Source organism: Salvelinus fontinalis, chromosome 18 (genome assembly GCF_029448725.1).
Source record: "Salvelinus fontinalis isolate EN_2023a chromosome 18, ASM2944872v1, whole genome shotgun sequence".
In the NCBI taxonomy this organism is placed as follows: Eukaryota; Metazoa; Chordata; class Actinopteri; order Salmoniformes; family Salmonidae; genus Salvelinus; species Salvelinus fontinalis.
The window spans coordinates 23,645,758-23,789,936 of NC_074682.1; the positions used below are offsets into that span (position 1 = coordinate 23,645,758).

The window sequence follows — 144,179 nt, forward strand, 5'->3', positions numbered from 1 at the left end:
TCGATGTTGACGGCTGCACAGTACTCTTTTATCGTTGCCGGTTTTATCGTTTAGGACCTTGATCGTTTAGGACCTTATAAGACACAATATCAGTACTTGTTGCATTTACAGTGCCTTCAAAAAGTATTCATGCCCCTTGACTTTTTCCACATTTTGTTGTCTTACAGACCGGATTTAAAATTTTATTAAATTTATTTTTTCACACAATACCCAATAATGTCAGTGGAATTGTTTTTCAAAATGTTCACAAATAAAAAATGAAATGCTGAAACGTCATGAGTCAATAAGTATTAAACCCCTTTGTTATGGCAAGCCTAAATAAGTTCAGGAGTAAAAATGTGCTTAAGTCTCATACGTTGCATGAATTTACTGTGTGTAACAATGATTTTTTAAATGACTACCTCACTGTACCCCACACATACAATTCTCTTTAAGGTCCCTTAGATGAGAACTTAATTTCAAACACAGATTTAACCACAAAGAGAAGGGAGGTTTTCGAATGTCTCGCAAAGGGCACAAAAAAAACAAACATTGAATATCCCTTTTAGCAGAATGAAGTTATAACACTTTGGATGGTATATTATTATACCTAGCCACTACAAATACACAGGTGTCCTTCACCATGAGTCCAATGGTGACTAAAATAGTTTAATGGCTGTGACAGAAAACTTAGGATGGATCAATCACATTGTAGTTACTCCACAATACTAGCCTATATATAATTGACAGAGTGAAAAGGAAGCCTGTATAAGGAGAGCTTCAAGTTCCTCATCCACACACGCACAGTAGTGAAGAAGCCATGACTCTTCCCCCTCAGGTTGTAAAGTTTTGACATGGGCCTAGAGTGGCGCGGACATCCCAGTACATCACCGGGGCCGAGTTCCCTGCCATCCAAGACCTCTATATCAGGCGGCATGAAATGAAAGGCCGGAAAATCCTTAGACTCCAGCCACAGACTGTGCTCTCCACTTCATCACAGCAAGCGGTACCATTGCAAGTCTGACACCAACAGGCTACTGAACAGCTTCTATCCCCAAGCCATGACTGCTCAAAATGGCTACAGACTATTTTATTTTTGCATCGTCTCTACGAACACTCAAAAGGGCCCTACACAATCCATTTGCTCACACATAATATGCATATTTATACAGACTACACACACACACACCCAATCACATAAGCTGCTGGTACTCTGTTTATCAAATCCTGTTGCCTAATCACCTTACCCATATCTACCTCTATCGCTGCAGTATCCCTGCACATTGTAAATATGGTACTAGAAGTGACTAACCCTGTATATTTATTTATTTATTTTTTACCTTTATTTAACTAGGCAAGTCAGTTAAGAACAAATTCTTATTTTCAATGACGGCCTAGGAACAGTGGGTTAACTGCCTGTTCAGGGGCAGAACGACAGATTTGTACCTTGTCAGCTCGGGGATTTGAACTTGCAACCTTCCGGTTACTAGTCCAACGCTCTAACCACTAGGCTACCCTGCCGCCCCAATATATAGTATATAAGTATATAGTATGCTTGCTTGATTACTTTATGGGTGTTCTTCTTATACATCTTGTGTTTTTCCTACATTGTTATTTTTACTACTACATTGTTATTGATTACTGCATTGTTGGGTTTAGATTTTGTAAGAAAGGCATTTCACTGTACTTATGCACATGACATTAACTTGTAAGCACAGAACTCATCCTCACATTATAAAGAATACAGGTTTTCAAGTCTAACCAGCTCATTGCAAGAGTAGTTACAATGATCTCCAAACATTATGCAGATTTAGTCCCAAATCAGCAAATAAAATCCATGGGAGAAGCTTTTGTTCTTTAGACATTTTATTGACAAAAGAAAGCATGGATTTAATCTTCGTCCTCCTCCTCTTCCTCATCCTGGTTGATCTGGAAGTATCGCAGTTCATAACTCTCCTTGGTGTTGGCCACCACACGCAGCCAGTCCCTCAGGTTGTTCTTCTTCAGGTACTTCTTGGTCAGGTATTTCAAGTACCTGGCACATAGAAGGGCAGTGTCAGCAATTTAAAACACCATTAAAAATTACATTACATTACATTTTGAGGACTTATTTTGGAGGGTGCAACATTACAGAACGTTCAAATAGAACAGACAATATAACTTGCAGAACATCAAATCATCAGCTCCATATTTAACCGTTCAATCTGCAATGTACACCCCCCCCCCCAAAAAAATGCACTCTCCGGGTTCAATTTAGAGCAGGTCTTGGCACCCCCATAACAAACCAGCGATCCCACCTAAGAATTTAACATTTCTATGTGAGACACCCCCAACAACTGTCAGATAGACGTCAGGCACCCCCCAGACACTTCAGTCATCTACAAGAGTTAATGTATAACTTAAACCCTGACCCCCCCATTACATAAAGCCTAGATGTACTAAATCACCACGCATTAATGCTAGTCAAATGGCATTCACATCTTAAGTCAACTGTGTAAACCTGACCAACAAAGTGAATCTGTTCAAAATACTGAACCTATCCATATCAGAAGAAAAGGATCAGGGATACATCCAGGGATCTATGTGGAGGGTACAGATGTAAAAAGGCTTGTTTTAAAAAGAGCCCCGTTTGCTTCCCTGCCTGTACTGCAACATCTATATTATAATACCTTAAAGACAAATTCACACTACGAGACGTCCGTCAACGGCGTGAAATGTGTGTGCGAGAGTTGCGAGTGTTAATTCACAGACCGCGTAGCATAACCAGCATAATTGTCATGAAAATCCACAATAAACAGTTGTATTATCTTAAAATCGTAGTAGCCTAAAAGGCACTAAGTAGACCAACTATACATTTCTTTTCTGTAAATGTATCCTGTTAGTTTAACAGCATTGTGCAGCGTAGACGCAAGAACAATAGACTGGCGTCATACTTTGACAAGCTATACGCGCGTGATGCCGTTGACGCTCACAGCCCGTCTGTTTAATCTCATTTAGTCCTGTGCTTTCCTTTTCAAACACGCTCGTTCTCGTGCATAAAAAAACATTATTAAAAACACTGCTTGCCATGTGATTCGGGGCTTAAGCCACAAAATTACGACGGGATTTGCTCCTACAATTTTGTGCTGATTTTCTTCATTTTAGGCTCACAAGTGCCGTCAAGAGACATGCCAATGGCCACTTCATATTCAGCTGTGTTTTGTATTTTTGTTTATTTTCTATTTTTTTGTTTTTCCCTGCCCCATTATTCCCCAACATGCCCTCCAGTCTAACCCTCAAACCCTTACAAAATAAAGGTTCATAATGAATCAATTAAGCACTAGGCCCACACTGGAGGGGGACATTTGATTATAAACATTGCATTTCAGAGAAAGCAAGTGCCACGATCCCACGGGAAATACAAAAAGAGTTTTATATATATATATATATATATATATATATATATATTAAAAACTACGAAGTTAAAATATAAAATGGCATATCCAGAGACTGAAAAGCTCAACAAAAAAACATTGAGGGGGAAGAGATTGCACTGAATCAAATTATTAGGGTGTTGCTAGTGTTCCATAATTTCCTGCCATGTAGGCCCAAATATTGCTTCAGTAGGTGCTTAAGAATCCATGAATGTCTAAGAGGGTACATGGTGACTTGGAAACAACAATGTTACTTTGAGACTGATGAAAGACCTGCTGGAGACCTCGATCAGATCACAGCATCTCATCCCCTTGTGGAAATAAAGCTGACTGAAGTCAAAAATAAACATTGTGCGTTCTCTTAACTTGTTCTACTCATATTGATCTGTCTAATGATAGTATTTTATGTGAAACACTAATTATCACTTCAAAGCACTCCTTCAAACAATGAATTAGACTTTTCTCCAGATTGTCCATCAGGTAAGACAACAGAAAGCCAATAAAAGCCCAACATCGATGGCAAAACTGCAATGAGCAGATAACTATTTGTGCCATGTTACTTGCTGCCTTCTTAAATGCAATACCACAACTCAACTGAAAGCAAAGGACAGTTCCACCTTCCTAATAAAAACAGGTGAAAATGCAATACATGCATAACTGTGGACACAAACCAAGTACCACCATCAGACAACACAACATTAAAAATGGAAGATGTTGCTCACCACATCACAAGGGCAATTAATAAGCTAAATCAAGATTTAATTCAAACATACCTTTTGGAGAATGGCACCTCAGAATTCACAGAGATTTTGCTCTTGCTCCTTTCAATGGACACCACGCCACCACCCAGGTTCCCAGCTTTACCGTTGACCTTGATGCGCTCCTGCAGGAACTGTTCCTGTAGAAGATGAGGCCAAAGGTGGATTTTAGGACAAACATGGAACCATCCCAACTGAATACTACCTGTAATGAATGCTACATACTGCTGCAAATATTCTGTCAATATGAGAACCATAAGTTGAATATAATTTACATTTGAAACATTTTCATTTAGCTGACTCTAGTAGCAATTTACAGTTTGTGAATTTTAATTAAGGTAGTTATGTACAATAACCACATAGTTATAGTAGCCTAGTCTAGAATCAGGCTTCCCTAATCGGAAAGCCTTCTGAATTCAATGGCAGAAAGTAGCTACAATGGGGTGGAAACCCAGTGTAAATCATTAACACCTCACAACATGTTAAACCAATCAAATCCCTTGCTTGTGCAGATCTCTAAAAAGGTGCCCACTAGATTAGTGCCATGGGCGCAACAGTGCGTGAGGATGGCCAGTAGTACAAAAGTATTGAGTACAAAACAGAATTACGTTTTTCTCCAGGTTTTCTGCAACGTTGCAAACTAGCATACGCAACAACTCTGCAAAATGTGTCCTACCCGGTCGGAAAACAGTGACAAACATTACACGCAGCACCCCTTCTACAGGCATGTGGGTGTATGGGTCTTGAAATGTAACATCTGCTGGAAGCTGGCAGACCATTCGAGCAGTCGACTTACACAAAATGCTACAGACCTCCAGAGGCATAACAACTGACTTGGAGGTATGGCTACACGAGACTAAGGTCACAGTCACTAAAACATCAATACAGCAGCAATCATCAAAAGCAGTGCTAGTAAGAAAAAAAAAAGTGCAAATGTCATTGCAACTTTCAGGATGACTTAATTTACTAATTCCTTTTTTTTCTCTTCCTGAAATCTGGTGTGTGTGTGTGCGCTGTGTGTGTGTGCGCTGTGTGACACCAACTGCAAAATATCAGTAGTATGAACCACACTAACCATTACACTTGTACTAAATTGAAGACATAGCCTAGTAATAATGCATAATATATGCATAATGCAGATAAGGGACATCTGGATTAGGAATCATGTGCCTAGCCCCTTTGCTCCCGGAGACCTGTACACATTGGGCTCCAGTCACTCAAGGTTACATCCCGTATGCCTGAAAACATTAGGGTTGGGCGGTATCCAGGTTCATATCGTCCTTCTCTTACCCCAGGATTTACGGTATTACCGGTTTAGTACATAAGTGGGCGCAAAAAAAGTCCATTGTCTTACCAGAATTTGAACAAAATTAGCGCTAGTCATAGTGAATTTGCATGAAGGCTGCTAGATAATGTATTCAACTGAAATGTGTCTTCCGCATTTAACCGAACCCCTCTGAATCAGAGTTGCGGGGGGCTGCACGTCATCGGCGCCCGGGGAACAGTGGGTTAACTGCCTTGCTCAGGGGCAGAAAGACAGATTTTTCGGGGATGTGATCCAGCAACCTTCCGGTTACTGGCCCAACGCTCTAAAAATAAATAGGCCAACGAGCGCAAGCGAATTGCAAAGACAGGCAATCCCGCTCAGTTATACATATATAGGAGCTACCGAATGTCATTTTTGGTTAGTTTCGACATTGTCAAGCTAATGTGAACGAGAGACATTGTGCAAATGAACAAAGTTTTGACGCATGCCGTACTGGCTCTCCAGCAGCATGTCTACACACTGTGTCTGTGTGGAGTCGCTAGGGCAACGGGCTCAGAGAAGGGAGGAGCAGATGGGCTGAAAACAGAGAGGACAAAAAAAAACAAAAAAAGGAAATCAAGTTAGCAGCAGCAGCAGCTGTACAAATAAACTAACCAAAAGGGCTTTGCCTTCTCAAACACTGCAGAAAGCTAACACAGTATGACACCCTGTCACCTTAAATTCAGCCACTTATAAACTCAGCAAAAAAAGAAACGTACCCTTTTCAGGACCCTATCTTTCAAAGATAATTCGTAAAAATCCAAATAACTTCACAGATCTTCAATGTAAAGGGTTTAAACACCGTTTCCAATGCTTGTTCAATGAACCATAAAACAATTAATGAACATGCACCTGTGGAACGGTCATTAAGACATTAACAGCTTGCAGACGGTAGGCAATTAAGGTCACAGTTATGAAAACTTAGGACACTAAAGAGGCCGTTCTACTGACTCTGGAAAACACCAAATGAAAGATGCCCAGGGTCCCTGCTCATCTGTGTGAACGTGCCTTAGGCATGCTGCAAGCAGGCATGCAGATGTGGCCAGGGCAATAAATTGCTATGTCCGTACTGTGAGACACCTAAGACAGCGAGACAGGACGGACAGCTGATCGTCCTCGCAGTGGCAGACCACATGTAACAACACCTGCACAGGATCGGTACATCCGAACATCACATCTGTGGGACAGGTACAGGATGGCAACAACAACTGCCCGAGTTACACCAGGAACGCACAATCCCTCCATCGGTGCTCAGACTGTCCACAATAGGCTGAGAGAGACTGGACTGAGGGCTTGTAGGCCTGTTGTAAGGCAGGTCTTCACCAGACAACTCCTGCAACGTCGCATATGGGCACAAACCCACCGTCGCTGGACCAGACAGGACTGGCAAAAAGGGCTCTTCACTGACGAGTCGAGGTTTTTGCTCACCAGGGGTCGGATTCACGTTTATCGTAGAAGGAATGAGCGTTACACCGAGGCCTGTACTCTGGAGCGGGATCGATTTGGGGGTGGAGGGTCCGTCATGGTCTGGGGTGGTGTGTCACAGCATCATCGGACTGAGCTTGTCATTGCAGGCAATCTCAACGCTGTGCGTTACAGGGAAGACATCCTCCTCCCTCATGTGGTAACCTTCCTGCAGGCTCATCCTGACATGACCCTCTAGCATGACAATGCCACCAGCCATAGTGCTTGTTCTGTGCGTGATTCCCTGCAAGACAGGAATGTCAGTGTTCTGCCATGGCCAGCGAAGAGCCCGGATCGCAATCCCATTGAGCACGTCTGGGACTAGAGGGCTACAGCCATTCCCCCCAGAAATGTCCGGGAACTTACAGTTGCCTTGGTGGAAGTGGCCAGCGAAGATCCCGGATCGCAATCCCATTGAGCACGTCTGGGACTAGAGGGCTACAGCCATTCCCCCCAGAAATGTCCGGGAACTTACAGGTGCCTTGGTGGAAGAGTGGGGTAACATCTCACAGCAAGAACGGGCAAATATGGTGCAGTCCATGAGGAGGAGATGCACTGCAGTACTTAATCTGGTGGCCACACCAGACACTGACTGTTACTTTTGATTTTGACCCCACCCTTTGTTCAGGGACACATTATTACATTTATGTTAGTCACATGTCTGTGGAACTTGTTCAGTTTGTCTCAGTAGTGTAAATATGTGTATGAACATCACAAGATTCAACGTGTTAAAACTTCTTCGGGCTAGGGTCCTTTTTTCTCAATTTCCGCCTGACTGACGTGCCCAAAGTAAACTGCCTGTTACTTTAAAATGCCCTGAAGCCAGAATATGCATATCATTTGTACCATTGGAAAGAAGACACTTTGAAGTTTGTAGAAATGTTAAAATAATGTAGGAGACTATAACACAATAGATATGGTAGGAGAAAATCCAAACAGAATAAAAGAGCCTATGCTCTTACAATGGAAAGTATAGGGAATTAATTAAATCTAGCTCCCAGTATGCAATTCCTATGGCTTCCACTGGGTGTCAGCACACAATGTTCAAGGTTTCAGGCTGGTTTCTTCCAAAACGAGTAAGAATAATGAGTTTTACTACAGGGACAGTCTTGGAAATTTGTGTATGGGCGAGCGATGAAGAGAAAACGCACCGTTTTCCTATTGAACATACTTCATTCCGAATGAAATATTATAGTTTGATTACATTTTAGGGTATCTGAGGAGTCAATAGAAACGTATTTTGACTTGTTTTAACAAAGTTTAGCGGTAGATTTTTGGATTCCTTTCTCTGCATGTTGAGCGAGTGGATTACTCAAATCGATGGCACCAACTAAACAGACTTTTTGGAATATAAAGAAGGATTTTATCTCACAAAACAACACTACATGTTATAGCTGGGACGCTAAAATTATTAACAATTATTAACAATTTAACAAGAATTTAAGCTTTCAACCGATTAAAGACACTTGTATGTACATAAATGTTTAATATCCATAATTTTTATGATTATTCATTTGAATTGCGCACCCTCCAGTTTCACCGGAAGTTGTCCCACTAGCTGGAACCCTATCCCAGAGGTTTTAAGTTTGCTGAAAATAAACGCAGTTGACAGTGAGGACGTTTCTTTTTTTGCTGAGTTGATAAAGTTAAACTAGAGGTCGTATTATCGCATGAATCTGTATTTTTCACGCAGGAATTAGTTAATTAAAACCAATAAGAAACATCATGCTGTGTTTTGTAAACACAGATGTAAAATGCTTCTTATTGTAATTTCTGCTCGGCATCAGACTAAGTTTGTGCTTCAGTTGCACTTCTAAATAAGCCTATTTTTCTCCAGTAAAATGCAAGATCAACTTTAAGCAAAACATTAGGACATGTAGCTGTCTACATTCTTTCTATGACAGGCATAAATATTAGGAAAATGATGACCATGCATCATTTTTTGCAAATAAGACCTTTCTTTTTCATTGTGAGCTCATTTACCTGTGGTTGCCAGTTATTTCATTTTCGTCTGATGAAAATTAAGCTATTTTATGCCGAATGTGTTTTCCGCGAAGGAAAACTATACTTGCACGTCCCTGATCATTCAATCGAAGCAAAAACAAAACAAACAAAAAAACACTTGACTTTCAATATAAAAACGCAACCCCTGGACTCTGATGATCCTGCTCCCGCTTTCTACTGATGTGCTATTTACAAACACGTGACTGGCTCAACTTTACTGGGGAACTAAGCTTCACAATGTAAAATAATATAACAGGTGAAATAACAACGCACTCTGCTTTATCTCCTAACGCATTGCACAAGTTGACTGCAGGTAAATTGAGTTAAATAGCGAAAATATTAAAACGTATTGAAAAACCACCCCGTATATACAGTATACTGCCCAAGCCTAGAAAACATATTTACCAGCCCTCTAGCTTACCCATTTCCGAGAAACTTTCCTCCCCACTTAAGGAAAATCTATAATACCTTATCAGTCGGTAAGGGTTATAAAATGTTTAAACTATGGTAAAACAAACATTTAAATAAAATTGTTACGAAGTACACTCACTCCATACTAGATCCCAGATGGAAGCCCACCTTTATGGAGATAAGAGTGTATTCGGTAAACTCAGGAAGTGGGATATAAATGTTTCTTTTCACACAATTTATAACCCGTACTGACTGGTAAGGCATCCCAGATTATAAATTTGTCTTCGGTGGTCGGAAAAGTTGATTAGAAATAGGTCAACCAGAGGGCTGGTAAATATGCTTTCGGGGATATGGGACGTAGCCTACAGCGACGGTTGCCCATGTGTACAGGTCTCCTGGAACTAAGAGGCTAATTTGTGACATGCAATGGGTACATTGCAGCTAGTGACTGGAACGAGCTGCAAAAAAAACACACTGGACTGTTTTATCTCCATCTTTTCATTCAAAGACTCAATCATGGACACACTTACTGACAGTTGTGGCTGCTTCATGTGATGTATTGATGTCTCTAACTTCATGCCCTTTGCGCTGTTGTCTGTGCCTAATAATGTTTGTACCATGTTTTGTGCTTCTACCATGTTGCTACCATGCTGTGTTGTCATGTGTTGCTGTCTTACGTCTCTCTTTATGTAGCATTGCGTTGTCTCTTGTCCTGATGTGTGTTTCGTCCAATATTATTACTTTTAATCCCAGCACCCGTCCCCGCAGGAGGCCCTTTGCCTTCTGGTAGGCCATCATTTTAAATAAGAATTTGTTCTCATCTGACTTGCCTAATTAAATAAAGGTTAAATTAAAAAATGTAACATGTCTAGTAATAAAGTTAGACATTTAATAGGATATTGCATGTTTTTTCTCTAAAATAGGCTACTTACAAAGTTGGCAGCATCCATGATGCCATCCTCCACTGGGTGAGTGCAGTCCAGGGTGAACTTCAGGGCCTGCTTCTTCTTCTTGCCACCCGTCTTGGTCTTTTTGACGACCTGCTTCTTCTGTCAGGACATTGCAGAGGGTCTAACGTTATTAACTACAACATGATAAATACTGAATGGGACACCATACTGTGTCATTTTAGTATCGAACGTGCTAGATTCTTTTGAAATGAGCTAACTTGATTGATTTGTTATCAAACTGGTCCGGAAATGTTTGCTCGTGATGTGTGTAAACTAACGATGGGACTAGACTTTAGCATATCAATTTGGTAAAACATTTGACTAAACATATTTTCAAACGGTCACTAATAGGACTATAATTTACACGCTAACTTCTAGCTAGTGTATTTCCCGCTGGCTAGCCACCCATCGTTCACGGTTACTACTAGCATTTGCCAACTAGCTAGCTGTGTTAGCTACTATAGCTAAATTGCTACAACGTGGTTCAATGGGTGCAGGCCCAACTGGTAAACAAAGCAATCGATTGGTGCTACAATTCTTCTTTGGAAACACAGTTCAATGTGGATTTATTACGTGAACATTAACTACAATAAACGACAGACAAAAAGTGATATACTTAGCTATACAACCTATTTCAACGTGAGTACTCACAATCGGAGCCATGTTGGCCGGCGATTCTTGTCCAGAAAGGAAGAGGCAGGGTTTGCTAAGTTCTATATCCGGTCTACATAAATATATGAAATCCATGAATCTGTGATAGATTCATCCAGGAGATATTCTATGCCCAGTTTGAGGTATACGTATTTGGGCAAAAACAGTTTAATAATTGTTCTACACTTTGGCTACAGACCATTTTGAAGGTAGTCCAATTCAACAATTATTATTGACAATTAGTATAACTTCAACAGGCCTAACAGGCCTAGGCTACAGGTATCCTCTAAATCCTGTTGTTGCCCAAAAGAAAATAGCTTCTCTCTACAATTGAGTCAAAAAGCCTGCCCTCATTTCAATATTTCTGAGACTGCAGCATAGGTGTTGGTGGTGATACCCATTCAATCCCTGATTCCTGGTTAACTAAGGGGAGAATATTCTATATTGGGGGGATTTTTCCCCTGCTGACAAGGCAACAATATCTGATTTCCCTTTTGTCATCTGTGACAGTATGGTTGCATCGTTGGCCCATCCCCAGTCCCCCACTCTGTGAGCAGAATGGCTGCTGGCTAGGGGAGCAGTCAGCTGCCTGGCGTCAGGGCTCAACCAGGCCACTCCAGAAGAGTTTCTGCATTGCTGTCATTCCTGCTGGGGGTAGTTGATAGTACCACTGAAAGGTAAGACAGTAGCGCTCCGTGCTGTCCATATGTAGGAACAGACTCCATCCACTACACTTTTACAGTGAGCTCTTCTGTTGGGGGTGCCTTGTGTTTGGTTGGACATATAGAGCAGTAGGCTACAATAGAAGTACTAATATGACAAAACAATAGAACTTTCATGTGACATCATGTGTGTTTTTTCATCACAGCACTGAGGACTTCTACCATGGCTGGCAAGGTAAGTGAAAGAGGGAAGTTCTCTCTAACCTAACTGTTCCAACTAAATTAGACTAAAGTTATGGGAGTATTATGTACTGCATTAGCCTGGTACCAGTGTGTTAATGCTAATGTTCCACTTCTTGTACTCTGAGTCATTGGCATTGACACGGGGTACAAGGAGTGGAATGTTAGCAGAAAGTGACTGGTACCCAGGCTAGCCCTACATCACATTATTCCATTCGAAAAATTATCTATATGATCTCAAACTCTATATGTGAAGTCAAACATGATGTCCTACTTACATTGTGGCTGATTTTAAATGTCAGTTTAGTTTTTTTTTAAGGCTAATCCTAAGGGATTCACTGTCACTACACTCTCTCTGTAGATGGCAGGGGGTGTCCTCTCTCCTTTGGATAATCTGTGTGGAGTGGACTGTGCCAATGTCCATCCCCTGTTTTGTCACCTGTGCCATGAGCAGTACCAGCACCCATGCCTCTTAGACTGTTACCACATCTTCTGTGCACGCTGCCTACAAGGCAGAGCCAATGAAAGCCGTCTCAACTGCCCCCTCTGCGGGTAAGGGACTGAACTTAACTTACTGAAAGAAGCTTTCTGAATACACAAGCTGTGCATTTGATTTGATACTATTGTTAGTCCAAGACTAACTAAATGCCACCAACCACATTTGTATCTTTGTGGTGACCTATAGTTAATTGTTACTTGTTTAAACATTGGGTTTGAGCATAAGGCATTGCATCTCAGTCTTGGCTATGAAATAGGAGGAATCCCCTTAAGAATCTGTGTAACTCTCCAGTTCTACAGGGCGCTTAGAGCATGCATACTGCACAGCCAACTCTGATCTACACATGAATGGAAAACATGACAGGGACTCACCTATCCTTACAATCAATACCAGCCTTAGTGGATGAAGTCAAGCAGTCTGCTAAGGACTATGGCTCAGAGTGACCTGGACCAGCCCGACCAGGGCAGGATGGTTTTGAGCGGCTGGGACAGCTGCAGGGTCAGCCCTGGCTCTGAATTAGCACCATGTTAAGGCCACAATGCAGTCACACTACAACAAAACCTACACAGGCATCTTGGCAATGGAGCCGGGAGCTCAGGGCAATTAAATGTGACCTCACAGTGCCCTATCCATTTTATCCCCTACTGGAGAATGAGTCATGGCCAACAGTATTACCTAAAGGCCCTCTGGATTAGCTCTCACTGATCAAAGAGCACATGGCTATTTGGAACAAAACTTCTCCAGGAAAAAGATTATACTGGAAATAAAACTGATCTTAGATTAGGCCTTTTCTATCACTAAAGAGTTTTCAGCATATGAACTTATCACTTATCTTTGATTATCTTCAAACCCAAAAACACAAGCAGATACACAAAGAAAAGTGGTGGCAACCCCATTAGATCACTGGATCAAGTAGTGATGAGCAACACATTGGGGATGATGTTACAGCCAAAATGATACACTGCATTGTACAGATACCCCAATGTGCACACACTGGTTGAACCAATGTTGTTTCCATGTAATTTCAATGAAATTACATTGAAACAATGTGGAGTAGATGTTGAATTGTCATCTGTGCCCAGTGGGACAGTATGCAGCTGACATGATCAGTCATTTCAGTCCATTTCCTGAATAGATCCTGAGGTCCCCTGATCAACTCCCCAACGTGATGCCAAACAAACAGTAGATTGCTGAAATCATTTCTGTCTAAACCGTTCCTCTGACATTGGGTAATTTTGAAACTTCTCTTGTGGCCTGTGCAATACGGAAGTGCTGTTTGTTGCTATTTTCATCAGTACTTCCAACCATCAGCGGTGGGAAAAGTACCCAATTGTCATACTTGAGTAAAAGTAAAGATACCTTAATAGTAAATTACTGAAGTAAAAGTGAAAGTCACTCAGTAAAAGGCTACATGAGTAAAAGTCTAGAAGTATTTGGTTTTAAATATACCTAAGTATCAAAAGTAAATGTAATTGCTAAAATATACTTAAGTATCAAAAGTAAAAGTACAAGTATAAATAATTTCAAATTCCTTATATTAAGCAAACCAAATGGCCACTTTTCCTATTTTTATTTACGGATAGCAAGGGGCACGCTCCAACTCTCTGACATCATTTACATAGCAGTATTACAGGGGTGACCAGGGATGTTCTCTTAATAGGTGTGTGAATTAGATAATTCTCCTGTCCAGCTAAGCATTAAAAATGTAATGAGTACTTTTGGGTGTGACAGAATGTATGGAGTAAAAAGTACATCATTTTCTTTAAGAATGTAGTGAAGTAAAAGTTGTCAAAAGTATTAATAGTAAAGTACAGATGCCCAAAAAAAGTCATTTTACTTTTAAGTACTTTACACCACTGCCACCCACTCACTCAAGAACCATGTAATCTCGGGAATTTGCTACACTGCTATTAGTAGCACACAATAGACCCTGTTGCTATGCAAACTAGATAAACATTGGCGAGGAGGGAAGGGCCATGGGGACCTGCAGGGAGAAAGTGTGCCCACTGGGGTATCTCCCCTCGGAACACACTTCACTCTACTACACAATGGTCCACTCCATAGATCCATCTGCTCACTCCTGCAAGCTCTTCAATACCTGCAATGAGAGGAACTCTGGTATAAATTATGCCTGGTCGAGAGCCACAGGGAGCCATTTTTAAATAGGGAAACCGCCCCATAGTAGTCGTACTCGTAACAACTATGTTTTATTTAACTTATCATCTTGCATGATCGGATGTGATCCAGTGTTTGGTTTCATCCCAGATATGTAATCACAGAGCACACAAGGAGACCTTGGGTTCTGGGGGGACAATGCAACTGCAGAACAAAGCAGCAACCATAGCAGTTGTGGGCTCGGGCAGGCAGGGCAACAAAGCCCCTCTGAACCACTAGAGATCTACAGGGACAGATTTAGCTGTAGGCTTTGATACTATCAGAACCCGCAGAAGCGATAATCTTACAGCGAGTTGTAAGATGATTTTACAGTCTGATGACCTGTGGTCATCCCCTTTCTCCCCTACAAAGAAAATCCAACTTAACCCAGGATGTAGAACCAGGTCAATGTTAGAGCTTGCATATTGGAACTCTAAAATTAATTATTGTTTGACATGTTTATGACATGCCATTTGTCCTACCTGTAGTAAAAAAGTACTGCCACGTACTGAATTCAGAATATGTTAGCAAAGCTTCTGCGATTAGATATGTTGCACCATCTGCTGGAGAGCCTTGGGAATGCAACTCACTACTTTTTTATGATCAGTGTAGCGAGAAATAAAAATTTGAACGAAGCACTGCATAAAACATTTGTACTGTGCTTTTGTTGCTGGATCCATCTGTGTCACAGATACCCATCAGTTGTAAAAGGAATGAATGCACTCCCACCAGAGGACCGTCTGCTGAAGTTCCTGGTTGATAACGCTACTGATGACTGTGAAGAGACAGTCCAGTGTGCCAACTGTGATCAGCAGAGCAACAACCAGGTACCTCACAACAGAAATAACTCTAACAAACCATGCTATAGATCTTAATAGAGAGCATTTATTATCATGGATCATATTGTGTGTGTGTGTGTGTGTGTGTGTGTGTGTGTGTGTGTGTGTGTGTGTGTGTGTGTGTGTGTGTGTGTGTGTGTGTGTGTGTGTGTGTGTGTGTGTGTGTGTGTGTGTGTGTGTGTGTGTGTGTGTGTTTTATAGGACACGGGGCCAATGTACTACTGTAACACGTGTAGCCAGCCCCTGTGTGGAGCTTGCAGGGATTCCACACACAAGGCCAAGATGTTCTCCCACCATGAGATTGTGTTCCTGGCCAAACGCACCAAAGTGTGCCACCGGATGTGCTGTGAGTACCACCTGTATTATGTTCACACTACAACAAGTGCTCAGCGACTTCTAGCTATAATTACATTGTTATCTAATACTAACCTATGGTAACACTTTACATTAAGTTTCCCCTATTACTACGTAACTAACACAGTAATAACTGTTAACAACATAGATTTTACAAGGCTAACCAGGAGAAATTAAGAGACAGGAAAACATTAGGTATAACCCTTTTAGTTACATTATACAATGTAACAATCTTTGAGAAAGAACTGTGTACTTACACTTTACATTAAGTTGCTTGCTCCTGGGTATGTGCATTGTAAATACATGTATATCCCTTGTAACAACATTGTAATTACAGAGTTGGTTGTTAAAGATGGTTATATTGTAAAAGGGTTCATCCTAATGTTCTCCTGTCTCCTAATTTATCCTGGTTAGCCTATTGTCTGCAAAGGTTATTACATTGTAACTGCATAGTAACTATACAGATTATACCCTACTGGGCTACACTTTACATTCAGTTGCTTGCTCCTGGGTAGGTACATGATAACTACAAGTATATCCTATGTAACTACAATGTTCTTGCATTACACTTGATTCAGTATAGCCTTTGTGCCAGGTCATAACATAGAAATAAACTAATTGAAAATGGCCAGTAGTTAATGTGCCTTGTTACAATTGTTGTTACCAGGTCCTAGGCTATTTATCAACCCTGGTATTACATGTGGATTCAATGGTCGTGGAACCGTGTAGTTACATGTACCAAGATCAGATTTTGGTTTGAGTTGTTAACATGGTAATTCACAGGTGAATTTCAAATGTGTAATTACAAAACATTAGTTATATAGTGGAACAAGAGAATGTGTAATAATAACATCATTAGTTACACATGTAGAATAACCTTCATCAAGTGAATGTGTAATTAAGTGTTACCTAACCTATTGACACAATTGTCAACATGTTCATGGGATGATTATCTTATTGTAAGGAAACAGTGATGTGATAGTGATGGTCTAACATAATGTTTGTCTCCACAGCTCTCCACGATGAGCCCTACATCATGTTCTCCACAGAGAAGAGGTCGATGCTCTGCATCAAGTGTTTCAGAGACATGCAAGTGTGAGTGACGCTCCTACTACAGCGACGCCACAGATTCAGACAGGAACACTGCGAGTAAAGCTAATTGATGTTTCTGCTAAATTCCACAGAGAGAGCCGGATACACTGCATTGATATTGAGACAGCATACATGCAAGGCTGTGAGATACTAGACCAGGCAGTGCTGGTAGGTGAATTGTGACTTTTGTTTTCTAGATACATTGTGTGTTATCCCAGCTAGAAAAACAAAGAGAGTTGCACATTCTATGTATAAACTCGAGGTATTTATTGGGTAAACCATCAATGTTTCGGCATCACTGTGCCTTCTTCAGGGTGATGTCATGAATGCTTGAACCAGGTTATGTAGACCAAATAGTGCAATTAGTGCAACCAATTACAATAGTGAGGGGTGTGTCATAATTATCAGGTTAATTATAATTAATTTTGTGAAACTGTTAAAAGACAATAGTTTACAGCATATTGAATATATTAGACTATTGTTATCATTAGCATAAGATTATCATCAACATACATGATTGTTTCATTGAATTTCACATATATATTTAATTGTTTCCAATTTCATTCAATTTTTGTTACATGTAATATTTTGGTTCAACCATAATGCATAATAAGCATCATCAACAGGGGGAACATATTGGATGTACGTGGATAAGCTGTAGAAATAATATATTCATTTATAAGACTTGTTCATAGAAAATATAATTGTTCATTAGAAGGGCCTGAGATCCAGTGGTGTAAAGTACTTAAGTAAAAATACTTCAAAGTACTACTTAAGTATGTTTTTGGGGTATCTGTACTTTGCTTTACTATTTATTTTTTGGACAACTTTTACTTTTACTTCACTACATTCCTAAAGAAAATAATGTACTTTTTCTTCTATACATTTTCCCTCACATGCAAAAGTACTTGTTAAATTTTGAACGCTTAACAGGACAGGAAAATTGTCCAATTCACTCACTTATCAAGAGAACACGTGGGCATCCCTACTGCCTCTGATTTGGCGGACTCACTAAACACAAATGCATAATTTGTCAATTATGTCTGAGTGTTGGAGTGTGCCCCTGGCTATCTGTACAATTTAAAAAGAAAGTGTCATCTGCTTTGCTAAATATAAGGAATTTGAAATTATTTATACTTTTACTTTTGATACTTCAATTTATTTTAGCAATTCCATTTATTTTTTATACTTAAGTATATTTAAATTCAAATACTTTTAGACTTTTACTCAAGTAGTATTTTACTGGCTAACTAACTTTTACTTGAGTAACTTTCTATTAAGGTATTATTACTTTTACTCAAGTATCACAACTGGGTACTTTTCCCACCACTGCTGAAATCAAAGTCAATATTCAGACCACTAGAGGTCAATGTTTTTAAACAGGATATCCAGTAGGCATCCTTCCGTAGTAGTAGGATCTCGATGTTACATACTCTCCTTTGTAGAGCAACATGCTCAATGCCTGTGTACATTCTGAGAACTACATGTTTCTTAGAGCTTGGTGAGAGCGTGGTTGTCCTATGGTTATTTTGCATACAACCTTCCACAACTTTCTAAGAATGTTTCAAAACCAACCAACTACCCTGCACCAATCTCAGCATATTTAATGAATTTGACAAAAAAAACATAGTTTTCTTAGAATTTCATTACTTTAACAGAACATTTCCTAAAAGTTCAAACATGGTCTTTCAATTTTGGTAATGCTCTTGGAATGTTCTCAAACTGGTTTGACATTGGGAATGTTCTCAAATAGTTCAGAGAAAGTTAAGAAACAATGTTCTTCTGTGGGAATTTCAGTACTTCAGCATAATGTTTCCAACAGGTTTCCTCATGGTTCTATTCAAGCTAATGTTCTCACATTGTTCCGAAAACGTTAAGAAAAGTTCAAGAAAAACGTCAAGAACACTTTAGTAACATTCAGAGAACGTTCTAAGAATGTTATTTAAAGAGTAACTTTCATGATTTTAATTTTTTTTACACCGAAAACCAGATGTTTTAGTTATCGTGAAACACGTCAATTCTGGTCTTCATTTTGATATTTTGTATATATTTATTTTGTCTATTAGTAGTAAATTAGTAGTAAATCTAGCTGCACCTTGAGAAGGTACCTCTACGTTATCTCAAGGGAGGGCTTCTGTATGAAATCCACTCCCTTCTAGATGTTCTGGGTGGTACCACCTCAAGGCTTACTAAAAAAGCAGATGACAGCGCGCCTTATTTGGCAATGGTATTGGTACTCTCAGTGGAGTTTGCCAATATATTTTGCGTGATGCTTCCTTGACTTGACTACTGACATTACACAAAATTCAAAAGGCAGTAAGACACATTTACGTTTTTGACAGTTTTTGCTTATCTTTTCATACACATCTATGTGCTTTTACAAAGAAAAATAAAACATGTCGGCTATCAGAATTATACGTTTATATTCGTAGCTACATCGATCAAAACAAGAAATAGATGACAATGGTATTCTTGACAATTATTTTTATATTTTCACTACCATAATGTCTGATTGGTGGCGCAGTCTGCTAAAACAGTTGGCTCATATTTAGTCGTTATGAGTTCTAATCCCACATGGAGCAGTTGTCTTTTATTTATTTTTAATAATGTAATTTACAATATTTATCCCATGCCCACACACTTCTAATTCTGAAAAGTGAAAGCATACCTGTGAGAGGGGTCGCCCTTGTACTGTAGTAGTTGTAGGTTTTTATGCAGTTCCCAAGACCAGTCTGTGAGTTACTTTGACCACTGGAAAAATAGTTACTTCGTAAATACTGCAATGAGGGTTGGATTGAATTGAGCCCCTAATCCTTCATTTGCAAGGTGATGATTGCACTTTTCTTCCCAACACAATACCTGTAACGGCTGTCTTTGGGTGAAAGAGAGGAGGACCAAAATGCAGCGTGATGATAATCCATATTTTAATTAGGATATTTAAACGACGAACAAAAACCACAAAATTAACAGAAGGAACTGAAAACGCTCCAGTCCTGAACATGGGAACACAGAACAGATGAACATGAACAATCACCCACAAACAAACAGTGAAAACAGGCTACCTTAATATGGTTCCCAATCAGAGACAATGACAAACACCTGCCTCTGATTGAGAACCATATTAGGCCAAACAACAAACCCAACATAGAAACACAAAACATAGAATGCCCACCCAGCTCACGTTCTGACCAACTAAACAAAGACTAAACAAAGGAAATAAGGTCAGGAACGTGACAATAAATGTGAGCCCACATTTCTAAAAAAGAATTTGCCCCCATGGGGTATTCAAATTTACACCGCAAGTGGCAATAGATGTCAGGAACTCGGCGTTGTGCCACTGTGAGCTAACTGTCCAGAGCCGTTTTGTATGCAATGCACATAATTGTATTTTCAGAACGTGCCAGTGGACTTCTGGTAGTATGCTTTAGTGATAAAGTGTTGGGATCAGGTACAACTAGGTTTACCCACCCCCAAAATTAATATTTATAAGCAATTTCCCCCACCAACAACTTCTCACCAGAATGCATTTTTAATTTTATTTAAAGGTACTGGGCAAAGGCTGAAATTGGGGGTGAGAGTTACTCTTTAAAAACATACATTCCATTCTGAGAACGTGAAGAAAATGTTCCATAAAAACAATCTTAAGTGTGTTCATGTGTGTTGGCCGCAGTCACTAATTGACTACACCTGATCTTAATGAGTGCTTGTTTCCTTTGAAATGGGGTCTATTTGGATAGACTGAAATGAACAGCTTTGTATGTGTAAAAAAATACAGTATGCTAGCTCCATTCTGGTGGCACAGTGGACTAATTCCATGGATAGAGAATAGAAGATTATATGTTCGAAGCTCATTGATCCCATGTCAAAATAAAATGTGTTTGCATGATTAATGCCTAAGGAAATTATACTCCATATGTTCAAACAAGTTAACTGAAAGTAAGTTAGCAATGTTATTGAATGTCTTATTGAAACATTCAATGAAAGTTTTAAGAAGGTTATTCAAAAACCTTGAAATAACCTATAATTTCCATTCTCAGTGTTAATAAAACCTCTCAAGGAACCAGAGCAAAATGTTCTCACAACCTCCCTGCAACCTAAAAATAACGTTCCTAGAACATGCAAAATTGTAACTACTACAGTATGTCAGGAATCATATTGCTTTGTTCCCATAACAAATGTGAAACCAAAAAGATACATTCCCACAACTTCCAAGGACAAATGTGCGCTAGCTGGGATTACATTGATATGTCCCAGTCACCACCTCTGAAAATCACAGTTTTCCTCTGTAGGGGAGATATTGAGCCATTTTTTACGTTCAGCATCAGGATTCTTTCTAACAAAGATACACTACATGACCAAAAGGTTGTGGACACCTGCTCGTCGAACATCTCATTCCAAAATCATGGGCAGTAATATGGAGTTGGTCTCCCCTTTGCTGCTATAACAGCCTCCATTCTTCTGGGAAGGCTTTCCACTAAATGTTGGAACAATGCTGCGGGGACTTGCTTCCATTCAGCCACAAGAGCATTAGTGATGTCGGGCACGGATGTTGGACACTGATGTTGGGCGATTAGGCCTGGCTCGCAGTCTACCTTCCATTCATCCCAAAGGTGTTTGATGGGATTGAGGTCAGGGCTCTGTGCAGGCCAGTCAAGTTCTTCCACATCAACCTCGACAAACCATTTCTGTATGGACCTCGCTTTGCACAGGGGCATTGTCATGCTGAAACAGGAAAGGGCCTTCCCCAAACTTTTGCCACAAAGTTGGAAGCAGTGAATAGTCTAGAATGCCATTGTATGCTGTAGTGTTAAAATTTCCCTTCACTGGAACTCAGGTGCCTAGCCTAAACCATGAAAAACAGTCCCAGACCATTATTCTCTCTCCACCAAACTTTACAGTTGGCACTATGTTTTAGGGCAGGTAGCGTTTCTCCTGGCATCCGACCAAACCCAGATTCGTCCGTCAGACTGCCAGATGGTGAAGTGTGATTCATCACTCCAGAGAATGAGGCTCCAGAGTCCAATGGCGGCAAGCTTCACAACACTCCAGCTGACGCTTGGCATTGTGCATAATGATCTTACTCTTGTGTGCGGCTGCTCGGCCATGGAAACACATTTCATTAAGCTCCCGACGAACAGTTATTCTGCTGACATTGCTTCAGAGGCAGATTGAAACTCGGTATTGAGTGTTGCAACCGAGGACAGACGATTTTTCGGCGGTCCCATTCTGTGAGCTAGTGTGGCTTACCACTTTGCATTGTAGCCGTTGTTTCTCTTAGACATTTCCATTTCACAAAAACAGCATTTACAGTTGACAGGGGCACCTCTAGCAGGGAAGAAATTTGATGAACTGACTTGTTGGAAATGCGGCATCCTATGACGGTGCCACTTGGTATTTTGGTATTTTATTAGGATCCCCATTAGCTGTTGCAAAAGCAGCGGCTACTCTTCCTGGGGTCCACACAAAACATGAAACATAATACAGAATGACATAATACAGAACATCATTAGATAACAACAGCTCAAGGACAGAACTACATAGATTTTTAAAAAGGCACACGTAGCCTACATATCAATGTGTATACACACAAACTATCTAGGTCAGATAGGCGAGAGGCGTTGTGCTGCGAGGTTTTGCTTTATCTGTTTTTTGAAACCAAGTTTGCTGTTTTATTTGAGCAATATGAGATGGAAGGAAGTTTCATGCAATAAGGGCTCTATATAATACTGTACGCTTTCTTGAATTTGTTCTGGATTTGGGGACTATGAAAAGACCCCTGGTGGCATGTCTGGTGGGATAAGTGTGAGTGTCAGAGCTGTGTGTAAGTTGACTATGCAAACAATTTGGGATTTCCAACACATTAATGTTTCTTATAAAAAGAAGAAGTGATGCAGTCAGTCTCTCCTCAACTCTTAGCCAATAGAGACTGGCAAGCATAGTATTTATATCAGCCCTCTGATTGAACCACAGGACTGGACAATAATCAAGATTAGACTAAACTAGAGCCTGCAGAACTTGCTTTTTGGAGTGTGATATCAAAAAAGCAGAGCATCTCTTTATGACCATCTTTGCAACCACTGAATCTATATGTTTTGACCGTGACAGTTTACAATGTAAGGTAACGCCAAGTAATTTAGTCTCCTCAACTAGTTCAACAGCCACACCATTCATTACCAGATTCAGCTGAGGTCTAGCACTTAAGGAATGATTTGTACCAAATACAATGCTCTTAGTTTTAGAGATATTCAGGACCAGTTTATTACTGGCCACCCTTTCCAAAACAGACTGCAACTCTTTGTTAAGGGTTTCATTGACTACATTAGTTGTTGTTGTGTCATGCCCTGACCATAGAGAGCCTTTTTATTCTCTATTTTGGTTAGGTAGGGGTGTGACTAGGGTGGGTAATCTAGGTTGTTTTATTTCTATGTTGGCCTGGTATGGTTCCCAATCAGAGGCAGCTGTTTATCGTTGTCTCTGATTGGGGATCATATTTAGGCAGCCATTTCCCCACTGTGTTTTGTGGGATCTTGGTTATGTGTAGTTGCCTGTGAGCACTCCATAGCTTCACGTATCGTTTGCGTTTTTCTTGTTTTGTGCGTTTCACAAATAAAAAGATGTGGAACCCATATCACGCTGTGCCTTGGTCCGAATGTTATTTCGACGATCGTGACAGGTTGCTGATGCGTATATGGTTGAATCATCAGCATACATGGACAAACATGCTTTGTTTAATGGCAGTGGCAGGTCATTGGTAAAAATAGAAAAGAGTAGAGGGCCTAGAGAGCTGCCCTGTGGTACACCATTTGTATCAGTGTAATACATGTTGAGTGCCCTTCTCTATAAGCATGCTGAAAGTCTGTTGTTAATTTATTTACAGAAAAAGAGCATTGTATTTGGTCAAACACAATTTTTTCCAACAGTTTGCTAAGAGCTGGCAGCAAGCTTATAGGTTTGCTGTTAGAACCAGTAAAGGCCGCTTTACCGCTGTTGGGTAGCGGAATTACTTTGGGTTCCCTCCAGGCCTGAGGACAAAGACTGTCCTCTAGGCTCAGATTAAAAATATGACAGATAGGAGTGGCTATAGAGTCAGCCACCAACCTCAGTAGCTTTCCATCTAAATTGTCAGTGCCAGGAGGTTTGTCATTATTGATCGTTAACAATAATTTTCCCACCTCTCCCACACTAACTTTACAAAATTCATGCTTGCACTGCTTTTCTTTCATTATTTTTTTTTTTATGCATGAATATAATTGCTCACTCTTTGTCGTGGGCATTTCCTTCCTAAGTTTGCCCACTTTGCCAATGAAATAATCATTCAAATAATTGGCAACATCAAATGGTTTTGTGATGATTAAGCCATCTGATTCGATGAAAGATGGGAGTTGAATTTGTCTTTCTACCCATAATTTAATTTACTCAAGTTTTTTTCCATCATTGTTTATATCATTGATCTTATCTTCATAATAAAGTTCCTTCTTTTTGTTGAGTTTAGTCACATAATTTCTAAATTTGCAGTAAGTAAGCCAGTCAGATGTCCAGCCAGACTTATTAGCCATTCATTTTGCCCCATCTCTTTCAACCAAAAAGTTTTTCAATTCCTCATCAATCCATGGAGCCGTAAAAGTTCTAACAGTCAGTTTCTTAACAGGTGCATGTTTATCAATAATTGGAAGAAGCAATTTCATCATTTCATCAAGTGCAGCATCTGGATGCTCCTCATTTATCACATCAGACCAACAAATATTTTTAACATCATCAACATAAGAGTCACAAACAAAATCTTTTGTATGATCTCTTATACACCATTTTAGGCCCAGCTGTTGGAACTTTGACTTTCCTGGATATAGCCACTATATTGTGATCACTGCATCCAATGGGTACGGATACAGCTTTAGAACCAAGTTCTACAGCATTAGTAAAAATGTGATCGATACATGTGGATGATCTTTGTCCTGTAGTGTTTGTAAACACCCTGGTAGGTTGATTAATAACCTGCACCAGATTACAGGCACTGGTTACAGTAACAAGCTTCCTCTTGAACGGACAGCTTGATGAAAACCAGTCAATATTCTGGTCCCCAAGAAAGTAGACCTCTCTGTTTACGTCACATACACTATCAAGCGTTTCACACATATTATTTAGATACTGACTGTTAGCACTTGGTGGCCTAAAGCAACACCCTAAAAGAAAAGGCTTTAGAAGTGCCAAGTGAACCTGCAACCACAACACTTCAATAACACTTGACATAAGATCTTCTCTAAGCATTACAGGGATATGGCTCTGAACATATACAGCAACACCTCCCCCATAAGCATTTACGTCTCTTCTATAAATGTTATATGCTTGTATTGCTACTGATGTATCAAATGAATTATCTAAGTGAGTCTCAGAAATGGCTAATATAGGAATGTTATATTATGTTATATTATATTATGTTATATTGATTTCATGAACCTTATTTCTAAGGCTACATATATTAATATGGGCTATTTTCAGCCCTTTCCTGGGTAGCTTATCAGAAATAGACATAATATTGAAAAGAGCAGACAAAGCAAGAGAAAAAAATATACATTCAGCAGTCCATTAATCAATTGGTGTGTGTGTGTACTGTGGGGTTGAGGCTACGAACCCATAGGCTTGGCTCTCTCATCCCTTCCAGGCTTCTGGGAGAGAGGGTGGACAATGAGTCTGGTGGTGGATTTTCCAATCCTGTGGGTGCGCTCCACCTCAATCTTCCTGTGGTCCATCTTCAATTTCTTAGAGATAATTTCCCTCACATTGTCCTCAGACTCCATCCAGGTCTCATGTGGAGATTCTGCAATTCCGTCCACAACCATGTTGTTTCGCCTTGATTGTCCCTCGAGATAGTCTAATTTATCTGTCATTGTTATCATGGATTCACATACAGAAATTATGTCCTCTCTCAATGACTTACAGATTGCTGTCATCTTGCCGTTCTACTGTTTCAACTCGTCGAGCTGACCCTGGGAGAACTGCAGGTCCTGGACCTCTCTGGTCAAGTCACCATTATTTTATTAGTTGAATTCACCAGTATTTGGACAAAACACTTTAAACTATTTTCTTGTTGTTGTAACAACAGCTTATAGGTATCTTTTTGTTAGTTTAAAAGATCCTTCACGTGTGATAGAGAGACACCACTGGCACTGTCCTCAACGGTACTCCCGCCGGCTTTGGTCTTTGTCATGGTAGCTAGCAACGTATGTTAGACTGTTACTGCTCGCAGTTCCAGACAGGGCAGGTCATGGGGAAAATTGAAAACAACAAACAGCAGGGGAAAATTGAAAACAACAAACAGCAGGGATCTAGACAGCCAGAAACTCAGGACAATCCACGGTCCCAGCCACAATGGCTAACCGCGTCGCGGGCTGAGTTCAAGAACACCTCGCTAGCTTGATGTCCTGCTAGCTAGCAGGTTCGCTAGCTGTGACGCCAAATAGCTCCTCAGACCCGTCCTTGATCGGCAAGATCACTGGAAAGTTGAAAGTCACTGAGCTCTTCAGTAAGGTCATTCTACTGCCAATGTTTGACTATGGAGATTGCATACACCTTTCAGCAACGGGTGTGGCTAAGATAGCCAATTCCACTAATTTGTGTATATATAGTGTATCTGCATATATGTCAGGATGTGCTGTATGCCTGGAAATAATCAGAATTAATGTAAACATTACAGTTTATAAAACATAGCTTGTCCCAAAAAAAGTGGTCCTGGGTATGAGGTAAGTTGAGCTGCGGGACAGGGTAAATTATGCTGCGTTCACAAACTAGTAGGAACTAGGAAAGTCCGAAATTTCCAACTAGCCAACTGGTTGAACGCGGCACATGTATCGGCACATGTATAACTACAACCAGTTAGCAAGCCACAAATTTCAGTTTCATAGTTCATCTAGCACATGAACGTGGCAATAAGCCCCCTACAAATTGCTGTATTGAATGAAATATTACCACTACATTTTAAACCCATTCAAACACAAAATTCAAAATCAAAAGCAACAGTCAGTGTCTGGTGTGGCCACCAGCTGCATTAAGTACTACAGTGCATCTCCTCATGGACTGCACCAGATTTGCCAGTTCTTGCTGTGATATGTTACCCCACTCTTCCACCAAGGCACTTGCAAGATCCTGGACATTTCTGGGGGGAATGGCCCGATCCCTCAACCTCCGATCCAACAGGTCCCAGACGTGCTCAATGGCATTGAGATCCGGGCTCTTCGCTGGCCATGGCAGAACACTCACATTCCTGTCTTGCAGGAAATCACGCACAGAACGAGCAGTATGGCTGGTGGCATTGTCATGCTGGAGGGTCATGTCAGGATGAGCCTGCAGGAAGGGTACCACATGAGGGAGGAGGATGTCTTCCCTGTAACGCACAGTGTTGAGATTGCCTGCAATGACAACAAGATCAGTCCGATGATGCTATGACACACCGCCCCAGACCATGACGGACCCTCCACCTCCAAATCAATCCCGCTCCAGAGTACAGGCCTCGGTGTAACGCTCAAACGCGAATCTGACCATCAACCCCGGTGAGACAAAACCGCGATTCGTCAGTGAAGAGCACTTTTTGCCAGTCCTGTCTGGTCCAGCGATGGTGGGTTTGTGCCCATAGGCGACGTTGTTGCCGGTGATGTCTGGTGAGGACCTGCCTTACAACAGGCCTACAAGTCTCAGTCCAGTCTCTCTCAGCCTATTGCGGACAGTCTGAGCACTGGTGGTGTAACTCGGGCAGTTGTTGCCATACAGTACCTGTCCCGTAGGTGTGATGTTCAGATGTACCGATCCTGTGCAGGTGTTGTTACACGTGGTCTGCCACTGGGAGGGCGATCAGCTGTCCGTCCTGTCTCCCTGTAGCGCTGTCTTAGGCGTCTCACAGTACGGACATTGGAATTTATTGCCCTGGCCACATCTATAGTCCTCATGCCTCCTTGCAGCATGCCTAAGGCTTCTTTAGTGACCTAAGTTTTCATAACTGTGACCTTAATTGCCTACCGTCTGTAAACTGTTAGTGTCTTAACGACTATTCCACAAGCATTGGAAACAGTGTTTAAACCCTTTACAATGAAGATCTGTGAAGTTATTTGGATTTTTACGAATTATCTTTGAAAGATAGGGTCCTGAAAAAGGGACGTTTCCTTTTTTTGCTGAGTTTATATTAGCCCACACAGCTACAGCATGCTAGGTTTAGGACCTCATATTGAAGCTTTTAGAGAACCCAAGTCCCCAACTGATGTATACAACAATCTTTAAATTATCTACTTTGTTTTAGATACAAGCATCATGAAACCTCATTTGACATGGGAAAATACATTTTTGGGGACCTAAGTTTGCTTACCACTTTTTCAATATGGTTTCTTCCTTCACAGACTCCATGAAATGATGACCTCTTCCTAAATATTTGGTCAAATTATACATTTTGTGTATGGTCACAAACAAGGGTGGTCATAAACAAGGGTGGCTCAACATTCCCCACTCTCCCCTAACGCACTCACAACTCCATGGCCTAGTATGAATCTCCCTCGGCAACTCTGTTTCCATGCTATATTTTACTCTACATAATATAGGATGCTTATGTTGTCGATTTTGAAAAGATACCGGGTGGGTCTTGAGTTTGAGATAAAGCATATGATCATGTGTGTGGTTTAGCTACAGGTGAGTGAGAATATATACCATGACCATGTGTGAGCCTTGCTTTCTCTGTAGGCAGTGAAGGAGCTGCAGACATTGGCCCGTGAGGCTATTATCATGCTGAGGGCCATGATAGGGGCAGTGGGCTCCAATATGGAGGAAGAGGAGAATGCAATCTGCAACACCTTCACCAGTGTGCAGGTAAGACATCACTACAGGACTCTTTTCAGGTCACCTGAAGAAAAAAAAGGTTATGTTGTTATTGAGATTTGAATGTATTAAATAAATATTGTGAAGTTTAACTATCTAAGTGCAACACAATACATTTGATTCCACATTTGAATATGTGATATGCCCTTTACATGGAATATATAACTTTGAAGATGCTATGATGGTGCCTCACCACTGGGTGACTCTCTTGCTCTTTTTGTTAAAAGATTGCAAGGGTATTCAGCTCTCAACAAAAACTCCATGAATGGACCAAACCCATACTGGTACAATTACAAGACAATGTGTACCACAAAATTACATTTTAGAGGAAATAAATTAGAAGTTAAATCCCCAGACAGTTATTTTCAAAAATGGAGGGTGGCAAACAAGGCCAACAGTCTTTTTCACAGTAGACCTACTACTAGCAGACGTTTTCATATCCATTTTCCTTTTGGTTAACTTTTTCTCTGCTCTCATCTGACAGGAAAGACTGGCTGAGAGGAAGAAAATTCTGTTGCGAGCGGCTCAAAGGTACTGCATTACTTTGCTATGAAACTGTTGCTTTGATGCCAGAAAAACTATGGATAGGCAATCTGATAGGCATGGATTGAATTTAGCAATTTCCCCTAGGCCTCAATGTGCTTTACATTGTACATAGTTAGCAAATCTCATTTACCAATACGAGTGTATTGCAGCGGTTATATGTCACACCCTGGTGTAGGCTAGTTTCTATTTGGCCCCATGAGATAGACTTCACAGTAAACAATTCAAACAATAATGACTAGGCAAACAGAGTAAGGACTGCTTCAACACAACTACTCATCATTCCATGTCCACAGCTGCAGTTCACGGTTACATTTAATCAATGAAAATGTGTAGATAACCTCTGGTATTGATATTTACTCTCTGGTAGCAGTCCATCACAACTAGTGGAGCAGGAAGCTAGATCCTGGGGGCCACTGGACTGCAACATTACTGCCTCTGAAGTCTGTATGGGAGAGAGTGTATCAAGTTGCATTGTGTAGAGATCTTCATTGAGATTTTTGTGCCCCGTGTTCTCCATCTTTCTCGGCTCGCTGCCTGGAAGCGGCCCAGTGACTGTCTGGATTCCCAGAAGGGAGTTAAAGGCTATTTATGGCAGGCTGTGTGTTTCCATCTCAGTGTCTGTCGGTGTGTATGTGTTTGTTACGGAGAGCAGAACATAGATAAAGACCTGGATACATGAAGTATGGGTTTCTGTATTGCATAACCCTCTGCATCGAGGTGATAGATGTGTAGTGGAAATGTTGTGTGTGTGTTTGTAGCCAACATGAAGAAAAGGAGAAGGCGCTAAAGGAGCAACTCTCACACCTTGCTGCCCTCCTGCCAACCCTGCAGGTTAGATCATCATAAATCTTTATCCCCAGGCCTGTAATTAACAGTGTAGGCCAATAACTAGTTGTTACCTAGTTGCTACCAATAAATACATTTGACAGTGGTATAGATTGTTCATTATTACCTGAACAGTTTATTATTCACAAGCCCTCCAGTGTGGTTGACCTATGACCCTCTCTGATGCCCTCTCCAAGGGCCACCTGGTCACCTGCTCAGCCTTTCTCAGCTCAGCCAACAAGTTTGAGTTTCTGGACATGGGATATGTGAGTACTGGCACTTTATATTCTGAAGAGAATCAAAGATAGAATGGGTAAATTAACCAGAGGTTTGCATCAAATATGGTGGCTCTCTCCTCCACAGCAACAAATGGAAAGGCTGAGGAGGATTGTGAAGCTCCCTCATCAACTGCGACCAGTGCAAAGCAGCAAAGTGAGTGTGGCTTGTCTACGCTGTTCTTACAAAACAATGTTACTTCAATCCACACTGCCCTTACAAAAAATTATTGCCGTTTTGAAACTGCAGTAAAAGTGCAGTAACTGCAGTCGACTGTGGTATTTTGGACGCAGTAATTGCAGAATAACTGCAGTGTACTGCAGTTTAACTGCACTGTAACTAACTGCAGTAAAAAAAATATATATATTTTGGATGCAGTATTTGCAACATACTGCAGTTATACTGCACACTGACTGAAATCTTTTTTTGTAAGGGTGTCATGTAGAATTTGCATTTAATACTATACACACAGTAAATGTGTTGTCTCTTCCTTCAAAGAAAGGTGCTAGGTGCTCTGACCCAGATGATCTCTCTCTCCCCTCAGATTAACACAGACTACAGGGTTGAGTTTGCTCGCTGTCTGGAGCCCCTACTGCTGCTGGGACATCGCCGCCCAGCCTCCATTACCGGAGCAACTAGTATTGCAGCCATGTGAGTCTGCTTGGCCTTTAACTCTTGTGCAAAATATTCTTCCTTAATCTCTGTCTTTCAGTGTACAAGTGGGGCTTTTTAATGAGACCAAATCTCTGGACCCAAATGTTTGCACATATAAAATATGAGATATGAAAATCTCCTTAGATTAAAACATGAGATATAATATAAACCATTCTTGGAAGCACAACTGGCAGATGGTGATAACCACAGAGAGAGGGAAGGAGACGCCATTATGAGCCCCACTATGTCACTTATCCTGTCTGCCTGTAAACTCTGGCCACAGACATGCTTAGGCTACGTAACTCACCTTTTTGGTGGCGGTCTTCCTGTTATAGCGGGCGCTAGTCCCGTCCTTTCCGTGCCAGAAATACGGGTGATTACAGTGGGCTGGGCCAGAGTGACCAGCGCAAAGCCAGGGTTCCAGGAAACAGCTTTTTCCAGCAAGGCTCTGTGTCTGTCTGGATATCACAACACAGTCTGGATCCCAAGCAAACCTTGACACACATGACAGTATGTCTCTCAATACACACCCATACTGGGGTGTCAATGTATTTGGCTGAAGTATAAGATACAATGAGGACGACTGGACCCAAATTCAAGGACTGCGCTTGCACTGAGCTTAGCTGTTACCAGAGTTTTAACAGAATCAAAATGTCCCCTTCCAGAGCCTTGATTCCTAGTTGGTGTAAGCTATAGTTGTAGGTATTTGACACAGACATAGAGATTCATTTGTTTTCAAAATGGAGCCATTTGTTCTCACAAACTCATTCAGATGCAGACTCTGTCCCTGTCCATGTGGACACAAGGGACGCATGCTCCCTGACCAATTTTCCACATCAATCACTCCCAACTGTTCACAGGTCTGTAACTCCCCCTTTTCCCATACCCCCAACATACTGACAGTCCACCCTCCCAACCAGTGCCCCTCCATGTAGGATACGGAGTGGGTGGGGACGGCACTTAGCAGGCTGGCCCTATTTTTATCAGAATTTCACAGAACTCTCCAGGATTCATCTGGTAGCTAGGCACACAGGAGTGGCGGGGCCAATTTGTTCCATGCCACTGATGTCACTGCTTTTGCCAATGTCTTAAATTGGTATCAGTGGTGGGGGCAGCAAGTGGATGCTCAGAGGACTAAATGCGTATGGCAGGGTGAGAAAGAGACACTCACAGCAAACAATCAGAGACTCACTCTCGGGATAGTTATACTGCTGTATCAGGGCATGTGCCAGACAAGAAATCAGGACTGAAAGCATTCCAGAGCCCAGGTAAGCTGCATGTCTTCCCCAGTTGTGTGCCGATAAACTTTTCCGTAATTATAGAATATCTGTCTTTACCAACTGGCTCATGATATTTCCACCTGTTATATATTCCAGAGTTTATTCCGTGTTTCATTGGTAACTTACATAGCCCTCCCTCATTCATGGACAATTATAAACTATGGCAAACATTTGGTTAAAATTGTAATATTGAGTGTTAGGAAAGTCTGTTAAAGTGGTCTACAGTATTACATGAATAGCTATCTATTACTCCAGTGGTAGTTGTGGTGGTAAGGAGTGAGAGAAAGCCAGGTCAGGGCCCGCTGTCTGTCTGTCCTGGTTGTCTCTTTGTCTTAAAGCTCACTGGAGACCGGGAGAATTTTATGTTTCCACTTCAGCCAGGTCTCAAAAGCGACTCAAGTACAGTCTACAATATTTATAATTTCCATTTGTTGCAAATACAGTATATGAAGCAATGGTTCTATTGTTCAAAATTGTATAGCAAAGTAATTTTCTGAACTGGAACTCGGCAAGCAAATGTTTTACATTGTTAGTTGTAAACATGGTCTTCAGAATGCCATTATCTGAATAGCCTGTGTTGAGTTATGGTTTTGAGGGGCACGCTTCAACTATGAATCACTCCCTCTGGAACATTAGCAGTGAGAAGACCTGAATATAATATTGAACTTAAGGGACAATATATTTATATAAAATGGGATAGATAGGCTGTAAAACGTACTCTCTGATTCATTCTTTATGTAAGTATATAATTAGAGCCTTAAATAAATAACTGTTACTTAGAACGAGGCTTCCCAATGAATGATGCCCTGTGGTTTAATCTCCCCACCATCAGGCTCCATTCCCCCCTCTCCATGTCGTGCCGCTCCCCGTCCCTCAGTGACATGCCCCTGGGCTCGGCCACGGGGAGAAAGTCCACGTCCCACCGCTACATCTGCACCAAGGTCCTCCTGGCAGAGGGGGGCGACACACCCTTCACTGAGCACTGCCGCAACTATGAGAACAGTTACAGTGTGAGTGACATGACCACAATGACAACAACTATGGGTAGAGTGACTTGGCCACTTCACTTGTGATAGGGTGTCTGTGACAGTGTTGGTGCGTGCATGCGTACATTCATATGTGTGTTTGACCCAGACCCTCCAGACTGAGATCCAGAACATGAAGGACCAGGTACAGGAGCTACACAGGGACCTGACCAAACACCACTCCCTCATCAACACAGACACCATGGGGGAGATCCTGGACCGCTCCCTGCACATCGACGGACAGATCTCTTCCCAGTACTCCTCTGTGGAGACCATGAGGGCTCTGTTTGAAGAGGTACATCCACAGGCCCCATATCTAACACCAGCAATATGTTAAGGAGGTCAAGCAGCTTATAGATCCTTTAATATATCCTATGTTTTGTACACATGAATGACTTGGCCTTGTGAATGTTTTGACCTTATTAAAGGAAGTAAACATTATTTCCCTTTAGATTTGGGAGGAGACCTTTCAGAGGGTCACTAATGAGCAGGAGATCTATGAAGGTAAGGTTTACCCATAAACTAAACATCCATCTGGTGTATGTATGTACATGTGGACTTGGTAACATGCATCATGATCTAATCCCATCTTTGGATGTGATGCATGTGCTTTGTTCTGTACTTTGACATGGCATTTGTGTTCGACCACATTCTAGCACAACTCCACGACCTGCAGCAGCTGAAGCAGGAGAACTTGTACCTGACCACCATCGCCCGACAGATTGGACCATACATCCTGTCTATCGCCAAGGTTAAAGAGCGCCTGGAACCAAGGTAATAATGATATACGGTTCCCTTACAAACCACAACTCCATCGATACAAAATACAGAAATTCAATGTCAAATATATAACTAAGTAAAATACTGGTCAATCCAGATTTCAGGAGCCCAAAGAGCTTCATGATGACCGCACAGAAACCATGCTGAAAATCTATGAGGACACCTCTATGGCCATGGACGCACAACACAGGTACCTCGCAACACATAACTGTGGTTAGTCTGTATACTGCAGAGAATATAAATAATGATCGGAAACTGGGACAGATTCCATTTTATAATCATGAAGGTGTTGAATGCACTATCCGAGCTATGTACCCTCTCTTTGTTTTCCTTGGCAGTGAAGACCACACCTGTCCCACTGACAGTGACTGGGAAAGGAACATGGACAACCGCTCCCTTATCATACAGTCTGATGAGGCTTCCATCAAGACCAATGACTACCATTGGCCAGGAAGGCAGACAGCCAATTACAATGAGATGCCATTATAAAGCAGAATGTTACACTTTCCCCTCCCCCCTGTTTCCTGTGTGGCTTCCAGCTCAACACAACAGGACAGGGACAGCATGTGACATTCTCCTCTGTTCAGATAGCCGCTCCTGACATTTCATGGTGACATTTCTTGGCAGGGAGGTGTTGTCATCAGCTCAGAGGTGAGTCCTTAGACAAACAGGTGTCAGAGGACCCCACTGACACTCACTGGACTCAAAGACTACCAAACTGGAGTCAATGGACTCACTGAGAGGGTGGTGAATCCCCTCCAATCTCACTTGTCAATGTGAAAAGATAAATCTGATGGACCAGTATAACACCTCATTATGGACTGATTGGATGGAGGTTCTGGAGTTTTATGCTGAGGTACATAGTGTAATGTGTGTAATGTGTATCTGGTGATGTATGGCTTGTTGGTCCTCATCCTCAGGTCATAGATAGTGCTGGTGTGACCTCAGTAAATACAACAGTCAAATGTAATGATGCACATCAACTTGTGCATTAATCATGGAGAAACTGGGTGAGTATTGTCAGTGTGGTTTCCTTAAATTACCCAAGAATATGCAGCAAATTGGTGAAGCCGAGCTTGTGTGAGGGAAGCAATGGCAAAAATGTTGTGCAAGGCGCTGCTCCAGAATCTCCTATGTGTTCAATTGGGTTGAGAGCTGGTGACTGAGACGGCCATGGCATATGGTTTACATCGTTGTCATCCTCATCAAACCATTCAGTGACCACTCGTGCCCTGTGGATGGAGGAATTGTCATCCTATGGGGGCATAGCCATGGTAGCCACAATACCCCATAATGACAAAAGCAAAAAACTGTTTTTTAGAAATGTTTGCAAATGTATAAAAAACAGAAATACCTTATTTACATAAGTATTCAGACCCCTTGCTATGAGTCTCGAAATTGAGCTCAGGTGCATCCTGTTTCCATTGATCATCCTTGAGATATTTCTACAACTTGATTAGAGTCCACCTGTGTTAACTTAAATTGATTGGACACGATTTGGAAAGGCACACACCTGTCTATATTAGGTCCCACAGTTGACCGTGCATGTCAGAGCAAAAACCAAGCCATGAGGTTGAAGGAATTACACGTAGAGCTCTGAGACAGGATTGTGTCGAGGCACAGATCTGGGGAAGTGTACAAAAACATTTCTGCAGCATTGAAGGTCCGCAAGAACACAGTGGCCTCCATTTTTCTTAAATGGAAAAAGTTTGGATACCTGCAAGACTCTTACTAGAGCTGGCCGCCCGGACAAACTGAGCAATCGGGGGGAAAGGGCCTTGGTCAGGGAGGTGACCAAGAACCCAATGGTCACTGACATAGCTCTAGAGTTCCTCTGTTGGGATGGGAGAACCTTCCAGAAGGACAACCATCTCTGCAGCACTCCACCAATCAGGACTTTATGGTAGAGTGGCCAGACAGAAGTCACTCCTCAGTAAAGGCACATGACAGCCCACTTGGAGTTTGCCAAAAGGCAACTAAAGTCTCTCAGACCATGAGAAACAAGAGTCTCCGTTCTGATGAAACCAAGCTTGAATTCTTTGGCCTGAATGCCAAGCATCTCGTCTGGAGGAAACCTGGCACAATCCCTACGGTGAAGCATGGTGGTGGCAGCATCATGCTGTGGGGGTATTTTTCAGCGTCAGGGACTGGAAGACTAGTCAGGATCGAGGCAAAGATGAATGGAGCAGATAACAGAGATCCTTGATGAAAACCTGCTCCAGAGCGCTCAGGCCCTCAGAGTGGGGTGAAGGTTCACCTTACAACAGGACAACGACCCAAAGCACACAGCCAAGATAATGCAGGAGTGGCTTCGGCTTCAGAAAAGAATGGGAGAAACTCCCCAAATACAGGTGTTCCAAGCCTGTAGCGTCATACCCAAGAAGACTCAAGGCTGTAATTGCTGCCAAAGGTGCTTCAACAAAGTACAGGGTCTGAATACTTATGTAAATGTGATATGTTTTTTATTATTTAATAAATTAGCAAACTTTTCTGAAAAACTGTTTTTTCTTCGTCATTATGGGGTAATGTGTGCAGATTGATGAGGACAAAAAAAATCTATTTGAGAATAAGGCTGTTACCTAACAAAATTTTGAAAAAGTCAAGGGGAATGTGGAAGTATCTGCTGTCAATATACTTTGAATCCTTCATTAAGTGTTTTCATTATTTTGTCAGTTACCTATTAATATTTATCTGGTGTAAATACTATTCTTTATTTGTCCTTTCCCATTTTCTTGTATGTTTCTTTTTTTTTGTCTGTTGAAGACATGTCCATACAAAAACGTATTCCCATATTATAAGAAAGTTGTTGCTTCACCAGTAATTAATACCCCCCTTTGTATTGTGGATAGAAGCAGGAATGACCTCTATGCAGGAAAACCAGGCTTACATACAGATGGATGATGTAGAGCAGAGGGGGAAGGTTATTTACGTTACAGTATGTGATTTTAGGTCTGTTCAGCCCCGCTGCTTCTCAGAAAATATTGAGGTCAGGCTGAACCTACAGAACAGGGCTGTCTCTCCTCTGCAGAGGAGTCAGGGGTGCACACTCATTAAAAACATATTTGTGACAGCAGAGTAAAAACTGAGTTTGCAACTGCTCTGGCCATCCACTGCCTCCCCGTGGTCGTATATCATCTCATTGAACATCTAAACCTTGTTTCATCCCCTGTCCACTATAGAGGATATTGATGATCTGTGACTGATCCCAGCCAGGTGTTGAACAGTAATTGGAATCAATGTTGATCCCCTTATCACCACGGTGACAGGTGCTGGGGCAGCCATAGAAAAATGTCAGAGGGCAAGAGAGTAGTCCCATGGGATTGTGGATCCTCAAGGAAAAAACACATCTCACTAGCACCAACCAAACCTCTTCACATACACACATACGCTCACGTGCGCACGCACAAACTAACACACAGGCTCACTGACAATGTCAATGCATGTTAATGCAGGTCAATTTCCTTCACTATTCCCTGTCTCTCAGCTGTATAATTGAAGGCTGTCTCTCAGCCTAGGGTTTCTAATCTGATCCCTGTCTCTCTGAAGGTCACATTGTCCTCGGTCTCCACGGCTACAACAGGGAGCTCAGATGCTGATGGAACAGAGTGACAAGAACACACTGCCCAGTCCACACAGGAGAACCACACACCCACTGGATCCACTGAAACTAGGGCAGTGACACACACAGTATGGGTCACACACACACCAGCTGGAGTGATAGGTCTTTTTCCAGCTCCCGCCGTTAACATGCGTCATTCGTCCTGATCTTGACCTGATCTTTTAAGTGTAAACAGACAAGATCACAATGCGTCCTTTAATCGACTACACTTGTATAAAAATGTGGGCACAATTAGAATGTGTTCAAGATCAGGACAAAGACTGCATGTTAGAACCAGGTATAAACAGTCTAGGTAATTTGTAAAGTGACTATACATACTGTAGATAATAAATAGCGAGTAGCAGCAGTGTAAAAACAAAGGGGGGGGGTGTCTCACCTTGCTACTTTAAGATGAATGCACTAATTGTAAATCGCTCTGGATAAGAGTGTCTGCTAAATTACAAAATTGCAAATGTAAAATGTAATCACACTCCTGTGGAGACAAGATAAAGACAATGTACAATAGCAGTGTGGTAGCCTCTCAAAGCCGCCTGATCCCGAGAGCTTACATTAATGTTGCTGCGCAGCGTGAATCAGTATGGTACAGCTCTAGATGATACACTGGAACCGCCTTTTCTTGATTTCCTTCTATCTGCCTTTGAGTGTCGCAGTACAGAAGGAAGTAGGAGAAAACAGGGAACTGTTGACCCTTCCTATCAATGACCTCACATAGTGGTAAATACTGTATGTCTTGTATGTGAGGCTGACAAGGTGTGCAAAGTGAGAAATGTTCTATAGGGAACAGCCTTATTGTTATTCCTTCTTCTTTTACACAGAATTCTTGCAAAATTCCAAAGTAATGCTAAAACAAACAAAGGAGAAATTGCCTGTTCCACTTATGTATGCGCACGGTGTTGTTCCATGTAATATAACAATAAAAGCCAAATCCCTGCAAAATCCTTCACCATTGGATGTCATTTTGGATTTGGTGATCAGTCCAATACTGATGAGGCATTTCTTACAATGCTTAAAATCCATATTCTTATGGCTTCGGAATTCACTCACAGAAAACCTCTGGAGGATCGTTGCTAACGCAATGAAAGACCTGACAAACAGAGCTCTTTTTATTGCTCAGAACAAATGCAGTCACTGTGTCTTTGACTGGGAAGGATCACAGGTGTGTGTGTCAGAGGATGTGTCAACCCAGTAGCACACCATGCAGGACTCAGGAGACAAAGCCCAGCAGTCCCTGTATTAATCATCAGCTGGTTGGGGCTGACAGCTCCTGCTCTACTCCACCTCCTCTTCCCCCTCCTCCAGCCTCCGTTCTCATTAGGAGCTCAGCAGGAATGAATCATTAACAGATCAGTTACTCGTTAATTAAGACCTCTCCCAGATGCTCTCACAGGGGGAGAGAGAAAAGAAAGAAAGGGAGAAAGAGGAAGGAGAAAGGCACTCAACACTGAAGCCTGCATGTGGTGTGATATGGGTATTTCAGAGATGGGGAACAATCATATAATTCCTATAGAGGCTCTTCTTCCTCAGAGATGCAGTGGAAGCTACATGAACAAAAACAAGGCTTATGCAGCCTTAGCCAACCTGATGACAATGAACCATACAAGGGTTAGCACACAGCAGGTACCAGGTACTTTAAATTCCAGGAGGCATAGATTATCACTCCAACTACATTGGGTTCATACAGGAGAGGTGGTAGACTATCAAGCAACACTACTGATGTGTGATGATCACAGGACAATTTTATGTCACATGCCGCTTCTCTTCTCCCATGTGAAAAGTGCACTGGTGCGGCACTCCACACAAGTGTCAGGAGAAGAACTGCATACCAGAGTGATTTCTCCCCTAATAGCCAAATCCTGAATTCTTCTTAGATTCCCTACTTTCACAATGTATAACATATAATACCAACAAAATAAATACAGTTGAGTGTGAAAAGGGCAGGGCTGTAAACCAATGTAGACCTGTGTCCTGTCCAGTCTATTCTGATAAATCAAAGCAGTGGTGGGGCTGTGGAGCGGCCGCTCCTGACAGGGAAGATCAGGGCCAAGGTTAACAGAGACATGTCTGAGAGGAGAGAGAAGAAGAAAGAGAGGGGGAGAGGGAGAAATTAAAAGGAAGGGGCATGGTAGGAACATTATTAGGGAGATGGTACCGCCTGTTTTGTGGGGGGGTACCCTAATAAAAACGACTTCATACTGCACTATAAAAATGTTCAAGAAGAGTTCAAGTGGATTCTATTATAATGCCTGTCAGACAGGCTCTCTGATAAAGAGTCAATGCAAACAATTTAGCCAATGGTAGGCTTGTTGTGATGTGTTGTGCACTGTGAAAGAAACAGTGATCTGTGCTGTTCTGACTGCGTCTTATATAGAGGCAAGTGTAAAACATCCATTGTTTGAGCTAGAAAATTGTTTAATTGTCTAGTGTTTTCATAGACAAGTGTAAGGGGTATAGCATTTGCCTAAGGAACATAGCATTTGCAAGGAGCGTAGCATACTTTTTTTTAAAGTACATTATGCATGCATTTCTGTCTACCCTGGATAATAATTCAATTAAACACTCCATGCCCATGAACAATGTAAATGATATGTCAGAGGTGTCGTGTTTTTATTAACATGTAGATAGAATTTCAAGGTGGTAAATGTTTGGTATTCACCCATGTTACTCAAATCAATGTGGCTGGTAATTCAGATCAATAAAGAGTTTGTGTTTTATCAAGAGAACAACTCAACACTGCTGGGACATACACATTGGTTTTTCGAGTAAATTCCCTCACAGTCATTATAAGACTAAGAGTAGTGTTCATTGACAAAGGCTTAATTGCATTTACATATGAAAGACAAAAATGATTTATTTCAGGTTTTAATTTCTTTCATCACATTCCCAGTGGGTCAGAAGTTTACATACACTCAGTTAGTATTTGGTAGTATTGCCTTTAAATTGTTTAACTTGGGTCAAACATTTCAGGTAGCCTTCCACAAGCGTCCCACAATAAGTTGGGTGAATTTTGGCCCATTCCTCCTGACAGAGCTGGTGTAACTGAGTCAGGTTTGTAGGCCTCCTTGCACGCACATGCTTTTTCAGTTCTGCCCACAAATGCTCTATGGGATTGAGGTTAGGGCTTTGTGATGGCCACTCCAATACCTTGACTTTGTTGTCCTTAAGCCATTTTGCCACAACTTTGGAAGTATGCTTCGGGTCACTGACCATTTGGAAGACCCATTTGCAACCAAGCTTTAACTTCCTGACTGATGTCTTAAGATGTTGCTTCAATATAGCCACATCCTTTTTCTTCCTCATGATGCCATCTATTTTGTGAAGTGCACCAGTCCCTCCTGCATCAAAGCACCCCAGAACATGATGCTGCCACCCCGGTGCTTCACGGTTGGGATGGTGTTCTTCGGCTTGCAAGCTTCCCCCTTTTTCCTCCAAACATAACGATGGTCATTATGGCCAAACAGTTCTATTTTTGTTTCATCAGACCAGAGGACATTTCTCCAAATAGTACGATCTTTGTCCCCATGTGCAGTTGCAAACCGTAGTCTGGCTTTTTTATGGCGTTTTTTTTTAGCAGTGGCGTCTTCCTTACTAAGCGGCCTTTCAGGTTATGTTAACATAGGACTCGTTTTACTGTGGATTTAGATACTTTTGGACCTGTTTCCTCCAGCATCTTCACAAGGTCCTTTGCTGTTGTTCTGGGATTGATTTGCATACCAAAGTACATTCATCTCTAGGAGACAGAACGTGTCTCCTTCCTGAGCGGTATGACGGCTGCATGGTCCCATGGTGTTTATACTTGCATACTATTGTTTGTATAGATGAACGTGGTACCTTCAGGCATTTGGAAATTGCTCCAAAGGATGAACCAGACTTGTGGAGGTCTACAATTTTTCTTCTGAGGTCTTGGCTGATTTCTTTGATTTTCCCATGATGTCAAGCAAAGAGGCACTGAGTTTGAAGGTAGGCCTTGAAATGCATCCACAGGTACACCTCCAACTGACTCAAATTATGTCAATTAGCCTATCAGAAGCTTCTAAAGCCATGACATAACTTTCTGGAAATGTCCAAGCTGTTTAAAGGCACAGTCAATTTAGTGTATGTAAACTTCTGACCCACTGGCATTGTGATACAGTGAATTATAAGTGAAATAATCTGTCTGTAAACAATTGTTGGAAAAATGACTTGTGTCATGCACAAAGTAGATGTTCTAACCGACTTGCCACAATTATAGTTTGTTAACAGGAAATTTGTGGAGTGGTTGAAAAACAAGTTTTAATGACTCCAACCTAAGTGTATGTATACTTCCGACTTCAACTGTATCTGTTAATTTCCCAGTTTAAAGGTAAGACTTGCCCTTAAAAGCTAGAATCCTTAGTTGCTACATACATTTGACTTATAAATTAATAATAAATACCCACTGATTATTGAAAAATATAACTTATGAATGCCTCAAGCATAGTTCAACTGTCTTACCCCATCAGAACCGAAAATAAGTTTGTTTTACTCCAATGTTTGTAAACAATGTAAACAAATAGCTGCAAAACATGGTTAAAACTATAATTTTTATATAATGCATGGTCATTCCTTGCATCCATAGCTCTGTCTATAATTTGAGAGTGGTTACATTTCTCCTGGCCCATCCCTCAGCTTTTTACCAAATCAGAGGCAGGGTGGCGCTTTGCTATTGTTTCAACTGCAGATTATAGCTTTAACCCAGACGGTATGGAAGGCACCAATCCACTGGGCACACACACTGGTTGAGTCAACGTTGTTTCCATGTCATTTCAATGAAATTTCGTTGCACCAACATGGAAAAGACATTGAATTAACATCTATGCCCAGTGGGAAGCATCTCATATTGTGTGTTCAGACAGAGATACAAGTCTGATTTCAAAAAGTACACTCACAGTGAAAGGATGTCACAGTACCATTGCAAAACAAATGACTCGCATGTGACTACATGTTGACCTTCTCAATACACTCCTAATCCTGAAAAAGGAACTACCCTTAGAGGGTTATGTTCAGTTTCACAACAAATAGATCAAATTATTTAAGTCCTTCCTGAAAGCTGCAATGCGCGTCATGTACAGTCAAATGGGGAAGTAAAACTAGAAACATCGAGGAGATGGTGGTGCTGAGAATAGCTTATGGATAGCTTACAGTAACATAAGGCTTACTAAAATAACACAAAACCAGAGCACTGGTTATTCCAAACACTGACAATAATACTATTGGAAACATGTCATGTCCATCTTTCAGGGTTACGACCAATGTTCCCCCTGAGGTTTTTCGTCACTGAGCAAATTTCAGGTCTGCTGAGTGCAAACTTGAACATTGTGAGAATTCTGTGGAACACAGTAGCAGTCAAAGTATGGTGTTCAATGTAGGCCTACAGTTGAAATAATTTTGGAGAAAACAAAAACATGAAGGTCTTGACAGTAACCTGTTGATCTACTTGTCTTTCAGACAGTTGACTTACATTTAGTTGTTTGCTTGATGCAAGAAGCCACTTAACAAAATAAAATGCACCATTATTACCATATAAGAGAATCAGACAAATGATGCTACCTTCTGTCTATTGGCAATTTAGCTTATTCAAGCCTGTCTCAAAATACAACACTGCCCTTTTAAGACTAAAAAAAGCTATTTACCGGGCTCTCTTTTTCAAAGATGTCTAGAAATGCACACATTTTGTGCTCTTGTAGGAAGCAATCACTCCCCCATTGCGGACAACAAATTATCTATAACTGGGCTAATAACTCACTAGAAAAGGATATGAACAAACTTGTACACTGCGCTACATGTAGCTCTCGCTTTGATCTCAAGACAAGCTAATTCTGTAAAAACAGTCCAGTTCAAAGTGAATGGCACTGATCCATATATGGCAATGGTCTATTTGCATATAGGCCTACTGCAGCTCTGATTGGTTATGGTGCACCGGTCTGTGTAGAGTACAGGCCTGAGTCTTGCCTGTCAATGCAACAGAATCCTATTCTGACGCATACTGACTACAACTGTTTTGCTTCATAATGTTGCATTGAAAGTAGATAATATTGCGTTGATTCGATCACCGTTTCTACTGTAAAGGGAAACATTGACAGGTATTAACGGGAAAACTCTATAGATAGTTCAGTAAAGTTTAATCTCGTGCTTTTCTGCGCAGGGCGAGCTGATATTTCTTCTGTGATGCAGTCCCGGAGGAGTTGCGTGCCCACACATACGCGGAGTTTAGAAGGAACATTGGTTATGACAACAAAGATCTTTCTTCAGACATCTTTTTAAAAATGGCACAAAGTAAGAAATATAGTAGCATTAAGCCCAGGGAAGATATTGGTAAGAAGTGGCGGAAACGTGGCTGTATAATTTTGTCCAACTGTGTTCTCTACATTATTATCCCATTAGCTAGGTTTCCATCCAATTGGGGACAGATTTTCATGCGAATATTCAAAAATCCCGAATGAAGAAAAATATGTGCATTTTCCCCACCAGTGGTGTTTCTCCAACATACTGTAGCGACCCGCACAGACAGCTGTGTGTTATGTGTTAGGCTAGTAGGTGGTTGTGTTGTACTTACCAGTATCCAGTGTTCGCGGGGTCCGACATGCCAATCAACCTGCTATCTGCCAATCACGGGAATGCCTGGAATGTTCTGATGCAGGGCATCATGGCTGTTGGCAAAGTGGCGTGGAGGGGGGTGGTGCATTGGAAGTTAAGACCAGGTTTAGCCTTTGTTCTCTCTTATTTCTGGCTTTCACAAGAGAAGGTCACGGTTGGCTTGTGGTTATCTTTAATTTTTTTGGCGTGGGCTACGGCCAAACAGTAGCCTGTGTAAAGTTGGGTTAATAAACCGTCAATTCGTAAACTCAACCCTCTGTCTGGACAATTGTTCCTTTATGATCTAGTCAGGTCATTACATTGATGTCAGTTTGTGGCCTGCTGGAGGTCATTTTGCAGGGCTCTGGCAGTGCACCTCCTTGCACAAAGGCGGAGGTAGCGGTCCTGCTGCTGGGTTGTTGCCCTCCTACGGCCTCCTCCACGTCTCCTGATGTACTGGCCTGTCTCCTGGTAGCGCCTCCATGCTCTGGACACTACGCTGACAGACACAGCAAACCTTTTTGCCACAGCTCGCATTGATGTGCCATCCTGGATGAACTGCACTACCTGAGCCACTTGTGTGGGTTGTAGACTCCGTCTCATGCTACCACTAGAGTGAAAGCACCGCCAGCATTCAAAAGTGACCAAAACATCAGACAGGAAGCATAGGAACTGAGAAGTGGTCTGTGGTCACCACCTGAAGAACCATTCCTTTATTGGGGGTGTCTTACTAATTGCCTATAATTTCCACCTTTTGTCTATTCCATTTGCACAACAGCATGTGAAATTTATTGTCAATCAGTGTTGCTTCCTGTGGACAGTTTGATTTCACAGAAGTGTGATTGACTTGGAGTTACATTGTGTTTTTTAAGTGTTCCCTTTATTTTTTTGACCAGTGTATTTTTTTATATATGAATCGCTTTTTTTTGGTCCTCCAATAATCGGTATCGGCGTTGAAAAATGATAATCGGTCGACCTCTAGTACAGATACTACTTAAGTAGTACTTTGAAGTATTTTTTACTTAAGTACTTTACACCACTGCTCTGAAATTTTGAGCTGACAGAATCATATTACATCTCTTATCATTTCCTCTTCAGACAGACATATAACCTCTCTCACTGAGGGGATCTGTCTAATAACATCAATATCCCCTGTTAAAAAAATACTGTCTGTCAGAACAGCATATGCTTCAGAGAATTGCTAATCTATCGCATCTCTCTGTAACTCACCTTAAATGGTTGCTTAATGGACAGTTTGTCATGTTCCTTTGAAATCAAAACTCTGATGCAGATAAGAAACTTTACTGTGTAAAGTAAATCGTATATCAGTCACCCTGTTATGTACTGTATCTCTACAGGTGCACCTTTAATATTAACTCAATTATAATCAAAGTCTCAGTCAGTGTGTGATGTAGGACTGTGATTTGTATTTGTATAAATTAAACAGGATTTTTAACATACATTGACTGTACATTCTAGTAGACACATCTCATTGATTGAAGTGAAAGGCTTTCCAAATGTGGCCATGTATAGCCCCCACTTTTATGATTGGCCGGATAACCTACAGGGGACTTTGGAGGGAGGGATGGAGAGAGAGAGAGGGTGGTGGTGTGTGTGACATATGGATCTATTACTTCATTTGTGTTGTAATTTTGTTTTACACTTGGGAGCCAAATTTAATAGAATTGGAAAACAAGTGACCATTTTATGTTGTCACCTCCCAATAGAGTGATAGACTGCACATACACAACAATACTCCTTTGAAGCATCTTCCCATACATTCCGTGTTAAAAAACAATTCCCCACTCCTGCTGTTTAACAGTCTAGGCAGGTCCCTAAGTGATGCCACCGCTCCCTATGTATCCTGCCACCATCTGGCTGGGGGTGATCTATTATTTGACTGGCTGCTCTCTAAGTTCCAGCTGTGCACTCAGTAGCACTGCACTTTCTCTGAGGTTATTAATGAATACATCACAACCACTTTTTTTTTCTTCCAATGCCGTGAATCAGAGTGAGAGCAACCTGGTGCTCCCAGTGTGCTGATTGTTTGGGAAGAAAAACAATTGCTACTCTGCCTGATCAAATATTGACACAGGTACAATTGTGTGGTGGGAGTGGGAGCTAATGTTTTACTCACCAATATACAATATACACTTGATGTCATTGATTTAACTTTCTTTATACTCTGTAGAGTCTTCAGAAAGAGAGAGAGGGTGAGAGGATTAGAGAGAGAGTGCGCATCTGTTCTCCTCCAGGGAACGCTGGGCCCTGACACACAGAATCCCACTGAGAGCGGGGGGCATATACAGACTCAACCTCAGCGCTCCTGTGGCTCTTTGGAACCAACTATCACATCTGTCTCCACACAGAGTACTGAGAAGAATTATCCTTACTGGTGTCACGGAGTATAACGTTTCATAAGACCCTGAGCTCAATGACTAAGCATACTGAACACATAGAGTCAGCATGATGAGCATGATAAGAATCTTAAACAAGCCTGTCTCTGCCCTGCCTGTCCATGAAATTATCAAAGCACATGAACTCCCATTGACTGCTATGGGCCATCTACAGACCATGTATTATGTGAAACCCTGAAGGATGATGTAACATGAGGTCCTTGGCATTTGACAAAAAATTTGACTAAATTTGACCAAAAAAATCACACATCCATAAGATGAAGAAAACACACTCAAGAAAATTCAGAACAACAATCATCAATGTACAAGAATTTAATCACAGAAAATGAGGTTGAAAAAACACAATAGACACAGAGTTCTGTTGTAAGTATTGTATAAATAAACCAAATATTAAAACATAGAAGGAAACTCAAACATTTTTGCTTATCATAATAATTACCTTTAAAGAGTCTATCCATTCTCAGAAAACACATTCATATGTTCAGGACACAGTTAATCAGACACTGCACAGTTGTTGTTTTGGAACTAATGTGTACATGTACGTGATTCTGTGGCACTGAAGTGAGGGAGACCAGATGAGTAGTATGAAAATTCTGAATGAACTATCACTAGACACTGTCTGTCTTTTATGTCAGAGAGGGTGGTCATGTTCAGTGTGTGGTGTGTGTCTGTGACCCCTCACACTGTGATGAAGGACCCCTGGTCTCTGTTGGCTGACTCTGGCACCACACAACGACCCCTTCGCCTGGTCACACGAAGCTTCCGGTGGAATTTGGCATAGCAACGGAACCCTGAGACAAATTAAGAGGAACGCTGTCAGAGGATGGACAAGCAGGCTCCTGACATCAGAAACTGAGCCCTCTATGTCCTATGTTGGTTGTGTTCTCACTTAAATTCTCTGATGCTCTGTGGCTTTGGCCTGTTACGTCACTTACTCACCTTCCTCACACATACAGTCATCATAGCACTTGTTGTTGAGGCCGCGGTTGTGAAGCTTGCACTCGTGCTGTCTCAGGTCACAGCAGGATCCTATGGGTAGGGTAGAGGGAGAAACGTCATGTTATTTGCGTAACCCCGGTTCTCTGATAATATGAGTGAAGTATCTCACTATAGGAACACATGAAGTTTCATCATAGCGCTTGATGGTTTTTGCGACTGCACTTGCAGAAACTTTCCAAGTTCCTGAAACTTTCCGCATTGACTGACTTTCCTGTCTTTAAGTAATGATCGACTGTTGTTTCTCTTTGCTTATTTGAGCTGTTTTTGCCATAACATGGACTTGGTCTTTTGCCAAATAGGGCTATATTCTGTATACCACACCTACCTTGTGACAACACAACTGACTGGCTCAAAGACATTACACAAATTAACTTTTAAGAAGGCACACCTGTTAATTGAAATGCATTCCAGGTGACTACCTCATAAAGCTGGTTGAGATAATGCCAAGGGTGTGCAAAGCTGTCATCAAGGCAATGGCTAGTGGCTAGTTTGAAGACTTGATTTGTGTAACACTTTTTTGGTTACTACATGATTCCATATGGATTATTTCATAGTTTTGATGTCTTCACTATTATTTTACAATGTAGAAAATAGTCAAAATAAAGAAAACCCCTGGAATAAGTAGGTGTGTCCAAACTTTTCACTGGTACTGTATTTTTTTTTTTACAGCATTACCAATATTATTTACAGTATATAGATTGTAAACAGTAGTGGTCCGAGTATCGAACCTTGGGGCACCTCTTTATGTAACTCAAGAAACTCAAATTTGACCCCATCTACCTTGATGGCCTGAGTTCTGTCGTTGAGATAATTCTGAAACCATTGGCAAGCATCAGTATCCAACCCTATAGAGGACAGCTTATTCAACAGAATAACATGGTCTACAGTATCAAAAGCTTTTGATAAGTCTACAAACATGGCAGCACAATTCATTCTATCATCTAAGGCATTTGCAATATAATTTACAAGCATGGTAGCCATAGTGGTACTACGTTTAGGTCTGAATCTGGATTGATTAACATTAAGAATACCATTTACAGATAGAAAATAATATAGCTGTTTGTTGACCAATGATTCTAGGATTTTTTGCAAGACAAGGGAGCCTGGAAATGGGTCGATAATTATCTAGATCATTACTATCCCGCCTTTATGGAGTGGCAGCACAAAAGCTGCTTTCCACACGTTTGGAATATTTCCTGATACTAAAGTTAAATAAAAAATGTGTGTTACTGAGCAAGCAATGAGGGGTGCTGTATAGTCAAGCAAAGACGGGTCCATCTTGGTGTCAATAGCTAATCAGGCAGCAAGAACTTCTGTTTCTGTGAGTTGCCAAAAAGAAAAACCCGGACTACCATTTCCCAAGTTGACTGATTCCACCGAGACAACTGAAAGCTGTATGTGGGAAGAACAGTCAACTGACTCGCCAAGACCAGTTTGACCACCATTTATTTCTAGTAAGAAACTAGCTGTGATAAATTGCTGAATAAAACCACCACAAATCTTAACTTTCTGAGTAATGATGCAGGAGTCTAAAACTACTTGCTTAGAAAGGGAAGTAGAGGATTTACCCCGCTTCAGTGAATTAACAGTTTTCCAGAATTTAGAGGGATCACTAACAGAGTGCCATAGAGCTAAGGAAGTATTTTGATTTAACCTGTTAAACCGAGGCAATGCACCTATTTCTCAATTACCAAAATAGCTGCTTATCAGCTAACGAGACAGTTTGTCTTCGCCAGGCTTGATTTCTTACCAAGAGGAGGTCTGAGAGTACAGGAGAGTACCATGGATTAATTCGGTTTTTGACTCTGAGTTGCTTGAAAGGGGCATGTTTAGGGCTCCTGATTGGTGCAGCGGTCGAGGGCACTGCATCTCAGTGCTTGAGGCGTCACTAGAAACCAGGCTGTATCACAACCGGCCGTGATTGAGAGTATAGGGCAGCGCACAATTGGCTGGTGTAGGCCGTCATTGTAAATAAGAATTTGTTCTTAACTGACTTGCCTAGTTAAATAAAGGTAAAAAAAATTTAAACCAATCAAAATGGATGAGAAAAATGAAAGTGCCAAAACAGGGTACTGGTATGCAGCTAGTAAAAAAAAGCGAATCAAATTTATTTATAAAGCCCTTTTAATACTAGCCGATGTCACAAAGTGCTATACAGGAACCCAGCCTAAAACCCCAAACAGCAAGCAATGCAGATGTAGAAGCATGGTGGCTAGGAAAAACTCCCTTGGATGGCAGGAACCTAGGAAAAAACCTAGAGAGGAACCAGGCTCTGAGGGGTGGCCAGTCCTCTTCTGGCTGTGTCGTGTGGAGATTATAGCAGTACACGGCCAAGATGTTCATAGATGACCAGCAGGGTCAAATAATAATAATCACAGTGCTTGTAGAGGGAGCAACAGGTCAGCACCTCAGGAGTAAATGTCAGTTGGCTTTTCATAGCCGATCATTCAGAGTTAGAGACAGTAGGTGCGGTAGAGAGAGAGAGAGAGTCGAACACAGCAGGTTCGGGACAAGGTATAACGTCCGGTGAACAGGTCAGGGTTCCATAACCGCAGGCATAACAGTTGAAACTGGAGCAGCAGCACGACCAGGTGGACTGGGGACAGCAAGCAGTCACCATGCCAGGTAGTCCTGAGGCATGGTCCTAGGGCTCAGGTCCTCTGAGAGAACAGAAAGAGAAATATTCATATCTGTATTAATATGATCTATATCAATATACACTGCTCAAAAAAATAAAGGGAAAACTTAAACAACACAATGTAACTCCAAGTCAATCACACTTCTGTGAAATCAAACTGTCCACTTAGGAAGCAACACTGATTGACAATACATTTCACATGCTGTTGTGCAAATGGTATAGACAAAAGGTGGAAATTATAGGCAATTAGCAAGACACCCCCAATAAAGGAGTGGTTCTGCAGGTGGTGACCACAGACCACTTCTCAGTTCCTATGCTTCCTGGCTGATGTTTTGGTCACTTTTGAATGCTGGCGGTGCTTTCACTCTAGTGGTAGCATGAGACGCAGTCTACAACCCACACAAGTGGCTCAGGTAGTGCAGCTCATCCAGGATGGCACATCAATGCGAGCTGTGGCAAGAAGGTTTGCTGTGTCTGTCAGCGTAGGTTCCAGAGCATGGAGGCGCTACCAGGAGACAGGCCAGTACATCAGGAGACGTGGAGGAGGCCGTAGGAGGGCAACAAACCAGCAGCAGGACCGCTACCTCCGCCTTTGTGCAAGGAGGAGCACTGCCAGAGCCCTGCAAAATGACCTCCAGCAGGCCACAAATGTGCATGTGTCAGCATATGGTCTCACAAGGGGTCTGAGGATCTCATCTCGGTACCTAATGGCAGTCAGGCTACCTCTGGCGAGCACATGAATTTTTTTATATTTATCTTCACAATTATAGGAGGGTCAGTTTTCAATTTGGTATCTCTAATGCAAGCGATAGGGCAGTGGTCGCTAATATCACTTGCAAAAACACCACTAGCCAAATACTAATGGGGTCGGTTAGTCAGTATAAAATAGATGTGGAGTTTGCTAGGTTTTTTACATGAATCTGAATGGGTTTCATTATCAGCTGAGTCAAGTTGAATTCAAGACAGATATTCTTAAACCGATTTTAGGCATGTGTAAGCCAATCAAGATATAGATCTCCTAACACATCCAGTTCAGATTCCAGAAAGGGTTTTAAATAATCAGAAATAATACCAACAGCCCCCACAGAAGCAGCTGGGGGGCGGTAGACAGCAGTAATAAATATCTGCATATTTTGGCTTATGGCCACTTTTACAACCAACAGCTCACACAAGAGAAGATTTGACATAAATAGCTACCCCTCCCTCTCATTTTTGTCTATCACATCTCAAAATGTTATAGTCCACAATGGCAACGTCCTTATCCATAATAAAATTATTCAGCCAGGTCTCCAGAACGTCTGGGCTAGTGTCATGCACCAGACATCCAGAAAGTCTAGTTTAGACATCAGGCTTCGCACGTTTACAGTCAATTGATCAAAAATATAAATGCAACGTGTAAAGTGTTGGTCCCATGTTTCATGAGCTGAAATAAAATATGCCAGAAATGTTCCATACGCACAAAAAGAAGTATGGAACATTTTGTGCACAAATATGTTTACTTCCCTGTTAGTGAGCATTTCACTATTGCCAAGATAATCCATCCACCTGACAGATGTGGCATATCAAGAAGCTGATTAAACAGCATGGTCATTAAACAGGTGCACCTTGTGCTGGGGACAATAAAAGGCCACTCTAAAATGTGCCGTTTTGTCACACAACACAAAGCCACAGATGCTAAAGTTGAGGGAGCGTGCAATTGGCATGCTGACAGCAGGAATGTCCACCAGAGCTTTTGCCAGATAATGTAATGTTAATTTCTCTACCATAAGCCAACACCAATGTCGTTGTAGAGAATTTGGCTGTATGTCCAACCGGCCTCACAACCGCAGACCATGTGTAACCATGCCAGTCCAGTATCTCTACATCCAGCTTCTTCACCTGCGGGATCGTCTGAGACCAGCCACCCGGAAAGCGGATGAAACTGAGGAGTATTTCTGTTTGTTATAATGCCCTTTGGTGGGTAAAAACTGATTCTGATTTGATGTGCCTGGCTCCCCAGTGGGTGGGCCTATGCCATCCCAGGCCCACCCATGGCTGCGCCCCTGCCCTAAATCCATAGATTAGGGCATAGAAAATGTATTTAACTTGACCAATTTCCTTGAAAGAACTGTAACTCAGTAAAATCATTGAAATTGTTGCGTTCATATTCTTGTTCAGTATAAATGTAACAGTTCAAGCTTGAAAAGAAAAGATTGAAAAGAGCAGGAGTATCCATGTTGACACAAGAGTCAATAAAACTGGATGAGCTAGCCACAATGGGCTTTCTGATTGGATTCAAAGTGCCAGAGCTAATAGTAGAATTCAGATAAATGTGCACAAGATTACTATTGACAATACCCCTATGTTTATGAGCACATGTAGCAATATGATCGCTTGATATGCTCATACTGTAGGTGGAGCTAACAACAGTGGGTTCCTTACGGGAGCTAACAGAGCTATCAATGGAAATTTAATTAACAGGCCCATAATTACTATTTACAATACCCCTATCAACATGTGAATCTGTGGAGGAATGATTTTGCTGCGATTTAATAGGAGTAAATACCTTTGAAGAGCATCCTCTGCTTCCAAAAGGTGTCAAAATTGTCTACAAAAGTTACACCAATGGAGCTGCAGTAGTCACGTAGGTAGTGAAGTGCTATTAACCTGCTTGAACGTTCACTACCTCGACCCAGCAAGGGCAGAGGGCTAGAAATTATATGATGTTTTTTGATGTCCAGCAGAGATCCAATCAGTTCTTCAAAATCCTGTTTCAGCCGTTCCAAACTACCATTCCTAATGTCATTAAATCTCACATGGAATACAACAGCATCAATCTCTGTGTGCTGACGTAGAATGGTAGGGAGTAGCCTAGTAATATCCTGGACTCGAGGTCCAGGATAGGGTTTTTGGTCCAGGAACCGAGACGTTTCTTACCATAGAGATGCCTAAAACAACAGCCAGTGAGATGAGAGAGGAAATCCGCCCATTCCTATGCCTCGCGTGAGTCGGGAGACCCGTTGAGGACTAGTGAGAGGCGGTATCTCGTATGCTCGGAACTCTTGGCACCCGGTTCAAGCCTCCCATAACCAGTGAAGCGTCATTCACTGTGGAAGCCACCGGCAAGGGAGACAGAACAGGGGACCAAGGCGCAGGTATCTCCGGATCCAATATTGAAGCAGAAGCCCCCAGGGATGAAGGTACCGGAGGGATGAAGCTGTTTGAAGTCTTTATCAGGTCCGGGCTTCCCACCGCCAAGGAGGCCCCTATTGACAAAATGCCGCTGCTTTCGACATCCACGGCGAGTGACGTGCCTCCATGGGTGGTTGGTAGCGTCAAGAATAGGAACATCTACTAAGTCATCCAGAAGCATCCTACCAAGTCCATTCTCCAGGGAAGGGGTAAACCCCTTTGGGGAGGGATCCCTGCAGAGCACCGGCCAGTCGACTGTGGAGAGACAACACGGCAGCGACACTCCCACCAGGCCAGAGCGGCATCCAGCAACCGGAGTAGAAGAAAAAGTAGGCGGACATGGATTCCCCAGTAGCTTGTGTAAATTCGCTATTTGTTTGCTAAGAGTAGCCACTTCCCCCCTGTAGTCCCATGCAAGCAAATAGTTGCTACATTGAAAGTCCGGATGGTCCACATTGTCCCAGAATAGAGCAAAAATAAACACAGCTCCTGCATCTTTCAAAACATTCGTTAGCAACCTTAATTTGAAACTACAGTTTAGCCAGTCTAGCTGGGCTTCCATGTCTCTCTTGTTGATAGGAATTTACTAAAAGTTTGCTACAAGCTACAGTGGGTTTGCAAATACAGCCTGCACCCCACTTCCTGAAACAAGCACAGTCAGTGAAATGGCAAACACACAAGCAACACACACCTGAGTCACACACCAGTAAGGCAAACAGAGAGAAAGCGGAGGACTTGCTCATCGTATGGATCCCGGCTGCACATACACTATACGAGCAGGAGCTGACCAACTCACAAGTTGGTGCTGTAGAAACAAGTAGTAAATTGTGGGGTACTGAGCCAAAACACAGGTCAACATGTTATAAGGCTCCACGGTCCCACCCTCTACTTCATTATCAAGCAAATGTTTTCGTCCACGTGAAGGGAAACGTGGTGAGATACTTCACTCATATTAATATTGTCGGTAGAACCTCATAAAAGGTTTGAGGGGTAGCCCATCATGCCGCATTACAGATCTCTTGGATAGAGATGCCTTTGTGTAGTGCCCATGACGCAGCCATACCTCTGGTGGAATGGGCTCTCAAGCCCTCCGGAGGTGGTAAACCCTTGCTATTATAAGCCAGGGTTAGGTTGTAAGGTAACCTTTGATAACCCTAGGGCAAATAGCAGGTATGAGTGGTGGACTGACAGTGCGTGCAGCTCACTCACCCACTTTGCGTACGTAATGGCTAAAAGTAATGCAGTTTTAAATGAGAGATATCACATTCCTACGCTTTCCAGCGGCTCAAACAGGCTGTTGTGAAATGACCTCAAGCACAATAGGTAGGTCCCACGATGGGACTAACGGCTTGGACACTGGGCATAAGTGACATGCCTTTCATAAAATGACAACTCGGGGTGTTTTCCCGCTGTATTATTGTCGAAGCCTATATGACAGGCAGAGTCTGCAGTCAGGTACATCTTAATGGTGGAAAAGGCTTTCCCCTGTCCAAAAGGTCCTGCAAAAAGCATAGTACCTCTGAAACAAAGCATTGGAAGGGGAAGATCTGTTTCTGACCGCACCATCTTTCAAACATACACCACTTATTGTCATATAGTGAGCTTGTAGAAGGGACCCTAGCCGTAGGCCTATTGCATTGATATTCATTCTCTCACGGGCCAGGCCCAAAGAGTGAGCAAAATCTCTCCATTCACTTGGGTCAACAGATCACTGCGTAACAGCAGCTGCCAGGGCTGATCAAAACAATCTCCACTAGCCACAGCTGTCCTGGCCATTGAAGGGCTGTACGGGGGAACGAGGGACACGTTCTGATCCTTCACTCTGGATAGAGTGGGAAGGATCAGACAGGGGAGGAAATGCATAAAGCTGCACCCTTGGCCATGGGTGTGCCAGCGTGTCCACCCCTAGTGGCGCATCACGGCCAGCTAGTGCAAAGAACAGCGGACAGTGTGTGTCTGTGCATGATGCAATGAAATCTACAGAAGCTTGTCCATATCTCTCCCAGACTTGGGCCACCAATTGGGGATGTACAGGGGATTCCCCCTGGACAACATGTCTGCTACTGTGTTCATAACACCTGGAACATGAGTCACAGGTGAAGAGAAGAGGTGCTGCTCCACAGAATGAGCTTGTGGACTAGCCTGCATACAGTTACAGAGATCGGGCGCCACCCTGGCGGTTGATGTATGCCTCTACAGTCATATTTTCCGCCCTAATCAGGATGTGACAATTCCTAAGAAAAGTCAGAAAATGTTCTAGGGCCAGAAGGGCTGTAAGCAACCTGAGGTAATTTATATGAGCAAGTGGGAGTTGTGGGGACCACAATCCGTTCACTGCTCTGCCCTTGTGGGCTGCGCCCCACCCTGTGACAAATGTGTCTGTCGTCAATACTTTCCTTGCAAACATTACCCCTAGTGGAGTGCCTTCGGCAAAGACAGAGAGGTCCATCCAGTGGCGGAGAGCCGGGACGGACTTTGAAGTGGCTGCAATGAAGGACAGCTTGCCCCAGGACCTGCCTCTACTCTGTGAACTCGCCTCCGGGTTCGCAGTCTTCTGCGACGGTGGGGGTTTGGAACCCCTGGCACCAGTGTTCTGCCCTCGTCCGGCAATGAAGTTACACGGGCTAGTTGCAGGGGACTTCAGACCGGGATAGGGCCTGGGACTGTGTGGCAGGCAGAAGTTGAAAGCCTCGCCTTCTGTACTGCGAAGTTCCATCCTACACATACACATTCTGGAGGATGGAGTAAGAGAAACATTCAGGCCAGGGAGAGACGTGCCGGCAATTGAGGAGGCACAGCGTTTGGGGTGAAGGTGGTTAGCTAGAGAAGGATCCACTGGAGGGGTTTGCCGAACCCCAGCTCCTCCATACCCTGCATGTCCATGGTAGCAAAGTCCCTAGCTGGGACCTTGCCCGACAGGGTCTTTTGCCAGTTGTGTTTGGCCTCCGCCAAGCAAGCTGGAATCGCAGGGACATCCTGTTCCCCAGGGACGGAACAGGATGGAAGTCTCTTCCAATCAAATCAGTCTCTTTCAGCGTTTCACTCAATATTGAGCTTGGCTGCAGCCCGTTTGTACACATGGAGCAGCCGATACTCCATGCTGGGAGAGAGGGGCCCTTCCTCCCTGGGGGGGTTCTTCCTCCCCTTCTTCATCCTCGTCGTGGAAGTGGTGCAAAATACTGTCATCCTCATCCTTCTACATCCCCTTGTCTCCTTTCCCTGTTGCTAGTTTGTCAAACAGTGGGTGGAAATCCAGGGGGAGACCGTCCATAACCTCAGCTCAGCTGGTTTCATTCAGGGTTGTTGGGTTGCCTCTTGGCCTGAAGGCTGGGAGGAAGAAGAACCTCGCGGGGGGCTGCCTGGCGCGCCCTACTTTTGAGACTCGACTTAGGCAACTTCTTGCAATGCGTGCAAGATTCAGGATTAGCAAGAGCTGCCTGAGCATGCTCCAGTCCCAAGCAGTCAACACAGATGGTATTGTGTGTCCCTCCCTGACATGTAGGACCCGCATGGGCACGAGCAAGCAGGGGGTCTGCTGGGTTCACCCTGTGCAGGGGTAGTAGTAGCCATAGCTCTGGCTAGTGGGTCCAGGCTATGCTTGTGATGGCTGACGCTTAGCCGTATAGCTAGCTAGTGTTCACATCATGAGCTAATTGCTAGCACGCTGTTAGCTGAAGAAAATGTATGTGGCGTAACTCTTTGGTGAGCTAGCTAGGTTAGCTTTGCCTTGCAGTGTGGGCTAACCAAATGTTAAAAGTATATTTACTGTCTTTCACCGTGATGGGGAAAAAGAAGCATGAAGAAGTTAGCTAAGTAGTGTATTGGGGCGAAGGCTAGCCATGTGGTGCTAGCATTGACTGGAAACTGAGAAGTAAACTTTTCCTTTGGGTAAGTGTGCTCAATTCATGCAAAGCAAAGCTGTTATCTTGTGCTAGGCAACGCGTCCTGTATAGGTCCCCTTTGAGCAGTTAAGCAGGAAAGCAGTGGTTCAAGTCGTGCTGAGGAGAGATAGATAGAGCTTGTTCTCCATTAAGAAACTGATAATAAAGTAGAGGGTGTTACCGTGGCACCTATTTACCATACACTATTTGCCACGCTTCCTGTCTGCCTTTGACAGACATGTTATTGGAACTTTTTTCACAAAGAAAAATGACTTTCGGTTGTAAATTCAAACGCAAATGTTTCGACCATCACATGGCCTTTATCATAATGAGCTTTCATGAGACCATGACCTGAGGGCCAGAGGTCAAGGGTCAGCAGAGTCGTGGATGGAGGAAGGTTTAGTCACTGACCTGGGAGGCAGTCCAAGTGGTGGTCACATGGCTCGATGGCATCAGCGTCCACCGTCACGTTGCCACTGCTTAGGTTCTTACTGCGCCGCTTGTCTTCAGCATGCAAAATAACCAGCACAAAAACAGATTACCAGTAAAGTACTTAGACTGATTCAACCCAGGCTCAGACAAACATATGAACGATCAAGCAAACACTTCAATGTCAAAGAAATAACAAATATATCAAACATGTCTATCCTATACAGTACAGTATGTTCAGTAGTTTCAAAAGGATCATTAGGGTTTTTTGTGGAGTTAACACATATTCATGTATGACTTTCCACCAACATTAACTATCTTCTCAAACTGAGATGACTAAATGTGTATTTGAATAAAGTACTGACCTTTCTTCCTGGAAGAAGGCCAGGCATCCACTGGCTTCATGTCCTCGTAGTCCGTCCAGTCAAACAGCGTCATATCCAGAGTGGGCATCACCTCTCCTTGCACTTTCCCCCGGCCTGACTTCTGTAATGCAGAGAGAATATTATAGCCACACTTCAGTGGTCTATAACTACATTCCCGTAGTTGAGGTGAACAGACACCTGGCCCATAAAATGGCCTGTTAGTTATGGACACTCAGGACTTCACAGCCCAGAGTGCTTTACAGGCAATCAGTGGGTTTCGGAGGACATGCCTGCCCACTACACTGTTTATGACCCTGAGGCAGCATACATACATCGTACTAAACATCTTATGGTAGAGTGTTACTACTTGTCAGAGGAGAAGGCCTGTGAATCACTTTCACACAGCTGTGATTTTACCGGTACGTCAATGTCCTTCAATATCACACCTTGAATCAAAGCAATTTAAGCAGAAGTCAATATTGAATAAAACAACTCCTCAGAGGACTACTTAGCCAAAACCGATATGTCATAAACTTCAACGAAGCTCTTTACATAACTCCTTTCCTCTGGACCTCTGGACTGTGTTGACAAAATAATAGCAGGTTATAATGAAGTCAATATGACATTGAGATGTCTCCTGGGGATGTCTAGAGAGACAGGACCTGAGAAAATCATCTATCAGGAAATAAGGGTCTGTGCCAACCAGACTCCTTGGGCACATTGATCCCAGCTCATTCTGTCTCACCCAGAGGAAACATTGAGAAACATCAATTAGATGAATGGCGGTGGGATACTAGTACCTGGCTGTTCATTTAGCCATCAGCCAGAATCAAACATTAATTAAGAACGCTCACAGCGTCCCAGTGTCAATGAACCCAGGTCCACTCCAAGCGAGGCTATAATTTCCACTGCAGGCCGATATCTGACAGCTCCTGAATAAAGCCATGCACACAATATCCAAGGCTCTCTGGCAGCTTGTAAACAGCATACCAAGCAGTCAGACAGTTTAGACATCAAACACTCACAGAGGCCAGTAAAGCCAGACAGGGTTACAGTAACTATGGAACTATGGACCTGAGACAGACACCACAGAAAAACAGCCTGGAGTAAGAATCAGACCTCAACACAGGCTGAGTACTGTTATTTACCAGTCTGATGAGTGTGTTGGTGATTTAATAGCATCCTGAGAAAAATAGAGGGAGGATAGAAGAGGGAGAGTATTTGTATGTGAGAAGCAGAGAAGGGATCTATCTATCTATCTGTGTGAGTGATCATTGTGATGGCAGGCAGCATGCTGGGAGAAAGTGAAGGAAAAATGATAGGTAATTTAAAAAGCCTGTCTCCTCATTTCTCTGAGATGAGTAATAAGCTATGTGATACATTAAGCCCATTACGGAGCCTAGGTATTTCCAAATAGGAAATACAGTCACTCTTTCTTTACCATGACTAGCTCTATAAATCCTACAACACTGAATTATAATAGACAATGTTGTTTTGAATAAGCACTCATATGTCTTTATGGGGTACCTGGGGTTTGGTGGAGGCTGGGGGCAGCGTTGGGGGATGCTCGCTCATCACCGTGGTAACTGCAGAGGAGCCGGAGCCAAAGATGGTGGAGGACACAGATCCCACCTTCAGACTAGAGTCCAGCTCAGGCTCAGGGAGGAAACCTATAGGAAGGATGGATGGACAGAACAGGGGTTGGGGAGGAGAGGAAAGACCATACATCATCATATCCACTTAACCAGATCTCTCCCTGTTGACAAGAAAATCCAGTAAAAAAAAAAAAGTATAAGGTCAACTTCAAACTTAACCTCTTAAACTCTGATGCTCTCTGGTTGCATTTTCTAAACTACACATAATATTGTATATTACCCTCATTAAGAACATTTATGTTTCAAAGTCCTACAAACATATGTTTAGTACTGTTAGAAAGGTAAAACCTGTGGGATTCAGATTTTTTTATATTACAGAGCCCAAGAAAACTATGCGGGCCCCCAAGAAACTGAAATTGTAATATTTTAAACAAATTCCCATAGGCACACAGGCATTTTAAAAGCTCAGGGCTTGTACAATGTGCAATGCCTTAATTTTTCGTCTTACAGGAACGATATACATATGATGAGAAAGCTGAAGTCTCTACCTATCCAATGATGTAAATACATGGAGTGTACAAAACATTAGGAACGCTTTCCTTATATTGAGTTGCACCCCCTTTTGCCCTCAGGACAGCCTTAATTCGTCGGGGCATGGACTCTACAAGGTGTCGAAAGTGTTCCACAGGGATCCTGGCCCATGTTGACTCCAATGCTTCCCACAGTTGTATCAAGTTGGCTGGATGTCTTATGGGTGGTGGACCATTCCTGATACACATGGGAAACTGTGGAGCGTGAAAAACCCAGCAGCGTTGCAGTTCTTGACACACTCAAACCGGTGCGCCTGGCACCTACTACCATACCCCGTTCAAGGACACTTAAATCTCATCTTGCCCATTCCACCTCTGAATGACACACAAACACAATCCATGTCTCAATTGTCTTAAATCTTAAAAATCCTTCTTTAATCTGTCATCTACACTGACTGAAGTAGATTTAATAAGGGATCATAGCTTTCACCTGGTTTGTCTATGTCATGGGAAGAGAATGTTTTGTAAACTCAGTGTATATCCCCTGTCTGATTCCCACTTTGTCCACTAGATCAGGGGTTCTCAAACTTTTTGGGGGCCAGTGACTCCTTTTGCGATAGCAAATTAATTAGGGATCCGCTCATAACTCGAGTGAGATAAAATAGCAGGTAAGGAGTTTTACTATGCCTTCGGAAGTACATGGCCGGACGAGCTAAGTCTCGGGCCCTGGGAAGGAACATTTTAAAGGCCCACCGCTTGGCATTTGAGAGAAAATGTTGCAGTTTTAAAGCTAATTTCCTTCTATTCTACACATTTTGTCATTGGGCAGAGAGATTTGTTGTTGCTCTAGCTTTGAAGCTAATATCCTGCAATTTTACAAATTTTGCCATGAAACTCATACCATGAATCCCTTGGCCAAAATGTGTTAAATATGTCCTTTTTTTGTAATATTCAATTTAAAAAAAAAAATATATATATATATATATATATATATATATATATATATATATATATATATATATATATATATAATACTAAATAAATAATATGACTAGTAATTTGGAGATCTGGCCGCAGACCCCCTGTAGTACCTCAAGTCTGAGGACCTCAGTCTGAGAACCCCTGCACTAGATAGCAGTAGGAGGTCTCTTGGCCACTTGAAGCCAGTTGCGTCTGGTTTGGGTAGTGAGTCACTTTGCCAAAATGGCTGAGCGGATTTTCAAGCCTGACATCTTAAAATTATCTTACCAATCAGGGTTTTCAAGTTATGGAGTTTGTATTTATATACAGGTGAAGAAACCTCTTTTCCCTTTCACTTTTCCTATTGTAAACAATGAGATAGATTAGCGGACCATGTGGAGGATGCATATGAGGTAATGTGGATGGAGAAGAAAATGCATTGCTTCACAATGACCATCAAGGTGTACCCTTTCCAATCACTGTAGCTTTTAAAGTATGTCACTTTATATTTTCTGACAACAACAAAAAATTGGGTTTGATAAACAGCCTTTTTGCCCAAATCCTGAAGTATTCCGTTAACAGGTTAATAAATGTATCAATGCTCTATGACAAAATCACAGAATTCATCATTATGTTTTTTAATTGATTAGTAGCTAAGCATTTGGGCTCTTTCCCAACTCAAATGTAAACAGAATTAATCCCAAACAGACTTACGGCTCATTTGATAACCCTAGATCCTATGGGGACTCACCTTTAGTGTGCCGACCCTTGTCTCTCCGACCTCCATGTCTCCTGTGATCAAAGTGGTGCCCATGTCCCTGTGCCTTCCCCTTGTGTGGCCCCAAAGGGTGGTTGTCCCGAGCATGAGATGGGTTCCTGAAGCCTCCGCGACCATTCTCCCTCTCCCTGCCCCCAGGGCCCATCTCCAGTCTCACCGGGATCAGGCCATCCAGACCCGTCCCATCATCTTCATGCCGAGCTGCGGGGTGCAGGGGACTGCGGGAGAGGAGCCCAGCCCCCGTATTGGCTTTGGCACTGTGGGCCTCTTGGCCCCCATGCCCCCCTCCATGCTCCCTGCCGTTCCCATACCCATGACTATGGAAGCCCTGCTCAGGGTACTGGAGGGCATTGCCATTGCCTGATGAGGGCTGTGCCAATCTCCTCTTGGCGTGTGTGGAGCTGGGCTCGGTGCTGTGTGAAACGGCCAGATTGGAGACCAGGAGAGCCAGAGGCAGACACCAGGAGGAAGCCATCACCTATAAGTACAGCGCCACCTGCTGGAAAAATACAACAGATTTCAGTACACTCATTCTATATTCTATGTTTTACTCAAGAAAAGAGATGGGCAGGAGCAGCTACAGTATGATGCCGCAGACACGCTATGGACGTCCAAAGTTCATTCAAATACAGGTAGACAAACTAGGCTCTTCCTCAATGTATTTAAAAAATGCCTACAGAACAGAGTATTTTCTTGGGTGAAAGATCCGCGTCATAGCTGATTGGTGTGTTATCGCTCTGGACTATCTGTGGTTTTAAACCTCTGCCATGGAGTCCATCACCAGGCAGCCACACTATCATCTTCTGAAGGCCCCAGACAGTACCCATGTTGTTCCCTTGTTCTCTTTTCCCAGAAGCACTCAGTTCCATCATATCATAGCCTACTCACCACTTCACCCCATCCCTGATGCTGTGCTACAGCAGCACTCATCAGTCCTGGCAGTAATCATCAGCCTCTTGGGCTACCCTCTCAAGCTGCAGTGGCTCTTTAGGAGCCTATAAAGACAGAGACAGGCAGCCCCTTAGTGCTTGTGTTGTAAATGCCTTTCCCTGTCTGTCTGTGGCCTTGGAACATCCTCTTCATCATGAGATCCTGCAGCCGTTCTCCATCACAGGCGTGTATACCTGTAGGCTCTGGGACTAGTGGCACTGACTGCACTTGGTTGATTAAAAGGTGCTTGGTATAGTAGGATTTGCTGGAAATATTCCCAGCAAACATGCCCATATTGGCACGATGTGGGCCCAATGCAGGCAAAAATATTGGACCCATATAGGCTGCCTTTGCTCATTGGCTCCACATTGGCCCCCAAGGCATTTGCCCAGTGTGGACATCCCATATGGGGTGAGGGCAGCCCTCACCTTGCCTGAAATAAGCAAACATTCTCACATTGGCACGATGTGGGCTAAAATATTGGCCCCATGTAGGCTGCCGGGCTGGTGTAGGCTAGTCTCTGTTAGGCTCGTGTGGGCTTGGTGTGGGCTAGCCCCTGTTGGGCTTTGTGTGAGCTGGCCCATATTGGGCTGATGTGGGATTGGTGTGGGCTAGTCTGTGTTGGGCTGGTGTAGGCTAGCCCGTGGCAGGCTGGCCTGGGCTTGATGTAGGCTAGCCCGTTTTGGGCTGATGTGCTATTGCTGTGGGCTAGCCCGTGCTAGGCTATCCTGTGTTGGGCTTGATGTCGGCTAGCCCGTGCCCACCTTGCCATCCGAATAACCACACAGGTCCAATGGAGTAATGTTCGCTGGGTTGATATGGGGCTCAAGGAATCCTCAGGATTAATAATCACTAACTGACCAACTTAATATGTATTCAACTCAGGACATCCTAATAAAATGTCCCTGTTTGCTGTTTCTAACCCCCTGGTCTAGTTCATGTGGGTTCATTTGGGTTGTTTATTAAAAGAACAGGGTGGGCTTTCTGTTCCTCTCTGATGGGTTGGGACCGTCCATCGCCCTGGCAATGCAGAATGACTGCAATGCCCCTGCAGGTCAGTCTTTTATGTTAAAGACGGACGGCAGTGTGACCCATACAGAAAATCAATTGGGAAGAAGTATTGAGCCACTGCTGCTGGGGTGTTGTGGGTCGATAGCCTTGCCTCCATCATCATCACACACACACAAACACACCCCCCACCCGGAGGTTTACAGTGGGTTATTTAGGTGCTTCTAAAAATGGGCCAGGAATAGGAGATTGCGCTATGGGGAGGAGGGGAAGCAACTGCTGCCCAGGGAAATTTGTGGTGCTATTGCAGGCAGACCTGCTGGGGGATTAGACACAAACTGCTTTCTCCTGCCCATCTCTGGGAGGGAGTTCCACCAGCTGTGCAGTTTGCAAACAACAGTGGGACGGTAGTTGCTGAGGTGAGACCTTTATCTTCTCCAACCTTACAGTGTGTGTCTGAGAGGCAGTGTGCCATATCCCACATAAAGTGTTTGGTCAGGCTTGATCACATTTTCCAGCCCTGTACATATGACTAGCGTGGCAAAGCTACCGGTAATTATCAAAGTTACCAGAATCTTCAGTAATTTTGGCAATTAACAGAAAATCTATAGCAATCTATTATAACTTTGGTAATTTATACCTGAAATAACCTAAAATAAATATATATACACTACCAGTCAAAAGTTTGGACACACCTACTCATTCAAGGGTTTTTCTTTATTTTTAATATTTTCTACATTGCATAATAATAGTGAGGACATCAAAACTATGAAATAACACATATGGAATCATGTAGTAACCAAAAAAGTGTTGAACAAATTCTTCAAGGTAGCCACTCTTTGCCTTGATGACAGCTTTGCACACTCTTGCATTCTCTCAACCAGCTTCACGTGGAATGCTTTTCCAACAGTCTTGAAGGAGTTCTCACATATGCTGGGCACTTGTTGGCTGCTTTTCCTTCACTCTGTGGTCCTACTCATCTCAAACCTTCTAAATTTGATTGTGGAGGCCAGGTCATTTGATGCAACACTCCAACACTCTCATTCTTGGTCAAATAGCCATTACACAGCCTGGAGGTGTATTCGGCCATTGTCCTGTTGAAAAACAAATGATAGTTCCACCAAGCGCAAACCAGATGGGATGGTGTATCGCTGCAGAATGCTCTGGTAGCCATGCTGGTTAAGTGTGCTTTGAATTCTAAATAAATCACAGACAGTGTCACCAGCAAAGCACCCCCACACCTCCTCCTCCATGCTTCACGGTGGGAACCAGACATCCGGAGATCATCCGTTCACCTACTCTGGGTCTCACAAAGACACGGCTGTTGGAACCAAAAATCTTCAATTTGGACTCATTGGACCGATTTCCACCGGTCTAATGTGCATTGCTCGTGTTTCTTGGCCAAAGCAAGTATGTCCCTGATTGAGTCTGTAATACCAACATGTTTCAAGCAGATCACCATAGTCCCTGTGTCCAAGAACACAAAGGCAACCTGCCTAAATGACTACAGACCCGTAGCACTCATGTCCGTAGCCATGAAGTGCTTTGAAAGGTTGGTAATGGCTCACATCAACACCATTATCCCAGAAACCCTAAACCCACTCTATTTGCATACCGCCCAAACAGATCCACAAATGATGCAATCTCTATTGCACTCCACACTGCCCTTTCCCACCTGGACAAAAGGAACTCCTATGTGAGAATGCTATTCATTGACTACAGCTCAGTGTTCAACACCATAGTGACCTCAAAGCTCATCACTAAGCTAAGGATCCTGGGACTAAACACCTCCCTCTGCAACTGGATCCACTATCATCAGTTGAAGGCCACTAGCTGGGTTAAAACAATAAAGATGATTTAGACTGTTCAGACAGAAGTCGGGCCAGTGATGATGGACAATCTAGCAGCGGAGTGTAAAGGGCCACCTCTGGAGGGCTGATTCATTAAACACTATTGATGCGATCTGATAATTCTCTCTGGTTCTACGACCAGTCCTCAGCAATACCAGGCCCCGACATGCTTCATAAAAGCCCAGCTAACAGCAGATCATGGACACTGCTGAAATTATAGTTTGAAGTGTGCTTCTGTGGTAGTGAGGGAAGCAGCAAGGCAAAGTAAAGCAGTGGAGGCACAAGGCACTGGTCTGGCAGTGGTCTCTATTTAATGCGCATTGATAATTTCAATGCGCATTAAAGGCAAAAAGCCTCCAGAAGCCATCTGCTTCTTTCCTGTTGTCTGTCATAGCAACCAGCCAGGTCACAAGGAACAACCAAACAAAGACCACCGGAATCATTCTGGGTTTACATAAAGAGATTACAGGCCCATGTCTAAAAGCAGAGACTTCCTTTTTCACATTTCTATTCGATGATTTACCTGATTAGCAGTGTTCCGTCAGGTTGCTGAGTGTGTGCCTTATGTGTAATGTGGTTCATTTAGGCCAGTCAATGACAGTGAGAGGACAATGGGAAGGCGTCAGGAAGGGAGTGGGTGGCAGGGCTCAGGTGAACTCTGGTTCCTGTCCCCATCACACACAGCTCAATGAAGAACAGCAGAAGGAAGACTTCACACCAACCAGATCAGACATGCACAGCTAATTTACCATCCTTTCTTTGCTCCTCTAGTGAACAATGCCAATAACCCCCCCCCCCCCCCCCAAACAAAACCAAATGTGAGGTTATGTGGTAAACACAGCTGGTGATCCACTGCAATACTGTACACTAGTCAAAATAAGAACGCAAAGATAAAGATAATTCAATAGCCTGCATAAGTGAATGTTCAAGAAAATGATTGATTTGTCAGTCATTTGGAAAACTTATTTAAGGGACAATGTATGCCTTAATTTATCTATTATACAATTAAAGTTTACTGTTTGTCAGGTGTTTGCCATGTGTGTAATGCATAAGGTTCTCAATATTTACCAACATTTTACAAGTCTGACATGGTAGTTTCCATCTGATTTCTCCACAAATACTTCAGTAAACCTGCTGTATGCACTATGAAAGTTAATTTCAGCCAGTAGCATTTCAACTGCCAAATCAATTACCACTGACTTAAGCAGTTTGAATTCTTCAGCACTCTGGAGAACAATATTGGAGATTTCATACCATCATTTTTTTCAGCTCTCAGTGTGCAGCATTATCCATGGAGCCCCTGGAAACTGCCCAGGGTGATAAATAGAGCCATAAGGAAAACCCATCTGTCAGCAAGTGAGCTGATGCAGAGGAGAGGCACAAACTGATTGTGGCAATTTTGTTTCAGGTACAACAGGGGCGTATTCATTCCGCCGATTCTGTTGCAAAACATTTCTTAAATGGAAGCAAATGGAACGAAACAGGGAGGGACCTACCTGAATTTGTCCAATATAAACTCTTGTATTGGTCTGTTTGCTTCTGTTTGGTTCATAAGCAGTTTCCGTGATGAATACACCTCTAATGTTGGGCGAGATCGAACATTGCCACGGTTGCACAGCAACATCACAGACATCCCGCAATGTAGTCCTTATCTTCCCGTAGAGCATGCTCAGTGCACATACACACACTCACAGCGGGGCAACCTCCTCCAGACACCCACAGAGCAGAGAGAGAAACACGTTCGAACAACGCTGAGACACAAACAGCACCAGGAGAACAGAGCTACAGACATCACACTGAGAAGGAGAGAAGGTTGGTAGACCAAGAGTACTTAGGGAGATGGGGAGAGAGAGAGATAAAGAGAGAATATCCAGGGGAGGGTTAATTGGAACAGTGACAGTGGAATCTTTCTCTCATTTGGTGGCACATAAGGAGACCAGCTGGGTCTACTGTTCCACAAAGACACTTCTTGGCCAACCAAAACACAACAACAACCAATCAGACTGAACCAACCTTGAACCAGCATCTCGCACCAGAATACTCATTATAGGACATGGAGATGGTGGACACTAGTGGATCACCAATGGAGTCCATAGTGGAGGAGATTTCTATGATGGCACAACTCACTACTTATAGACTACCCACTACACAGAGGAACACAGAGGACACACAGGGAGGGTGATAATGATAAGAAGTTATCTATGTAAGTGGAATGGGGGGGGGGGGTTACTTTTAGGTGAAAGAATGCTTAGTTAGTGAACCATAAAGTCATGATTAATATTGTCCTTTGGATTCCTATTATTTTGATGAATTTTCTCTGATTAGTGATCGTAGACTGGGATGTGGCCCCCAATTTGCCCTGCTGGGAGCTTCACAGTCAGCTGATTGGCTTGGTTTTAATTAACAGACTTGTTAATGAGTCCACAAACACTGTACACCCGAAGTGTCTGCTTTATATTCACTTTTAAATGCATGATCTGACATGGAGACCCCCAAACTAAATATATATTTCTCTCCCTCTAATTAAGTCCTTGTAAAAGCAATATTATTGAATATAGTCTCAAAGATGTACAGGCAAGAGGACATGATCACAATATATGATTGTATCATAACATATTCACATAATTAATATTCTTTGAGATATTTGCCTGATACAGAAAACATAATACCCTCCCCCATATCAGAATGATTTTCCCCGTGCCAAATAGAAACATACTTTTGTTCAGATATCAGAATTAAAGTTACCATTAAGTAATTAGTCATGTTGAAGGTACTATTGTGCATAGTAAAAAGGCATACAATTTCACATTTATTTAAATGTATAATAACTGGTCGCAACGGTTTATATCTTGCCTTCTCAGTGGATCCCATTCAAATAACTTTTTAGAAGCAACAGTGTGTGTTATTCATGCACTACTTGGTAGGCTACAAGATTTAGTCTAAAATGCAACAATAAGCTAAATGAATGACACAAAAGGTGGCACATTTGATTGGCTTTTCGTTATCGCGTCATAGCCCTGTTTCTACACTTGAATAAAATGACAAAAAAATAACCTCACCCGCGTTTCTTAATCCGTTGAGGTTGACTATTATTGCAAAGGTAATTCAGTTTTATATGGGATGAGAGATGTAGGCCGTGAAAGCGCACAGGACTGAAATTCCGTCTGTTTCGGGTCCGTTCACGGTCGGTGTGTTGATCGTTGGGATTAAATTTGGTTTATGAGAGTCACTGGCTGGAAGCGCGTAACCGTATGCGAGAACGTGCGGGGATTGATGTCAGTGTTTGTCCCATTAGTTGAGGCGCAAGAGAATAGGCTACCTGGGTGTGGGATGGGTTACGTCAAATTTGTTACAAATAATTAAATTCGTTAATTATTTCTGAACGTTTCACAACATGCATTGGGAACTGAATATTGAAACTCAGTGTTAGACAAGCAATGAAGTGTGCTTAAAGAAATTATTTAGCAAGAAAAACTAAAGAAGCCTGTACAGAATACTCGTGTAAAAATATTGTAGAACAAGAACTGGCATCCGTGCATGTGGCACTAGAAGGTAATGAAGAGGCAGAGGTACAGCATGTTGTGGAGTAGGACTTCCTGTGCATTATCAGCATATTACTCCGTGTCCCAGGCAAGAGCAGCGCGTGGTATTCTAGCTGGTATCAACTCCCCTCCCATGAACTCCCTAAAATGTCATAAGTACCCACCTACCAAAAACATGACAAACGGCATTAAAATATTCAGATTTAATTAAAAGTGATTGTCAATAGAACAAAAAACTTCCCCTAATTTCGGCGCGTCGTGAACTCCTAACGCAAATTAATTATAATAACACTTACTTCACATGTCTATACACAAATGATAATACAATATCGTAAAGTGAGTTCACAGGTTAAACAAAAAGCCATGGAAACATTTGGACAGCAAGACCTCAAGCTCCATTTCAGACACCTGGTTTGATAAAGATAGTATGAATGAGTGTCATCAGTAAGTCAATTAATTAACCATCAAATACTTTCAGTCACCCCCAATTTAGTTTAAACTATTTTAAGAATTGAAAAAAAATCCCTTTTACACAACATTTTTGTTAATGACAGTGGTTAGCCTACTGTTTGATAACTTCAATGTTTTAGTTTTTTGGAAGCAGACCTAATTTACTAAGGCTACCAGAAAATGATGACACAAAGATGGCTTAAACATTTGCAATAAAATTACCTGAAATACACATTTTGAGTTTGACACAACACACTTTCAAAACATCCATTGAACAAAATATACTTCACATTTAATTTGGGTTGTTAGGAACATATTTCACAGTAAAATACTGCCACCTTCTGGAATTTTAAGAATCATTTTAATCCCATCAATAAAGTGCTATTATCCACTCTTTCCAAACAAATTCCCAGTAGCAACATTTTAGCTTCTCAGGCAATGATCATCACACAATTAAGTAAATAATCTCAATTCACCCAGTGGCAGTGATGAAAGGAGGCAAATCCTGTAATCAAAGAAAAGACACTGATGTAGCCCAAGGTAACAAACGTCCATGCTTTCCCTACACCAGAAATTAAACTAGGTTGGTTGCATTTTGAACAAGCTATGCTTTTCATCACTCCAACCTCAAGGCACATTTGCCATATTTTTATGTTGCTTTGCCACAGATTGCTGTAATTACCCTGGTAGCAAGCCACACACAAAGCATCTCCACCACTGAAAGGGACACGTTGTCATGGTAACCATTGGGATGCTGTGTGTAAACAGCAGGGTACTGAGATAACCTGTCTATAAATGCACTCAGTAGAGTATCTCACCAGCATTGACAGTCAATCTGCAAAGAGTGCACACCTCTGACAACCGTTGTCTGTTCTGATATCTTAACTATAATTTAGGCTGTGATCTACAAGAACACACAACATGGTGCAAAGTATGGCTGTATATTCAAAAAATAAAGACATTTAAATATTCTGGTGTTACAAAGCAATGTTATACTCTGCTTTGACACTCTTGCTGAAATAACCCACTAAGTTTTCAAAACAACCCAAGTCCAATGATTATCTTAACACCTCCCTGTACAACCAGCATGTCAATCATGAGGTGGACAAATCAACCCCATTACAGCCAACTGAACCTCTCTAACTAGTACCTCAACCAGTTCAGCCTGTCCCATGATCAGACTTCAAAAGAGAGAAATTATGAAGGCGTCACTGGAACATGATCCAGGGTGGTGGTTTTGTGGCCTGGTGGCACCTCATACTTGAAGACCACACTGAAGAGCTTGCCCCCCAGCCGGTCAGCCAGCCAGGAGTTCTTGATGACAGCCATTTTGAGGCTCTCGCAGCTCAATATGGCGTAGTAGTTGGTGTGGATGGCCCGGCCCATGCCCTCGATGATCACCAGGTCTACATGGCGCTCTCGCACAACCCCAGCCAACACCTTGTCAAGGCGGCTGTGGTGGGGAGAGGAAATAACACACATTTGGGAGGATTTACCTTAAAAATTTAAGTTAAGAGAAATTAATAAAGAAACTTAAAAATGTTGCTTCAGGTTATGTTTTTAAACATAGTTAACAAAGGTATGTTACATTGAAATATAATGAACGCTTAAGAAATAAAACAGACCTCAAGTCTAAGCAAGGAGAGCTAGAGCCACTCTGGACTAGCGTCAGCCTGTCCTCCTTCACAGCAGACCTGCAAAACAAATTAAATGGACATTAACATGCTGGTATAGGAAAACAAAAAAAACTTATCATTACCATCCTATCTTTAACATCCATAAATGCAGTACCAAAAGACTTAAAACACTCACTGTATGACTAAATCCATTGCAGCTATTCTTTCAGTCAAGATCTGCAGCTCACTGTTTGTTACATCATTCAGAGCTGGGCTAGAGTTGCTGGCAAGGACAACCTGGAAAACATAGCAGGGGGCCAAAGGAAGAAGAAAGGAAATCTTGCTGCGTTCATACTGTTTTATTAAACCCTGTGTATATTTGAAGGGGTGGTACAAGTGACAGCTTTTCAGATGAGGGGAAGGACTGTGTAGCTTCTTACCTCTGTTCCCCTGCAGAGAAGCTCTCTGACAAATGGGAACACTCCAAGTATGATGTCTATTCCACTATTATCTACGAAAAACAATGCACACTTATGAGGTGGGCCCTGGAAAAGAAAGCCAGCAGGCATGGTATTCAATTACTGTTCCACAGCATCAAGTCATATACATCTTTGTGCAAAATCCTAACTTGAGATCCAGGCACACAACTTCTGTGGATCTTAAGTTGGGATGTGGCCCATAAACCAAATGCAGCTACTATAATAACTTTGAAACACTTCGACATCAGGAAACCATTTAAATTCTTACCTTCAGTCTCTCGAGCCATTGGTCATAGGCATCCACAAGCCACGGCCGCTCTATGGAGAAAAAGGGACTATAATTAAGTAGCCTGTATAGGTTGCAGCAGCAGTATAAAATGCAGGACCCATATAAAACACATGTTTACTCAATAGGGGCATACCTTCCAACTGCAGTTTTGCATGTTCAAAGCCAAACTCCGGATCAGACTCCAGAACACTATTACAAGTGAAAACGTGAGCATGAGCGACATTCTTTGCTCATCTAAAAACACAATATTTTCAAGAAAATTGAAATATACAGTACCAGATGAAAGTTGACACACCTACTCCTTCAAGGGTTTTTCTTTATTTCTACATTGTAGAATAACAGTGAAGACATCAACACTATGAAATAACACATCTAGAATCACATAGTAACCAAAAAAGTTAAATCAAAATATATTTTATATTTGAGATTCTTCAAAGTAGGCACCCTTTGCCTTGACAGCTTTGCACACTTTCCATTCAACCAGCTTCATGAGGAATGTTTTTCCAAGTCTTGAAGGAGTTCCCACATATGCTGAGCACTTGTTGGCTGATTTTCCTTCACTCTGCAGTTCAACACATACCAAACCATCTCAATTGTGTTGAGGTCAGGTGATTGTGGATGCCAGGTCATCTGATGTAGCACTCCATCACTCTCCTTGGTCAAATAACCTTTACACAGCATGGAGGTTTGTTGGATAATTGTCCTGTTGAAAAATAAATGATAGTCCCACTAAGCCCAAACCAGATGGCGTATTGCTGCAGAATGCTGTGGTAGCCATGATGGTAAAGTGTGCCTTAAATTCTAAATAAATCCCTGGCAGTGTCACCAGCAAAGCACCCCCACACCTCCTCCTCCATGCTTCACGGTGGGAATCACACATGCGGAGATCATCCGTTCAACTTACAAAAGACACGGCAGTTGGAACCAAAAATACAACATTTGGACCAAAGGACAGATTTCCACTGGTCTAAAGTGCATTGCTCGTGTTTCTTGGCCCAAGCAAGTCTCTTCTTCTTACTGATGTCTTTTAGTAGTGGTTTCTTTGAAGCAATTCGACGATGAATGCCTGATTCACGCAGTCTCCGCTGAACAGTTGATATTGAGATGTGTCTGTTACTGGAACTCTGAAGCATTTATTTGGACTGCTATCTGAGATGCAGCTAACTAATGAACTTATCCATTTACATACATTTTACATTTAAGTCATTTAGCAGACGCTCTTATCCAGAGCGACTTACAAATTGGTGCATTCACCTTATGATATCCAGTGGAACAACCACTTTACAATAGTGCATCTAACTCTTTTAAGGGGGGGGGGTTAGAAGGATTACTTTATCCTATCCTAGGTATTCCTTAAAGAGGTGGGGTTTCAGGTGTCTCCGGAAGGTGGTGATTGACTCCGCTGACCTGGCGTCGTGAGGGAGTTTGTTCCACCATTGGGGTGCCAGAGCAGCGAACAGTTTTGACTGGGCTGAGCGGGAACTGTACTTCCTCAGAGGTAGGGAGGCGAGCAGGCCAGAGGTGGATGAACGCAGTGCCCTTGTTTGGGTGTAGGGCCTGATCAGAGCCTGAAGGTACGGAGGTGCCGTTCCCCTCACAGCTCCGTAGGCAAGCACCATGGTCTTGTAGCGGATGCGAGCTTCAACTGGAAGCCAGTGGAGAGAGCGGAGGAGCGGGGTGACGTGAGAGAACTTGGGAAAGTTGAACACCAGACGGGCTGCGGCGTTCTGGATGAGTTGTAGGGGTTTAATGGCACAGGCAGGGAGCCCAGCCAACAGCGAGTTGCAGTAATCCAGACGGGAGATGACAAGTGCCCGGATTAGGACCTGCGCCGCTTCCTGCGTGAGGCAGGGTCGTACTCTGCGAATGTTGTAGAGCATGAACCTACAGGAACGGGTCACCGCCTTGATGTTAGTTGAGAACGACAGGGTGTTGTCCAGGATCACGCCAAGGTTCTTAGCACTCTGGGAGGAGGACACAATGGAGTTGTCAACCGTGATGGCGAGATCATGGAACGGGCAGTCCTTCCCCGGGAGGAAGAGCAGCTCCGTCTTGCCGAGGTTCAGCTTGAGGTGGTGATCCGTCATCCACACTGATATGTCTGCCAGACATGCAGAGATGCGATTCACCACCTGGTTATCAGAGGGGGGAAAGGAGAAGATTAATTGTGTGTCGTCTGCATAGCAATGATAGGAGAGACCATGTGAGGATATGACAGAGCCAAGTGACTTGGTGTATAGCGAGAATAGGAGAGGGCCTAGAACAGAGCCCTGGGGGACACCAGTGGTGAGAGCACGTGGTGCGGAGACAGATTCTCGCCACGCCACCTGGTAGGAGCGACCTGTCAGGTAGGACGCAATGCAAGCGTGGGCCGCGCCGGAGATGCCCAGCTCGGAGAGGGTGGAGAGGAGGATCTGATGGTTCACAGTATCAAAGGCAGCCGATAGGTCTAGAAGGATGAGAGCAGAGGAGAGAGAGTTAGCTTTAGCAGTGCGGAGCGCCTCCGTGACACAGAGAAGAGCAGTCTCAGTTGAATGACTAGTCTTGAAACCTGACTGATTTGGATCAAGAAGGTCATTCTGAGAGAGATAGCAGGAGAGCTGGCCAAGGACGGCACGTTCAAGAGTTTTGGAGAGAAAAGAAAGAAGGGATACTGGTCTGTAGTTGTTGACATCGGAGGGATCGAGTGTAGGTTTTTTCAGAAGGGGTGCAACTCTCGCTCTCTTGAAGACGGAAGGGACGTAGCCAGCGGTCAAGGATGAGTTGATGAGCGAGGAGGGGTAAGGGAGAAGGTCTCCGGAAATGGTCTGGAGAAGAGAGGAGGGGATAGGGTCAAGCGGGCAGGTTGTTGGGCGGCCGGCCGTCACAAGACGCGAGATTTCATCTGGAGAGAGAGGGGAGAAAGAGGTCAAAGCACAGGGTAGGGCAGTGTGAGCAGAACCAGCGGTGTCGTTTGACTTAGCAAACGAGGATCGGATGTCGTCGACCTTCTTTTCAAAATGGTTGACGAAGTCATCAGCAGAGAGGGAGGAGGGGGGAGGAGGGGGAGGAGGATTCAGGAGGGAGGAGAAGGTGGCAAAGAGCTTCCTAGGGTTAGAGGCAGATGCTTGGAATTTAGAGTGGTAGAAATTGGCTTTAGCAGCAGAGACAGAAGAGGAGAATGTAGAGAGGAGGGAGTGAAAGGATGCCAGGTCCGCAGGGAGGCGAGTTTTCCTCCATTTCCGCTCGGCTGCCCGGAGCCCTGTTCTGTGAGCTCGCAATGAGTCGTCGAGCCACGGAGCAGGAGGGGAGGACCGAGCCGGCCTGGAGGATAGGGGACATAGAGAGTCAAAGGATGCAGAAAGGGAGGAGAGGAGGGTTGAGGAGGCAGAATCAGGAGATAGGTTGGAGAAGGTTTGAGCAGAGGGAAGAGATGATAGGATGGAAGAGGAGAGAGTAGCGGGGGAGAGAGAGCGAAGGTTGGGACGGCGCGATACCATCTGAGTAGGGGCAGTGTGGGAAGTGTTGGATGAGAGCGAGAGGGAAAAGGATAAAAGGTAGTGGTCGGAGACTTGGAGGGGAGTTGCAATGAGATTAGTGGAAGAACAGCATCTAGTAAAGATGAGGTCAAGCGTATTGCCTGCCTTGTGAGTAGGGGGGGAAGGTGAGAGGGTGAGGTCAAAAGAGGAGAGGAGTGGAAAGAAGGAGGCAGAGAGGAATGAGTCAAAGGTAGACATGGGGAGGTTAAAGTCACCCAGAACTGTGAGAGGTGAGCCATCCTCAGGAAAGGAACTTATCAGGGCGTCAAGCTCATTGATGAACTCTCCAAGGGAACCTGGAGGGCGATAAATCTTTTTTTATTTTTTATTATCCTCTGCAGCAAAGGCAACTCTGGGTCTTCCTTACCTGTGGCGGTCCTCATGAGAGCCAGTTACATCATAGCGCTTGATGGTTTTTGCGACTGCACTTGTAGAAACTTTAAAAGTTCTTGAAATTTTCCAGATTGAACAATGGACTGTCGTTTCTTTTGCTTATTTGAGCTGTTCTTGCCATAATATGGACTTGGGTCTTCTACCAAATAGGGCTATCTTCTGTATACCACCCCTACCTTTTCATAACTGATTGTCTCAAATGCATTAAGGAAAGAAATTCCTCAAATTAACATAAGGCACACCTGTTAATTGAAATGCATTCCTGCTTGACAGAATGCCAAGAGTGTGCAAAGCTGTCAAGGCAAAAGGTGGCTGCTTTGAAGAATCTCAAATATAAAATATATTATTTTGATTTGTTTTAACACTTTTTTGGTTACTACATGATTCCATACGAGTTATTTCATAGTGTTGATGTCTTCCCTATTATTCTACAATGTAGAAAATAGTAAAAATAAAGAAACCCTGAAATGAGTAGGTGTGTCCAAACTGCTCAAAAAAATAAAGGGAACACTTAAAACAACACAATGTAACTCCAAGTCAATCACACTTCTGTGAAATCAAACTGTCCACTTAGGAAGCAAAACTGATTGACAATACATTTCACATGCCACCCCACACCATGACTGACCCATCGCCAAACCGGTCATGCTGGAGGATGTTGCAGGCAGCAGAACGCTCTCCACGGCGTCTCCAGACTCTGTCACATGTGCTCAGTGTGAACCTGCTTTCATCTGTGAAGAGCACAGGGCGCCAGTGGCAAATTTGCCAATCTTGGTGTTCTCTGGCAAATGCCAAACGTCCTGCACGGTGTTGGGCTGTAAGCACAACCCCCACCTGTGGACGTCGGGCCCTCATACCACCCTCATGGAGTCTGTTTCTGACCGTTTGAGCAGACACATGCACATTTGTGGCCTGCTGGAGGTCATTTTGCAGGGCGCTGGCAGTGCACCTCCTTGCACAAAGGCGGAGGTAGCGGTCCTGCTGCTGGGTTGTTGCCCTCCTACGGCCTCCTCCACGTCTCCTGATGTACTGGCCTGTCTCCTGGTAGCGCCTCCATGCTCTGGACACTACGCTGACAGACACAGCAAACCTTTTTGCCACAGCTCGCATTGATGTGCCATCCTGGATGAACTGCACTACCTGAGCCACTTGTGTGGGTTGTAGACTCCGTCTCATGCTACCACTAGAGTGAGCGCACCGCCAGCATTCAAAAGTGACCAAAACATCAGCCAGGAAGCATAGGAACTGAGAAGTGGTCTGTGGTCACCACCTGCAGAACCACTCCTTTTTTGGGGGTGTCTTGCTAATTGCCTATAATTTCCACCTTTTGTCTATTCCATTTGCACAACAGCATGTGAAATTTATTGTCAATCAGTGTTGCTTCCTAAGTGGACAGTTTGATTTCACAGAAGTGTGATTGACTTGGAGTTACATTGTGTTGTTTAAGTGTTCCCTTAATTTTTTTGAGCAGTGTACATACACAGAGCATTCGGAAAGTATTTGGACATTACAGTTTTATTCTAAAATTAATTCAATAGTTTTTTCCTCATCAATCTACACACAATAGCCATAATGACAAAGCAAAAACAGGTTTTTAGAAATGTAGTAAAAATAAAACCCTGAAATATCACATTTAAATAAGTATTCAGACCCTTTACTCAGTGCTTTGTTAAAGAACCTTTGGCAGTGATTACAGCCTTGAGTATGATGCACAAGTTTGGCACACCTGTATTTGGGGAGTTTCTCCCATTCTTCTATGCAGATCCTCTCAAGCCCTGTCAAGTTGGACGAGGAGCGTCACTGCACAGCTATTTTCAAGTCTCTCCAGAGATGTTCGATCGGGTTCAAGTCCGGGCTCTGGCTGGGCCACTCAATGACATTCAGAGACTTGTCCCGAAGCCACTCCTGCGTTGTCTTGGCTTTGGGCTTAGGGTCATTATCCTGTTTAAAAAGTGTACCTTCGCCCCAGTCTAAGATCCTGCATGCTCTGGAGCAGGTTTTCATTTAGGATCTCTGTACTTTCTACATTCATCTTTCCCTCGATCCTGACTAGTCTCCCAGTCCCTGCCACTGAAAAACATCCCCACAGCATGATGCTGCCACCACCATGCTTCATCTTAGGGATGGTGCCAGGTTTCCTCCAGATGTCAGATGTGACGCTTGGCATTCAGACCAAAGAATTTGATCTTGGTTTCATAAGACCAGAGAATCTTGTTTCTCATTGTCTGAGAGTCTTTAGGTGCCTTTTAGCAATTTCCAAGCGGGCTGTCATGTGCATTTCACTGAAGAGTGGCTTCCATCTGGCCACTCTACCATTAAGACCTGATTGGTGGAGTTCTGCAGAGATGGTTGTCCTTCTGGAAGGTTCTCCCATCTCCACAGAGGAACTCTGGAGCTTTGTCAGAGTGACCATCGGGTTCTCGGTTACCTCTCTTATCAAGTCCCTTCTCTCTCGATTGCTCAGTTTGGCCAGGCGGTCAGCTCTACGAAGAGTCTTGGTGGTTCCAAACTTCTTCAATTTAAGAATGATGGAGGCCACTGTGTTCTTGGGGTCTTTCAATGATGAAGAAATGTTTTGGTACCCGTCCCCAAATCTGTCCCTTCGACATAATCCTGTCTCGGAGCTCTACGGACAATTCCTTCAACCTCATGGTTTGGTTTTTGCTCTGACATGCACTGTCACCTGTGGGAGCTTATATAACCAGGTGTACCTTTCCAAATCATGTCCAATCAATAACATTTTCCACAGGTGGAATCCAATCAATTGTGCTTCGGGACAAGTCTCTGAATGTCCTTGAGGGGCTCAGCCAGAGCCCGGACTTCAACCCGATCGAACATCTCTCCTGAAGAAAGCTGTGCAACGACGCTCCCCAGCCTACCTGACAGAGCTTGAGAGGATCTGCAGAGAAGAATGGGAGAAACTCCCCAAATACAGTAGTGCTAAGTTTGTAGCGTCACACCAAAGAAGACTCGATGTTGTTATCATGGCCAAAGGTGCTTCAACAAAGTACTGAGTAAAGGGTCTGAATACTTATGTAAATGTGATTTCAGTTTTTATTTTTAATACATTTGCAAACATTTCTAAACCTGTTTTTGCTTTGTCATTATGGGATATTGTGTGTAGATTTATGAGGAAAAAAATGTAATCCGTTTTAGAATAAGGCTGTAATGTAACAAAGTGGAAAAAGTCAAGGGGTCAGAAAACCTTCCTATAATGCACTGTATATGACCAGAATTTTAGTCCTAATAATATCCTTTAAAAGTCCCAAGTTTAGGAGTGCACAGAGTGCTGCCTCATTAAGACTCACTCCGATACAGCCTTGGCTCCCCAATCGAAGACGTTACCAGCCAGGAGGCCCCTGACCAGGGCAAACTGCCTCTGCTCCCAGCTCAGCTCCTCCAGGGACTTGACTGCCTTCTGGAAGTACTTGAGGGCCATGTCGTTCTCCCCCTGTTTGATCTGTGGGAGGGATGGAAACAGCACTGAGACAACAGCTTCCTCCCACTTCTCACTGATGATCTACAACATTAGCAAATCATGCTAATCAAGGCAAGTGGACATGAAATTACATTAAAAGGCACACAAGATGACACTTGAAAGCTTCATCAGATGAACTACCCAACATTCAAGGTAAATCAATTCCAGAAAAATAGTAGCATTAGAACATTTATTGGAACAGTGAACAACAATAGAGAAGAATAGTTTTATAGGAGAGAGCTATAGAATCCACTCAAACCTTTGAGTATGGGTCAGGGAAGTTGAACTCGTTTAAACAGTGTTCTCTTGTGTCTAACAGACTTCTGACAGTGAGGGATCCATAAGCACTAGAGGTGAGAAGAGAAGTACTCTACATTAGCAGATAAACACATACAGATTGTTGAGGGAACAGTGAGACGTCATCTACAAGAGTCACTCATCCACTAATAAGAGGCCTTTGGAGACAAGCATCTATAAATTATCAAGAAACTGTTATGCTCTAGTTGGTTTAACAGCCTTTGAAATCTATCTGCAGCTGTGGCATTCAGATCCTGTGGCTCTCCTTACAAAGGCTGGTGGCGGAGGGTCTGAAGCTTGTGCTGGTACTTGTGACGGAACTTCTCTGCTCGTTCAGCGGCCTCTGGAAGATCAGGCTGGCTGGCAACAGCTCTCTTCACCACCTATCCAAAGCACATCGCCCAGATCAGCTGTTTCAAAAGTGACCAGGATAAGGACTCCCTGTCAATGCATCATGCAATGTGTGTATATTGATTATTAGACCAGTGGCAGGTTCTCTGCCTCTTACCCCATCCAGGGCCTCCTCGAAGCAGTAGAGCCAGTACTCCCGTGCAAGGGCGTCCTCTGAGAGGTCCACTGTGTCTGGGATGTAGGAGGACGGGTCCTGCAGCAGGGGCAGATTCACCAGCTGCCTCTCCAGACGGTCCATCTCCAACATGTCAAACTGACGCCGAAGAGGAGACACACTGAGCACTGTACATAATGCAAGGCTAATGCATTCATGCACACTTAGACGGGTGGCCTGATAACGTCAGAGAAATGATGCGTGCACATCGCAGGGGTAAAAGGCTGTGTGTTATGATTCTGAATGGTCAGATAGCCAGCAACAATGACAAGAAGCTGCCGTGGTCGGACTCCACCTTGCTCCTACAGTCCTATAGGAAGAAACTCAAACAAGATGTACCCATGACTAGAACATTCAATGCTGTTCTGACTAATTGGAATCCAAGCTTCCAGATTGTTTTGATCACGAGGACTGGGAAATGTTCCGGGCAGCCTCAGAGAATAACATCGATCTACAGCTGAAGTCGGAAGTTTACATACACCTTAGCCAAATACATTTAAACTCAGTTTCACAACTCCTGACATTTAATCCTAGTAAATATTGTGTTTTAGGTCAGTTAGGATCACCACTTTATTTTAAGAATGTGAAATGTCAGAATAATAGTAGAGAGAATTATTTATTTCAGGTTTTATTTCTTTCATCACATTCCCAGTGGGTCAGAAGTTTACATACACTCAATTAGTATTTGGTAGCATTGCCTTTAAATTGTTTAACTTGGGTCAAACGTTTTGGGTAGCCTTCCACAAGCTTCCCACAATAAGTTGGGTGAATTTTGGCCCATTCCTCCTGACAGAGCTGGTGTAACTGAGTCAGGTTTGTAGGCCTCCTTGCTCACACACACTTCTTCAGTTCTGCCCACCAATTTTCTATAAGTGTGAGGTCAGGGCTTTGTGATGGCCACCCCAATACCTTGACTTTGTTGTCCTTAAGCCATTTTGCCACAACTTTGGAAGTATGCTTGGGGTCATTGTCAACTTCCTGACTGACGTCTTGAGATGTTGCTTCAATATATCCACATAATTTTCCTTCCTCATGAAGCCATCTATTTTGTGAAGCGCACCAGTGTGTCCTGCAGCAAAGCACCCCTACAACCTGATGCTGCCAACCCTGTGCTTCACGGTTGGGATGGTGTTCTTCGGCTTGCAAGCCTCCCCCTTTTTCCTCCAAACATAACAATGGTCATTATGGCCAAACAGTTCTATCCAAAAAGTACAATCTTTGGTCCCATGTGTAGTTGCAAACCGTAGTCTGGCTTTTTTTATTGAGGTTTTGGAGCAGTGGCTTCTTTCTTGCTAAGCGGCCTTTCAGGTTATGTCGATACAGGACTCGTTTTACTGTGGATATAGATACTTCTGTACCCGTTTCCTCCAGCATCTTCACAAGGTTCTTTGCTGTTGTTCTGGGATTGATTTTCACACCAAAGTACGTTAATCTCCAGGAGACAGAACCCATCTTCTTCCTGAGCGGTATGAAGGCTGCGTGGTCCCATGGTGTTTATACTTGCGTACTATTGTTTGTACAGAGGAACGTGGTACCTTCAGGTATTTGGAAATTGCTCCCAATGATGAACCAGATTTGTGGAGGTCTACAATTTTTTTTCTGAGGTCTTGGCTAATTTCTTTAGATTTTCCCATGATGTCAAGCAAAGAGGCATTGAGTTTGAAGGTAGGCCTTGAAATACATCCACAGGTACACCTCCAATTGACTCAAATTGTGTCAATTAGCCTATCAGAAGCTTCTAAATCGATGACATTTTCAGGAATTTTCCAAGCTGTTTAAAGGCACAGTCAACTTAGTGTATGTAAATTCCTGACCCACTGAAATTGTGATACAGTGAATTATAAGTGAAACAATCTGTCTGTAAACAATTGTTGGAAAAATAACTTGTCATGTACAAAGTAGATGTCCAAACGACTTGCCAAAACTCTAGTTTGTTAACAAGAAATTTGTGGAGTGGTTGAAAAACGAGTTAACGACTCCAACCTAAGTGTATGTAAACTTCCGACTTCAACTGTTTACGCTGACTGAGAGTTTATAAGGAGGTGCATTTGGAGATGTATCCCACTGTGACTATTAAAACCTACCCTCACCAAAATCCATGGAAGAATGGCGGCATTCGTGCAAAACTGAAAGCGCGAACCACCGCATTCAGCCATGGAAAAAGGACTGGGGACATGGCCGAATATAAACAGCATAGTTAATCCCTCCGCAAGGCAATCAAACAAAATGTTGGTATAGGGACAAAGCGGAGTTGCAATTCAACGGCTCAGAGACAAATGTGGAAGGGTCTACAGGCAATTACGGACCACAAAAAGAAAACTAGCCAAGTCACGGACACCAACATATTATTTCCAGACAAACTAAACACCTTCTTTGCCGCTTTGAGGATAATACAGTGATACCGACGCGGCCCGCTAACTAGGAGTGCGTCCCCCCCCCCCTCCTTTTCCATGGTCGATGTGAGTATGACATTTACACTTTTTAACCCATGCAAGGCTCTTGACCCAGACAACATCCCTAGCCGCATGTGCAGACCAGCTGGCGGGTTTGTTTACAGATATATAGTCAGCTGTCTCCACATGCTTCAAGATGGCCAACATTGTTTCTGTAACCAAGGCAAAGATAACTGAACTAAATGACTATAGCCCCATAGCACTCACCTCTGGCATCATGAAGTGCTTTGAGAGACTAGTCGAGGATCATATCACTCTACCTTACCTGCCACCCTAGACCCACTTCAGTTTGCATACCACCCCAACAGGTCCAGACGATGCAATCGCTATCACACTGCCCTATACCATCTGGACAAGAGGAATACCTATGTAAGAATGCTGTTCATTGACTACAGCTCAGCATTCAACACCATGGTACCCTCCAAGCTCATCATTAAGCTGGAGGCCCTGGGTCACAACCCAGCCCTGTGTAATTGGGTCCTGGACTTTGACGGGCCGCCCCCAGGTGGTGAAGGTAAGAAACATTGCCACTTCGCTGACCCTCAAAACTGGGGCCCCACAAGGGTGCGTGCTCAGCCCCCTCCTGTACTCCCTGTTCACCCATGACTGCGTGGCCATGCACACCAACTCAATCATCAAGGTTGCAGACGACACAACAGTAGTGGGCTTGATTACCAACAACGACGAGACAGCCTACAGGAAGGTGAGGGCACTGATTGTGGTGTGAGGAAAACAACCTCTCAACGTCAACAAAACAAAGGAGATGATCGTGGCCTTCAGGAAACAGCAGAGGGAGCACCCCCCTATCCACATCGAAGGGACAGTAGTGGAGAAGGTGGAAAGCTTCAAGTTCCTCGGCGTACACAGACAAACTGAAAAGGTCCACCCACACAGAGAGTGTGGTGAAGGCGCAACAGCACCTCTCAACCTCAGGAGGCCGAAGAAATGCATATTGTCACCTAAAACCCTGACAAACTTTTACAGATGCACAATTAAGAGCATCCTGTCAGGCTATATTACCGCTTGGTACGGCAACTCCACCACCCTCAACCGCAAGGCTCTCCAGAGGTAGGTGCGGTCTGCATAACGCATAACTTCGTGGGGCGACGCACAATTGGCATAGCGTCGTCCGGGTTAGGGATGGTTTGGCCGGTAGGGATATCCTTGTCTCAGTATGTAAAATGTAATAAAAATGTATCCACTCTACTGTAAGTCGCTCTGGATAAGAGCGTCTGCTAAATGACTAAAATGTAAAATGTAAATGTAAACTAGGGGCAAACTACCTGCCCTCCAGGACACCTACAGCACCCGATGTCACAGGAAGGCCAAAAAGATCATCAAGGACAACAACCATCCGAGCCACCGCCTGTTCACCTCGCTACTAACCAGAAGGCGAGGTCAGTACAGGTGCATCAAAGCTGGGACCGAGAGACTGAAAAACAGCTTCTATCTCAAGGCCATCAGACTGCTAAATAGCAATCACTAACTCAGAAGCTGCTGCCTACATAGAGACTCACTAGTCACTTTAATAATGTTTACATATCTTTCATTATTCCTCTCATATGTATATACTGCATCTAGCCTATGCCGCTTGGCCATCGCTCATCCATGTACATATTCCATCCCTTTAGATTTGTGTGTATTGGGTAGTTGTTGGGGAATTGTTAGATATTACTGCTGTGTCGGAACTAGAAGCATAAGCATTTCGCAAAACTCACATTAAAATCTGCTAACCATGTGTATGTGACCAATACAATTTGATGTGGGGAATCATAGGTGGCTCGTTTCAGCCAGTTGTATCTTGTTCTTGATACCAGGTCTTGTTTTGAGGTGTTTTGATTAATGACACATCCATGCTAATATGGCTAAAATTCATTAGTTAGCTAACCAACAACTGTAACGATGTATTTGAGAGAAAACAAGAGATTCTTGTGCACATTTATGTTTTCAATAAATATTTGGAGGCCAAATATAGTTTACATATTATCAAAAAGGAGGACCAAGGCACTCTTCATATAATTAAAATGCCTTTATTTGTATGGCATGTTCAATGGAAAAAAAGTTAAAATCAGACGCGTTTCGGCTGCATAGCCTTCGTCAGGGAGTACAAAGAAATAATACAATGTCCTCTGAACAGCTTTTCAAATTAGCCCTAATTTGAAGAGGGAGTTTACATGTTGTCAATAACCCTTTGAACATAAGCCAACACAGTCTGTTTTGCCCCAAAGTTGCGCACGCATCGGTTTTGTTGCTAAACAACCCGATAAAAGTGAAACGACTCCTTCAAACATAGCTAAACTCCAATATGTTTTCACTATGCCCCCTAGTGGTCAGTGAGCTGAGAATAGCATTATGTGTCAAACTCCACACTGTTAGTGGGAAGTGGACACACGCATCAACATTACAGTATCAACATTAAGAAATATAGTATACCACCTCACACCAGTCACATCCGTGCAGTGAGTATGATTTCATGCACAATTTATAAGGTGAACAGACCTGACTACTATTGACTATAAGGTTGGTTATAACATGTTACAGCTCAATTTAAACCATGACTACATAAAGCAACACTTCAAAGGCTGTTAAGCAATAAATAAATAAGTGAAAGGAAAAGGCTGGCATATAGGAGTTACAATGCCACAGCTGTCTCTCTGAAACCTTATTTAACCCATTGTGAATGTTTGGCAAGCTGTGTAGCTACAAAGCCAGAATCATGAGGAAACATATAGCCCTAATCAAACCACTACACACAAAGCATGGAGAAGTACTTACGGAAAACTGAAGATAAGGGTTACAGTAGGTAAACAGAGGTAAGAGATTGTGGATATGAAGAGAAGAAATTAAAACAAAATGTTAAGACTGAAAAGATCAATGAATGCCTCATACCAGGCTTGTGGATTTTAAAAGGACAGCGTTGGTGACATTTCCATAGAAAATATCAAATCCACAATCTCAGAAAGAGAGTGGGGAGAATTGCTATAATGGTCAATGAAATGACACCAAAATTATATAAAACGTGGGTTATGAGCGCACCCTGGTGGTCTTATGCAGACCTTTCAGTATTTTAACGTTTTCTTTCCAATGGACTTACTGTTCCACTACGTGCACGTTGCATGGGGTTCAGGTCTGGAGAAGTACTCATCAGGCCAGAGCTCCCAGCATAGTTCTCCCCCCAACTGTACTGGTTAGGATCTAGATAAAGTGAAACAAATAACAGTGAATTAGACAAAAGAACATCCCATCAAAAAGAAAATCCTTACAAAACCTAGGGTGTGATAAAGTATGGATTCCTATGCCACTTTCTGTCAAGGAGAAACCCCATAGATGAAAGCATCTTGACCTACTGTCTTCCTCTGCTCCCTTAAGGAAGGCTCCAATAGTCCCCAGATAGCCTTCATGCCTCAGGAAGAGTGCCTGGACTTCACCCTGCAAAAACACAATATAAAACTCGACTCAGATGGAACCATTTCCAACTAATTATGCTCACAGATTGTATCATTTAAAAGTAGCCTATCAGCACAATACAATCAAACATGTCATATCACTGTTTATGTATTATTATCTCCATTAGGGAGGGGCACGGTTAATCGAATATCCGGATATACGAACGGACATTACTATTCGAAAACTTGTGAGTAATCTTTTTTTTTGAGGGGGGGGGGGGGGAATTTTAACAATGAAAAAGCTCTAAATTAAATTGTCCGTGTTACATTGTTACACACAAGGACATGACATTTGAAATACTTAATTTAATAAAACAAACCTTAAAATGTTGTTTATGTACGGCGCTGTTAGCTACTGCTGCTTCAGATGTCACGTGGCTTTGAAAGTTGTTGTTTTTCAAGCTCATTTTCTCATCCATGGGCTATATGTTGCGTTTTACACTTAAAAGGCATTTTACCATCATAGCCATCCAGTCAGCCCTGACAAGGGTATGCCATTTTACCCACTTCAAATAGCGACTAGCCTACAGGTACGCACCAACAGAGGGTCCACAAGTCCTGACACAGATCACTGCAAAACACGCACCAGAAAACTTTTTCTATGATGGCTAACATCAGACTTCTCTTCCACTGTTGCCGTTAGCCTAGGCTACTGTTAGCCAAAAACTATTAGCACCCTGAAAACAAATGTGCACTGTCTGCTGTTGTAGCACTTTGTGTCATTCTGATTGGTAAAGAGAGTAAAGCAATTTGTACCTCAGGATAAAGGGTGTATTTGCATACTACTGTGTGAATACTGCAGTTGAGATTTGATTGCTGCTTTTCAAGCTCTGAACTAGGCCCATACCTGATTAGTCAGCTGCCATCAGATCCAGTTCTGTCAGTGCTAAATCTAGACCTCAATCAAATGTACCTGGATTGGGAAAGACATGCTTGTTAATGAGGTACATTGTGGGGGGGGCTTGCCTTGGTGAAGAAGTTGATGCTGTAAGTGATGGTGTGCATAGTGACAGGGTGTCCTCGGATGAAGAAACCCCCAAAGTATACCCTGGTCAAGTTGTGGAGCCGGGCATAGAGGCAGGCCAGCTGCCCAATGTCATTGCTGATCATATGGAGCAGGCTCTTAGCCATGTCTTCTTTAGAGAACTCTAATTCAGGAGAAGACAAAAGTAAAGGTATGTCAACATACAGCCAAGTGAAGCACCAGAAACATAACTCATCAACAAGCCCAGGTCCCATTGAAGTACGTACGTACGTACGTACGTACGTACGTACGTACGTACGTACGTACGTACGTACGTACAGTGTTGGTTAATGTATTGGCAGTTTGTGACCGGTATTATTGGCACTACGTGATACACATGAATGAGCTAATAGAGTGAATTAGTTGATTTCTTTGCCATGGCTGGCTGCCTTGTTTACATTTCTCAACAGTAACAATAACCAACCAGCCTACAGGGGACAAGGTCACAGTAACTGGGTAAGAGGTCAATCAGTTAGTGCTCAACAGGAATGTAGCCTACATTACAGTAGATAGCATGCCAGGGAGTCTGCTCCTAAGACAGTACCATGAAAAACATGTCATAGGGTAAAGAGTAAAAGTACTGCAAATGCTCTTTTCTCTTTACCTTTGTCAGGAGTAGCAGATTTTCCAAAGCTGCTTGCAATAAGGTCCCCAGTCAAGCCCAAGGACCCATAAGATCCACCGTAGATGTCTTTGACCAGCATGTCAACATTTGTGTGCTGCCCCTTTGAGGCCAACTGAAGGAGTTCATCAAACCTCTGTAGGAGGAGAGAGCAGGTCATGGGAGTACAGTAGTTCTAAAAAGAGACTTTTCACCCAGATAGCTATTTTGTAACCACCCTATTCGGAACAAGAGTTTAACTTCACTAGGGTAGGGAGCAGCATTCGGAATTTTGGATGAAATGCATGCCCAATTTAAACTGCCTGCTTCTCGGGCCCAGAAGATATGATATGCATATAACTGGTAGATTTGGATAGAAACCACTCTAACATTTCCAAAACTGTTAAAATAGTGTCTGTGAGTATAACAGAACTGATTTGGCAGGCAAAAACCTGAGAAAAATCCATTCAGGAAGTTGTTTTTTTGTTGGTTTTGTAGTTTTCTATTCAATGCCATTACAGTATCCATTGACTTAGGAATCAAACTGCAGTTTCTATGCCTTCCACTAGATGTCAACAGTCTTTAGAAATAGTTTCAGGCTTGTATTCTGAAAAATTAGGGAATAAGAGCATTCGGAATGACTGGACGCTAAAGTGTCGCAGAGCTTTTTCATACGCTCGACAGAGAGAGAGCAATTCTTGTTTCCCTTTTAAATTGACAACGTTATTGTCTGGTTTAAATATTATCGATTATTTAGGCTAAAAACAACCTGAGGATTGAATATAAATATCGTTTGACATGTTTCTATGAACTTTACGGATACAATTTGGATTTTTTTGTCTTCCTGTTTTGACTGCGTTTGAGCCTGTGGATTCCTGAAGAAAACGCGCAAACAAAACGGAGGTTTTTGTATATAAAGAGACTAACGAACAAAATAAACATTTGAGTAAATTAATGTCTGCTGAGTCAACCATATGAAGATCATCAAAGGTAAGGGATTCATTTTATCTCTATTTCTGACTGACTGTTCTACTTGACTGGTTACTGTTTGTAATGAATTGTCTAGTGGCCTATGTTCTCAAATAATCGTAAGGTATGCTTTCGCCGTAAAGCATTTTTTAAATCTGACACCGTGGTTGGATTCACAAGACGTTCATCTTTAAACCTATGTAAAATATGTTTTGTTTTCTGAGTTTTTATAATGAGTATTTCTGTATTTGAATTTGGCGCCCAGCAGTTTCACTGGCTGTTGAAGAGGTAACGCTAACGTCCCACATACCCAAAAGAGGTTAAGTACACAGGGCAGTCTTCCAGATAATAAAAAGTAGCAGTAAGGTCAACTGGCAAGATAATAGGCAAGAACAAACAGAAAATAAAAATGTAAGTTCATTTGAATAGCTTGACCAATTAAAAAAGGTTATTGGGCTTGAAGTCTCAACATGGGGGTGAGGAGGGGTTTTACCTTTGTTTTTGTGAGCAGTGCTCCAAGGCCCCAGAATGTCCCCCCACCTATGGAGCTTCCTCCAACACGCTCAAATGTATCCTCTGATTCAACCTGTTTGGAGAGAAAGATTGTTGAATTAATGGGTAAGTCTACATAGGTCACGTCACACCAGATCTGGAGAGTCAGGCATTGGTACCTTGAAAATGGACACCCCTGAGCCGATGTTGATGAGCAGGTAAGGGAAGATGTCAGGGTGAGTGTTCTGGAAGCGGAACTCAGAGTCTGCATGCTTGACATAGACAAAGGCTTCGTGGGTGATATTCCTCAGCACAAAGTTGCAGCCCTTGATGAGGCATGTCATTTCATCCTCCTTGTCCACCCTAATCAAAACATAAAGAATAGCTACATTATAATAAGCAAAACCTTCTACTTGTCATGCGGTCTTTAAAAATAAAACTCACCTGAGTTTCAGTTTCTTCTCTATGAGATCTTTAAACTTGTGAGCCCCTCCACCGGTGGCTTTGATGACTTTGGTGTCAGTGTTGACCAGGTGGTCTTTGATAAAGTCCAGGCAGGTTTCGATATAGGCATTTTCAAATTTGATGAAGTGAAGGCGAGCCGACACCTCCTCCTGCATAGAGATCTCATAGAGGGGGTCACCCTCAGTCTCCTAGTAAAGAGGAGAGACACAGTTAAGAGACCAGGCCAGCACTGCAGACCACCAGGGCAACCTGAGTGGTCTCAGTAAGACCTTTAAGTCAACACCTTCACTGTCCCAAGGTACAAACCTTTTGATAGGGATGCACGATATTGGTAAACATATCGGAATCGGCCAATATTAGCTAAAAATGCCAACATCAGCCCGATATCTAGTTTTACACCAATGTGAAAACCGATGTAAAAGCTGACGTGCATACCTATAACACGTAGGTAGATGACGTAATGGCCCATGAAAAATATAGCGCTACATGTGCAACACAGCATTCCTAACCTAGCCCACAATGTCTGCTGTGTGGATCGAACAGTCAACAAGTCGAGAAGTCATTTGAAAGAGTAAGAACATTTCAGCGTGACAACTCAAAGGGGAAGTCCATTAAAGCCAAGATAATGGAATTCATTGCCCTTGACAATCAACCGTTCTCTGTTGTGTATGATGTTGGCTTTCCCCGACTGGATCGAGCACTGGCACACACTACCAAGTAGGCGCTATTTTTTAGATGCTGCCCTACTGGAGTTACACAGCATCCATGAGCTACTTGATATGGGCATCACTGCTATTAGCTTCACAAGTGACATTTGGACCAGGGATGTCAGCGCCATGAGCATTATGAATCTAACAGCACATTTGTTCTACGAGGATTTCCTACTGACTAAAGCTGTATTGCACACTCAAGAATGTGCTCATACCGCTGCTGCCATTTATTTCAATGGCATTTGAGAACGTGTTTGAAAAACTCACCTAGCTCCATTCGAACAACTGACTCGAGAAATAAGCTCAACTGTGTCTGCAGCAGACGTGATACCCTGTCATGGCATTGAAACGCCTGCTCAACAAAAATGCCAACACAGACCATCGGGTTAACTTGGAAAAGTACTCTACTAGAGGCTGTGAACAAGCGAGTCGGTGGCATTCTGAGCCTCTACTGTGTCACACCATGCTCAATGCTAGGTACAAGGACCACTACTTCGATGCAGACAAGAAAGAGTTTACGTGAAAACTTCACTGCTTGATATGTATGATGAAATCCTGGTTGAGACAAAACAGCACAGCATAAGCGAAATAAATGTTTTGACTATGTTTTACTGGTAATTGGGACATGCGTAAATGCCAACAAAATAACTTTTTGGTCAGTGTGTATGGATTTCAACTACACTGCTCAAAAAAATAAAGGGAACACTTAAACACAATGTAACTCCAAGTCAATCACACTTCTGTGAAATCAAACTGTCCACTTAGGAAACAACACTGATTGACAATAAACTTCACATGCTGTTGTGTAAATGGAATAGACAACAGGTGGAAATTATAGGCAATTAGCAAGACACCCCCAATAAAGGAGTGGTTCTGCAGGTGGTGACCACAGACCACTTCTCAGTTCCTATGCTTCCTGGCTGATGTTTTGGTCACTTTTGAATGCTGGCGGTGCGTTCACTCTAGTGGTAGCATGAGACGGAGTCTACAACCCACACAAGTGGCTCAGGTTGTGCAGCTCATCCAGGATGGCACATCAATGCGAGCTGTGCCAAGAAGGTTTGCTGTGTCTGTCAGCGTAGTGTCCAGAGCATGGAGGCGCTACCAGGAGACAGGCCAGTACATCAGGAGACGTGGAGGAGGCCGTAGGAGGGCAACAACCCAGCAGCAGGACCACTACCTCCGCCTTTGTGCAAGAAGGAGCAGAAGAAGCACTGCCAGAGCCCTGCAAAATGACCTCCAGCAGGCCACAAATGTGCATGTGTCTGCTCAAACGGTCAGAAACAGACTCCATGAGGGTGGTATGAGGGCCCGACGTCCACAGGTGGGGGTTGTGCTTACAGCCCAACACCGTGCAGGACGTTTGGCATTTGCCAGAGAAGACCAAGATTGGCAAATTCGCCACTGGCGCCATGTGCTCTTCACAGATGAAAGCAGGTTCACACTGAGCACATTTGACAGACGTGACAGTCTGGAGACGCCGTGGAGAACGTTCTGCTGCCTGCAACATCCTCCAGCATGACCGGTTTGGCGGTGGGTCAGTCATGGTGTGGGGTGGCATTTCTTTGGGGGGCCGCACAGCCCTCCATGGGCTCGCCAGAGGTAGCCTGACTGCCATTAGTTACCGAGATGAGATCCTCAGACCCCTTGTGAGACCATATGCTGGTGCGGTTGGCCCTGGGTTCCTCCTAATGCAAGACAATGCTAGACCTCATGTGGCTGGAGTGTGTCAGCAGTTCCTGCAAGAGGAAAGCATTGATGCTATGAACTGGCCCGCCCGTTCCCCAGACCTGAATCCAATTGAGCACATCTGGGACATCATGTCTCGCTCCATCCACCAACGCCACGTTGCACCACAGACTTTCCAGGAGTTGGCGGATGCTTTAGTCCAGGTCTGGGAGGAGATCCCTCAGGAGACCATCCGCCACCTCATCAGGAGCATGCCCAGGCGTTGTAGGGAGGTCATACAGGCACGCGGAGGCCACACACACACTACTGAGCCTCATTTTGACTTGTTTTAAGGACATTACATCAAAGTTGGATCAGCCTATAGAGTGGTTTTCCACTTTAATTTTGAGTGTGACTCCAAATCCAGACCTCCATGGGTTGATAAATTTGATTTCCATTGATAATTTGTGTGATTATGTTGTCAGCACATTCACATGTAAAGAAAAAAGTATTTAATAAGAATAGTTCATTCATTCAGATCTAGGATGTGTTATTTTAGTGTTCCCTTTATTTTTTTGAGCAGTGTATTTAACTGTACTAAAATGCTTAAAAAGGCCGCAAACATTTTTAATATCAGTATCGTTTTTTTTTGGCAAGGAAAATATCAGCCAAAAACGTAATATCGTGCATCCCTACTTCTTGATGCCCTAGATCGTGAATCGGTAGCCTACATGCGTCTACCAAGAAACCCACACTGAAGCAATCCCCTATTGGCTTTTCTCCAACTAAAACAAGCTTGATTAGTTTACGTTTCTGTAGCTACACACACATTTTTTAATTAGGTAGACCCATCAGAGACCTCAGACAAGAAACACAGTTCAGTCTGCTTAGTTAACCAGGCCTAAACACTGTAATAACACTTCATAGCTGAGCACTTTGGCAGCAAATCCCTTTATCCCCTCATTGAGCACTGACATTTGATGTTATTGTTGCTGAGTAAATGGCTTACATAGCTGGACACAAGGGGGGGGGGGGGGTCTCTCATTTTGGCAAAATTCTGTCCTCCGTCCTCTCTCCTCCCCCCTTAGTGACCCGGAAACCGATAAGCGGTCGAGTGGTGTGTCAATTCGTTAGTAGCATACGGAAGATGGTACTCCACTCCTCGAAAGCCTCCTTTTGGTGAGGAAGCACAAGTGTATCTAGCGCTCAAACTCTAGGAGGCATTCTGCCTTCACCCTAAAGTTCAGCGATTAGAGTCGCCAATGACTGGCTCATGTCATCTACAATCCCGATGCTGTGTTTTAACATTTAGAAACCTCAATAATCCTCCCTTGCAATATGGCTTTTGAAACATATGGCCGTTAACTTTTATCAGCGAGAAAAAATCTTTCAGATAAAAAGATACTGACCACACCGCCTGCGTGCGTGAGCATTGAAAATAAATTTACACTCTACACAGCATATGGAAAGTATTCAGACCCCTTGACTTTTTCCACTTTGTTACACTACAGCCTTATTCTAATATGGATTCAATTGTTTTTTCCCCCCGCGTTAATCTACACACAATATCCCATAATGACAAAGCAAAAACAGGTTCCGAATATTTTGCAAATGTACTGAAATTTCACATTTACATAAGTACTCAGAACCTTTACTCAGTACTTTCTTGAAGCACCTTTGGCAGCGATTACAGCCCCGAGTCTTCTTGGGTATGACGTTACAAGCTTGACACACCTGTATTTGGGGAGTTTCTCCCATTCTTCTCTGATGATCCTCTCACGCTCTGTCAGGTTGGATGGGGAGCATCGCTGCATAGCGATTTTCAGGTCTCTCCAGAGATGTTCGATTGGGTTCAAGTCCGGCCTCTGGCTGGGCCACTCAAGGATATTGAGCGACTTGACCGAAGCCACTCCTGCATTGTCTTGGCTGTGTGCCTAGGGTCATTGTCCTGTTGGAAGATGAACCTTCACCCCAGTCTGAGGTCCTGAGTGCTCTAAAACAGGTTTTTAAATCAAGGATCTCTGTACTTTGCTCTGTTAATCTTTCCCTCAATCCTGACTAGTCTCCCAGTCCCTGCCACTGAAAAACATCCCCACAGCGTGATGCTGCCACCACCAAGCTTCACCGTAGGGATGGTGCCAGGTTTCCTCCAGACATGATGCTTGGCATTCAGACCAAAGAGATCAATCTTGGTTCAATTAGACCATATAAATCTTGCTTCTCATGGTCTGAGAGTATTTAGGTGTCTTTTGACAAACTCCAAGTGGGCTGTCATGTGCCTTTTACTGAAGAGTGGCTTCCGTCTGGCCACTCAACCATAAAGGCCTGATTGGTGGAGTGCTGCATAGATGGTTGTCCTTCTGGAAGTTTCTCCCAACTCCACCGAGGAACTCTGTCAGAGTAATTTAACATTTTCTTTTTAGAAAACAATTTCTCGCTGATATGAAAGATACACTATACACACACACACGTGGACACCCCTTCAAATTTGTGTATTCGACTATTTCTGCCAAACCCGTTGCTGACAGGCGTATAAAACTGAGCACACAGCCATGCAATCTCCATAGACAAACATTGGCAGTATTATGGCCTTACTGAAAAGCTCAGTAACTTTCAACGTGGCACCGTCATATGCCACCTTCCCAACAAAGGAAAGCCCTGCTAGACCTGCCCCGATCAACTGTAAGTGTTGTTATTGGGAAATAGAAATGTCTCGGAGCAACAATGGCTCAGCCGCGAATTAGTAGGCCACACAAGCTCACAGAATGAGACCACTGAGTGCTGAAGTGTGTAGCACGTTAAAATCATCTGTCCTCGATTGGAACTTGGTAGTGAGTGTTGCAAACTGCCTCTGGAAGCAACGTCAAAACAAGAACTGTTCATCTGGAGCTTTATGAAATGGGTTTCCATGGCCAAGCAGCCACACACAAGCTAAGCTCACCATGCGCAATGCCAAGCATCGGCTGGCTTTTGTGTAAAGCTCGCCGTCATTGGACTCTGGAGCAGTGGAAATATGTTCTCTGGAGTGATGAATCAGGCTTCACCATCTAGCAGTCTGAAGTAGGAATCTGTGTTTGGCAGATGCCAGGAATACACTACCAGCCCCAATGCATAGTGCCAACTAAAGTTTGGTGCAGGAGGAATAATGGCCTGGGGCTTTTTCATGGTACGGGCTTGGCCCTGTAGATTCAGTGAAGGGAAATCTTGCTTCCAACTTTGAAGCAACAGTTGGGGAAGGCCCTTTCCTGTTTCAGCATGACAATTCCCCCGTGTACAAAGCGAGGTCAATACAGAAATGGTTTGTCGATGTGGAAGAACTTGACTGGCCTGCACAGAGCCCTGACCTCAAACCCATCAAATACCTTTAGGATGAATTGGAACACTGACTGTGAGCCAGGCCAAATCGTTAAACATCAGTGCCCGACCTCACTAATGCTCGTGGCTGAATGGAAACAAGTCCCTGCAGCAATGTTCCAACAGCTAGAGGAGTGCCTTCCCAGAAGAGTGGAGGCTGTTATAGCAGCAAAGGGGAGACAAACTCCATATTAATGCCCATGATTTTGGAATGAGATGTTCTACTTAACCTTTATCAATGAAATTTCCTGCCAACAAGCAAAATGTTTTTTATCACATGGTATATTTATTTTGGGATTCCACCCAATAAACGTAATTTGCCTGATGTCGCGCTATTGGAGCGTCATGGTAGTTTCAAGATAACTGGGAACGAGGTCAAATCATGATTAGGGCTGCAAAGGGTTGGAAATTTCTGGTATATTTTCAGAATTTTTCCCCAGATATTTTTCATGGGAAGTTAAGCCATGGAATTTGGGGAATTTTGCTTAAATTCATCAAAAAAAGTTAGTTTATACAGTGAATATTTTTTTTTGTGGGATACACAAGGCAATTCTAGGTATTGTGGCATACTTTGGTCAAACTATCCCCAATTCAATGGAATTGCAACCCTCTGCAAGCACAGTGCATTCTTCCATCACATGTGCATTGCAATCTCCCATCACATGCACATCTGATTCTCAAGATCTTGCTATTGAGCCCACACTACTACACTGTCTGAGCCAAGGACGACATGCTTTCTGGTAAGTTTTGATTACAATACCGGGTGGGATGAATATATTTTATTTGACATACATTCTTTTTTTGTTAACTAGTAATTTCTGCTAGTTCATTTTTGCTGTCATGTGGGTTTTAGCACGCCTATTAACTGAGGAATATTAATTCACCCGTTTCCATACATGTTTCATTTTTAAAACATTTATATCTTACAAAGGAGTACATAATTCCATTATCTGTACATGGAATTGTATTTGATTTTCCCCCTAATGTTTACAGGAAAATGCCACGGGCACTATCTGATGTGTGGAGACATTTCACTCCACCTTATGTAGAAGGAAAAGCTGCATACATTCGCAAATACTGTGCCAAATCATATGTGAAGAATGCAACAAAGATGCAGAATCATCTGGCCAAGTGCATAAAGTTCCCTCAGCGCTCACAACCTGACAATTCTCCCTCTACTCGAGGTGAAAATTATGAATCAGACATCTTATCGATAGCAACAGCTCATGGTCCTCCTGGAATCAGAAGTTTTTTTGACTCAATGGAGGAATGTAGAGAAATGCTGATGAATGTCTTGCTCGAGCTGTGTATGTAACTGGTTAACCTCTGATGCTCAGAAGCAATGTGTATTGGAAGAGATTTCTGAATGTTCTTTGTCCAGCATACACCCCTCCAACCAGACATGCTTTATCTACTCGATTGCTGGATGCAGAGTTCAAGTGAAGGTCAAGCAAATCATAGAGAAAGCAGACTTGCAATCATCTTTGATGGTTGGTTGAATGATCAAGGAATAGTTAACTACATCATCTCCACCCCTCAACCATTATTCTACAAGAGCACAGACACAAGGGACAACAGACACACCGGTCTCTACATTGCAGATGAGCTCAAGGCAGTCATCAATGACGGACCACAGAAGATATTTGCACTGGTGACAGACAATGCAGCAAACATGAAGGCTGCTTGGTCTAAGGTGGAGGAGTCCTACCCTCACATCACACCCATTGACTGTGCTGATCATGCATTGAATATGCTCCTCAAGGACATCATGGCACTGAAAACAATGGATACACTCTAAAAGAGAGCCAAGGAAATGGTTAGGTATATGAAGGATCATCAAGTTATAGCAGCAATCTACCTCACCAAGCAAAGTGAGAAGACTAAGAGCACCACGTTGAAGCTGCCCAGCAACACCCGTTGGAGTGGTGTTGTCATCAAGTTTGACAGTCTCCTTGAGGGGAAAGAGTCTCTCCAAGAAATGGCCATATCACAGATATGGACAGCCCCATCAAGAGGATCCTCCCAGATGATCTATTTTGGGAGAGAGTGGTAAGCAGCCTGAAACCTATAGCAGTAGCCATTGCACAGATTGAGGGAGACAATACTATCCTGTCTAATGTTCAGACTCTGCTTTCAGATGTAAGAGAAGAAATCCATACTGCCCTGTCAACTTCACTGTTGCTCCAAGCAGAGGAAACTACAGTTCTGAAATACATCAAAAAGCGTGAAGACTTCTGCCTGAAGCCCATACACGCCGCAGCGTACATGTTGGACCCCAAGTATCCTGGCAAGAGCATCCTGTCTGGTGTAGAGATCAACAAGGCCTATGGTGTCATCACTACCGTGTCTCGCCACATTGGCCTAGATGAGAGCAAGGTTCTTGGCAGTCTGGCGAATTACACATCCAAGCAAGGGCTTTGGGATGGAGATGCAATATGGCAGTCGTGCCAACATATCTCATCAGCCACCTGGTGGAAGGGACTTTGTGGATCTGAGGCTCTTTCCCCTGTTGCCTCCATCATCCTCCAAATTCCACCAACATCAGCCGCCTCAGAGCGCAACTGGTCATTGTTTGGGAACACACACAACAGGCTGAGCAATACAAGGGTTGAAAAATTGGTGGCCATCCAGGCAAATTTGAGGCTTTTTGAGCCTGACAACAAGCCATCCTCAACAAGGTTGGAAAGTGACAGTGAAGATGAGGCCTCAGAGTCTGATGTTCAAGAGGTGGACATTGAGGAGGTCCAGGGAGAAGACATGGAAGCCTGAGAGGAAGACAACCAAAGCTTTAGTGTCTAGACTATCATTTTACAGATGTATGTTGAAAACGTTTTTGGGTGACGCGATGGATCATTCAATATTCCCTTTTGTTGTTCAGTGAAATCATCCCATGTGAAGAGTCAACTCAATTAAAGTTCAATTCGTAACTACATTAACATTTTTTTCTATTGGAAGGATTTAATCATTTGCAATTATGTCTACTTATGATAAACCTTTTACCTTATGTTTCGGTCTCCATATGATATGGTAAATATAGCCAATGCAAAAAATCTCTACATTTAAAATGGTATTAATATTAATTTGCATATATTTCTGTTAATTCCCATATATTCCCACCTCTGAATATTCCCCAAAATGTGCAACCCTAATCATGACATCAGTGATCTACATGTCAATGCTCTAGAAAAATTCTAAAGATTTTTCCCAGTCGGAAGTCTGAGATGTCCCAGTTCCCACGGCTTAATTTCATACATGCGCATTATTATCAACAGTCCCTCTCCTCGATTATCTTTGACCACAGGAGTTGACCAAATCTAACAGGGAAAAGGCCAAGTTCTTATGTACCGTATGTCCTCTGCTCCATTGGACCTCAGCGCTGCAACCTTGTTTTAGAGCATTTCGTATCATTCTGTACGTAAATCCAAGACACTACATTTAGTATGATTTGTTATGTTTTGTATGGTATGTATTAATTTGTGGATGATCATCAAACGTCGTATGATATGTTACGATTTTCTGTCTAACGTTAGCTAGGCTAGGGGTTAGGGTTGAAGCAAATTTATGCTTGACCATGCAGCAGCTTTTAGGGGTTAGGGTCAAGTTTAGGGAAAGGGTTAGCTTAAAGGGTTAAGGTTAGAGTTATGGGAAGGGTTAGTTAACATGCCAAGTCGATAAAGTACCAAAAATTAGTAAGTAGTTGAAAAGTTTCTAATTCCCTAAAATGCTAAAGTTAACCATGATGAGATTCGAACTCGCAATGTTCCCTCTAATTTGTTTTGTCACGGAGTAAATTTCAGGTCTGCTGAGCACCAAATTGAACGTTGTGAAAATTCTGTGCAACTTCTGGCACGCGATTGCTGTGAACATCTTAGACTGTACTGAGCTTTAAGGTACAGTTATAACAGTGACCAAGAACGCTACCGTGGCTATTTGATCATAATATAGGCCTATCATCAAAAAACATTTTAACATGGAAATAGCTGTTCTATCATTCAGCCTACAGTAGCAGCCAATGTGTGGTGTTCAATGTAGGCTCCATTCCATGAGACTTTTGAAAAAAACAACATGCAGGGCTCGACACTAACCTGTTTATCCACTTGTCCTTCAGACAAGGAGGTGACTGAAAATGTGTTGTTTGATGCAAGAAACCACTTAACAAAATAAAATGCATCATTACTCCCATACTACTACTACTTAGCTTATTCAAACCCGTCTCAAAATACAACACTGTCCCTTTAAGACAAAGAAAAGCTCTTTACCTGACTCGCTTTTCAAAGAAGTCTATAATTGCACACGTATTGTGCTCTTGTAGGAAGCAATCACTCCCCCATTGCTGACTACAAATGATCCATAACTGTTAAAAATTCACTAACTAGCAAAGGATATGAACAAATGTGCACATGTGACAGGTTAATGGAAATACTAATAGCCTATTATACATTAAAAAGTATTAGTAAGTTCATAGTATGTGAGGATCTTAAAACATCTAAGGTTAAGAAGATCATGCATTCAGTATTAGTTGATTGATAACATTTATATAATTGTGTTAAAATCCGTCAAGCATACAAAGGGTACGAATTGTGAGAGGAATGTGTAAACGTTATGTTGATTACTTTATTTTGTCGTGGGTAAAAGTGTTAATCTGTGATCTACTAAATGCTCTTAATCTATGAGCCTGAGATCGATTGCTCTGGTCTCCACTCAAGTTCACGGAGAAATCGTGGTCTTTTTCTCATTGCACTAAAAGTTTCAATGAGGTAACATTACCGTATCACAGTCGTGATTCTTTCTCCCCTTTTTCAGGGGCGTAACACACACGTCACTATAAATAGCTATCACTTTGATCACAAAACAAGTGCATCACCTCATGACTGCTCATGCTGTAAAAACAGTCCAGTTCAAAATAAATGGCACAGATCCTACTGCAGCACTGACTGGTTATGGCTTACCGGTCTGCATAGAGTACGGATCTAAGTCTTGCCTGTCAATGCAATAGAATCCTACTCCAATGCCTTCTGCATACAACAAAATCTCTTGCATAGTGTGTTTTGTTACGTTGCATTTAAAGTAGCTAATATTGTGTTGATTCGATCACAATTCCCACAATACCCACAGTAAAGGAACGACAATAGAGTAAACTAATGGGGCAAACTCTAGAAAGTTGAGTGAAGTTCAATCTCGTGCTTCTCTGCGTGGCTGAAGTTTCTTCTGTGCGGTAGTCCCTGGGGAGCTGCTTGCACGTGCGTAGCTTAGAGGGAACATTGGTTGCTAAACGTTCCTGTAATATGGCCACCCATCCACCCCAACGAACCACCCAACTTTCGCTTGAGTAACCATCGGTCTTATGTAACCAAATTTTGGGTGTCCCGGTTGTACATGTACTATGTTGCGTCTAGTCTGACGCCAGGCTGAGTGTACTGACAGTGTTCAAACGTTTATGTATACCACCTACCTTTGCAGTATGGTCGAATGACCGTACTTTCGCTACTTTGTGTTGAACAGTGGAGTAATAGGCGAGTTTCGTCAGAGATCCACCTGTGAGAAAAAAACGTTCTTGAGATAATTGATCGTAGTAGCTACCTAGTTAGCATGGAATAACATGTCAGACACTGTTGACAGCTCAGCCACTTTTGCTCAGTGGTAAAAATTAGCTAACTTAACTAGCTAGACAGTTGAGAAAACTACAGCTAAGTTGGCCCATAAAAATGTTAATTGCCACTAGATAACATGTGTGTCTGTAGCAGGCTTGTGGCGCTAAAGTAACTTCGAAGCAACAGGTACTTAATTTAGTTAATATAAACACTGCAGTGTTAGCTAGCCAGACAGAACGACAACACGTCGCTGCTTGCTAACCTTTCTTGAATGCCTGGCTGTGTGTGTAGTCAAAGTAAGAAGCCAACTGAATATATTCAAGTAGTGCTCGAAAAATGCAACTTAGTGTATAACGTTACCTATGTCTATTGCGAACCTCTTTGCATTTTCCAAATTCCTGAAGATCTCGTCGGGTGGAAGAGTTATGCTTTTATCCATGCTGTGACTACTGTCCACTCTTTCACATCCCGCCGCCATCTTGGAAGTAGACATTGGGCGGATTCGATTATGCTGAGCCGCAGAGCACTGACTATAGCCTGTGACGAGAAAGGGCAGGATGAGCGCCTATCTCAATCGAATGCTATTCTGCGCCGCTCGTAGCCTGGCTGATATGACCCACTTGACTACAGCTCGGTCATGTTGTCAACAAGGCAGCATGGTGCATCGTCCATGGTCCGGCTCCACCAGGCGGCCAAACCCCTCAGTTGAAAAGTTATGTCCCTATTTAAAAATAGCAAAAAAGTTAAAATGGTTGAGTTGACAGGGTGACGCAAAATCCGAATATCCGCTGTGATGCGTCAGCACAATAGATAGTGCTACGTCCAGAAACGTACATCTCTTTACCATAAAACATGTTTGATTTTTCAAACTAGTTTTCATTGGGAAGGTAGATAAAGCGTTTATATTAAAACAAATCACGTTTGCATGTTAAAAAATTGAATCCCACTCATTACTCCACTAGGACACCTGGCTCACTCCCGGGATTTAGCCAGCTTCCAAAACGAATGCATTCAACTTTCACAGTCCCAAACCGGGCGCCACAGATGAATCAAATCACCTCATTGGTCGTGTTCCTCTGCTCAGACGTTGCATGCATCAACCAATGGTCACATTACTCTGCCCGGGCTTTGCTGACGCATACCAGATCGTACAACGCCTGGATAGTTATTTTACGTTTCAGCTAACCACATCATATGTTATAGCAATATGGTTCCCGACCGTTGATTGATGCATGCTAAGTCTGAGGAGGGGTTCGCGACCTATCATCGACTGTGTCATCATTGCTATAAGGTATGATGTGGTTAGCTGATACTTAAAATACCTATCCAGGCGATCTGGCAGGCGAAGCAACTACCTAAGCAGAGGTCTGTGCCCATTGTAACAGACGTGTTGCGCAATGACGTTCAGGTAGCTATGAAAAATCGAAAATCCCTCGATGGAAAAGACTGCGTTCCAGAGCTTAGACGTTGCTTATGCCTGACCGATCATACAACGCATAGATAGGCATTTTAAGTATTAGCTAACCACATAATATGTTATAGCAATTTGTCAGTCGATGACACAGTTGCCTATCCTGCGTATAGCAGGACGCAACGTTTTGGAACATTCAGATGCCTCAAATGTAGAATAAGGAATCACATTGGCTCTATCCATGGCATTTCTATCTGCAACATTCAATAACGTTTGGCAACTGAACATGGCCCTGAACTTCTGTGATATTTGCTTTAGGAAATCTCTGGTCTTCTGCGATATTTTCTGTAGGCCTACACATAGGTGAACACTTGTGAAACTATTTGGTACACATTTGATGAGCAACAAAAATCATTATTACTTCATCGTAAACCTCCAGCACACAGTGGTGTACAGTAAGTAAGTAAAAATACTTTTAATTACTATTTTTGGGATATCTGTACTTTACTATTTATATTTTTTGACAACTTTTATTTTGACATAAATTCCTAAAGAAAAGATGTACTTTTTACTCCCATACATTTTCACTGACACCCAAAAACTCGTTATATTTCGAATGCTCAGATAGGACAGCAGTATGGTGCAATCCATTCACGTATTAATATAACGCTTTGTCATTCCTACTGCGTCTGATCTGGCAGACTTACTAAACACAAATACTGCATTTGTAAATTATGTCTGAGTATTGGGGTGTGCCCTATCGGTCTGTAAATACTTTTTTTTTAAAGAATCGTGCAGATAATATTTGCTTAATATAAGGAATTTGCATTTACTTTTGACTTTTTACATGTACTCTAGTATGACAATTAAATACCTTTTCCCACCACTGTAATTTGTAATCATTTCACTTTTAGGCCTAAGCCTACACATTATTGAACTGAAATATAGGCTGTCATAGTAAAGATGAGAAAATGTAACTAAGTAAAGAACAAGAAAAAGTATTTCATTTGGTTGATTTTGAATTTATAAAAAATTGACTCAATGAGACACATTGTGCAAAGTGATAAAACATCACAAACAGAACATGGAAAAATCTCCAAGTCTTACTCTGACAGAGTATGGGCTGCCAGGCAATAGTATGGGGGATATAGGCAACATTTACTGTCTTTAAAAAAGACACACTGGATTGTTGAAAATCAACAAGAGTTTGGAGACAGTTTTCATCAATCTGCAATAGGCACATTCAGGTAATGTTTTATCATATCACAAAACATCATAAAATAAAATTGACAAGTTTGTTCTTAAATCAGAGTATTGCTTATCACAGAGTGATGATTACAGGTATAATACCCAGCTTGGGTAAATAATCATCATGGAGGAACAGTGATGCTGTAGCTTAGGTCCATCATTATCAAATAGATAACTAATACATGTTTCACATAAGATGCTCAATACAATGTAAATAAAACTATATCAGTACACAAATGTAGTGGAAACAATTGCTTATTCTCTAAGATTTGACCTTAAAACAGATCATTAGACAATCACCAAAAGTTTGCATAAAAGTCCTCAGAGGACTTTTAAAGTTGATGTTGCTCATGAATCACCATTCAACATAATCAACACACTTTAGAAAAAATAAAGGTTATTCATTATATAATACCATCACACTACAAAAATGTAGTTTTCATAGTATGGATCATTTTCTGAGAAAAACTTATTCAGTAAAACTGAAATGAACAGTCTCAATCAAAGCAAGACTTTTAGAGACTCCTGCATGAGCAGAAGATAAAGAAGATCTCTTCCTATTCTCATTCATGTCCATGACAATGATACCATTATTCTTAGACCAACGTGATCCATAGGTTTTCTATGCTGACTGGACTCTTCTCTTTGCTGTTGCCTGAGGCAGGTCACTCTCACTTCTGTTCTTATCACAGGATGGCTGCAGGCTCTGGAAGTTGCTCAGCAGTCTTCTCTGGAATGTGTCTTCACCTCATCCTTGGACAAGAAGTGCGCAATCTCTTGGAGACATCTGGAGTAACCCTGATTGACAGGTGCTGAGCATGAGGAGGAACTCACTCGCTGGATGTGTTGCCGTCCTCTCAGGAAGCAAACTAATTTCCAGGATGTCTGCTTTCTCCAGCTTGAAGTTGTGCTGCTGATTGAGGATCTCTGGACTCAGGAGAGACTTGAGCTTCTCAATGCTGCTGTTGATACTATCTCTGCGTAACTTCTCCACCACTGGCTTTCTTAGTTGTGAGAAGAGGAGGAGTGTCATTAAAAGCGTTGTTCTGGAATATGGTATTATTGAAGCAAATAATAAATCTAATCAAACTGAATAATGGTCCTTGAATTTGAATCTTCAATTTACCTTTTTGGTCAGTCAGGTGCTCCTTATAGTAGATCATTGCTGAAGTGATTGTAGGCCCCATGGCTGGATCCCTGTGCTGTGGAGGTCTCTGTGTAGAGTTATTTCTACTGGCTTCATCTCTCCTATATATAGTCCCAAATCTGCATATGAAAGTGTGTGTCTTGGGCTTGTTGGAGTTTCTCACAGTCCGTAGCCAATGGGTGAGCTTGGGAGGACAATAAGGAATGTGGAGCTGCCACATGCTCAGTGTTCATATTGCTGGGTGACAATGGTCACGTCTCAGGGGAACAGGTGGAGGGGTGATGGAGAGTAACTCACAGAGCGCTGTTTGACTCTGGGAAAGTGGTGCCCCCCAGATCTGCTGCTAAATGTTGGGATCAAAGACACAGGCATTGATCCCACAACTTACATATGTGTGAGATGATACATACCTTTAAAACACTGGTAGGCTACTCATAATGTTGTAACTTTTACTGAAAGCTGTTTGAGACAGTGACAGTACTGATCAGATTGGAGTCCTTTCACACTTGTCCATCTGTATCAGATGACCTTCCAGGTAATGTGACTCCATCAGAGTGCTGTAGCTCTGAGGTGATGATGACCTGTCTGTCTGTCTACAGGCGCAGGTTTCCCAGAAGCCCCAGGCAGCACACTTCCCTCCTCTGAGTTTCACAGCACAGCTGGCTCCCTGCACAAAGCTGAGTGTGCCCCAGTCACACGCCCTCTTCTCTCTGGAGCTGGGAGCCACAGAGACACACGGCTTCCCACACTTCTGCATGCAGTCTGCTGAGCCCTGACACAATATAAGTGTGTCTGCTATCACAAAGACCCACTGCATGGTAGGAGGGGTTTGAATAGATGTTGTTGGGGTTCCCAATACATTCCAAATGCATTCCTCATGCTCTTTCAGCCATCGATTAATATTCTCAATAGTTTCTTTATATTTAAATTCTTAGATGGCTCTCTTAATTTATCCTTTGAAAGTGAACATGTGAAACGCTTTATTTAAAAAATACTTTCATTATTTTTTAATTAAAAATAAATAAATAATTTCACCTTTATTTAACCAGGCAGGCTAGTTGAGAACAAGTTCTCATTTGCAACTGCGACCTGGCCAAGATAAAGCATAGCAATTCGACACATACAACAACACAGAGTTACACATGGTATAAACAAAACATACAGTCAATAATACAGTAGAACAAAGTAAAACAAAAAGTCTATATACAGTGAGTGCAAATGAGGTAAGATAAGGGAGTTAAGGCAATAAAACAGGCCATGGTGGTGAAGTAATTACAATATAGCAATTAAACACTGGAATGGTAGATGTGCAGAAAATTAATGTGCAAGTAGAGATACTGGGGTGCAAAGGAGCAAGATAAATAAATAAATACAGTATGGGGATGAGGTAGGTAGATAGATGGGCTGTTTACAGATGGGCTATGTACAGGTGCAGTGATCTGTGAGCTGCTCTGACAGCTGGTGCTTTAAGCTAGTGAGGGAGAAATGAGTCTCCAGATTCAGAGATTTTTGCAGTTCGTTCCAGTCATTGGCAGCAGAGAACTGGAAGGAAAGACGACCAAAGGTGGAATTGGATTTGGGGGTGACCAGTGAGATATACGCGTGCTACAAGTGGGTGCGATAAGGCGGGGCTTTACATAGCAGAGACGTGTAGATAACCTGTAGCCAGTGGGTTAGGCAACGAGTATGAAGCGAAGCATTGATTTGTGAACATTTCTTGTGACTGTTTCATAGTTACATTCCAAATTCTATGATGAAAATTAGTCGGCTGGCTAATACGGGCACTTCTACAGTAATGTTGATTAAGTGCCATGTCCCTCTAAAACTAAAATGCAATTAAGTAAAGTAAACATTTCCACTGTCTTCCATTGTTTCTCATTAGTCGTAAATGAGATTGCCACCACTGTTTTGATGCAGTGGTGAATGTGACAAATGTTCCAACAACTCATGTGACAATATTTACCTCTAGTCAAAATGTTTGTGTTTGTCTATTTCCTCATTGAGAAATATTGTACTCATGAGCTTTAATCCCAAGGGCATGTTGGAAACGGCTTGTGTAGAGATTAATTAGCATTAAACAATGCACACTTCTATTGTTTATTTGAAGCTATCGCAATGAGCAGTGTTTGAAAGCTCTAGAGAGCAGAGACAGTTCATGGTCATTCATCAGTCCCACCAGCACCTGTGAGTCTCAGTGGGGGAATAGGCACACTTCAGGAAGTGAATGAGCAACAATTTACAAGCCTGAAAACTGAGGTTATGTTTTGTACATAATAGTATTACCTTATAAATCAGTATATTTATTGAAAAAATAACATTTCTATTTTCTGACTCATCTGAACAGCTAAACAACATGGCAGTTATAATAGTGGAAATAAGTTATTGAATTAGACTAATTAGGCTATATATTTTTATTTTTATTTTATTTAACCTTTATTTAACCAGGTAGGCAAATTGAGAACACGTTCTCATTTACAATTGCGACCTGGCCAAGATAAAGCAAAGCAGTTCGACACATACAACAACACATAGTTACACATGGAGTAAAAACAAACATATAGTCAATAATACAGTGAAAAAAAAAAAAATAAGTCTATATACAATGTGAGCAAGTGAGGTGAGATAAGGGAGGTGAAGGCAAACAGATATATGTATAAATAAATAAAAATATAAAAAGGCCATGGAGGCGAAGTGAGTACAACACAGCAAGTAAAATAAAAACTAAAAAAAAACAAAAAAAAAACACTGGAATGGTTGGTTTGCATTGGAAGAAAGTGCAAAGTAGAGACAGAAATAATGGGGTGCAAAGGAGCAAAATAAATTAATAAATAAATACAGTAGGTAAAGAGGTAGTTGTTTGGGCTAAATTGTAGATGGGTTATGTACAGGTGCAGTAATCTATGAGCTGCTCTGACAGCTAAATATATGAGCAGGTATTTGAACCCATTCAAAGTGCTTCACATTGGATGGAATTTTTACAATGTCAGGACAGTAATAATTATCTAAAATGCAAAAACCTAAAATTATTAGGAATTTTATTGAAAAGTATTTGAGTCAATTGTAAATTGTGATGATGAGCGTGTGCTCTGTCAGTGTCATTGGTCCCAAGATCCGGGGGTCACCATTTTCCCAGAGTCACACAGCGCTCTGTGAGTTACTCTCCATCACCCCTCCATCTGTTCCCCTGAGACGTGACCATTGTCCCCCAGCAATAAGAACACTGAGCATGTGGCAGCTCCACATTCCTTATTGTCCTCCCAAGCTCACCCATTGGCTACGGACTGTGAGAAACTCCAACAAGCACAAGACACACACTTTCATATGCAGATTTGGGACTATATATATAGGAGAGATGAAGCCAGTAGAAATCAGATTCACTTTCTACACAGAGACCTCTACAGCACAGAGATCCAGCCATGGCACCTACAATCACTTCAGCAATGATCTACTCTAAGGAGCACCTGACTCTGACCAACAAGGTAAATTTAAGATTCAAATTCAAGGACATTTATTTACTTTGGTGGATGGATTATTTGTTTCAATAATGCCATATATCAGAATAAGGTTATTAATGACTCTCCTCTTCTCTTCTTGCAGCTAAGAAAGCCAGTCGTGGAAAAGTTATTCAGAGATCATAGACTTCAAGATGGAGAAATCAGGCATCCTGGAGCTGACAGTTTGCTTCCTGATACAACAACAACAGTACCAGCCAGTGATCTACTCCTCATGCTAAGCACCTGTCAATCAGGGTTACTCCAGGAGTGTCCAAGAGATTGTGCACTTCCTGTCCAAGGATGAGGTGAAGACACATTCCAGAGAAGACTGCTGAGCCACTTGCAGATACTTCAGCCATCCTCGGATAAGAACAGAAGGGAGTGACCTGTCTCAGCTGAGTCCCCCACCCCAGCGCAGTGTAAGCAAAGAGCAGAGTCCAGTCAACAGTGCCCTCTGGAGGCCCTGGTAAAGTCCTACAGACCGGAGCTCCACTCTGAGACAAACATAATGTACCAGTTGGTCTTACATTAATGTTGTGGACAGTAATGACAATGTAAAGAGACATAATCTTCTGCTTATGCAGGACATTTAAAAGTTATGTTTTGATTGTGTTTATTGTTTTTTCATGAATATGTGAAAAAGCCTTCCCAATGGAAGTTCATATTGATATGACCTTTTTTATTTTCCTCTGTGAGGAAATATCATCACTTTTCCTTTTCATGTAACATGAGTATCATGTTAAGTTATTCTTACTATTTAAGACGAAATTCCTCAATCTGCTAAAGATGGTTTATAATCTGCATTGTTCAGAAAATGCAAAACAACTACAAAGGAACAATTAATTTCATAATATTTTTGATGTTTTTGAGTGAATTTATCTTCTTTGAAGATTTGTATTGAATTATTATTCATCATTGACCCATTATAGTCTATTTATTACCCACATTGGGTGAGAAAGCGCACAAAGAATGTTTAAATTCTTGAATTATGCAACACTATCCTTCTGTGAAGGAATTACAGATAATATTTTCTTGTTTATGACTTACAAATCTTTAATTGATTTGCTTGATATTCAAGCCTGTTTATTTTGTGATGCACTACCAATGTTACAGCACTGAAATGCTCACATCATATTGACATATGTATCTGTAAGAAATGCATTTGTTTGCAGTTGCTTCTATGGAGATTTTATATAACCCACACTCTATGATGTGTCTTGAAGATGTTTTCAAGAAATTGGAGGAATGTTTAATCACAAAATTAAGGAAAACTATTCTATATGAAAAATAAAATAAATCATTAAATGTATCTGATGGTTTGTGTTTTTTTTTTTTTAAATCCTATATTTTGCGTTAGAGTCCAAGTACTGATCATTTGACATCCTAAAATCTTAAATCCAAGGAAAGAAAGATGCAATGGCTTATGAACGTCATCAATAAATATATGATTATCCAGTAGTTACAGTACCTTCAGAAAGTATTCATACCCCTTGACTTTTTCTACATTTTGTTGTGTTAAAGACTGAATTCAAAATTGATTAAATATATATATTTTTTCAACCATCTACACACAATACCCTATAATGACAAAGGGAATACATGTTTTTAGAAATGTTTTTTTTTTTTTTTGGAAATAAATAAATATCTATTTTTTTTTACATAAGTATTCACACCCCTGAGTCAATACATGTTAGAATCACCTTTGTCAGCAATTTCAGATGTGAGTCTTTCTGGGTAAGTCTCTAAGAGCTTTGCACACCTGAATTGTACTATATTTGCACATTATTATTCTTAAACTTCTTCCAGCTCTGTGAAGTTGGTTGTTGATCATTGCTAGACAGCCATTTTCAAGTCTTACCATAGATTTTCAAGACAATTTAAGTCAAACTGTAACCAGGCCACTCAGAAACATTCAATGTCATCTTGGTAAGCATCTCCAGTGTATATTTGGCCTTGTGTTTAAGGTTATTGTCCTGCTGAAAGGTGAATTTGTCTCCCAGTGGCTGTTGGAAAGGAGACTGAACCAGGTTTTCCTCTAGAATTTTGCCTGTACTTAGCTCTATTCCGTTTCTTTTTATCCCCAAAAACACTCCCTAGTCCTTGCCGATGACAAGCATACCCATAACATGATGAAGCCAACACCATGCTTTAAAATATGAAGATGTGATGTGTTGTGTTTGCCCCCAAACATAATGCTTTGTATTCAGGACATTAAGATAATTTCTTTGCTGCATTTTTTGCAATTTTACTTTAGTGCCTTATTGCTAACAGAATGCATGTTTTGAAATATTAGAATTCTATACAGGCTTCTTTCTTTTCACTCTGTCATTTTGGTTAGTATTGTTGAGTAACTACAATGTTATTGATCCATCCTCAGTTTTCTACTATCACAGTCATTAAACTCTGTAACTGTTTTAAAGTCACCATTGCCTCATGATGAAATCTCTGTGCGGTTTCTCTGACACCTGAGTTATGAAGGACGCCTGTATCTTTGTAGTTACAGGGTGTATTGATACACCATCCAAAGTGTAATTAATAACTTCACCATGCTCAAAGGGATATTCAATGTCTTTTTTTAACCCATCTACCAACAGGTTCCCTTCTTTGCGAGGCATTGGGAAAACGTCCCTGGTCTTTGTGGATGAATATGTGTTTGAAATTAACTGCTCGACTAGGAAACCATACCGATAATTGTATATGTGGGGTACAGAGATGAGGTAGTCTTTCAAAAATCACATTAAACACTAGTATTGCACAAAGTGAGTCCATGCAACTTAAGATGTGACTTGTTAAGCACATTTTTACTCCTGAATTTATTTGTTACGGCTTGCCGAATGTGTCGAATACTTATTGAATCAAGACATTTCAGCTTTTCATTTTTTATTAATTAGTCAACATTTCTAAAAACATAATTCAACTTTGACATTATGGGGTATTGTGTGTAGGCCAGTGACATAAATCTCAGGCTGTAACACAGCAACATTTGGAACAAGTCAAGGGGTGTGAATACTGAAGGCACTGTATGTAATATTCTGTGTTAATTAATTTAGTTGAGGGTTTAGAGGTATGAGATATGTATCACTAGCAAACCTAGGTTCCAACTTCAAATATATGTGTATTTGATTATTTGTTATTTAAATACGTACTTTCTGTGTATTTGAGTATTTTCAAATAATGTGGCCGAAATCACCTACTACTGGAAGTATTAAAAGTATTTTAAAATAATAGCTTACTAATACATGATTTCAAATATTTTTAGGACCTGGGGTCAAATGCATGTATGTATTTAATTGTATTTGAATATACTCTGTATTTGAGTATATTCAAATACAGTGCCTTTGAAAAGTATTCAGACTAGAGGTCGACCGATTATTGGAGGACCAAAAAAGCCGATACCGATTAATCGGCTTATATAATAAAAATGTATTTGTATGTATTTGTAATAATGACAATTACAACAATACTGAATGAACACTTATTTTAACTTAATATAATACATCAAAAAAATCAATTTAGCCTCAAATAAATAATGAAACATGTTCAATTTGGTTTAAATAATGCAAAAACAAAGTGGTGGAGAAGAAAGTAAAAGTGCAATATGTGCCATGTAAGAAGGCTAACGTTTAAGTTCCTTGCTGAGAAGATGAGAACATATGAACGCTGGTGGTTCCTTTTAACTTCTTATGGCTGCAGGGGCAGTATTGAGTAGCTTGGATGAAAGGTGTACAGAGGTGCCCATAGTAAACTGCCTGCTCCTCAGTCCCAGTTGCTAATATATGCATATTATTCGATTATTCCAATATTCGTATTGGATAGAAAACACTCTGAAGTTTCTAAAACTATTTGAATTATGTCTGTGAGTATAACAAAACTCATATGGCAGGCAAAAACCTGAGAAGTTCCACTTCCTGTTTGAATTGTTTCTGAGGTGGCAGATTTTCAACCAAGCTCTCATTAAAATTACAACGAGATATTGATGAGTTTTCACTTCCTACGGCTTCCACTAGATGTCAACAGTCAATAGAACTTTGTCTGATGACTCTAATGTGAAGGGGGCCGAAGGAGACAGGAATTAGTAATCACTGCCATGAGGTGACCACGCATTGAACACGCGCCTTCACATGAGGAGGACCTCTGTTCCACCACTCTTCTGAAGTCAATCTAATTCTCCGGTTGGAACGTTATTCAAGATGTATGTTAACAACATTCTAAAGATTGATTCAGTACATCGTTTGACATGTTTCTACTGACTGTTACGGAACCTTTGGACATTTCGTCACGTTATAGTGGATGCGCTTTGTGACTTTGGAATTGTTAACCGCTAACGCGCTAACCAAAGTAGCTAATTGAAAATAAATAACGGACATCATCGAACAAATCAAGCATTTATTGTGGACCTGGGATTCCTAGGACTGCATTCTGATGAAGTTCATTAAAGGTAAGGAAACATTTATCATGTATTTTCTGGTTTCTGTTGACCCCAACATGGCGACTAATTTGGCTATTGTTCTGAGCTCCGTCTCAGATTATTGCATGATTTGCTTTTTCCGTAAAGTTTTTTTGAAATCTGACACAGCGGTTGCATTAAGGAGAGGTATGTCTATAATTCCATGTGTATAACTTGTATTATCATCTACATTTATGATGAGTATTTCTGTTGAAACGATGTGGCTATGCAAAATCACTTGATGTTTTTGGAACTAGTGAATGTAACGCGCCAATGTAAACTCAGATTTTTTGTTATAAATATGAACTTTATCAAACAAAACATGCATGTATTGTGTAACATGAAGTCCTATGAGTGTCATCTGATGAAGATAATCAAAGGTTAGTGATTCATTTTATCTCTATTTCTGCTTTTTGTGAAAGCTATCTTTCGCTGGAAAAATGGCTGTGCTTATTGTGGTTTGGTGGTGACATAACATAATCGTTTGTAGTGCTTTCGCTGAAAAGCATATTTGAAATCGGACACTTTGGTGGGATTAACAACAAGATTACCTTTAAAATGATATAAAACACATGTATGTTTTTTTAATTTTGAGATTTCTGTTGTTTGAATTTGGCGCCCTGCACTTTCACTGGCTGCTGTCATATCGATCCCGGTAGCGGGATGCAGCCATAAATTAACATGAGTCTTCAATATTCCCAGGTAAGAAGTTTTAGGTTGTAGTTATTATAGGACTATTTCCCTCTATACCATTTGTATTTCATTAACCTTTGACTATTTGATGTTCTTATAGGCACTTTATTATTGCCAGTGTAACAGTATAGCTTCCGTCCCTCTCCTCGCTCCTCCCTGGGCTCGAACCAGGAACACAACGACAACAGCCACCCTCGAAGCAGCGTTACCCATGCAGAGCAAGGGGAACAACCACTCCAAGGCTCAGAGCAAGTGACGTTTGAAACACTATTAGCGCGCTAACTAGCTCGCCATTTCACTTGGGTTACACCAGCCTTATCTCGGGAGTTGATAGGCTTGAAGTCATAAACAGCGCAATGCTTGATGCACAACGAAGAGCTGCTGGCAAAACGCACGAAAGTGCTGTTCGAATGAATGTTTACACGCCTGCTTCTGCCTACCACCGCTCAGTCAGATACTTAGATAATTGTATGCTTGTATGCTCAGTCAGATGATATGCAACGCAGGACACGTTAGATAATATCTAGTAATATCATCAACCATGTGTAGTTAACTAGGGATTATGATTGATTGTTTTTATAAGATAAGTTTAATGCTAGCTAGCAATTTACCTTGGCTTACTGCATTTGCGTAACAGGCAGTCAGTCTGCTTGTGGAGTGCAGGTCGTTATTGCGTTGGACTAGTTAACTGTAAAGTTGCAAGATTGATCCCCCAGAGCTGACAAGGTGAAATTCTGTCATTCTGCCCCTGAACGAGGCAGTTAACCCACCGTTCCTAGTCCGTCATTGAAAATAAGAATGTGTTCTTAACTGACTTTCCTAGTTAAATAAAGGTGTAAAAAATAAATACATTTTTATTTTTTTTATCTGCAAAATCGGTGTCCAAAAATACATATTGATTGTTATGAAAACTTGAAATCGGCCCTAATTAATCGGCCATTCCGATTAATCGGTAGACCTCTAATTCATTTTGTTAGGTTACAGCCTTATTCTAAAATGTATTAAATTGTTTTTTTTCTGGTTTGTAGCCATTTTTGCTCATTTATAAAAAGTTTAAAACTGAAATATCACTTTTACATAAGTATTCAGACCCTTAAAAACTAGAAAAGTGTGCTGTCTGGTTTGATTATGTCACGGATCCCCCCGGTACTGCTGCTCATTCCTTTCACCAGCTCCAGAGGTCTACATCACCGGCCTTCTAGGCTGGATCATTAAACACATTACCACCAACCCCGGACTGTCTTGTCTCATTACGCACACCTGGTTCCTATTCCCCCTGATTAGTATGTGTATTATTGTGCCCTCTGTTCCCCATTGTCCTGTCGATTATTGTTCCATGTCTGTTGGTCTTGTTAAGTACCTGTGCTCTGTGGTATCGGCTTTTGTACTACGTTTACTGTACATTGTATTACGGTTTACATACCGTGTTAGTGTGCACTTGTTATTACGGGTCTCGTCCTGTGTATTATTATTCCCGGTTCTCGTCCCATGTATTTATTATAAGTTTACACCTCGCTCTTTTGTTTGGGTTACATCCCTGTGTTATGTATATACGTGTTTGTTTTGGGCTTCGTCCCCATGACGTACTCTATTTGGTTAGGGATTTTTTTTTTTTATCCTGCGCATGTCTCCTATCATTATACAACGTGGCAGATTAACGTACGGAATTTGAAATTATTCATACTTTTACTTTTGATACTTAAGTATATTTGAGCAATTACATTTACTTCTGATACTTAACTATATTTAAAACCAAATACTTTTAGACTTTTACGCAAGTAGTATTTAACTGGGGGACTTTCACTTTTACATTAGTTATTTTCTATTTTAAGGTATCTTTATTTCTACTCAAGTATGACAATTGGATACTTTTCCCAACACTGTTTGCATGTTAGTCTTCGCAGAAGTGCTTACTTGTGCAATGTCATTACAAAAGGCAAATAAACCATTTTTACATTGGTAAAATGTATCTTTTCTGCATTGTTCCGTAGATTATAGGTGTTCTATATCTTGATTTAGCTAACATGGTAGATTTTCTAAGTGATTTATAAAAATAAAGCTTATTGATACCCTCATCATAGTCAGGTGGGCAGACACAGAGTAAGTATCCTTCTTTGTCTGGGACTTGACTCAACTGCATAGCTAATGTGATGAGTAATAAGACACACTTCTGTTGTTCCATTGAAAGGAAAGCAGTCAATGGAGAGAGTGTGGGAAACCCAGGAAAACTCATTCGCAGAGCCTCTTTGAGACAATAGACTCAGACCCATACACAGGGGGGGGTCAAGGGATGGGGGAGGAATTTTGATTGTTATATTTCAGAATCCTAGGCCTATGTTTAGTAAATGTTCACATAATTTCACAAACCAAAAAAGTAAATAAAGTGACTGGTGAAAATCTAATTTCATAGTCTTATTTTGAAATGTATTGTTACAGTCCTCATACTAATGCTAATGAAATAAGGCCAATAATAACTTGCTGTATGGTTAACCCTTCAGGATCTTTTATTAAACTTGTTGCTTCTTGTATAGGCTACCGAGACTATATCAATTAGTCAAAATATTTGTATTTACCATCATCTAAATTGACAAACATCTAAGAAACAAACTTAACCCCAGGGGCTTGATGGGAACTGCTTGTGTAGAGACAATGCCATTTAACAAGGCATACTAAATGGTGATTTGACTATTTGGTTCCGTATTTTTTTTTACACTATTTCTATCTTCCTGGAAGAAAATCTTATTATTTTATGTAATTTGTAATAACATCAAATGTTTCCTTTAAAATATAGCTATTGTCTAGGACAAAGAGAATCAATATCAGCTTAAATACCATTTAGAAAACGGATTGAATTGCAGACATTGACTTGGACTAACTTGGATACACTGTCTGTACCTCTAAGAGTATGTGTTGAATCAGCCAGTGCAGGAGTTTCCCTCCAGAATCCAGATGGTCTGTGATGTCAGAATCTGTCTATCATACAACACAGATCCAATAGCCATCACTAAAGGTCCAATGAGCACCTTTTGTAGTGCATTGATCACAGCACACAGGACTTAGTGTGGGAAACTCAGATCAGCTCTCTACTCACACTGACCACCAGGCTTAAGCCAGAGAACACATCTGCTACCTCTGGACTTCCAAAACTGGAATAATAGTAGTTATTAGTTATGAGAAATGATGAAGTCATTCCGATATCGATCTAAATTTTGCTCATATTGCTATTTTCTCTGTCTTCTATAAGAATTCATCCCATTATGCTAATTATGCTACTTCATTATAATGAAAAAAACATTTAGCATGAATAAATCTCAAACGTGTACAAACCTTTTACGGATAGAGCAAACACGCAAACAAGCTAAAATACTGAATTTGCACAGAATTTGCAGGAAGCCATTTTTCTATTCAGGATAACAAATAAAGAGGTCATATTCATAATGCAGTCACCAAATACAATATGGTAGGCTATGAATCTTCCAATAAATTGTATAAGAAAGCAGTGTAAGTTTTAATGCAGAAGGTATGTGTCAGTCCCGCATGTGTAAGTTTTGATGATGAGCGTGTGCACTGTCTGTGTCATTGATCCATTAGGCAGGAAATCTGGGGGTCACCACTTTCCCAGATTCACACAGCGCTCCGAGTCACTCTCCATCACCCCCCACCTGTTCCCCTGAGACGTGACCATTGTCCCCAGCATTAAGAACCCAAGCTCCCCCATTGGCTACAGACTGTGAGAAACTCCAACAAGCCCAAGACCCACACATTCATATGCAGATTTGGGACTATATATAGGAGAGATGAAGCATGTAGAGATCAGATTCAATTTCTACACAGAGACCTCTACAGCACAGAGATCCAGCCATGGCACCTACAATCACTTCAGCCATGATCTACTCTAAGGAGCACCTGACTCTGACAAACAAGGTAAATTGAAATTACAACTTGCTTTATGATTTGATTCTTGATAATAGTTGTCGTCTTTTTATCAGACCTCTGATATATTTTAGAACAATGTTATAAATGACTCTCCTTATTTTTTTGCAGATTAGAAAGCCAGTGGTGGAGAAGTTACGCAGAGATCGTATCAACAACAGCATTGAGCAGCTCAAGTCTCTCCTGAGTCCAGAGATCCTCAACCAGCAGTCTGACTCCAAGCTGGAGAAAGCAGGCATACTGGAGATGACAGTTTGCTTCCTGAGACGACAGCAACAGTCAGTGAGCTCTTCCTCCTGCTCAGCACCTGTCAATCAGGGTTACTCCAGATGTGTCCAAGAGATTGTACACTTCCTGTCCACAGATGAGTTGAAGACACCATCTCAGAGAAAACTGCTGAGCCACTTGCTGCTGGAATTTCAGAGCCTGCAACCATCCTCTGATAAGAACAGAAGGGAGAGTGACCTGCCTCAGCTGAGCTCTCCAGTCCAGCACAGCATCAGCAAAGAGAAGAGTCCAGTTAACAGCGCCCTCTGGAGGCCCTGGTAGTGTCCTACAGACTGGAGCTGCACTTTCAGACAAGCACAATGGACCATGTTGGTCTAAGAATAATGTTATGGATGTTAGACAGTAATGAGAATAGGAAGAGATCTTCTTCCTCGTCTGCTCAAGCAGGACATTTCCAACTCCACATTACTGACGATTTCATCCTCATTTTCTGCATTTGCAGGAGTTTATACTATAAGTTCTAGTTTTAATGAAAAGGACTTAACAATGTCAGTATTTTAATTATTCTCTCTTGATTACAAGAGCATCAATTGAATCTTCTGTTTTTATTTTCGTTTCACGAATAAGATTCTATTTCATTTTTATAAAGTGAATATATTTTGTATTTTTCCCTGTGGGGAAGTTTAAAAAAATAATAATTTAAGATATGGCGTTCACGGTCTTCCTAGTGGAAAGACTAGTGAAAAAATGTAATTCTTATTTGTCCTGTTTTGATAGTGATATTAAAACATGCAAACAGTATCATATGTCATAATTATAAAAAATGATATCTGCATTTAAGTCAGAATAAGTTAAAAAAATATGTAATGGTTTGTGTCACTATGTGAGTTTATCAGTATCACTCGCCTTCCGAGAAGTTATTGTCAAGCTTGAAAACATGTTTTCAAAATGAATGTAAATCTTCAAATCAAGTTGATGCGAATAAAAACAATCATCGAAAACAATTCTTATGTTTGTTTGATTAATTACACTCCATTGAAAGCCCCACCTGTTTTGAGCCCCACATTTTTGGCACGTCACATATCAATTTGCAAACAATGTAAAAAATAAAATAAAATAATCATTGAGTTAATAAAGCCGCATACAAACATGGTCTCTTTTTTGCTACAGTATACATTTCTCCCTGGCATATTACATCATTTATGCTGCAGGATACAATACATTTTTGGACTCACCTTGTTGTGCTGTAATCACTTGAACAGGAAGGTGGCACGGCGGTCCCCGTTGGGAAAATTTTGGCATCAAACTTATTCATTAAATTCTGGCATTCACTGAATGTATAGTGCTTTCATGACAAACGGGACCTCCGAAAAAAAACACGGTAAAATCATGACGTCAGTGATCTTCAGTTTAGAGCTCTAGAAAGGGACCCCAGTTACCGATTTGGAATTCCGAGTTGGGTGACCGTTCAAAACACATTTTCCCAGTCGGTGCTCGTTTTTTTCTGAGTTCCGAGTTGTCTTGAACTCACTGAAGTCTGAGATTTCCCAGTTCCGAGTTCCCAGTTGTTTTGAATGCGGCAGAAGTCATGCTGGATTGACAGCATGGCCAATGTATTCAACCTTTTCTGGTCCATGGTGTTGAATGTTTATCCTTTTAAGCTTGGAAAAGAGACCCTTAAACCCAGATTTGGACCACACACCCTCTCCACTGAATAGGAGGCTAGTGATTGCTTTGCAACGCTTGCGGTCAGCCACTGATTCCTTCCAACGCACTTATTAGTGAATTTGCGATTTCCAACTTGTTGTGTAATGTTTATGTCCATAATAACGGCCATCTTTAAATCAGGCGACCCTGCTGACGTGAGTAACTACAGGCCCATTAGTATACTACCTGTGGTGTCAAAGGTTGTTGAAAAGTGTGTAGCAGAACAACTGATTGCCCACCTCAACAACAGCCCCTTCACATTACATTCCATGCAGTTTGGCTTCAGAGCGAAACACTCCACAGAAACGGCCAACTGCTTTCTTCTGGAAAATTTCTTCTTTCATCACAAAATTGTCCAAGTTCAACTTTTCCCCCGATGCCTTGAGATGGATGAAATCATACCTTGAAGGCAGAACTCAGTGTGTCAGAGTGAGCAATGAGCTGTCGCCCACTCTTAGCTATGATGTGGGTGTGCCCCAAGGGTCAATACTGGGGCCCCTCCTGTTCAGCCTGTACATTAATGATCTGCCTTCTGTCTGTACTGGGTCTGAAGTTCAAATGTATGCAGATGATACAGTGATATATGTGCATGCAAAGAGCAAACAACAAGCTGCACAAGAACTCACTACTGTAATGGTCCAGGTTACAAAGGGGCTCAGTGACTCGTGTTTGCATCTCAATGTGAAATAAACTGTTTGCATGTTCTTCACAAAGAGGGCAACAGATGCTACTGAGCCAGATGTCTATGTGTCAGGGGAGAAGCTCCAGGTGGTATCTGATTTTAAGTACCTTGGCATCATACTTGATTCCAACCTCTCTTTTAAAAAGCATGTGAAAAGGGTAATTCAAATAACCAAATTCAACCTAGCTAATTTCCGATTTATACGAAATTGTTTGACTACAGAGGTAGCAAAACTGTACTTCAAATCTATGATACTCCCCCACTTAACCTACTGCTCGACTAGTTGGGCCCAAGCTTGCTGTACAACAGTAAGACCTATTCAGTCTGTCTACAAACAGGCTCTCAAAGTGCTTGATAGGAAGCCCAATAGCCATCATCACTGTCACATCCTCAGAAAGCATGAGCTCCTGAGTTGGGAAAATCTTGTGCAATACACCGACGCATGTCTTGTATTCAAGATCCTAAATGGCTTGGCTCCCCCTCCACTCAGTATTTTTGTTAAACAGAAAACCCAAACATATGGCAGCAGATCTACAAGGTCTGCCATGAGAGGTGACTGTATAGTTCCCCTAAGGAAAAGCACCTTTAGTAAATCCGCTTTCTCTGTGAGAGCTTCCCATGTCTGGAATACACTGCCATCAGACACACATAACTGCACCACATATCACACTTTCACAAAATGCTTGAAGACATGGCTAAAGGTCAATCAGATTTGTGAACATGGTCCCTAGCTGTGTGTTGTCTGTTGTCTGTCCATGTCTGTTGTCTGTAGCTTGTGAGGTGTGGAAACACTTCGTTGCTTTTATGAATTTTGTCTTACTGCTTTTTGTTCTATGTTGCTCTGTCTGTATGCTACATCTTGCTTGTCCTATGTTGCTATGTCTGTATGCTATGTCTTGTTCTATGTTGCTATTGTCTATATTGTAATTGTTTTTAATAACCTGCCCAGGGACTACGGTTGAAAATTAGCCGGCTGGCTAAAACCGGCACTTTTACTGAAACGTTGATTAATGTGCACTGTCCCTGTAAAAATAAACTCAAACTCAACTCAATGGTCGATGAACACCGATACATTTTATCTATAATTACTCTTCATATTACAAGGATGGAAAGGATTTGCCAGTAGATTGTTGACGTGATTCACGATGATGACTGCTTGTCCAAATTGCTAGCTAAGATTTTGAAAGTATGACGTTGACCTGATCAGTCCAATCAAAGCTACCGTAGATTTGTCATTTGTCATTAGTCATTTTATCTGTGGCCAATGACCTTGGGCCTTCTTGGATGGGCACTTCTAATGTAACTCTATGGCAGCACCCAATGGGCTTGAATTTTCAAGCTCTCTCTGTAGATTTTACAGTGTCCCCATGAGTGACAGAACACTGAGCCAATCACGGCGCAACTAGAGGACATTACCAACCCTCATTACTAACCCCTACAACAACAACAACAAAACAATAATAATAATAATAATTGGCCACACCTGCCTTGAATGAGGGGTCGCCACTGTGAGAGGGCAATAAACAATAACAATAGTAATGCTGCATACTCCAAGAAAGGTTAAAATCTTACCTTTCGGGATTTTTTTTTTTATATAAATTGCTGAAGTGTATTCACAATTTGAGGATACAAGCTCAAGTACACAGTACAAATATGATCAAAGTATGAAAATATGAAATATTTTATATGACGTATTTCCTATTCAACACAATTGAATGAATAAGTCTTGAAATGACTTATACGCTTTCTAAATTTAGTATAATCAATTATAAAATGACTACCTATAAGATTTTACATCCTATGTCAAGCAGGCTCAGAAATATACTACTGTGTCGGTGTGGGAACCAGGGCTATTGCTCAATGCATGCCATTTCGGTCTACGGTGTCCACAGATGATCCATTTATAAGCAAAAATGTTGATTTCTTTGCGAAAATATAGGTTGGAACCGGTCCCAGAACCACGTTGGTCCCCTAAACAGGGGACTTCAGATCTAAGAGGTTTTTACTGTGTTAATTTACTTGTCAATGTGCTTGTCAGTAGTTGTAATGAATAATGTAATGTAGTAGTAATTAATATAATTAATTAGTAATGAATTAGTAACTAATGTTAGTTATTACTCCTAATTACTGTTATCTAGTCATGGAAATGTCACGCCCAAATAGGCTTTCCTACAGGTGGTTTACTGCAATGCCCTAACTGATGCACATAATACAGGACATGTCAAAAGACTCAACAATCCTATTCCCTGTCTACCCTTCTCTCCTCTTTCCCTCCACCTCATGGATTTAAAAGGAATGAACTAGTGTAAGAAATATGATGGATCACCAGTGCCATGCATTTAAATCCATGAGAGCAAGTGCATACTTGGCGGGAAATGGTAAGTCCTTTATGTGAAGAACCATAGTGGACTTTTTTACAGTATACACATTTTGAGGAAGTATGCTAAAATAACCAGAATATGTCCTTCTCCTGAGTTTCTGTAGGCTGGTAAATGAAGCCAGTAAAATTCAGTATTAATTTTCAGACAAAAATCCCAGATATGAGGAATAGAAAAAAAAAGTGAATTTTGTTTGCAGTTTTATTAGCTTACAAAAATAAACAACAATATTAACAATAATATAAATCCCCTTTGGGTTCTTACAATAAAATAAACCTTTACTTTATGTATCATGCACAACAATGCACTGTTCCTTTACAAAAAGAAAGGTATACATGTGGATTTATTTTCCAACTTGAATCAAGGCATTATTTCTCCTTGAAACAATGTATTTGGTTCATAATTTCACAGAAAGAATGAAGCAGTACAACTCTGCTTATATCAATGCACACAATTCATTTCAAATGAATCTGCAGCTTTAAATATCATGTAAAACAAAAGCATAGGTTCCAGACCTATCTCTGACAGTCTGGTCCAAATAAGACAACCAACCAATCACCATGGTGGGAACAGACGTAGAAATGGCACATATAATCTGAGCAGAATTTGCACATAAACAGTATATTGTGCTCTGCTTGCCTTAAGGTCAGTTCATGCCCTTTCCACGGGTTTGTATCTCACAGTGCAGTGATAATTTTGTCTCAGACCCTAGTCTCAGCCCAGTATGTGACCCCTGACCTATAACCTCCACATCCATGCGTCTCTCTCAATTCATTGTTCGAAGGCAGTGGTACAGTGGTACAAAAAGGCACAGCATGTCCCTGGAACATTTGGAATAGCCGGAGGGTGACACCAAGGCCTTCTTCGGAGTGAAAAGGGACACTGTCTTCTCCAAAATAGGAGATATGGGAGATGTAGGGATCCCGTTCTGGAGGTGTCCTCCAATGACTGTCTTCAGTTTCTCCACACCACTGCTGCATTTCCTCTCAAACAGAGAGAGTTCACACCTAAAAACAACACAAGACAATCATGGACACCTATTCTCTCTCACACACAGTTTCTATTCATTTTAATATCTTATTAAAATATTTCAGTGCAATTTAACCTGGTCTTACCTAATGTGCTGATCTTTCACGTTCATGCTGTCCTGAAGAATGATGTCCATGTAGGCTGGCATTTTTAGATATTGGTCTTGAGTTTGAAGCTCGTCAAAAAAGTAGAGAAGTTGGTCTTGGTAGGTTTTGCTCTAGAATTTTTTGTTGTGGTATTTTTTGTTGTGGTAGCTCCTCTGCTGTGCTGCTGCTGGTCTTGGGTCAGCTGATGCTTAGAGAGTCTTTGTTAGTGAACTCTGCATCTCCACTTTCTATTTATTTATGTGCCTCCTCCTACGCTGTCATACGCTCTGCAGCCAATCAGAGGGCTCGGATGGTGGGACAAGAGTCAGTGGGAATAATAGCGGATTCCACACAGGACAGGTGGGATGTTGTTCTTGATGCCATACGGCAAAGAGGTTGGCCACTTTAGTCCGTGTCTCTGTCCATGTGTACTCAGAAAAAATCCCGTTCCCATGTCAAAAATCATCAGAATTAAAATATGGCACATATGCTAGGATCACAAGTCTCCGTGCTCATTGCAACACATGTACTGTCACGGTTGTCTTCGTCCTCCTCATCTGAGCAGTAAGAAATGTCGGACCAATACGCAGCGTGGTAAGTGTTTGTCATTTTAATGGAAAAACTGAACACTACAAAACAACAAAGTGACAACCGTGAAGCTAATGAACAATCGTGCTGACACAAACACTACACATAGACAATCACCCACAACCCACAATGACAAAACAGGCTACCTAAATATGGCTCCCAATCAGAGACAACAACTAACACCTGCCTCTGATTGAGAGCCATATCAGGCCAAACACAGAAACAGACAAACTAGACATACAACATAGAATGCCCACTCAGATCACACCCTGACCAAACAAAACATATAAACATACAAAGCAAACTATGGTCAGGGCGTGACATATACGCATCACAGAAAACACAACAACATAAGTCTTTATTTATAATATGACCATTTTATAGTAGGAATATGATAAAGACAGTGATGAGCACATAGTTGTATGGATTACCTGTCTTTAGATTGATAGCCACCATCAGCAAAACATTGAACTATAAACTGGCCATCGCAAGTTTTGACCACGTAAATAGGATCAATTATTCTCATATCCTAAGGTGTCAATTATATCAGATTTGAAAAATTATATGATACGTTGAAATAAAAATATATCAAAAAGGTTGTTTGCTTGCTTTTTGAAGGAAAAAAGTTTTGGAAACTAGTGTTTGTACAAATTGAAACTGATTTGTTTGTTTTTGAAAGAGTGTCTTTCTGAAGTGAGTTATAGCTGAACCAGAAGGTTTGCCCTGTAAGCCATGCTGTGTCCCTGCATGGGAACAGGCAGTAGGTCTTTGTGATAACAGACACACTTATATTGTGTGTCAGGGCTCAGCAGACTGCATGCAGAAGTGTGGGAAGCTGTGTGTCTCTGTGGCTCCCAGCTCCAGAGAGAGGATGGCGTGTGACTGGGGCACACTCAGCTTTGTGCAGTGAGCCAGCTGTGCTGTGAAGCTCAGAGGAGGGAAGTGTGCTGCCTGGGGCTTCTGGGAAACATTCCTTATTGTCCTCCGAAGCTCACCCATTGGCTACAGACTGAGAGAAACTCCAACGAGCGCAAGACTCAGACATTCATCGGCAGATTTGGGACTATATATAGGAGAGATGAAGCCAATAGAATTCATGATTCACTTTCTACACAGAGACTTCTACAACACAGAGATCAAGCCATGGAGCCTACAATCACTTCAGCAATGATATACTCTAAGGACCACCTGAATCTGACCAATAAAGTAAATTGAAGATTCAAATTCATGGAAATTAATTACATTTTAATGATTGTTTGTATCAATAATGCCATATTTCCAAATAAGGTGATTAATGACTCTTCTCTTCTTGCAGATTAGAAAGCCAGTGGTGGAGAAGTTACACAGAGATCATATCAACAGCAGCATTGAGCAGCTCAAGTCTCTCCTGAGTCCAGAGATCTTCAACCAGCAGCCTGACTCCAAGCTGGAAAAATCAGACATCCTGAAAAGGAGAGTTTGCTTCCTGAGAGGACAGAAACAACAGCAACAGTACCAGCCAGTGAGCTCCTCATCCTGCTCAGCACGAGCCAATTAGGGTTACTCCTTCTCTGTGTCCCAGAGAAGACTGCTGAGTCACTTCCAGATACTAAGAACAGAAGTGAGAGTGACCTGCCTCAGATGAGCTCCCCAGCCCAGACAAACACAATGGACCATGTTGGTCTTAGATCAATGTCATGGAGAGTAATGCGAATAGGAAAATATCTTCTTCTTCATCTTCTGCTTATGTAGATTTTTTAAAGTATAGCTGTGATTGAGACATTTAAATTCAGTTAAACTGAACAAGTTGAAATGTTTTTCGAAAGAAATGATCCAATTGATGAGCACTACATTTTTGGAGTATTTTTTAAACGTGTTGATTACAGTGATCAACAATAACTTGAATGGCCCTCCATGAGGACTTTTATCCCAAAATGGGTGTTATATCACTAATCTGTTTGTGAATGTTTATGCCTTAAATTTTTTAAGGGGGACGTATAAGAGAAAAAAAACATATTTGCTTTGTTACCAATACATTTGTTTAGTGATATGGTTATATTGATGTTATATTGCACATCTTCTGTAAAAAAAAAACATGTATACTAGTCCTGTATTACTGGACCGATAAAGTTGTCTGTCGCGCGGGAAAAATAAATAAATCAGCGCCCACCCCTCAAACAGCTATCTGTATCAGTTATTTATTTGATATTGATCAACTTGAGCTACAGTATCACTGTTCCTCCATGACACATTTTTACCCAAACTGGGTATTATACAGTACCTGTTATCATCAATCTGTGATTAGAGATATTTGATCTGTTTTAAGATCAGACTTTATGTGTGAAAACTTTTTGTGTGAAAATGTGGCTCACATGATTTGAATAATGTGCACATTGCAGATGGTGAAAACTTCACGCTCATTGTAAAACCTGTTGTTTATTTTGAACAATATGTTGTATTTTATAAAGACAGTAACTGTATATCCTATGTATTGGAGAGGTGTCCAAGTTCTTGTTGTTTAATCACTTTATTTCTATTTAAATATTTACCTTAAATTAAGGTCTTTAATGATATGAATCATTGAGTCAATCTGAATAAATACACAAATCATTAAATTAAATCTTGTTTGGTTTGATGGCAACCTTCCATCACAGTTACATTACTGATTCATGATATTCCACATGTAGAAACAATAAAGCCTACTATTACCCATTACTGTAAACAAGGATATTGAATTCATTAGAATGCAACACTGAATCCATATTAATTTGTACCTCTCTGGGTGCTTCATTCTAAGTCTACCACGTAAGATAAAAGTTAGACATTTCTATCCACACAATTACAATTTTCCCTTTATTTAACCATGAAAGACATGACAAGACATTGCATGAATTGTTTTAGTTGGCATGTGAAAGTGACTGTAAAGAGATAATTAATCATAAATATTCCCCAGGAGGCATGAATGTGATTTTTTTTTACTGACACGCATATATTACATAAATGTATTTTCAGTGTATCAGAATGTATAACAATTCCATTTCAGTGAGTTTCGTCTGGTCATCAGTAATTTCAGGTGCTGGACCAAAACTGCTACTGTCATCTTAGTGCTCTAAAAGTTTAGGGCAGCTGTGCCCTCAAAACTCAATAGTTAAAGTGATGTGCAATAAGACACACTTCTATTGTTCCTCCATTGAAAGTAGTGAATGGAGAGAGTGTGGGAAACTGAGGAAAACTCACTCACAGAGCTACTTGGGACAACAGACTCAGCCCTCTACCTTGGACTGTCAATGAATTGTCATATACGCGAAAGACAAATACAACCTTATAGTGAAATGCTTACTTGCTTCTACACCTGCATTGCTTGCTGTTTGGGGTTTTAGGCTGGGTTTCTGTACAGCACTTTGAGATATCAGCTGATGTAAGAAGGGCAATATAAATACATTTTATTTTATTTTATTTACTTACAAGCCCTTATCCAACAATGCAGTTTTGAGAAAAATACACACAAAAAAACTAAACAAAGTAACAAATAATTAAAGAGCAGCAGTAAAATAACAATAGCGAGGCTATATAAAAGTGGTACCGGTACAGAGTCAATGTGCGGGGGCACCGGTTATTGGAGGTAATTGAGGTAATATGTACATGTATGTAGAGTTATTAAAGTGACTATGCAAAGATAATAACAGAGAGTAGCAGCAGCGTAAAAGAGGGGGGCAATGCAAATAGTCTGGTTAGCCATTTGATTAGATGTTTAGGAGTCTTATGGCTTAGGTGTAAAAGCTGTTTAGAAGCCTCTTGGACCTAGACTTGGCGCTCCGGTACCGCTTGCTGTGCGGTAGCAGAGAGAACAGTCTATGACTAGGGTGGCTGGAGTCTTTGACAATTTTTAGGGCCTTCCTCTGACAACACCTGGTATAGAGGTCTTGGATGGCAGGAAGCTTGGCCCCAGTGATGTACTGGGCCGTACGCACTACCCTCTGTAGTGCCTTGCGGTCAATAAGGCCTATCTACATAACCAGTGGCATAATGCATTTAAATACATTTTCTAAATGGTTTATATGTGGGGCATGGTTGTATATATGGAATTTGTTTGTGTACACAAACACACATCCTACTTGAATTGATACTCTGTAACAGTGAGTCTTTATCTGTTTCTTAAGAACAATATTTCAGTAATGAGCTTTGCCACCAGGGACTTAAAACTTCTTAAAGATCGGCGTTCCGTCAACGGGACAGTTGTGAATCATGCAGCGCGTTATGTCACCATCGCAGATTTTAGAGAAACAACAAATGTCGGTACATATAAGTGTCTTATATCGGCTGAAAGGTTAAATTCTTGTTAATATAACTGCACTGTCCAATTTACTTAAGCTATTACTGGGGGAACAAATGCCATTCTATTATTTGAGGAGAGCTCCTAACAACAAAACACTTTTTTCTTCGCGATAGGTTTGATAAATTCACCTCTGAAGGTGAAATGTGTACTTACATTCTGAAATCTTTCTCTGATTCATCATCCAAAGGGTCCCAGAGATAACATGAAGTGTTGTTTTGTTAGATAAAATCCTTTATCATATCCTAAAAAGATCCATATAGCATGCATGATCGATTTTGTATTTCCACTCACTCGTTCAATTTGCAAAGAAAGGAATCTGTGAAAATCTCACCCTAAACGTTTTCAAATCCAATTAAATCAAATCAAAGTTTATTTGGCAAGTGCGCCGAATACAACAGGTGTAGACCTTACAGTGAAATGCTTACTTACAGGCTCTAACCAATAGGGCAAAAAAAGGTATTAGTGTAACGGCTGTCTAATGCCTCCTCCTCGGATGAGGAGGAGGAGTAAGGGTCGGACCCAAAACGCAGCGTTGAATGTAGACATAATGAATTTATTTGACAAGACGAACACTGACACGAACTACGCTTGATAATCAACAAAATAACAAACCAACGACGTAGACTGACCTGAACATAAGAACTTACATATAGACACGAAGAACGCACGAACAGGAAAGACTAGCCAAACGAATGAACAAACGAAACAGTCCCGTGTGGTGCAACGGACACAGACACAGGAACAATCACCCACAAACAAACAGTGAGAACAGCCTACCTTAATATGGTTCTCAATCAGAGGAAACGTCAAACACCTGCCTCTAATTGAGAACCATATCAGGCAACACATTTATCCCAACATAGAAACACATAACATAGAATGCCCACCCCAACTCACGCCCTGACCAACTAAACACATACAAAAACAAGGAAAACAGGTCAGGAACGTGACAATTAGGTGAACAATAGGTAAGTAAAGAAATAAAACAACAGTAAAAGACAGGCTATATACAGTAGCGAGGCTATAAAAGTAGCCTCAGAAATAGTAGCCCAAATAAATGCTTCACAGAGTTCAAGTAACAGACCCATCTCAACATCAACTGTTCAGAAGAGACTGCGTGAATCAGGACTTCATGGTCGAATTGCTGCAAAGAAACCACTACTAAAGGATACCAATAAGAAGAATCAAATCAAATCAAAGTTTATCTGTCACGTGTGCCGAATACAACAGGTGTAGACCTTACAGTACTTACTTACAGGCTCTAACCAATAGTGCAAAAAAGGTGTTAGGTGAACAATAGGTAAGTAAAGAAATAAAGCAACAGTAAAAAGGCTATATACAGTAGTGAGGCTATAAAAGTAGCGAGGCTACATACAGACACCGGTTAGTCAGGCTGATTAAGGTAGTATGTACATGTAGATATGGTTAAAGTGACTATGCATATATGATGAACAGAGAGTAGCAGTTGTGTAAAAGAGGGGTTGGCGGGTGGTGGGGCACAATGCAGATAGCCCGGTTAGCCAATGTGCGGGAGCACTGGTTGGGCGGCCCAAACGAGGTAGTATGTACATGAATGTATAGTTAAAGTGACTATGCATATATGATAAACAGAGAGTAGCAGCAGCGTAAAAAGAGGGGTTGGGTTGGGGGGGCACATAATGCAATAGTCAGGATAGCCATTTGTTTACCTGTTCAGGAGTCTTATGGCTTGGGGGTAAAGAAATGTTGAGAACCTTTTTGTCCTAGACTTGGCACTCCGGTAGTAGAGAGAACAGTCTATGACTGGGGTCGCTGGGGTCTTTGACAATTTTTAGGGCCTTCCTCTGACACTGCCTGTTGTAGAGGTCCTAGATGGCAGGCAGCTTAGCCCCAGCTGGGCAGTACGCACTACCCTCTGTAGTGCCTTGGAGTCAGAGGCCGAGCAATTGCCGTACCAGGCAGTGATGCAACCAGTCAGGATGCTCTCGATGTTGCAGCTGTAGAACCTTTTGATGATCTCAGGACCCATGCCAAATCTTTTTAGTTTCCTGAGGGGGAATAGGCTTTGTCGTGCCCTCTTCATGGCTGTCTGGCCATGCAGTCGTGGGTGAACAGGGAGTACAGGAGGGGCCTGAGCACGCACCCCTGGGGAGCTCCAGTGTTGAGGATCAGCGTGGCAGATGTGTTGCTACCTACCCTCACCACCTGGGGGCGGCCCGTCAAGAGGTCCAGAATCCAGTTGCAGAGGGAGGTGTTTAGTCCCAGGATCCTTAGCTTAGTGATGAGCTTTGAGGGTACTATGGTGTTGAACGCTGAGCTGTAGTCAATGAATAGCATTCTCACATAGGAGTTCCTTTTGTCCAGGTGGGAAAGGGCAGTGTGGAGTGCAATAGAGATTGCATCATCTGTGGATCTCTTTGGGCGGTATGCAAATTGGAGTGGGTCTAGGGTTTCTGAGATAATGGTGTTGATGTGAGCCATTACCAACCTTTCAAAGCACTTCATGGTTACGAACGTGAGTGCTACGGGTCTGTAGTGATTTAGGCAGGTTGTGTTCTTGGGCACAGGGACTATGGTGGTCTGCTTGAAACATGTTGGTATTACAGACTCAATCAGGGACATGTTGAAAATGTCAGTGAAGACACCTGCCAGTTGATCAGCACATGCCCGGAGCACACGTCCTGGTAATCCGTCTGGCCCAGCAGCCTTGTGTATGTTGACCTGTTTTAAGGTCTTACTCACGTTGGCTACGGAGAGCGTGATCACACAGTCGTCCGGAACAGCTGATGCTCTCATGCATGCCTCAGTGTTGCTTGCCTCGAAGCGAGCATAGAAGTGATTTAGCTCGTCTGGTAGGCTCGTGTCACTGGGCAGCTCGCGGCTGTGCTTCCTTTTGTAGTCTGTAATAGTTTGCAAGCCATGCCACATAAGACGAGCGTCAGAGCCGGTGTAGTATGATTCAATCTTAGCCCTGTACTGACGCTTTGCCTGTTTGATGGTTCGTCGCAGGGCATAGCAGGATTTCTTGTAAGTCCCGCACCTTGAAAGTGGCAGCTCTACCCTTTAGCTCAGTGCGGATGTTGCCTGTAATCCATGGCTCCTGGTTTGGGTATGTACGTACAGTCACTGTGGGCACGACGTCATCGATGCACTTATTGATAAAGCCAGTGACTGATGTGGTGTAGCCCTCAATGCAATCGGAAGAATACCGGAACATATTCCTGTCTGTGATAGCAAAACAGTCCTGTAGTTTAGCATTTGCTTCATCTGACCACCTTTCTATAGACTGAGTCACTGGTGCTTCCTGCTTTAATGTTTGCTTGTCAGCAGGAATCAGGAGGATAGAGTTGGGGTCGTATTAACCAAATGGAGGGCGAGTGAGAGCTTTGTACGCGTCTCTGTGTGTGGAGTACAGGTGATCTAAAAAAAAATGTCCCTCTGGTTGCACATTTAACATGTTGATAGAAATTTGGTAGAACTGATTTCAGTTTCCCTGCATTAAAGTCTCCGGCCACTAGGAGTGCCACCTCTGGGTGAGTGGTTTCCTGTTTGCTTATTGCCTTATACAGCTGACTGAGTACGATCTTGGTGCCAGCATTTCTGTGGTTGTAAATAAACAGCCACGAAAAGTATAGCTGAAAACTCTCTAGGCAAGTAGGGGCCTGGAATTTATCACAATATACTCTACTTCAGGCCAGCAAAATCTAGAGGCTTCCTTAGATTTCGTGCACCAACTGTTGTTTACAAATATGCACAGACCCCCCCCCCCCCCTCGTCTTACACACAGAGTGTGCTGTTCTATCTTGCCGGTGCAGCGTATATCCCGCTAGCTGAATATCCATGTCGTCATTCAGCCACGATTCCGTGAAACATAGGATATTACAGTTTGATGGCCCGTTGGTAGGATATTCGTGATTGTACCTCGTCTAACTTATTGTCCAATGATTGCACGTTGGCGAGTAGTATTGATGGTAACGGCAGCTTTCCCACTCGCCTTCTCTGGGTCCGGACAAGGCATCCGGCTCTTTGTCCTCTGTACCTGCGTCGCTTCCTCTTGCAAATAACGGGGATGTCGGCTCTGTGGGGTGTTGGAGAATGTCCTCTGCGTCCTCCTTGTTGTAGAAAAAATCTTTGTCTAATCCGAGGTGAGTGATCGCTGTCCTGATATCCAGAAGCTCCTTTTTGCCATAAGATACGGTTGTAGAAACATTATGTACAAAATAAGTTACAAATAACGCAAAACCCCCCACATAATAGCACAATTGGTTGGGCGCCCGTAAAACTGCTGCCATTTTCCCCGGCATAATTCAACGAGTCAAATCATGTTCGTATGTATTCCTCAGAGATCCTAGAAGGTAACAAGACTTCACTATTTCATTAGGGGTATAGTATATCCTATAGGACACCATATTTGGTCAGAGAGTGACGCCTTAATGGCACGCCGGGTGGCCATCACTTGATCGACTGTATCCTTGTCCAATAAGCATTAATCGGGGTCAAACAAAGCTAGCTAGATAGCCAATGAGTTGGGCTTTACGGGAGTATTCGGGAACCATGTATATGTTGTAAAATGTAGCTACTAACCTTGTACGACAGTATGCCTTTTCATTTTGGACAAACATTATAAGGATATTCAGAGTTATGAAGTTATGAAAAATGGTTGTTTTGCAAATGTGGAACTTATAATATGGCTACTAATACTTGGAAAGCTAAATCAAAGTCCAAGTATACAGATTTGACGATATTCTTGCAAAATAATTGAATTAAAATGTGAATGTCTTCTTCACGATTTGCCCAAATGTACCTGGGGACTTCACACTTAAAGGCTTGTTGTTCACTCATTTTTCAAGTTATCCATCTGAAACTTTGTACATACACTGCTGCCATCTTGGGGACACTATCGGAATTACAACCAGAGTGATGGCAATAACTATGGCCTTTCTCTTGCATTTCAAAGATGGTGGTAGAAAAAGGCAAGTTGTTTTTTTCTTTGTATTTTCTTCTACCAGATCTATTATGTTATATTCTCCTACATTCAATTCACATTTCCACAAACTTCAAAGTGTTTCCTTTCAAATGGTACCAAGAATATGCATATCCTTGCTTCAGGGCCTGAGCTACAGGCAGTTAGATTTGGGTATGTCATTTAGGCGAAAATTGGAAAAAAAGGGGGGCTTTTAATGAACTGCTTGTGTAGAGATTCATTAACATTTAACAAGGCACACTTCTGTTGTTTAGTAGAAGCTCTCTCAATAGGCAGAGTGTGGGAAAGCTCTGGAAAGCAGAGTCATAGTTTAGTTTTGTCAGTCCCACCAGCACCTGTGAGTCTCAACGGGGAAAAGGCACACTTTATGAGGGTAATAAAAGAAAGATTAAATAAAGGAATCTCAGGTTTACCAAAGTTATGAAAGGCATTTTCAGTTTTTCTATCTCTATGATTAACAATCTTTATTAGTAAATTTGTGTAGCCCACTTATTTGTGTAGACAGAAGTAAAGCACTCACAAATCCCAAGGGAATTTAAAATATTTTGGCATTAAACAAAGAGTAAAAATTAAAAAATGTAAGGTTTTAGTTCAACAGTAGACACAATCATGTGCTCTTTTGATTGGCTAACAATCCCTTTCTAAAAGTGTGTATTGTGAGTTTAGGCATTGAATCAGCCAGTGTAGACAATCCAGATTGTCTGTGAAGTCAAGTTCTGTCTATAGTACAACACAGACCTAACTGCCGTCACTAATGGTTCACTGAGCCGCTTTGTAGTGCATTGATCACAGCACACAGGACTCAGTGTGGGAAACTCAACTAGCTCTCTCAAGACAGAGGACACAATCTGCTGCATCTGGACTCCCAAAACAGGGAAAGCATTCCATGCAAAACACATGACATCCTACTTTGCCCTATTATTGTCTAATTGTTCTATTTTTCTGGATTAAAAAAAGTTACATTCTGAAATCACAAGGAATTACCAAATGGATATACTGTTTATAAATAAAGTGAAACAATTCAAGTTATTCATCATATCAGATTAACAGAGTTTAAAATTATTTAAAGTGCTTAAATGTGACCAAACTGCATGTTATCAAGGAAATAGCAGACTGTCCTTCAAAATGAAACAATCTAAAGGGTTTGGTAACACCAAGAGTTTTAATGTAGAGGCTCTGCGTCAATCTCACATGTAATCTCACTGTCAGTGTCATTGATCCCAACATCAGGCAGCAGATCTGTGGGTCACCATTTTCCCAGAGTCACACAGCGCTCTGTGAGTTACTCTCCATCACCCACCACCCCTCCACCTGTTCCCCTGAGACGTGACCATTGTACCCCAGCAATATGAACACTGAGCATGTGGCAGCTCCACATTCCTTATTGTCCTCCCAAGCTCACCCATTGGCTACGGACTGTGAGAAACTCCAAAAAGCCCAAGACACACACTTTCATATGCAGATTTGGGACTATATATAGGAGAGATGAAGCCAGTAGAAATCATGATTCACTTTCTACACAGAGACCTCTACAGCACAGAGATCCAGCCATGGCACCTACAATCACTTCAGCAATGATCTACTCTAAGGAGCACCTGACTCTGACCAACAAGGTAAATTGAAGATTCAAATTCAAGGACATTTATTTACTTTGATTGCTGGTTTATTTGTTTCAATAATGCCATATCAGAATAAGGTGATTAATGACTCTTCTCTTCTTGCAGATTAGAAAGCCAGTGGTGGAGAAGTTATTCAGAGATCGTATCAACAACAGCATTGAGCAGCTCAAGTCTCTCCTGAGTCCAGAGATCTTCAACCAGCAGCCTGACTCCAAGCTGGAGAAAGCAGGCATATTGGCGATGACAGTTTGCTTCCTGAGACAACAGCAACAGTACCAGCCAGTGAGCTCATCCTCATGCTAAGCACCTGTCAATCAGGGTTACTCCAGGTGTGTCCAAGAGATTGTGCACTTCCTGTCCAAGGATGAGGTGAAGACACATCCCAGAGAAGACAGCTGAGCCACTTCCAGAGCCTCCAGCCATCCTTTGATAAGAACAGGAGGGAGAGTGACCTGCCTCAGCTGAGCTCACCAGTCCAGCACAGCATCGGTAAAGAGAAGAGTCCAGTCAACAACGCCCTCTGGAGGCCCTGGTAGAGTCCTGAAGAAGCTGCACTCAGACAAACTTGATGGACCATGTTGGTCTAACGTTAATGTCATGGATGAGAATAGATCTTCTTTATCTTCTGTTTATGCAGGAGTTTTTACAAGTCTTCTGTGATTGAGACTTTTCATTTCAGTTTAACCGCATTTCTGAAATCATAACCTTTATGTTTTGTGAAACGTGTTAGTTATGTTGATCGTGTGTTCATTCAAGATCAACAATAACCTGAATGATCTTTCATAAGGACTTTTGACCCACAATGTGTAGTTATTACATCAATTTTTTTTGTGATTGTCTATGACTCATCTGTTTAAAGGTCAAAACGTATAAGAGAAAACAACTATTAGTTTTTTTGTTACCAATACATTTGTGTAGTGATATGGTCATGTTGACGTTATATTGAGCATCTTCTGTGAAGCATGTATCAGTTATCTGTTTGATATTGATCAACCTAAGCTGGAGCATCACTGAGAAAACGGTTCTCTCTCATTGTAAGACCTCTTGTTTATTTTCAAAAGACATTAACTGTGTATCCTATACTCTGTTAGAGTATCTTATGTCTTGGAGATTTATCCAAATTCTTGTTGTAATGTTTAATCACTTTATTTCTTTTGAAATATTTACCTTAAATGAAGGTTTTCAACGATGAGACTGATTGAGCTACTCAATAAATACACAAATCCTGAAATTAAATCTTGTTGTTTGTTACTCTATTCTTCTCTTGACAACCTTCCGTCACAGTTATATTACTGATTTATCAAATTCCACATAGAGATACTAGCTAGACCATATGGATCTGAATCAAACAAAGCCTACTATGAGTTTAAATTCTACAGAATTATCTTGAAAGAATTACACACTAAATATATATATCGTTCACCTCTTTGTGCTTTGTTCAAAATCTTCAGAGTACGATAAATATTTTTGTAGTCACACATTGTAACTTCACATGAATTGGTTTGATATAGTCCGAAAATACGAATGAAAGATTCAGGCTGTTTATTTGACATATAATATCACTAAAGTGTACTGTAGTTTGAAAGAGATAATTGATAATATGAGTTCCCAGAAGCATGGCTGTGATGTTTTTACTGAAACACCTGTTTTACATACATTTATTTTTAGTATATCAGAATGTTTTGCAATAGAATTTAGTTAGTTTATCAGTGATTCCAGGTGTTGGAAGAAAACTTCTGCTGTCATCTTAGTGGTTTCAAAATGTACGGCTGCAGGGCTGCATAATGTGATGTGCAATAAGACACACTTCTATTGTTCCTCCATTGAAAGCAGTGAACGGAGAGAGTGTGGGAAACCCAGGAAAACTCACTCACAGAGCCCCTTTGGGGCAATAGATTCAGACCTCTAACCTGGACTGTCAAAGAGGAGAGCGGGGGTCTAGTCTCAATGGGGAAATCTAGGGATCTATTGCTAATGAGCCTATAAAATGTTCTGTATTTTGTGTCTTGCAGGAAGAAAACTGATAAAATATATACATTATCAAAATAAAGGTTGAAGACATCATATTTTGATAATTAGCTTTTTTTGCGCCACATGGGCAGTACTTCTTCTTCTTCAAGATCAATGCAATTAGTCCAGTATTTACAGTGCATTCTGAAAGTATTCAGACCCCTTCCATTTTTCCACATGTTGTTACGTTACAGCCATACTCTAAAATTGATAAAATTATTTTTTTCTTCATCAATCTACACACAATACCCCATAATGACAAAGCGAAAACAGGTTTTCAGAAATGTTTGCTAATTTATAAAACCTTAAAAACAGAAAAGCTTATTTAAATAAGTATTCAGACTCTTTGCTATGATACTTGAAATTGAGCTCAGGTGCATCCTGTTTCCATTGATCATCCTTGAGATGTTTCCACAACTTGATTGGAGTCCACCTGTGGTAAATTCAATAGATTGGACATTTATTTATTTATTTATTTATTTTACCGTTATTTTACCAAGTAAGTTGACTGAGAACACGTTCTCATTTGCAGCAACGACCTGGGGAATAGTTACAGGGGAGAGGAGGGGGATGAATGAGCCAATTGTAAACTGGGGATTATTAGGTGACCATGATGGTTTGAGGGCCAGATTGGGAATTTAGCCAGGACACCGGGGTTGACACCCCTACTCTTACGATAAGTGCCATGGGATCTTTAATGACCTCAGAGAGTCAGGACACCCGTTTAACGTCCCATCCGAAAGACGGCACCCTACACAGGGCAGTGTCCCCAATCACTGCCCTGGGGCATTGGGATATTTTTTAGACCAGAGGAAAGAGTGCCTCCTACTGGCCCTCCAACACCACTTCCAGCAGCATCTGGTCTCCCATCCAGGGCCTGACATGGACCAACCCTGCTTAGCTTCAGAAGCAAGCCAGTAGTGGTATGCAGGGTGGTATGCTGCTGACATGATTTGGAAAGGCACACCCCTGTCCTTATACGTTCCCACAGTTGACAGTGCATGTCAGAGCAAAAACCTAGCCATGAGGTCGAAGGAATTGTCCGTAGAGCTCCGGGACAGAATTGTTTTGAGGCACAGATCTGAGAAAGGGTATCAAAAAATGGCTGCAGCATTGAAGGTCCCCAAGAGCACAGTGGCCTCCATCATTCTTAAATGGAAGAAGTTTGGAAGAAGTCTCTTCCTAGAGCTGGCCACCCAACCAAACTGAGCAATCGGGGAAGAAGGGCCTTGGTCAGGGAAGTGACCAAGAACCCAATGGTCACTCTGACAGAGTTCCAGAGTTCCTCTGTGGAGATGGAAGAACCTTCCAGAAGGACAACAATCTCTGCAGCACTCCACCAATCAGGCCTTTATGGTAAAGTGACCAGACGGAAGCCACTCCTCAGTAAAAGGCACATGACAGCCCACTTGGAGTTTGCTAAGAGGCACCTAAAGACTCTCAGACCATGAGAAACAAGATTCTCTGGTCTGATGAAACCAAGGTTGAACTCTTTGGCCTGAATGCCAATGTGTCACGTCTGGAGGAAACCGGGCACCATCCCTAAGCTAAGGTGAAGCATGGTGGTGGCAGCATCATGCTGTGGGGATGTTTTTCAGCAGCAGGGACAAGAAGACTAGTCAGGATCGAGGGAAAGATGAATGGAGCAAAGTACAGAGAGATCCTTGATGAAAACCTGCTCCAGATCGCTCAAACTGGGGCAAAGGTTCACCTTCCAACATGACAACAAACATTAGCACATAGCCAAGACAACGCAGGAGTGGCTTCGGCACAAGTCGCTGAATGTCCTTTAGTGGCCCAGCCAGAGCCCGGACTTGAACCCGATCGAACATCTCTGGAGAGACCTGAAAATAGTTTCGCAGCGACGCTCCCCATCCAACCTGACAGAGCTTGAGAGGATCTGCAGAGAAGAATGGGAGAAATTCCCCAAATACTGGTGTGCCAAGCTTGCAGCGTCACACCCAAGAAGACTCATTTCTGTAATCGCTGCCAAAGGTGCTTAAAAATGTACTGAGTAAATGGTCTGAACGCGTATGTAAATGTGATATTTCTGAAGAAAAAAAAATAGACATTTGCACAAATTATAAAAATGTGTTTTTGTTTGTCATTATGGTGTGTATCGTGTGTATATTGATGAGGAAAATAAACAATTTAATCAATTTTAGAATAAGGCTGTAACGAAACAAAATGTAAAAAAAGTCAAGAGGTCTGAATACTTTCCGAATGCACTATATACTATTTGTATGTTGGGTATAGTTAAAACACACTATCTGTTTGTGTACACAAGCACACAGGTTTGCATTGATTATCTGTAACAGTGTAACTTTATCCGTTTATAAAATAAAAATATTTCAGTAATGGGCTTTACCTGCAGTGGCTTTATGGGAACTGCCTGTGTAGAGATTAATTAGCATATAACAAGACACACTTCAATTGTTTAGGAAAAGCTCTTTCAATGGGCAGTGTGGGAAAGCTCTGAAGAGCAGAGTTTCAGTTTAGACTCATCAGTACCACCTGGTGTCTCAATGGAGAATAGGCACACTTGTAATGTTCAGTGGATAGAATGGATGGGAGGGTGTATTTGGGGTTATTTATTACTCTTGCTTATGCAATTAATAAATCAAAAATATCATGTAAGCATGTTCTCTGCAACTATGCATGAGTAGAAAATGCTTCTTTCTCAATTATTATATGGATATGTGTCTGGTTATGTTTCAATATGAGAGATAAGCCACAAATAATTTATGATAACTTTCAATGCCATTTGTATTATGCATTATATTCCTATTTTCCGTATAAATATTTTAATGATGTTTCTATAACAATGTATCAGAATCTTGTGAGTTTAGGACCTGAATCAGCCAGTCCTGGTTTTTCCCTCCAGAATCCAGATGGTCGGTGATGTCAGGCTCTTTCTATAGACAACACAGAGCCAATGGCCGTCACTACTAGTCCACTGAGCAGCTTTAGTAGTACATTCATCACAGCACACAGGACTCAGTGTGGGAAACTCAGATCCGCTCTCTACTCACACTAACCAATAGCCCCAAGACAGAGAACACATCTGCTACCTCTGAACTCTCAACACTGAAGGAGAATTCCCTCCATTCTCTGAATACAGAAGTAGTGAAGGTGTGTAGATGCAAAACTCTTTCTCTTCAAGAAGATCATCAATAATCAATCACTACAATACTCATCAATTAGACTCCACTTAAATGTGCACGTTTTTTATAGTTTGTTACTCATTTCATGTCATATTGATCATACTGAGTGCAATAATTGGAGGTTTTGTATTTGACACACATTTCTAAAAGGAATGAAGCAAATTTAGAGAAGGAGCATAAGAGAGTACAATAAATAACCATCATCAGCCAGTCAACAGTGATCCAAACAGGATCTTATTAGCAGCCCTACCTTGAAATTAAATTCTAGGAGAGCACAACACATTCATAACAGCAGAATCAAAGAGGTCAAACCCATCTTCTAGTGCTTAAATGTGACTGAACCTGTACTGTATCAAAAATAATGGTATTCAACAACAAACCCAACAATCAAAAGGACCTGTGTAGCACCAAGAGTTTTAATGTAGAGGATCTGTGTAAATTGTGATGATGAGCATGTGTTCCGTCAGTGTCATTGATCCCAACATCAGGCATCAGATCTGGGGGTCACCACTTTCCCAGAGTCAAACAGCGCTCTGTGAGTTACTCTCCATCACCCCTCCACCTGTTCCCCTGAGACGTGACCATTGTCCCCCAGCAATATGAACACTGAGCATGTGGCAGCTCCACATTCCTTATTGTCCTCCCAAGCTCACCCATTGGCTACAGACTGTGAGAAACTCCAACAAGCACAAGACACACACTTTCATATGCAGATTTGGGACTATATATAGGAGAGATGAAGCCAGTAGAAGATTCACTTTCTACACAGAGACCTCTACAGCACAGAGATGAGGCACAGAGATCCAGCCATGGCACCTACAATCACTTCAGCCATGATCGATTAAGGAGCACCTGATTCTGACCGATAAGGTAAATTGAAGATTTAAATTCAAGGAAATTAAATCAATTGTAATGGTTTATTTGTTTCAATAATGTCATATTTCAGAATAAGGTTATTCATTATTATCCTCTTCTTGCAGCTAAGAAAGACAGAAAGACAGTGGAGAAGTTACACAGAGATCATATCAACAGCAGCATTGAGCAGCTCAAGTCTCTCCTGAGTCCAGAGATCCTCAACCAGCAGTCTGACTCCAAGCTGGAGAAAGCAGACATACTGGAGATTACAGTTTTCTTCCTGAGACAACAGCAACAGTACCAGCCAGTGAGCTCCTCCTCATGTTAAGCACCAGGGTTACTCCAGGTCACAGGAAGTTGGTGGCACCTTAATTGGGTAGGACGGGCTTGTGGTAATGGCTGGAGCGGAATAGGTTTAATGGTATCAAACTCATGGTTTCTATGTGTTTGATGCAGTTCAATTAGCGCCATTCCAGCCATTATTATGAGCCGTCCTCCCCTCAGCAGCCTCCACTGCTCCAAGTGTGTCCAAGAGATTGTGCACTTCCTGTCCAAGGATGAGGTGAAGACACATCCCAGAGAAGACTGCTGAGCCACTTGCAGATACTTCAGCCATCCTCTGATAAGAACAGAAGGGAGAGTGACCTGTCTCAGCTGAGTCCCCCACCCCAGCACAGCATAAGCGAAGAGCAGAGTTCAGTCAACAGTGGCCTCTGGAGGCCCTGGTAAAGTCCTACAGACCGGAGCTCCACTCAAACAAACAAAATGGACCATGTTGGTCTAAGATTAATGTTGTGGACAGTAATGAGAATAGGAATATATATTCCTCATCTTCTTCTTATGCAGGAGGTTTTAAAAGTCTTGTTGTGACTGAGAACCTCTTTTTATTTTTTTTCTATGAAAATGATCCAGTCGATGAACACTCCATTTTAGAAGTGTTCATTGAAATAATAACCATTTATGTTTCATGAAACGTGTTGATTATGTTTTAATTCATGATCAACAATAACTTGAATGGTCCTCCATGAGGATGTTTAAGCCAAAATAGGTTTTATATCTGTTTGTGATTGTCTATATGTTACCACTACATTTTGTAGTGATAAGGTAATATTGAAAAGTTATTGAATATGTACCAGTCTGTTCAACTTCCTCCATGATTAGACTTTACCCAAACTGGGTAATATATCTGTGTCAGATCAAAATTATAGAATTTGCTTGATGTGAATGTTATTCAGATAATTTCAGCAATGAAGATATTGCATATAAATGTGTATTCTCTCACATAGACCCCTTGTTAATTTTAAACAATGATGTTGTCTTTTATAAAGACGGTAAATGTGTTTCCTATACTCTGTTAGAGTATCATAAGTCTTGGAGAATTGTCCAAGTTCTGTTTGTGATGTTAAATCACTATTATTTGTCTATTCACGTTGAGTCAATTTTAATAAACTAAAAAAGCAATCAAATTAATTGATTCTTCACTTTTTTCCTTGTCTTTATTATTTACTAATCTCCTCACTCAAGAACATTAATGGGCTAAATTTCACATTTAGATTGTGCGGATTAAGCCCAAAAAGTGAATGCCCACAGCTAAAAGTTTAGAACATTTTGAAAATACTTATCTGGTAGCGCCCCCTGGTGTGCGATTAGCTCTTGAATTGTCCATGGGGCTGAACTAGAATTGACCGCCACTGAACATTGCAGCACTTTCTAAACTAAGTTACTAATGCCATTGCTAGCTAAGACTGATAAATGTTAGCCTACTTAGATAAATATGTTGGAAGTCATTCCACAATTGGCTCAATGCACCATGAGTCAGTGTGATAAGAGGGAAATAGATACAAGACAGAACCAATAGAATTAGTAGAAAATAATCAGGAATGTTTAATAAGTGGTTTCAATTACAACATGAAGTGGTATCAATTACAACATGAAGTGGTATCAATTACAACATGAAGTGGTATCAATTACAACATGATGTGGTATCAATTACAACATGAAGTGGTATCAATTACAACATGATGTGAAAATAATCATTGCTGAACTTGAAAAGATAAGTAACATCATACAACAAAACAGAGTATAACGCCTTTACAAAAGGCAAAATAATTTGAGAAGCTTACTCCCTATAATAATACAACTGCTTTGCAGCAGTGTTCGTCATACACTGTAGACAATTTCTGGGTACATCAAAACAAGATATGTGCAAATGTTGAACAACTGACAATAAAAAGCCCATACTGAAAATAAGACAAATCAACGACAGCATTGGTTGTTGGGTTGAGAGGAGCAAATATGATCCAAAATGTTCAGGTACGCTTCCCTAGTCTTGTGATGCAGTGATCATTGTCAGTAGGCTATTACCATGGCCTCCACAGAGAGCCTTGGGAACGCCGTGATGATGACCTTGATGTTGACCGCTTGGCTGCAGACCGCGCGTGCTGTTCACTTGACATGCTACTGGACAGGGCTGTTTTCTGAAGCACATAAAAGCGTTTGATCTCCTGTTGCTCTGCAGCCTGTAGAGGCTCGTGAAGGGTCAGGTGGCGGAGGGTCTCCTGCAGACACTGGGAGCAGCCCTGGGAGTAGGTGGGCGAAACGCCCGCATTGGTCTCCCTCTGTAGGAAACTCACCGCCAACTCCAAAATATCCGCTTTCTCCAGTTTGGATAAGCGCTGCTGCTGCTGGCCACACATCTGTCCTCTGTGGAGAAGTGTTCTCAGTTGCTCAATGCTGCTGTTCATGCGGTCTCTCCGAATTTTCTCCACAACGAGCTTCTGTAACTAAAGGAAGGATAAAGAAAAAAATATTAGACTATTGTTCGTGATAATTAAACTGAAAATAAAAATATGAAAATAAAATGGTGCTGTGCTTGTCAAATGCCGAGCATTCGGCTACTTACCTTATTACTGGATGAACAAGTAAGCCTATTGCTTTCAGCAAAAGGAGCCATGGCCGTTAGAAACAGGCCGTTGGAAACAGGCGTTCCAACTTGGGACATTTAGA

The 144,179-nt window shown here is 41.9% G+C and overlaps 6 protein-coding genes and 5 pseudogenes across 9 annotated transcripts; 6 read left to right on the forward strand and 5 right to left on the reverse strand.

The window, feature by feature from the left end:
- Positions 1–1,827: 1,827 nt before the first annotated feature.
- On the reverse strand, positions 1,828–11,032 carry LOC129815171 (60S ribosomal protein L22-like). Its single transcript, XM_055868664.1, has 4 exons — positions 10,937–11,032; positions 10,268–10,384; positions 4,166–4,290; positions 1,828–2,014 (listed from the first exon to the last, which is right to left on the reverse strand). The coding sequence occupies exons 1-4, from the start codon at positions 11,030–11,032 to the stop codon at positions 1,870–1,872; spliced, it is 483 nt and encodes a 160-aa protein (XP_055724639.1). The 3' UTR covers positions 1,828–1,869.
- Positions 11,033–11,773: 741 nt separating this feature from the next.
- On the forward strand, positions 11,774–34,607 carry LOC129815172 (RING finger protein 207-like; annotated as a pseudogene).
- A 12,332-nt stretch (positions 34,608–46,939) lies between these two features.
- LOC129815173 (draxin-B) lies at positions 46,940–69,008 on the reverse strand. 4 transcript variants are annotated; one of them, XM_055868668.1, is made up of 8 exons: positions 68,836–69,008; positions 62,877–62,983; positions 61,962–62,487; positions 59,653–59,795; positions 58,126–58,246; positions 57,743–57,835; positions 47,582–47,671; positions 46,940–47,433 (listed from the first exon to the last, which is right to left on the reverse strand). In XM_055868668.1, the coding sequence occupies exons 3-8, from the start codon at positions 62,461–62,463 to the stop codon at positions 47,321–47,323; spliced, it is 1,062 nt and encodes a 353-aa protein (XP_055724643.1). In that variant the 5' UTR covers positions 62,464–62,487; positions 62,877–62,983; positions 68,836–69,008; the 3' UTR covers positions 46,940–47,320. The 4 variants fall into 4 exon arrangements, with proteins under 4 accessions (XP_055724643.1, XP_055724642.1, XP_055724644.1 ...); XM_055868667.1 differs by lacking the exon at positions 62,877–62,983 and adding an exon at positions 67,273–67,482; XM_055868669.1 differs by lacking the exon at positions 62,877–62,983 and having other exon boundaries at positions 61,962–62,484.
- Positions 69,009–69,506: 498 nt separating this feature from the next.
- Positions 69,507–101,996, reverse strand: LOC129815174 (4'-phosphopantetheine phosphatase-like). The gene is made up of 19 exons (XM_055868670.1): positions 101,537–101,996; positions 101,038–101,120; positions 89,833–90,041; positions 89,568–89,751; positions 89,390–89,482; positions 87,931–88,084; positions 87,269–87,450; positions 86,204–86,285; positions 85,951–86,051; positions 80,347–80,502; positions 80,109–80,221; positions 79,801–79,888; positions 79,372–79,523; positions 72,286–72,341; positions 72,132–72,181; positions 71,825–71,929; positions 71,581–71,681; positions 71,394–71,462; positions 69,507–71,221 (listed from the first exon to the last, which is right to left on the reverse strand). The coding sequence occupies exons 1-19, from the start codon at positions 101,667–101,669 to the stop codon at positions 70,966–70,968; spliced, it is 2,367 nt and encodes a 788-aa protein (XP_055724645.1). The 5' UTR covers positions 101,670–101,996; the 3' UTR covers positions 69,507–70,965.
- Positions 101,997–103,587: 1,591 nt separating this feature from the next.
- On the reverse strand, positions 103,588–104,927 carry LOC129815175 (transcription factor HES-5-like; annotated as a pseudogene).
- A 3,411-nt stretch (positions 104,928–108,338) lies between these two features.
- Positions 108,339–109,785, forward strand: LOC129815178 (transcription factor HES-5-like; annotated as a pseudogene).
- Positions 109,786–117,420: 7,635 nt separating this feature from the next.
- Positions 117,421–118,781, forward strand: LOC129815176 (transcription factor HES-5-like). The gene is made up of 2 exons (XM_055868671.1): positions 117,421–117,540; positions 117,661–118,781. The coding sequence occupies exons 1-2, from the start codon at positions 117,478–117,480 to the stop codon at positions 118,096–118,098; spliced, it is 501 nt and encodes a 166-aa protein (XP_055724646.1). The 5' UTR covers positions 117,421–117,477; the 3' UTR covers positions 118,099–118,781.
- A 6,544-nt stretch (positions 118,782–125,325) lies between these two features.
- On the forward strand, positions 125,326–126,602 carry LOC129815966 (transcription factor HES-5-like). Its single transcript, XM_055870175.1, has 2 exons — positions 125,326–125,453; positions 125,563–126,602. The coding sequence occupies exons 1-2, from the start codon at positions 125,391–125,393 to the stop codon at positions 125,782–125,784; spliced, it is 285 nt and encodes a 94-aa protein (XP_055726150.1). The 5' UTR covers positions 125,326–125,390; the 3' UTR covers positions 125,785–126,602.
- Positions 126,603–135,033: 8,431 nt separating this feature from the next.
- Positions 135,034–136,380, forward strand: LOC129815967 (transcription factor HES-5-like; annotated as a pseudogene).
- A 7,153-nt stretch (positions 136,381–143,533) lies between these two features.
- LOC129815875 (transcription factor HES-5-like) lies at positions 143,534–144,126 on the reverse strand. The gene is made up of 2 exons (XM_055870027.1): positions 144,076–144,126; positions 143,534–143,956 (listed from the first exon to the last, which is right to left on the reverse strand). The coding sequence occupies exons 1-2, from the start codon at positions 144,124–144,126 to the stop codon at positions 143,534–143,536; spliced, it is 474 nt and encodes a 157-aa protein (XP_055726002.1).
- The window catches only part of LOC129815876 (transcription factor HES-5-like), a 2,480-nt pseudogene continuing 2,425 nt past the window's right edge, over positions 144,125–144,179 (forward strand).

Bases quoted from the DNA above. Each gene is read 5' to 3' on its own strand.
- LOC129815176 (XM_055868671.1), top strand. From the start codon at position 117,478: ATGGCACCTACAATCACTTCAGCCATGATCTACTCTAAGGAGCACCTG. The intron at 117,541-117,660 runs GTAAATTGAAAT...ATTTTTTTGCAG, and splicing joins ACCTGACTCTGACAAACAAG to ATTAGAAAGCCAGTGGTGGA.
- LOC129815875 (XM_055870027.1), bottom strand. From the start codon at position 144,126: ATGGCTCCTTTTGCTGAAAGCAATAGGCTTACTTGTTCATCCAGTAAT. The intron at 143,957-144,075 runs GTAAGTAGCCGA...TCCTTCCTTTAG, and splicing joins CTTGTTCATCCAGTAATAAG to TTACAGAAGCTCGTTGTGGA.
- LOC129815173 (XM_055868669.1), bottom strand. From the start codon at position 62,463: ATGGCTTCCTCCTGGTGTCTGCCTCTGGCTCTCCTGGTCTCCAATCTG. The intron at 59,796-61,961 runs GTGAGTCCCCAT...TCCTTCCTATAG, and splicing joins CAAGGGTCGGCACACTAAAG to GTTTCCTCCCTGAGCCTGAG. The intron at 47,672-57,742 runs GTCAGTGACTAA...CCCTACCCATAG, and splicing joins CCACTTGGACTGCCTCCCAG to GATCCTGCTGTGACCTGAGA.
- LOC129815174 (XM_055868670.1), bottom strand. From the start codon at position 101,669: ATGTCTACTTCCAAGATGGCGGCGGGATGTGAAAGAGTGGACAGTAGT. The intron at 89,483-89,567 runs GTACCAATGCCT...CTCTCCAAACAG, and splicing joins CAGGGGTGTCCATTTTCAAG to GTTGAATCAGAGGATACATT. The intron at 87,451-87,930 runs GTAAAGAGAAAA...CTCCTGAATTAG, and splicing joins ATCTGCTACTCCTGACAAAG to AGTTCTCTAAAGAAGACATG.
- LOC129815966 (XM_055870175.1), top strand. From the start codon at position 125,391: ATGGAGCCTACAATCACTTCAGCAATGATATACTCTAAGGACCACCTG. The intron at 125,454-125,562 runs GTAAATTGAAGA...CTCTTCTTGCAG, and splicing joins ACCTGAATCTGACCAATAAA to ATTAGAAAGCCAGTGGTGGA.
- LOC129815171 (XM_055868664.1), bottom strand. From the start codon at position 11,032: ATGGATTTCATATATTTATGTAGACCGGATATAGAACTTAGCAAACCC. The intron at 10,385-10,936 runs GTGAGTACTCAC...ATGTCCTGACAG, and splicing joins CGGCCAACATGGCTCCGATT to AAGAAGCAGGTCGTCAAAAA. The intron at 2,015-4,165 runs GTATGTTTGAAT...TCTATGTGCCAG, and splicing joins GAGGTGCCATTCTCCAAAAG to GTACTTGAAATACCTGACCA.